General features: G+C 37.0%; 2 protein-coding genes and 1 pseudogene across 7 annotated transcripts; all 3 read left to right on the top strand.

Annotated features, from left to right (window-relative positions):
* The first annotated feature begins 24,478 nt into the window (after window positions 1-24,478).
* Window positions 24,479-29,096, top strand: RANBP6 (RAN binding protein 6). Of its 3 annotated transcripts, none has more exons than XM_005891353.3 (2): window positions 24,479-24,705; window positions 25,762-29,096. In XM_005891353.3, exons 1-2 carry the CDS (start codon window positions 24,511-24,513, stop codon window positions 27,826-27,828), a joined length of 2,262 nt encoding a protein of 753 aa, XP_005891415.1. In that variant the 5' UTR covers window positions 24,479-24,510; the 3' UTR covers window positions 27,829-29,096. The 3 variants fall into 3 exon arrangements, with proteins under 3 accessions (XP_005891415.1, XP_005891416.1, XP_005891414.1); XM_005891354.3 differs by having other exon boundaries at window positions 24,479-24,646; window positions 25,762-25,968; XM_005891352.2 differs by having other exon boundaries at window positions 24,479-29,096.
* Window positions 29,097-30,696: 1,600 nt separating this feature from the next.
* On the top strand, window positions 30,697-141,750 carry BRD10 (bromodomain containing 10). Of its 4 annotated transcripts, none has more exons than XM_005891355.3 (8): window positions 30,697-33,075; window positions 66,354-66,554; window positions 89,578-90,995; window positions 100,879-100,958; window positions 109,194-109,283; window positions 129,110-129,225; window positions 136,172-136,362; window positions 137,478-141,750. In XM_005891355.3, the coding sequence occupies exons 1-8, from the start codon at window positions 32,492-32,494 to the stop codon at window positions 141,107-141,109; spliced, it is 6,312 nt and encodes a 2,103-aa protein (XP_005891417.1). In that variant the 5' UTR covers window positions 30,697-32,491; the 3' UTR covers window positions 141,110-141,750. The 4 variants fall into 4 exon arrangements, with proteins under 4 accessions (XP_005891417.1, XP_070231959.1, XP_070231960.1 ...); XM_070375861.1 differs by lacking the exon at window positions 30,697-33,075 and adding an exon at window positions 53,892-53,956; XM_070375858.1 differs by lacking the exon at window positions 109,194-109,283.
* On the top strand, window positions 75,426-76,513 carry LOC138988986 (heterogeneous nuclear ribonucleoprotein A1-like; annotated as a pseudogene).
* Window positions 141,751-144,179: the final 2,429 nt, after the last annotated feature.

The raw sequence follows: 144,179 nt of genomic DNA, 5'->3' as shown, positions 1-144,179 counted from the left end.
TATCTTCTAATTCACTAATCCTATCTTCTGCCTCTGTTATTCTACTATTTGTTGCCTCCAGAGTGTTTCTAATTGCATTTATTGCATTATTCATTATATATTGACTTTTTTGTTTCTTCTAGGTCCTTGTTAAACCTTTCTTGCATCTTCTCAATCCTTGTCTCCAGGCTATTTATCTGTGATTCCATTTTGATTTCAAGATTTTGGATCAATTTCACTATCATTATTCGGAATTCTTTATCAGGTAGATTCCCTATCTCTTCCTCTTTTGTTTGGTTTGGTGGGCATTTATCCTGTTCCTTTATCTGCTGGGTATTCCTCTGTCTCTTCATCTTGTTTAAATTGCTGATTTGGGGGTGTCCTTTCTGTATTCTGGCAGTTTTTGGAGTTCTCTTTATTGTGGCGTTTCCTCGCTGTGTGTGGGTTTGTACAGGTGGTTTGTCAAGGTTTCCTGGTTAGGGAAGCTTGTGTTGGTGTTCTGGTGGGTGGAGCTGTATTTCTTCTCTCTGGAGTGCAATGAAGTGTCCAGTAATGAGTTACGAGATGTCTATGGTTTTGGGGTGACTTTGGGCAGCCTGTATCTTGAAGCTCAGGGCTGTGTTCCTTTGTTGCTGGAGAATTTGCTTGGTATGTCTTGCCCTGGAACTTGTTGGCCCTTGTGTGGTGCTTGGTTTCAGTGTCAGTATGGAGGCGTTTGATGAGCTCCTGTCAATTAATGTTCCTTGGAGTCAGGAGTTCCCTGGAGTCAGGGTTTGGATTTAAGCCTCCTGCTTCCAGTTATTGGTCTTATTTTTACAGTAGTTTCAAAACTTCTCCTTCTATACAGCACATTGATAAAACATCTACATTGAAGATGAAAAGTTTCTCTACCGTGAGGGTCACCCAGAGAGGTTCACAGCGTTACATGGAGAAGAGAAGAGGGAGGAGGGAGTTAGAGATGACCCGAATGAGATGAGGTGGAATCAATAGTGGAGAGAGTGGGCTAGCCAATAATCACTTCCTTACGTGCACTCCACAGTTGGACCGCTCAGAAATGTTCACGGAGTTATACAGAGAAGAGAAGACAGAGGAAGGAGACAGAGGTGGCCAGAAGGATAAAAGGGGGGAATGAAAAGGAGGTAATAATAAGTAATCAGTAACCAGCCAGTAATCAGTTCCCTAAGTGTTCTCCACCGTCTGGAACACAGAAATTCACAGAGTTGGGTAGAGTAGAGAGGGGCTAGGGAGGAGACACAGGCGACCTGGTGGAGAAAAAGGAGAGTCCAAAGGGAGAGAGAGCAGTTAAGCCAGTAATCTCGCTCCCTAGTGAAAAATGGGTCCTGAAGATTGGGTTCTTAAAGGTACAAAATTGGTAACAAATACATAAAAGCAAAAATTAAAAATCTAGAGTTTGGAATTTTAAAAATACGATGTTAAAGAAAAGAAGAAGGAAAAGAAAGAGAGAAAAAACGAACAAACAAAAACAAACAAGGTCGTGAAAATTATAAAGAAAATATAGGTACAAAATTGATAACTAATACCAAAAAGCAAAAATTAAAAATCTAGAGTAGAGAGTTTGGAATTTCAAAAAATACAATGTTAAAAAAAGAAGAAGAAAAAAAAAAAGAAAAAAAAAACAAACAAAAAAAACAATGTCGCAAAAAATTATAAAGAAAATACAGGTACAAAATTGATATCAAATACCAAAAAGCATAAATTAAAAATCTAGAGCAGAGTTTGGAATTTCAGATATACAATGTTATATAAAAGAACAAGAGAAAGAAACAGAGAAAAAAAAAAAAAGTCACAGAAATTATAAAAAAAACTATAGGTACAAAATTGATAACAAATACCAAAAAGCTAGAATTAAAAATCTAGAGTAGAGTTTGGAATTTCAAAAATATAATGTTAAAGAAAAGAAGAAGAAGAAAAAAAAAAACAAGGTCAGAAAATTATAAAAATATATATATATGAAGTTTGCTGAAGAAAAAAAAATAGGGTCTTTTTTTTTTTTGCAAAGTAATAGGTTATAAAAGTGAAAATTAAAGGAATAATAGAGGACTTAAAAAAATTTTTTTAATTAAAAAAAAGAAAGAAAGAATGATCGTAAAAATAGTAAAAATATATCAAGGACTTTCTCTGGTTTTGTTGTGAGTATTGTGGGTTCAGCTCATTTTTGGCTAGTTCCTTGGTCCGACTTTTATTTCTCAAGATCTATAGGCCCCTTCCTATGTAGTCGGTAGTAACCACAGGGTTTTAATCTATTGCCTGTAGCTTCCAAGGCGGTTCCCTCTGTTATAGCTTCTTCTGTTTGCTGGACTCTTCAGTGTCTGGTTTCCGCCCTGACACAAAGGGGACGGTGGAGGACACTTTTTTTTTTTTTCTTTTTAGGCTCACTTGTTCAGTCGCCCTGTGGGGAGGGAGGGAGGGATGCTGCAAACAAGTAACACTGGCGTGTGCTCGCAGTGCCTCAGCCACACTGGGTCTGCCCCCGCTCACGTGTAGCCTCCCTGCCCACACTGCTCAGGCTCTAGGTTGTTCCGCCGGGAACCATCCGTGGCTGGCCCTGGGCTGCCTGCACCTCCCAGGTCCAAGCCGCTCAGGTTCAGGCACTCGGGTCGTCCTCAGAGGCGCGGACTCGGTTGGGCCTGGGTTTGTGCCCTTTCCAGGTCCCAGCAGCTCAGGTGATGAGGTGTTTAGCGAGCGCAATCGCTGCGACTTATCGCCTCCCCGCCGCTCGGTTATCTAGGTGTACAACCTGCGCACCTTCTCAGGGAGATGTTGACCGTCCAGACCCCCAAGAAGTTTTAGTTAGCAAAGAAGCCTGCTTAAAGTTTTATAGATAATGTCTCTCTGGGGCTGCGATTGCCCTCTTCCGGCTCTGGCTGCGTGTCACCGGAGGGGGAAGGTCTGCAGCCGGCTATCTCTGTTCAGTCCTTTGTTCCGTGCGCGGGCTTGGTGGTGTCTTAGGTTAGGGCTGGCTTTTCGCGTGATAGATATCCCACAGTCTGGTTTGCTAGCCCAGATTATCTCGCTCAGATAGCGCTCGGGGTATTCAGGCCAGGTCCTTACTCTAAGCAATGCAGCCCGCTCCGCGCCTCCCTGCCCAGCCCCCGCTTGCTAATGGCGTGTGCAGGCATCTGCGCTGCTTCTCCGCTGGGGGAGTTACCGTAGGGCTCACAATCTGCGAGTTTTAATTGTTTATTTATTTTTTTCTCCCTGTTATGTTGCCCTCTGTGCTTCCAAAGCTCGGCACAGATTTGGCAGTGAGAAGGTTTCCTGATGTTTGGAAACTTCTCTCTTTTTAAGACTCCCTTCCCAGGACAGAACTCTGTCCCTCCCTCTTTTGTCTCTTTTTTTGTCTTTTATATTTTTTCCTACCTCCTTTCAAAGACTTGGGTTGCTTTTCTAGGTGCCTGATGTCCTCTGCCAGCATTCAGAAGTTGTTTTGTGGAATTTACTCGGCTTTTAAATGCTCTTTTGATGAATTTGTGGGGGAGAAAGTGTTCTCCCCGTCCTACTCCTCCGCCATCTTGGCTCCTCCCCTTCCACATGTAGCTATTTAAATTTAGATTTAGGTCAATTAAAAATTTAAAGTTAAAATGTTTAGTTTCTCAGGCACATCAGCCACATTTCAATGCTTGGTAGCCATGTATGATTAGCTATGTATTGGACAGTACATGTGTAGAATATTTCTACCATTGCAGACAGTTCTATTGGACAGCTCTGTCTTAGCCATAAATACTGAATTACTTACTAATTAAATAATATAATGTCTGGAACTTGCTTTAAAATAATCCATTGTAGATAAAAGTAGCTGCTGCTGCTAAGTCGCTTCAGTCATGTCCGACTCTGTGAGACCCCATAGACAGCAGCCCACCAGGCTCCCCCGTCCCTGGGATTCTCCAGGCAAGGACAATGGGGTGGGTTGCCATTTCCTTCTCCAGTGAGTGGGTAGGAATATAAACAAATTGAACTGATCATTATTGAAGCTGGATCATGGGAAAGGAAGAAACGATCTATTCTCCCTACATATATGTGTGTTTGAAAATTTCCATAGTAGAAAATTAATAAAGTCTTCATACTTCTGCTTTTACCACTCCAGGCCCTTAGTACGTAAGTAGCCATTTTATTTGGAATAGTTATAAAAATAATAAAAATAATCTGTACACACATATGACAACATTTTTTATACTTTATAATTAGTTTGCCTAAAAGGATGATATGATAGATACTGTTCAGTAGTTTGCATTTTTATTAAGCAAAATATTCTAGAAAACTTTCTATTTAGCACATGCAAATCTGCTTTATTCTTTCTGAAGTCTATTCAATAATACACTGTATACATATATCATAATCTATTACAATTTATTTAAGTAGTCATCCATGGACAAATGGGCTTCCCAGGTGGTGCTATTAGGAAAGAACTCATCTGCCAATGCAGGAGACATAAGAGACATGGGTTTGATCCCTTGGTTTGGAAGAGCCCCTGGAGGATGGCATGGCAACTCACTCCAGTATTCTTGATTGGAGAATTCCATGGACAGAGGAGCCTAGCAGGCTACAGTCCATAGGGTTTCAACGAGTCAGACACAACTGAAGTGACTTAGCACACATGCACACACTCCATGGACAAATACAGACTACAGAATGGATTTGCTTGGTGGAGGTGAGGGTTGGAGCGCTAGAGTAGGTGAAGAGGACTTGTAAGTGACTTACCTGAGAGAAATGGATAAGAATAAGGTAATTCGGTGGGATAGGAAGAAGAGTTTAGATTAAAAAATATTTAAGAAGCAGAATTAAGAGAACTTGGTGATTTCTTGAATATGAATGAGGAAGTGGGAGAGGTCAGGGAGGAACCCAAGCTTTTTGACCTGGACAAGTGGTAATAACAGTCTTTAAAGAAAGAAATTAAATCACTCTCATAGGAAGGAAAAGCTAATGAGCTTTGCTTTAGACATGTTCAGATTCAGCTGTCTGTAAGTCTTCACAGTTGCCTATATGCATCCTAAGGTCAGGAGAAGGTGGAGTGAAGCAGAGGTCTTCAGCATATACTTGGTGATGCAAGTCCAAAGAGTGAATTAAATCACCCAGCCTTTCTGAGATACAGTTCCCTTCTTAAAGGGTATGATAATGCTCCTCTCTCAACCTCCAGCACATGTACACAGAGAGAGTAGAACCATTCTGGAGCCAACACTATGATTTACTGTTGTATGATGTGCATTATTTATGAACAGAGTGACAAGATTTGTGTTTTAAAAAGGTTACATGAGGGATGACTGAAACCTTGGAAGGTATAAATTATTATTCTAGTCATCTATGTGAGTAAGAATGAAAGCTTGATCTAAGCATGGCAGTAGACTTAGAAATGCTGCTGCTGCTGCTGCTAAGTTGCGTCAGTCGTGTCTGACTCTGTGCAACCCCATAGACAGCAGCCCACCAGGCTCCGCCGTCCCTGGGATTCTCCAGGCAAGAACACTGGCATGGGTTGCCATTTCCTTCTCCAATGCATGAAAGTAAGAAGTGAAAGTGAAGAAGTGAGGAAACAGATTTGGGAAATAGTTATGCTAATTTCTCTTCCAAGTTGCAAGGCACATCGGCTCACTCAGATGATCTCAGATAATAGATTGGAAAGATGGATAAGGAAATAAGAAATATGAAGCTAAGTATTCTCAGCAGGTTTTATAGAGAAATAAATCATTATCAGGACATGATACAACTCATGCAATTTGATATTATTTCAATTGACTCATAATTTCTATTCACTTATGATTTCCCTACCTCCTGGTTTTGGCTTTTACAGTTTTCTCCATGTTACTGTTTCTGTGTTTCTCAACCACTTGTGTCCTTCTGTATGTGTCTTACTTGAAAAACTAAGATTATCGTGATGTTCTGTGACCATGTCACACCTTTGTTTCTCAAGTTTCTCTGAAGAAGTTGTAAGCCTGTTCAAGGAGCTTGCCTTAGGCTCCCTGTTCTTAAAGCAATAGCACCACCCTGTGGTAAGAGTAAAATGTTCAGTTACTAGGTCCCATCCAACTCTTTGTGACCCCCATGAACTGCAGCACTCCTGGCTCCTCTGTCCTTCACTATCTCCCGGTGTTTGCTCAAATTCATGTCAACTGACTTGGTAATGCTATCTAACCATCTCAACCTCTGCCGCCCCCTTCTTTTGCTTTCAATCTTTCCCAGCATGAGGATCTTTTCCAATGACCTCACATAAGGTGGCCAGTGTATTGGAATTTCAGCTTCAGCATTAGTCCTTCCAGTGAATATTCAGGATTGATTTCCTTTAGGGTTGAGTGGTTTGATCTTGCCATCAAAGGAACTCTCAAGAGTCTTCTCCAGCACAATTCAAAAGCATCAATTCTTTGGTGCTCAACCTTCTTTATGGTCCAACTCTCACATCCATACATGGCTACTGGAAAAACCAGTTTTGATTAGACGGATCTTTGTTGGCAAAGTGATGTATCTGCTTGGTAAAACACTGTCTAGGTTTGTCATAATTTTCCTCCCAAGGAGCAAGTATCTTTTAATTTCATGGTTGCAGTCACTGTCCACAGTGATTTTGGAGTCCAAGAAAACAAAATCTATCACTACTTCCACTTTTTCCCCTTCCATTTGCCATGAAGTGATGGGACCAGATGCCATGATCTTCGTTTTTTGAATGTTGAGTTTCATTGCCAGCTTTTTCACTCTCCTCTTTCACCCTCATCAAGGAGCTCTTTAGTTCCTTGTCACTTTCTGCCATTAGAGTGGTTTTGTTTGCATATCTGAGATTGTTGAAACTTCTCCTGGCAATCTCGATTCCAGCTTGTGATTCATCCAGCTTGGCATTTCGAGTGATGTACTCTGCATGTAAGTTAAATAAGCAGATTATTCTATTATACTAAACAATAAGATTATTCTGTCATTTTTGAGATTGCACCAAGTACTGCATCTTGGACTCTTTTGTTGACCATTTCTTCTAGGGAATACTTATTCACGGTAGTAGATATAATGGTCATCTGAATTAAATTCTCCCATTCTCATCCATTTTAGTTCACTTATTCCTAAGATGTCGATGTTCACTCTTGGCATCTCCTGCTTGACCACATCCAATTTACCCTGATTCATGGACCTAACATACCAGGTTGCTATGCAGTATTGTTCTTTATAGCATTGGACTTTACTTTCACCACCAGACACATTCACTGAGCAGTTGTTCCCACTTTAACCCAACTGCTTCATCCTTACTGAAGCTATTAGTAATTGCTCTCTGCTCTTCTGCAGTAGCATATTGAACACTTTCCAAACTGGAGAGCTCATCTTCTGATGTCATATCTTTTTTGGCTTTCATGCCGTCCATGGGGTTCTCCAGGCAAGAATACTGTAGTAGGTTGCCATTTCCTTCACCAGTAGACTATGTTTTGTCAGAACCCTTTACTATGACCTGACTGTCTTGAGTTACCATGGACGGCATGGCTCATAGCTTTATTGAGTCTTGCAAGCCTTCCTCACAGAAGCACATACAACTTTTTACAGCTGTTCTTTGTGTGTGTGTGTTTGTCAACTTATTTTTTAAATTTATTTATTTGTGTGTGTGTGAAGTGTGAAAGTCTCTCAGTCGTGTCTGACTCTTTGTGACCCCATGGACTGTAGCCTTCTCGGTTCCTCTGTCCATGGAACTCTCCAGGCAAGAATACTGGAGTGGATTACCTTTTCCTTCTCCAGGGGAACTTCCCAACCCAGGGATCGAACCCGGGTCTCCTGCATTACTGGCAGATTCTTTACCATCGGAGCCACCAGGGAGTTGTTTTACAATGTAGGGTCGGATTCTGCAATACATCAACATGAATCAGCATAGGTATACTTATGTCCCCTCCTTATTGAACCGCCTTCCCACCTCCAACCCCATTTCACTCTAGATTGTCACAGAGCACTAGTTTGAACTCCCTGCCTCATACAGCAAATTCCCACTGGCTATCTGTTTTACATATGGTAATGTATATGTTTCAATGCTACTCTCTCAATTCGTCTTACACTCTCCTTCCACCTCTATGTCCACAAGTCTCTTCTCTATGTCTGTGCCTCTATTGGTGCCCTGCAGATAGGTTCATCAGACCATTTTTCTAGATTCCATGTATGTGCATTAATATTTGTTAATGATATTTGTTTTTCTCTTTCTGACCTGCTTCATTCTGTACAACAGGCTCTAAGTTCATCCACTTCACTAAAACTGACTTAAATTCATTCCTTTGTATGGCTGAGTAATATTCAATTGAACGTATGTACCACAACTTCTTTAGCCATTCATCTGTTGGTGGACATCTACATTGCTTCCATGTGCTAGCTATTGTAAATAGTGCTGCAATGACCACTGCGATACATGTGTCTTTTAGAATTGTGGTTTTCTCAGGTGGGATTGCTGGGTCATATGGTAGTTTTATTCCTGGTTTGTTTTTTTTTTTTTAGGAATCTCTGTATTGTTCTCCACAGTGGCGAACATTTACATTCCCACCAACAGTACAAGAGGGCTCCCTTTTCTCCACATTCTCTCCAGCATTTATTGTTTGTAGATTTTTTGATGATGGCCTTTCTGACTAGAGTGAGGTGAGACCTCTTTGTACTTTTGATTTGCACTTCTCTAATAATTAGTGATGTTGAGCATCTTTTCATGTACCTATTTGGTCATCTGTATGTCTTCTTTGAAGAAATGTCTGTTTAGGTCTTCTGCTCAGTTTTTGATTAGGTGGTTTGTTTTTCTGATGTTAACTGTATAAGCTGCTTGTATATTTTGGAGATTAATCCTTTGTCAGTTGTTTCATTTGCAATTATTTTCTCCTATTCTGAGTGTTGTCTTTTCATCCTGTTTGTGGTTTGCTTTGCTGTGCAAAAGCATTTATGTTTAATTACTTCCCATTTGTTTACTTTTGCTTTTATTTCCATTACTGTAGGCGATGGGTCATAGAAGATCTTGCTATAATTTATGTTGAAGGGTGTGCTGCTCATGTTTTCTTCTAAGAGTTTTATAGTTTCTGGTCTTACATTTAGGTCTTTAATCCATTTTGAGTTTATCTTTGTGAATGGTGTTAAGAAGTATTCTAATTTCATTTTTTTACACGTATTTACAGCTGTTCTTAACATGCCAAATAACTCTTTAGCACTCTGATGAAGCTTTGGATGCCTTCTCAGATTAATATTTGTAAATACACAAAATACAGTACCTAGAATTACGAACAGAACTACTCATGTAAAAATACTGTATTTTTATACAAGAAGCCAGAATAGGGGACTAGGAAAATGTAATTATGTTTCCTTCAGAAGTATCTCTTATTATTCTTGTAATTGTGGATTGTAATTTTAGTTGTGTTTTTGCAGGTAGGTCTTTAGGAATCATATAATGGTTTTTCCTTAATCTTTATGAATATTTATATGCTTTATAAGAATGAGCAGGATTGTAGTCTGAACAGTGAAAAAATGTTGGGTTTTATATCCAGGTCCTATAAATAATTGAAATTTAGTTACACTTGCCAAGAAGAAAGGATGGATTTCACAGGGTGCTTCTGAAGGGGTGGCCTTGGAGAATAAGGGCTCACCCTGTGTGCCTTCATGAGACCCATGAAGTGAGGCAGATTGAGCAGTTGATGCTCTGATACAGCTCTGCTGGGTGATTCTGCTCAGAATTAACTTGTTGCTCACAGGGCTATTGAAGTTACTCTAGGTACCATTAGAGAGCATTGTGAGGACTCTGATGCCAGTCAGAGGGGAGGCCATTGGTCAGTTTCTTGGAGGTTCAGAGCCAGATGCTAATGTCACACAGGTGCAACCTCATAATGGAATCACAGCACTTATTAATATCTTTTCCTCTTATTTTAGAAAAAGCTGTGTATATATATGTTGTATGTGTGTGCCTATGTATATTCATGTGTGATTAGACGATGGTAATTAATCTTTTTTTGTTTGTGTCATTGAGTGTATTTTTTTTTTAACTTTACAATATTGTATTGGTTTGGCCATATATCAAAACAAATCCACCACAGGTACACATGTGTTCCCCATCCTGAACCCTCCTCCCTCCTCCCTCCCCATACCATCCCCCTGGGTCGTCCCAGTGCGCCAGCCCCAAGCATCCAGTATCATGCATCGAACCTGGACTGGCGACTCATTTCATATATGATATTATACATGTTTCAATGCAATTCTCCCAAATCATCCCACCCTCTCCTTCTCCCACAGAGACCAAAAGACTCATGCCTGTTTTGTTAGGCATTGTGCTACTATGGCAGGTTTAAATTTTAGACCCCGACTAAGGATATATCAGAAAGATGATAATTGTATTTAATCTAATTAAGTTAGAGTCTACTCCAAAAATACACATTACTTTTTAATCAAGAGGAAAATAAATTTTAAAAATCTCTATGCCCATATTGCTCAGTCACTATTGAGCCTCTCTCTATATCAGACATCTGGAGCCCCACTTCACATTCTGAAACCTTCAGCTCCAATGGCTGTGATAAACAGGTTCCTGCAGGCTTCCTCACTCTTAGCATGAAAGCACCTCCCCTCAAGCTGTGCCTACTTTTCCTCACTTCCTGCCCCAGGGCTTCTCTGATTCCTTGTTGTAAGTGCCCATAGGTGCCTGTTCAGCTCTTTTATATACATGAAAACAAGAGAGTTTTATGTCCCAAATGATTACAGGCAGGAGTAGAAGAATAAATGCTTCTTCCTCTTTCTCCTAGTCCTCACTGGGCGAACAATTCTGATTTGAACCCATGCCAGTAACCAACTCAATAATACAACCTGATATTGATTTCCCCTCACTTTCTGTGCTGAACTCCTGCTCCATGGGATTACGTCTCAGATTACCTATGCCCCAGCTTTTGTCTCAAGCTGTCATCTCAAGAAAATACAGGCAAAGACCCACTCCCATTCAACTGAGTTATACAGAAGGTTCAATGGGTCTTATAAAGAACAAAGTAAATGGAGAAACCACTCTAGGCTTTGGTCCACACTTTGCGCCACCAACTGAGATGTTAATTGCTGCTGCTGCTGTTGCTAAGTCACTTCAGTTGTGTCCGACTCTGTGCGACCCCATAGATGGCAGCCCACCAGGCTCCCCCATCCCTGGGATTCTCCAGGCAAGAACACTGGAGTGGGTTGCCATTCCCTTCTCCAATGCATGAAAGTGAAAAGTGAAGGTGAAGTCGCTCAGTCATGTCTGACTCTTAGCAACCCCATGGACTGCAGCCTACCAGGCTCCTCCGTCCATGGGATTTTCCAGGCAAGAGTACTGGAATGAGGTTCATTACTTGAGCTCAAATAGTCCTTTGGAAGTTTGCAAGTATGGAAGCATACCCCTTTTGGGCACAGTATATTTACAGATCTGGGAATCAGGTACTAGCATGTAGTCTCACCTGTTCACTACACACCTGTGGCAATCCAACCTCCAGAAGAACAGTAGTTCCCCCATCCTAATGGAATATCCTCCATCCTTTCCTTGAGCAGAAATGTCCACTTCCTCTTCTATTTCATTCTGCTCCTATTTCATTCCCTATAAGAATACCCACCCCCCTCCCATACCACTCATACCTAAAACAATCTCCTTGATGAGTTTAAGCTTTCACAAAACACAAGAAAAACAACTTTGTTTTCAAACAATAGCTTTCTTCCTTATAATAAATCCCAAGGAAGGGATGACCAAATGACCTTCTTGGAAAATGAAGAAGGCAAAAAAATGGGGGGAAAAAACCCACATGAATTAATATTGCAAAACAAATTTCTACATTTATATTTTGTCTCATTTGGATGTTAGAATTACCCAGTGAACTACGTCTTATTATTCCCCATTGAAGATGAGCAGATAGCTTGAAGTTCAGTAATTCTCCCCAGAGTCTCAAAGCGGTGAAGCACAAATTTGAATCTAGCTCTATCTACCTTCCAAGTCTTTTCCAGTATTAGCGCTGTGTTATCGGGATGAACAGTTTTGTTTTGATTTTTGGCCTTCAATCCTCAATTTCTGTTTTCTTTATCACAAAAAGAAACTTGCTTAATTGAATGTTCTTCTATTTGTCACTGCTATCTCTCATTTGTCTTATTTTATAGAATTAATCTTCACAGGAAGACTGCATTGACTAGACATATTTCAAAAATTAACTTGTGTTGCTCTAGATGTATCTTGACATACAAATATAAATAGAAAAGTGCTTACAATCTGGACAAGCCATGGAATTTCTGCAGTTGTCACTCATCACAAGTGCCAAAACAGAATGTGGAAACCTCTCCCACAAGCTGGAGGGAGATTCCCTATAGGCATAGATTTCAGCAGCTGGAAAATATAATTTTATGAACCTTTCCAGATCTTCCCTGAGTCTGAATGCTTTTAATGGACAGATGCAAGCTGTTTGGGAAGCTGGAGTCTTCTACCACAGCAGTAGTGGGACTGGATACCACTAATCCTAGAGTACTGGCTCTGGTTTAAGCATTGTGGTTTATGCAGCAGCTGTGAACTGTGCTACGAGGTTTCAGGTAGGACTTTTCCTGGCTCTGAAGCTTCAATCACTATACAATTGGCTCTAGGTGATCTCTGTGGAGAAGCAGACATGCTCAGGAGCCTAAAGCCTTTACCAGGCCATCACCTTCCCCATTTTTTATACAAGTAATACAGAAATATATTGCTATAAAAATTCAAACCACACTGAAATGTATGAGTAAAAAGTAACCACTGTAACAAATTGGTATATATACTAAACATTTTCCTACACATGTTTTATACACACATGCAGGTGTTTTACAAAGTAGAATTGAACCAATGACATTGAACTCTGCCTTTTTTACTTTAGAGTATAATTAATGGATTGTTGCCACTGTGGGTTCCTGGTTTCTGATGTCAACTGAAGAAAAGTTTGCAATTCTTTTTTTTCCCCATTTCAATTCCTAAAATTATTTTTGTTCAACGAGGGATACCTCACTCCTCACTCCCATGGCTTCTCCAAAACCTTTGACTTTTTCCTCAAACCCTCACTGCCGTACTTAAGACCAATGGTCTCACCAAAAAATAGAGACCATGATGATCTTTATTCAACTTTATTCATCATTCATTCATCTTTAGGGAAAAAAAAGTCCTTCAACCACTGCCTACCTACCATCACAACTGCAAGCTTACCTCAGGTGCATTCTCTTTCAGGCTCTCCTTCTTTGCAATAGAAGCATCATTCTTTTCCTTGAAATCTATCCCTCTACTTGTACATTCCCACACCAGGGATGGTGTGAGAGCTAAAAAGTCTAAGTTCCAGTCTTGTTCTGCACTTCCTAGCTGTATGACATCAGACAAGTTACCTAAGTTCTCTGATACTAGGAAAAGGTCTGTGCTCATTGTCAGTGAATGATTTATAATGACACTAATCTAAAAGGTTTTTCTCTATTGTCCTCTAAGAACACTCAGTTGGTGATGGACAGGGAAGCCTGGCATGCTGCAGTCCATGGGGGTTGCAAAGAGTCGGACACGACTGAGCAACTGAACTGAAAAACTGAAAGAACATTCACTGGTCCAGTCATTATTCTGTCTCTTCATATAACATTTTCATCAATTTTGTTAATATATCATTTTCTTCATTTTAAAAAAATGCCTCAGTTCAGTTCAGTCGCTCAGTCGTGTCCGACTCTTTGCAACCCCATAAATCGCAGCACGCCAGGCCTCTCTGTCCATCATCAACTCCCGGAGTTCACCCAGACTCACGTCCATTGAGTCAGTGATGCCATCCAGCCATCTCATCCTCTGTCATCCCCTTCTCCTCCTGCCCCCAATCCCTCCCAGCAGCAGAGTCTTTTCCAATGAGTCAACTCTTCGCATGAGGTGGCCAAAGTGCTGGAGTTTCAGCTTTAGCATCATTTCTTCCAAAGAAATCCCAGGGCTGATCTCCTTCAGAATGGACTGGTTGGATCTCCTTGGAGAGTCTCCAAGGGACTCTCAAGAGTCTTCTCCAACACCACAGTTCAAAAGCATCAATTCTTCGGTGCTCAGCCTTCTTCACAGTCCAACTCTCACATCCGTACATGACCACAGGAAAAACCATGGCCTTGACTAAACGGACCTTTGTTGGCAAAGTAATGTCTCTGCTTTTCAATAGGCTATCTAGGTTGGACATAATTTTCCTTCCAAGGAGTAAGCATCTTTTAATTTCATGGCTGCAGTCACCATCTGCAGTGATTTTGGAACCCCCCAAAATAAAGTCTGACACTGTTTCCACTGTTTCCCCATCTATTTCCCATGAAGTAATGGGACCGGATGCCATGGTCTTCGTTTTCTGAATGTTGAGCTTTAAGCCAACTTTTTCACTCTCCTCTTTCACTTTCCTCAAGAGGCTTTTTAGTTCCTCTTCACTTTCTGCCATAAGGGTGGTGTCATCTGCATATCTGAGGTTATTGATATTTCTCCTGGCAATCAAAAAATGCCTAGGTAAAAGACCAAGTAAATGCCACAAACATAGAATGTTGTACTAAATTGCTATGTAAGTCAACATCTTTAAAATAAATTAAATAAATTAGAAATCTTAGAAACTTTACAGGAAAACAGAAAAGAACCCAAAGAACCTAGACCTATATTTTCTTATCAGCCTGTCACTTTATTGTTATTAAAACAATAACCAGGATGGAGGAATAATAGGAAATCTACAGTCAGGCAGTTGACTACTATTTCTGTAAAAATTTTCCATTAAATGAATCCCAAAACTATAGCCTGGGAATTTGAAAAGGACTCTTAGGAAGGTTCACCTAGTCAAAGCACAGAGTAGCTCTTTCTAATATTGTTGCCATAGTTATGATGGTAGGGAGAAAACTCCACATGCAATTCTATCTAGATGATTCTTTTCTTAAAATAAGATTTAAATTCCCTGAGGAAATCTGTTGCCTTGGGTGCTTCATTTTCAAAGAAAGAAACTTATGCTTGAGAAGTCTCCAGGAGAATAAACTTTAAAAAAAAAAAAAAAAAAAAACTTTATCTTAATATTTCAGTTTGTTGTGTTGGCTAATCTCGTGGTAGGTTTCTGCTGTCCATAACTTGTGATAGCTTAATCAGCACTCTAAGAAGTCTCATCAGCACTCTAAGAAGTCTCATCTAAGGTGCTGCTGCTGCTGCTAAGTCTCTTCAGTCATGTCCGACTCTGTGCGACCCCATAGATGGCAGCCCACCAGGCTCCCCCGTCCCTGGGATTCTCCAGGCAAAAACACTGGAGTGGGTTGCCATTTCCTTCTCCAATGCATGAAAGTGAAAAGTGAAAGTGAAGTCGCTCAGTTGTGCCCAACTCTTTGCGACCCCATGGACTGCAGCCTACCAGGCTCCTCGGTCCATGGGATTTTCCAGGCAAGAGTACTGGAGTGGGGTGCCATTGCCTTCTCTGGCCTTCTCCATCTAAGGTGTTAGAATCGTTCATAGTAGAGTTTACTGTTTAATGATTGGGTTATCCAGAGGTTCACCTGCTATGGGATCTCATGCAAAACTTGCCACATGCGTTTATGCATAACATTCCTCTCACCATGATGTTTCACCACTTTTCTGAGAACTGAGATTATTGCTATGTGCCTTTAAGCTTAAGGTGCTTTCTTTCATGTCACATCTCCCCATAGATTCTGGTAGGAAGTTGTGGTGCGTGAGTCTGGATGTCCTTAATGGAAGTAAAGTCTGGGAGCAGTTCCCTCACTCCGGTCCAGGATATGTGCTGTTGCCGTCTAACCCCACCTGTGTCACCCTGCGCCAAGATACAGACTTCAGATGCCTTGTTTTCATAGCCACAGCCTAAGGGGAAAGCCTGCAATTAAACACACATCTAAAGGCTGACTGTTATCCTCTCCAGAGACCCCAGAGGACAGATACTATCTTCCAGCTGATACTGTATTCCTGCTTTTCTCTGTCATGCTCCAGAGCACAAGATCCCAGATTTTACAGTACTCTAAGGTATATCTACGGGCCTCCCAGGTAGCTCAGTGGTAAAGAATCCACCTGCCAATGCAGGATACGTAGATTAGATCCCTGGGACAGGAATATCCCCTCGAGGAGGAAATGGAAACCCACTCCAGTATTCTTGTCAGGAGAATCCCACGAGGAGCCTGGCGGGCCACAGTTCATGGGGTCACAAAGAGGCAGACACAACTAAGCGACTGAGCACGCACGCGCACCCAGGGGACACTTCTAGATTGTTTGGTTAATGGTCAGAAGAGCTTGCACTCATGAGTCCCCAGGGCATATCACAAAAAGATGGACAGAAGTACACCACTGCCCCAGTGAGAAAGAGACCTATCTGCTTGTCCTGGAGCATGACCTAAGGGGAAGACCCCAGGCCTGGCACACAACTTGGGGCCCAGTAAGATGCCCTCTTTGGAGGAAGTCTCTCCCCCTGCCTCACTCCAGGCCCACAGAGCCATATTTTTATACAAAGTATATGTGGTGTGCACATATTATATATCTTCTTTTCCCACAAAACCATTTCAACACATCTTACAATATCATGGCTTATGCAACAACTATTATTTCCGTTGTTGGGTTATTTTCAATTTTTTAATACTTTAATAGCATACATCTATTGTGGAAAACGAACCTCTGTCCATAGTTCTTCAGGTACTCTATCTATCAGATCTAATACCTTAAATCTATTTGTCACTTCCACTATATAATTGTAAGGGATTTGATTTAGGTCATATCTGAACAGTCTAGTGGATTTCCCTACTTTCTTCAATTTAAGTCTAAATTTTGCAATAAGGAGTTCATGATCTGAGCCACAGTCAGCTAAAACCATCCCCCAAAAAAAGAAATGCAAAAAAGCAAAACAGCTGCCTGAGGAGGCCTTATGAATAGCTGAGAAAAGAAAAGAAGCTAAAGGCAAAGGAGAAAAGGAAACGTATATCCATCTGAATGCAGAGTTTCACAGGATAGCATGGAGAGATAAGAAAGCCTTCCTCAGTGATCAATGCAAAGAAATAGAGGAAAGCAATAGAATAGAATCTAGGAAAGACTAGAGATCTCTTCAAGAAAATTAGATACCAAGGGAACATTTCATGCAAAGATGGGCACATAAAGGACAGAAATGGTATGGACCTAACAGAAGCAGAATACTAAGAAGAGGTGGCAAGAATACAAAGAAGAACTATACAAAAAAAAGATTTTCATGACCCAGATAACCAAGATGGTGTGAGCACTAACCTGGAACCAGACATCCTGGAATGCAAAGTCAAGTGGGCCTTAGGAAGCATCACTACAAACAAAGCTAGTGGAGGTGATGGAATTCCAGCTGAGCTATTTCAAATCCTAAAAGATGACACTGTGAAAGCACTGCACTCAATATGCCAGCAAATTTGGGAAACTCAGCAGTGGCCACAGGACTGGAAAAGGTCAGTTTTCATTCCAATCCCAAAGAAAGGCAATGCCAAAGAACGTTCAAACTATAGCACAATTACACTCATCCTCACACACTAGCAAAGTAATGCTCAATATTCTCCAAGCGAGACTTCGATAGTACTTGAACTGAGAACTTTCAGATGTTCAAGCTGGATTTCAAAAAGGCAGAGGAACCAGAGATCAAATTGCCCACATCCATTGGATCATAGAAAAAGCGAGAGAATTCCAGAAGAACATCTACTTCTGCTTTATTAACTATGCCAAAGCCTTTGACTGTGTGGATCACAACAAACTGTGGAAAATTCTTGAAGAGATGGGAATACCAGACCATCTTACCTGCCTCCTGAGAAACCCGTATGCAGGTCAAGAAGCAACAGTTAGAACCGGACATGGAACAACAGACTGGTTCCAAATCGGGAAAGGAGTATGTCAAGGCTGTATATTGTCACCCTGCTTATTTAACTTATATGCAGAGTACATCATGTGAAATGCCGGACTGGATGAATCACAACCTGGAATCAAGATTGCCAGGAGAAATATCAATAACCTCAGATATACAGATGACACCACCTTTATGGGAGAGAGTGAAAAGGAACTAAAGAGCCTCTTGATGAAAGTGAAAGAGGAGAGTGAAAAAACTGGCTTAAAACTCAACATTCAAGAAACTAAGATCATGGCATGCAGTCCCATCACTTCATGGCAAATAGATGGGGAAACAATGGAAACAGTGACAGATTTTATTTTCCTGGGCTCCAAAATCTTTGCAGATGGTGACTGCAGCCATGAAATTAAAAGACACTTGCTCCTTGGAAGAAAAGCTATGACCAACCTAGACAGCATATTAAAAAGCAGAGGTATTTCTTTACCACCAAAGGTTCATATAGTCAAAACTATGGTTTTTCCAGTAGTCATGTACAGATGTGAGAGTTGGACCATAAAGAAGGCTGAGCGCCAAAGAATTGATGCTTTCAAACTGTTGTCCTGGAGAAGACTCTTGAGAGTCCGTTGGACAGCAAGACTAAACTAGTCAATCCTAAAGGAAATTAATCCAATGAATATTCATTGGAAGGACTGATGCCGAAGTTCCAATATTTTTGCCACCTGATGCAAAGAACCAACTCATTGGAAAAGACTCTGACACTGGGAAAGATTGAAAGCATGAGGAAAAAGGGGTGACAGAGATGGCATCATTGACCCAATGGACATAAGTCTGAGCAAAGTCTAGGAGTTGGTGAAGGACGGGGAAGCCTGGTGCGCTGCAGTCCATGGGGTCGCAGAGAGTTGCACATGACTTAGCAACTAAACAACAACAACAATTGCATGTAAATTATACCTTAATAAACCTGATTTTAAATAAAAATACTTTATAGTTGTGCTCCCTATTGCATCACTTGAATGCCTGATATATGAATGAGCCAAGGTCCAGGTGGAATAATGGAAACCACACTAAATACTTGAAGAGAAGATTTAAGAGATTGGTTACATAGGTGTGAGAGACCTGAAGGAGTGAATAAACAGCACTGATGTAATAAAAAATGGTAACTGAAGGACCTGCTACCATCCCTAAAGCTGAAGGAACAAAATGGAACTGGCATCTTTGAGCTCAGAGCTCCAGGTGAAACCTCAGAGGAATGAGTGCCCCCAGGCTACTGTGGGTATCTCTGCAGAGACAGGAAGCGATTGGATTAAGAGGAAAGTACTGTCACCAGGAGGACGGGCCACTGCTGGGGCAATCCAGACAAGAAAAGAAAAAACAAGAAGGAGCAATCTCTTTTCTCTCTTTTCTAGCCTCCAGTCTCTAGCGGCTCCTATTGGTGGAAACTCTCAGGGACCAAGCTAAGAAAGGTGAAATTTTGCTTCCAGAGCCCAACCTCAGCATCAGAGAACAAATTAGAGAAAATTTGAATGTGAAACCAAAAGATAACACATAAATGACACTTCTGGTTTATCCCACTTTTAATAATACTAAGATTAATCAGGAACTTCAGGTAGTTTCAGCCTAATCCTTCTGTTATCAAATCCCAACCCATGTTTCATTTAATGGTTTTACCATCCACTGGTTATTGCTGCCTACATTCATTATTTCATTTGGGTTACAACACAGTAATTTTCTGATTTTAGCATTTTTGTGCACTTTTTATATGGAATTCTATAAAGAAGAATGTGAATAGCTGTTAGGTTATCCTGAAATGCAGTTTATATGGGAAAGGCAGGAAAAATATTGATTATTTTTAATTTTCAGTTGCTGACCTACCATCCAAGGATGATCAATGAATTGTGACTTTTGTTAGTATTAGACACTTGGAACTTTTGCTGATTATATTTAGAGTCTTTTTAATTCATCAGAAGCATTATTCTTTCTGATATTCTGATTGTTTTAATTTAGGTTGGTGGGAGCCTTCAAGTATTTTTTGTTTTCTATATTTTTATTTATTATGGATTATTCTTGCAAAAATGTCAAGAATGTCCAATTTAATTCTATCTCCTCCCACTTGATTCTAAATCTCTCAGATCTTGGAAGAAATTTGCAATTTACTTTTCACTTTTCTTCACTTAGCAAGGTGCTAATAAATACTTGAATTGTCCACTTCTGAGCCACCTTACACCTTACGGAAATATTTTTAAATGCCCTCTCAACAGTGCAAACAAATTTAAAATCCAATTTTAATTACAAAGTTTAATAAAGTTGTTTAATCAAATCTTCAAGTCCATTCTTGAAATCTTGAATATTATGTGTGCTCCTTAGGGGGTGGGGGTGGGTAGGAAATAACAGCGCAAAAGGTAAATAGAATTGAATTATGCAATCTAGAGAGGAAGTATTTTAAGATTTTAAATCTGTGTATGTTCTTCTAACCTAAGAACATAAATATTTTTCCTAAAATGGATTCCGTTTAGCTCTTACTTTTGTAACAATGACCATCACTATGGAGTGTGGGAGAAACCAGAGAACAAAATATGGATTTGGGGACTCATCTTCTTAAGGAAGACCCATTCCAGTATTCTTGGGCTTCCCTTGTTGCTTAACTGGTAAATAATCTGTCTGCAATGCGGGAGACCTGGGCTCGATCCCTGGGTTGGGAAGATCCCCTGGAGAATGGAAAGGCTACCCTATCCAGTATTCTGGCCTAGAAAATTCCATAGACTATAGTTCATGGGGTTGCAAAGAGTCGGACACGACTTTCACTTTGCTTTCACTGGATACTGGAGAGTTTTGATAAGACTGGGAGTAACTCCATCTTTGTTCATAAAATGTCACTGAGTACCACCTGGTGCATAGCCAAGACTTCCCTGGTGGCTCAGACAGCAAAGAATTTGCGTGAAATCCAAAGACCTGGGTTCGACACCTGGGTTGGGAAGGTCCCCTGGAGAAGGGAATGACAACCTACTCCTGTATTCTTGCTTGGGAAATTCCATGGACAGAGGAGCTGTCAGTCCATGGGGTTACAAAGAGTTGTAACCCCATGTCAGTCCATTGGGCTACAGTCCATGGGGTCACAAAGAGTTGGACATTGCTGAGGAATTAACACTTTCATTTGTTAGGGAATTCTTCTAGAAAGAGTTAGCAGTCTTTTGGTCTGCATTAATACTGTTCTTTCCTCATGTGTGGGTAAAGAAATAGGTAAATTACAGCATCTCCAACCAGATGCCCAGGTCAAAACTTGAGAAGATTTCCTAGGCTTTTTCTTTCCATGTAAGGTGTTATTGATATGACTTCTTTTGATCTATCTAGTCCTTGCCCTCTTTTCTTTCCTTCCACCGCTGCAATGATTTAGACTTTCAGTTTAACTGAACTAAAGTTGTGTGTGTGCTCAGTCCTGTCCAGCTCTTTGTGACCCTAGGGACTGTAGACTGCCAGGAACCTCTGTCCATGAAAATTTCCAGGCATGAATACTGGAGCAGGTTGCCATTTTCTACTCCAGGGGATCTTACCGATCTAGGGATCAAACTCATGTCCCTTATGTCTCCTGCATTGGCAGGTGGATTCTTTGCCACCCTGCCACCTGGAAAGCCCTAAATGCCTCCAATCTTCACACTTCAGTTTTTGCATTGCTATCAAAGTAATATTTCTAAATGTGGATCATTTCACAGCCCTTGATTAAAATCTTTAAACTGCTCCTCTTTACCTTTGGGGGAAAAAAGCCAAATTTCTTAACATGGAATATAAGACCCTTCATGATCTGGCTATAGAACTTTTGTCTTCCTCCTTCCTGCCTCCTATGTCATCCCCAAGCCCCCTCAAGTCACATATCCAATGCTCCAGCAAGAAATACTGGCAGAACTCACCACACTAGGCTCTAAGACCTTTCCACATTTGAACACAGCTGTTCCCTTTACTTAGAAACTTCTTCTCTTTATTCAAATAGTGAATAAAGATTCATCCTTCAAAAGTCAGCCCTGGTATCACCACCTTTGGGAAGCCTTGCCTGATTTCCCTTAGCTGCCTCCACAACCTCACATGGTTGCATCACCACAGTGATCACTATACTATATGGTATTTACTGTCTCTCATGGGCATCCTCATGTATTTAATCTTTATCCCCAGCACATAGCATCATACTTGAGTATACCCTCAATGAACGTGTGCTGAGAAAATAAATGAATAACTGTGTAATCTTAACCCAGCATTTTTCAAACATTTTTTACAGAGTGGTTCTACCAACTCACTTAAACTACCACCAAAAGTGTCATTGAGTTTTTTATTATTCCATATTCTCAGTATCACTTGATATTCTTAGACTTAAATTTAAAACATTGTATTGGGCCTGTGGTGGTATCTCATCCTAGTTTTTGTGTCTTTAATATGCTAACAGATATGGTTTTAAGACAAGCTTTCCCCCCCCCCAACATGTAATAGTTATTAAGATTTTCCGAAAGAGTGAATGCAAAGGCCCTATAATTAGACTTTTTCAAAGAATGGTGGGAAAGCCATTGACTCTGGAGCAAGATGCAGAACTGTAGTCAAGATCTTGGAATCAGAACCAACACTGATCTCAGTAGTGGTTCTCAAATTTTTGTATTCACGTGAAAACCCAGTGTCCTTGTTAAAATTGAACATTCTTGGGTTGTATCACCCAGAAATTCTGATTCAGTAGTTCAGAAATTGGGCCCTAATATCTACATTTTAACATAAGTTTCTCAAGTGATTCTGATGCAGTTGACTTTCAGTCCACAGAATAAAAAGCTCTGTTTGGAGAATAAGGTTTCTTCTTAAACGAGCATTTGTTGTTGTTTAGTCACTAAGTCGTGTCTGACTCTTTGTGACTCTGCTGGCTGTAGCCCACCAGGCTCCTTTGTCCATGGGATTTCCCAGGCAAGAATACTGGAGTGAGTTGCCATTTCCTTTTCAAAGGGATCTTCCTGACCCAGGGGTCAAACCTGCATCTCCTGCATTGGCAGGCAGATTCTTTACTGATGAACTAATAGGAACAAAATTAAAATTCAGCCAACTTAGAGAAGTTTAAAATATACCCTGCAATAAGCGAAAACCTCTGATTGTATTGCAAAATCAAGAGTAATTATGGGGAAGTGAAAGAGCATCGGTGTTGCTTTCAGAAGAGGTGGATTTGAGACTCAGGGTGTGTCATCTTAGGCAAATCCCTTAACCTTCCTGAGTTTCCATTTCTCATCTAAAATTAGTATTATACCTATTCTACCAATCTTGCAAACCTGTGTAATGGTTAAAATGATAGAGTGGTAAGGCCCATACAAAAGTAAGATCTAATCATTGTTAAAGTAATGATGATTGTTTTTTTATATATAATTTTTTTAATGTATTTTACTATTTATTTTTGGCTGTGCTGGGTCTTCCTTGCTGTTCAGGCTTTTCTCTCATTGCAGCAAGCAGGGTCTACTCTTTGTTGCGGTGGGCAGGCTTCTCATTGAACTGGCTTATCTTGTTGCAGAGCACTAGGCTCTAGGACACACAGGCTTCAGTAGTTGTGATTTGTGGGCTCGGTGGTTGCAGTTCCTATTTACCCAGCTCTAGAGCACAGCCCAATAGTTGTGGCACAAGGGCTTAGTTGCTCCACAGCATGTGGCATCTTCTAGGACCAGGGATCAAAACTGTGCCTCCTGCACTGGCAGGTGGATTATTTACCCCTGAGCCTGTGTAATTAATGAGCCTGGTAATTCCAGGGAAGCAACCCTTCCTGAATTAAAGAAACAATATTTAGCCTCAGGGGCACTTATTTCTTAGAATAACCTCAGCTGCTCTCTACGAAAAGCAAAACTGTAAAAACAGTTTTAAGTTTGCAAAGAAAATCTTGAGTGACAAGACCAGGGATTCAAATCAATTTTGAGACAAGACCAGGATTCTAATGTTACTAACCCACGTTACTTTTCATCATACATCACTCAAATACATTTCTCATTCTTTATTATAATCCACAAAGCAAGTGATTCCGACACACACCAGAATCTGAGCACCTCTGCTCTACTGCATTAGATGTAATAGTGGGGTGGTAATCGTTGTCTTTATCTTTTATCGTACTTATTTGATAAAAAGCTTTATTGACGTATTATCCACATGCAATACAATTCACCAATCTAAATTGTACAATTCAGTGGTTTGAGTATAATCACAGAGTTGTGCACCTATCTTCACTTATCAATTTTACATTTTCATCACCCAGAAAGAACTTGCCTGACAGCAGTTATTCTCTATTCTCCCTTCCCCTCAGCCATTGCCAAACACTAATCTACTTTCTGTATGGATTTTCCATTTAAGACCTTTCATATAAAGGGAATTATATAACATATAGCCTTTCGTGATTGTCTTCTTTCACTTAGCAGATTTTCAAGGCGTATGCTCTGTTTTAAAATTATCAGTTTAACAACCATAGATATAGTTTAGAAATAAAAGACGAAAAAACCCATAATCCCATTCTAATAGTCATTATCACACTTTTATTTTTTCCCCTCTGCAGGTGAATTTTCATTTTATTGGAAATCAGACGGAGAGCGATCCTCGCTCCCACCACGACCCCACGAGTCCCGCGCCACCAGACTTCCCGCCTCCCAAAGCCCGGACCAAGAGGAGCCATGGCAGGGGAGGAAGAAGCGGCCCCGCCCCGCCCCTCCGCGCCGGCGCCTCGCTGATGTCACTGCTCCGGGACGCAGACCCCCGCCTTTCTTCCCCGTCGCGGTTGCTTTGACAGAACGCGATGGCGGCGTCCGGGTCTGCTGGAGTACCGGCGACCGTGTCGGGAAAGCAAGAGTTTTACCAGCTTCTGAAGAACCTGATCAATCCAAGCTGTATGGTGCGGCGGCAGGCAGAGGAAATCTATGAAAATATCCCAGGTCTGTGTAAGACTACATTCCTCTTAGATGCCGTCAGAAATAGAAGAGCAGGTTATGAGGTGAGACAAATGGCTGCCGCCCTGCTACGACGGCTTTTGTCCTCTGGGTTTGAGGAAGTCTATCCAAATTTGCCTTCTGATGTTCAGAGGGACGTCAAGATTGAACTGATACTGGCTGTTAAGTTAGAAACACATGCTAGTATGAGGAAAAAACTTTGTGACATTTTTGCAGTCCTGGCCAGGAATTTGATAGATGAGGATGGCACTAACCACTGGCCTGAAGGTCTGAAGTTCCTTGTTGATTCAATCTACTCTAAAAATGTGGTTCTATGGGAAGTTGCACTTCACGTTTTCTGGCACTTTCCGGGGATTTTTGGGAACCAGGAGCGGCACGATTTGGATATCATCAAACGGTTGTTGGACCAGTGTATTCAAGATCAAGAACATCCAGCAATCAGGACATTATCTGCTAGAGCTGCAGCTGCATTTGTACTTGCTAATGAGAATAATATTGGTCTTTTCAAAGACTTTGCAGACTTGCTTCCTGGAATCTTACAGGCTGTGAATGATTCATGCTACCAGGATGATGATTCAGTGCTAGAATCCCTTGTCGAGATTGCAGATACTGTACCTAAATATTTGGGTCCTTATTTAGAAGATACTCTGCAACTGAGTCTAAAGTTATGTGGAGACTCTAGACTTAGTAATCTGCAACGCCAGCTGGCACTTGAAGTAATAGTGACCTTGTCTGAAACTGCCACCCCAATGTTGAAAAAACATACAAATATTATTGCACAGGCAGTTCCTCATATATTAGCAATGATGGTTGATCTACAAGATGACGAGGACTGGGTAAATGCTGATGAAATGGAAGAAGATGATTTTGACAGCAATGCAGTTGCTGCTGAGAGTGCATTAGACAGACTGGCTTGTGGGCTTGGTGGAAAACTTGTTTTACCAATGACTAAGGAGCATATCATGCAGATGCTGCAGAGCCCTGACTGGAAATACCGACATGCTGGATTAATGGCCTTATCTGCTATTGGAGAAGGATGCCATCAGCAAATGGAATCAATTTTAGATGAAACAGTTAACTCTGTTTTGCTTTTTCTTCAGGATCCTCATCCAAGGGTGAGGGCTGCAGCCTGTACTACACTTGGACAGATGGCTACAGATTTTGCACCTAACTTCCAAAAGAAATTCCATGAAACTGTGATTGCAGCTCTGTTGCGTACTATGGAAAATCAAGGTAATCAGCGTGTACAGTCACATGCAGCTTCTGCGCTTATTATTTTTATTGAAGACTGCCCCAAATCATTGCTGGTTCTATATTTGGATAGTATGTTAAGAAATCTACATTCCATCTTGGTGATTAAACTTCAAGAGTTGATTCGCAATGGAACTAAGTTGGCCTTAGAACAGCTTGTGACAACCATTGCCTCAGTTGCAGATACAATAGAAGAAAAATTTGTACCATACTATGATATATTTATGCCCTCACTAAAGCATACTGTTGAGCTTGCTGTTCAAAAGGAACTCAAACTTCTGAAAGGAAAGACTATTGAATGCATTAGCCATGTTGGTCTTGCTGTTGGTAAGGAAAAATTTATGCAAGATGCATCAAATGTGATGCAGTTATTGTTGAAGACACAATCAGACTTAAATAATATGGAAGATGATGACCCTCAGACCTCTTACATGGTTTCAGCATGGGCTAGAATGTGTAAAATTCTTGGAAGTGATTTTCAACAGTACCTTCCACTGGTTATTGAGCCTCTTATTAAGACTGCTTCAGCTAAACCTGACGTTGCTCTCTTAGACACACAAGATGTGGAGAATATGAGTGATGATGATGGATGGCAATTTGTAAATCTTGGAGACCAGCAAAGTTTTGGAATTAAAACTTCAGGACTTGAAGCAAAAGCAACTGCTTGCCAGATGTTGGTTTATTATGCTAAGGAGTTAAGAGAAGGATTTATGGACTATACAGAACAAGTTGTAAAACTGATGGTTCCTTTACTGAAATTTTATTTCCATGACAATGTTCGAGTGGCAGCTGCAGAGTCCTTGCCTTTTCTCCTGGAATGTGCAAGAATTCGGGGGCCAGAGTATCTTGCACAGATGTGGCAATTCATATGTGATCCCTTAATCAAGGCTATTGGGACCGAACCCGATACAGATGTACTCTCAGAAATAATGAATTCTTTTGCAAAATCCATTGAAGTAATGGGAGATGGGTGCCTTAATGATGAACACTTGGAAGAACTGGGAGAAATACTGAAAGCAAAACTTGAAGGGCACTTTAAAAACCAAGAACTAAGACAGGTTAAAAGACAGGAAGAAAACTATGATCAACAGGTTGAAATGTCTCTGCAAGATGAGGATGAATGTGATGTTTATATTCTGACCAAAGTATCAGATATTTTGCACTCATTATTTAGTACTTACAAGGAAAAGATTTTACCGTGGTTTGAACAGCTACTTCCATTAATTGTAAATCTAATTTGTTCTAATAGGCCATGGCCAGACAGACAGTGGGGATTGTGCATATTTGATGATATCATAGAGCACTGCAGTCCAACCTCATTTAAATATGTTGAATATTTTCGGTGGCCAATGCTACTAAATATGCGAGACAACAACCCTGAAGTCAGGCAAGCTGCTGCTTATGGCCTGGGTGTTATGGCACAGTTTGGTGGAGATGATTATCGTTCTTTATGTTCAGAAGCTGTTCCGCTGCTGGTGAAAGTTATTAAGTGTGCAAATTCCAAAACCAAAAAAAATGTCATTGCTACAGAGAACTGTATCTCAGCAGTAGGGAAGATTTTGAGGTTTAAGCCTAACTGTGTAAACGTAGATGAAGTTCTTCCACACTGGTTGTCATGGCTTCCACTGCATGAGGATAAAGAGGAAGCTATTCAGACTTTGAGTTTTCTCTGTGACTTAATTGAAAGTAACCACCCAGTTGTACTTGGTCCAAATAATTCCAATCTCCCAAAAATAATTAGTATAATTGCAGAAGGAAAAATTAATGAGACTATTAACTATGAAGATCCTTGTGCCAAACGCCTAGCTAATGTTGTACGTCAGGTACAGACTTCTGAAGAATTATGGTTGGAATGCATTTCCCATCTTGATGATGAGCAGCAGGAAGCCTTACAGGAATTGCTAAATTTTGCTTGAAGCACTTTAATATTACTTGAATATCATCCCCCATAAAAGTAACTCCAAATAAGTGTTGTGAGTGGATTCCATTATGATTGAGAGAGCTGTACTCTCCCTGCTAAGCAGTTTATATTCCTTCCCAGTGTTTCTCCATGATTAGTCAGTGTTATAGCCTCTGTTTACCTTGCATGTTTTATCAAACACAGACCTTGGTGATAACCTGTGCTTCTGTTGTCTTAAAATGTTTGTCACCTTTCTTCTATTTGATGTGAAGTATGTATATTGTTGCTATTTGTCTAAATCCCTGATGCTGGGCAAGCAGTGTGCTTGGTGTCAGGGTGTCCTGCTGCCTAACACAAGATGTTAAAGAGTGCACAAAGATGGGATAGAAGAACTTCCAGGACAAACTCTTTGGAATTGTGAGTGAAGAATATAGTGGCAGGCTTATTTCTCCTTTATGATACTCCTAGTTTTCATAGTAATGGGAGGATGCTGGTATTGGAAAAGAGTTTTGAGATACTGCAGTGGATGTGGGGAGTTTTCTCCATAATACATAAGAACTTTTTAATAATGTCCTCCTGAGGCTGAGACATATCCATATTCTAGTTCCCAAGGTGTCCAGCTGATAGTTAAGAGAACTTTAAAATCTTAGCCAGATCAGTCTGTCTTTTTTAACTTATCCAGGACTCTTAAGGACCACAGTTATTGTAAAGGGTATCCTGGTACATCTAACATTGGTAGCATATAACATACTGTAATACAGTATTTGACAAAGAGTAAATGATTATTTGTGGGAGTCAATCACTGTTACGTGTTTGAGCAGAATATTGCATTGTGTGTGTATGCCATTTTTCCCTGCAAAGCAGTTCAATAAGAGAAGCCCTGATTCAAAATGGGGCTTAAATAGATGTGTTTTGAAGAAACTCTTAGTTGTTTAGTAGCATTAAAGAGAATTCAATTGTGATCGTGAAAGGGAAGCAAAATTAGTCTTTAAACATGAAAAAGAAAACAGCTTTGAGATGACCAGTCATTTAGCAGTAAGTGTGGATTCTAAGAAAGCAGTTCTATAAGTTTGGGGTTACTTATATTAATTACAATGTTGGTCTTTAATCTCAGGCTTTTTGTAGGGTAGAAAAAGAAGCTTTCTACTCAGCAAATTATTGATCCAAAATTTAAGAACAAATACATCTGTAATGGATTTCCTGGGGCTGTTATGAGTACTGTGTATGTAAAGCATTTAATGAGTATTTAAGACCTAGCAAGTGCTTAATAAATGGTAGCTGTTACTGCTGTTGGTGTTTGTACCTCTTCTGTGTTCTTTTTTATGGTCTGGAATTCCTTTTATATTAAAATCTCCCTGTTTGCCCTCCTACCAGTTGACCAGGCCATCTAGGCCACTGCGGACAGAAATACGAAATTGAGATTTTAAATATGCAATTCCTATACATTCCCTGTAGTTATTTATTGTTAATGAAGCGAAAAAAAGAAAAGGACATTGGTTGGGGTATGGTCATAATTTTAATAAGATTAAATTTAAAAGTATAGATGAATAAATAGAAAAAACCCACCACAAAGTATTAATAGAGGTTTTCTATGGATGGTGGGATTGAAAGGCAGTTTTTCTTCTCATTTATCTATATTTTTTAAAAGTTCAAGGACCTGATTCTACTTTCATAATAGTTACGATCAAAGTTAATTGGCCTCTCAGTGACACGTAGCTAAGTTTCCTGCTACTCATCCAGGTGTCTTTATTAATATTCCTTATATAAGAAGCTTTTGGTAAACATTTCTACCAATTCCATATATTCTTGTGCATGAAAAATTGGAAAACTCGATGGACGTGAGTCTGAGTGAACTCCGGGAGTTGGTGATGGACAGGGAGGCCTGGCGTGCTGTGATTCATGGGGTCGCAAAGAGTCGGGCACGACTGAGACTGAACTGAACTGACCATATGACTTGGAATAGGCACCTGGACAATTTTGAAGACAAACCTAGATTTGAATTTTGGCAAGCTGCTTTTTTAACCTAAACAGTTTTCCATCAGTGAAATAAGCATGCTGCTGCTGCTAAGTCGCTTCAGTTGTGTCCGACTCTGTAAGACCCCATAGACGGCAGCCCACTAGGCTCCCCCATCCCTGGGATTCTCCAGGCAAGAATACTGGAGTGGGTTGCCATTTCCTTCTCCAGTGCATGAAAGTAAAAAGTGAAAGTGAAGTAGCTCAGTCGTGTCCAACTCTTCACATAAGGCCTAGCTAATTGTGAGAATTAAAGAAGGTTATGAATATAAAGTGATCAGTGGCACAGGGTTCAATAAATGTAAGCTAATATTATCTGAGAGTCATGAAATATGGTTGGTGGCTAAAGAAAAGGAGTTGATATCTGATGGGATGGGTCCAGATTCTTGGGCTTTCTCAAAGGAAATGAAAGATGTCCAGTTAGACACTTTGGTTGCCAGTCCCTGAAGTAAGACTGGTCTGCCTTTGTTCCTGATTTAAGGTACATCTGTAGACCTGAGTTCGATTCCTTGGTTGGGAAGAAGGGAAAGGCTACCCACTCCAGTATTCTGGCCTGGAGAATTCCATGGACTGTATAGTCCATGGGGTCCCAAAGAGTCCACACGGCTAAGCAACTTTCACTCATGGGCTCTAAGGAGAGAGAATGCTGTAAATAACTAATAAATGACAAATGTCTGATGAGGTAAGAGGAGATCTAGATAAACTAGATGATGGGTGTGTGTTTGTGTGGGGGGTTGTCAATACCCTAAAACCTTAAAAGTGTCCCCATTTAACTCTTACCTAAGACTATCTAACATACTAGACGGTCCCCCCCCCCCCGCAAAAAACAAAAAGAAAAAGCTTTTTAGTTTCGAATTTTATCAGTGCTTTAAAAGTCCACATTGATTGGAAGTAAAACAGTCTTAAGAGTCAATATATCCCAATCACTTTGTTACACATCTTTACTTTTAAAATGCTTACTTTCTGAAATTTTGATTTTGTATTCAAGTAATTTGATGTTTCAAGCAAGAGCGTCCTGTGTAAGCAGAAAAAGGAATATGTGCATCTTTGAAAAAGAACGTGAGAAAATAGTAATATCTGCATTAAGGAACCGTTAGTTACTTTCTACTCATTTTTAAGCAATATGTCAACTAATGGAATGATAAGCTCACTTCTTACACATTCCCTAAACAGTAATTTTAAAATGTGGTGAGATTGAAAGGTCATGCTAACGACTGTTTAATGCCGAAGTTTAGATTTGAAATATTTGAAGACTTAAGTCCCAAGGACTTTAAAATGAGGTTCCATTCCCTTCCATTACTCTTCTTAGCAGATGTCAAAAATTGAGAAGGTGGGGATGTCTTTTCACTTTAACGGAAAACATGGGATTAACTTCCAAAATAGGAACTGATGTTAAAACGGGGACAGGAGTTTTAGAAATTCGAGTTCTATACATCATCTCTTTTTCTTTTGCATGTGAACATATGTTCCAATTGGTCGAGTCCTTGAACCTTTCTAAACTTTACAAATTCCAATTCTACGTTGAAAAACCAGCAGTCACGGGGATGGAGGGTGTTGAGTGTGCAAAGGGAAATTTTTTACAATAGGATAGGATTTACATTCTATGTCTACTTACACTTATGTCTACTTTCACTTTCCATCAACGAAAGTTGTCTAGCAAGCGCCTGCAGGATTAATTTTAGCTTTTATCGCTAAGAGGGGTCTAGCGGAACAAATATCTTCTTAGCACAGCCCACTTCTAAAACCCTTTCAGCCTCCCACTCAGGAGGTGGCGAGCAAAGCCCAGCTGCCGCTTTGCGTCTCTCTTCACTCCGCCCCTTCCAGTTGGCTACAAGCTGATGACATCATTGCTCCGCGCAACCTACCAGGCCTCAGGGCCTGAAGCTGAGACGAAGTCCCGGCTTTCACGTAGCGGTACGTGAAGTGGGGGTGGTAGTGTTCTACTACGCATGCTCACCGTCGACGGCGACGGTGCCCCTTTCTTTGCTACTTTCCACAGCTCGCCCCAACCTGGAGAGCCGGGGCGGGGAGGGGGGGGACGCTAAGTGCCCTCCCCCTTTTCTCCCGGCCCCTCCTCTTCCCCCCGCCCAGTAGGGCTTCTAACTGACAGTTGTCGCCAGGCCCCGTCCGCGCGCCGCCTCCTCCTGCCTGGGTCCCCCGCAGGTAGAGAGGGGCGGGAGGGAGTGTGAGGGAGAGGAGGAGGAGCCCGACCCGCGGCGGCCCAGCGTTTCGGCGCCCTCCGGGGAGGCTAGAGAAGAATCCCACTTTTCTCCTCGCCCCCTCCCTGCCTTCAAGCCGGCCCGGGAGGGGGTGGGGCGCGGAGGCCAAACCAGGCCTGGCGGGTTAAGAGCGGCCGGGCGGGGCGCGGAGGGGTGAGGCAGGCTAGGGCCGTGCGCGCGCGCCGCCGCCGGGGGGAGGGGAGAGGAGGGCACCTAGGCTCTCCTCTTCTCTCCCCCCTCCCCCGCGCCCCATGTAACCCCGCCCCGCGGGCGGCAAGCTCGAGACCCCCGCGCGCACCGAGCCGAGCCAGCGGCTGAGAAGAGCGAGGCCCGATGCGGCTGAGGCTGCGCGGCGCCCCTGAGCCCTGAGGAAGCGGTCCGCGTTCACGCGTGCCCCGGCGCCTCGAGCGGCCGCTGCACACCGCCCAAGCTGGGCCTGCCGGAGGCATGAGCGTGCCCGGGAAGCCGGGGGAGATGAAGCCGGCCGGAGAAGAGGAGCGGCCGCCACCGGCGGCCGAGGAAGAGGACGACGACGAGTTGGTGGCAGCGGCGCCGGCCTTACGGCCGGCCCGAAGGAGTGCCTCCTTGAGGGAGGACGCGGACGACGACGAAGAGGAGGAGGAGATGGTGGTCGGGGGCGGTGGCTGCAAGGAGCAGGAGCTGACCTACGAGCTGCAGCAGGGCTACCGCATCCTGGGCGAGTTCCTGCAGGAGAAGCACCGAGGCCTCACCGCCCCATTCCTCCAGCCCTTGGGGGGCGTTGCCACCAGGGAAGAGGAGGCGGCCGAGGGGCCGCGCGGCGGAGGCCGGGGCAGTCGCGCCCTCCCGCAGCAGCCCGGTCAGGGCATGTGTCTGCTGAAGATGGAGGAGAAGTTCGCCAGCGGCCAGTACGGGGGCATCACCGAGTTCGTGGCGGACTTCAGGTTGATGCTGGAGACGTGCTACCGCCAGCATGGAGTGGACCACTGGATCTCCAAACAGGGCCAGAAGCTGGAGATGATGCTGGAGCAGAAGTTGGCGCTTCTTTCTCGGTGAGTGAGCCCAGTTCCCGGCGGGACTGACGGACTGACACAAACACACCCTCGCACGTGTCCGAGGATGGGTTGGGCCAGGGGCCGGGGGGCGTCGCTGATAGGTGCTGAGTCAGAACCCCGGGAGGAGGAGCAGTGCTGGGCGGGGGCCCGCAGGGGTGTGGAGGGTGTTGGCCGAAAGAACCCCACGCCCAGACGGAAAAGAACCCGAGGAGAGAGCCGAGAACCGAGCGCTGAAGAGCAGGTAAAGTTTGTGGAAGTAAAGTGAAAAGGTGCCCGTAGGAAGAATTATAGGAGTAGGGAGAGGAAAAGTTTTAGTGGGATGGAAGATGGCCTTGCAACTTTCATTAGACAGTTTTGGCAAGAAACTTTTAAACGTTTTTGGAATGAAATATCATTAGAAATTTATGTTCGCTCGTGTAAAAGGTGGTTTCAAACTTAAGGTTATATCGTTTTACTACTCAGCTCGGTCATCGGAGTGTATAGTGTTATTAAATGGTTAACAGTTACTGTGGCATATTCTTGATATTTTCTCTCAGCTTCATCTGAGAGGACTGAATTTTTGTATCAGCACAAATATTTTAATAAGCTTAGGATGTTGGTGTTTATTCTCCCAGAAGTCATAGGGAGGTCAGGTGGCTCGACGCTCTCGGTGCACTCTAGGTGGGAGGGTGAGTGGGTGTGTGTATGCTCTCGGTACACTCTAGGTGGGTGGGTGTGCTCAGTCGTGTCCGACTCTTTTCGACCCCATTGACTGTACCGCGCCGGGTCCTCTGTCCATGGGCATTCTCCAGGCAAGAATACTAGAGTGGGTTGCCATGCCCTCCTCACAATTATTTTTCCATTGTAAGAAGTGATAATGTAACACAGGAGGCTACCAAAATAAACATATTAATTTATAATTCTGTGATTGATAGGAGCCAATTGAATTTCTCTAGCGGAAATTCGTCAGGAATAAAAAAGTAATTGAAAGTTGTTGGAAATTGTGGTTGAAGTGATCCAGTTGTTTGACCCTTTACTAGTGAAAGTGAACTTGCAAGTCACTCTACCTTTTTGGCCTCAGTTTCCTCATCTATAAAATGAGGATAATGACAGTACCTAATTAATGGGGTTGCTGTTTCTTAAATGCATTAATAAATGTAAAGTCGAATGTGCCAGTCCCATATAGTTAGCTCAAGATAAGTTTTAACCATTATAATGCTAGTAGTGGTAGTTGAATAAAATGAATGTTCTCATATCTGAAACTGGGACGTGTGCGAGTGCTTTTATCCAAAAGCTCCTGAAAAGTTGTGTTAACTTTTCTGTCCTTGATTTATAATTGTAATTTTAAAATAATCTAATCTGTCTCTGGCTTCCAATTATACTGTTTTCGAGGCTACCAGTGACTTCTTTCACTGAAAACAATGGTTAACTTAGTGCTTGACTCATTAGGGCGGCTCTGTTTAAACTAAGGAACCTCTTCTTGAATCTTTTCTTAACACTGAATTATTTGGTAATAGAATAATTCACAAATTTGTATATTACTTTTTATACTTTATTTAGTGGCATTTTATTTGTGTGATGTGTTTGTTACCCTTGTCTTCACAGTGTTTTATAGTTATGACTCACATGAGAAACAGTCCATTCACATTATTTTTAAGTAGTAAAATATATTCCAAGTTGATGTCACAAGATTTTAGATATGGAGGAAGCCATAGAGCTTATCTAGTTCAAGCATCTAGTTTTACAGATTAGAAACAGGGATTTAGAATGAGGCTGGATAATGACTGCATGAAAAGTGCTTAGAAGTTGCAAATAGGTTTGAATACAGGTGTTTTCAGAACCATTGTGCATGTAAGTCCTGCAAAATAGCAGGGAGACCATTTCTCTTTCACATAAAGGTTAATTTCTGAATGTTTTGAATCATTCCTAATGACTAAAGTTCAAAATACTGTATTACCATATAATCTAATAGCATCCATACAGAAAACACTCTTTTGTTTATAAACATAGTAATGTATTTCTGACATTCTTAGTCCAGGAGAGAGAAAATTCTTGCAGTTTAGTAGTAAATAGTAATATGATGATCTCAAAGAGATAATTAAGGCTTTTTGAGTCGCTCACTTTTTTTGTATTTGATATGTACAAACATTTTGTAAATAATAGGTTCGACAAACCACATTTGTAGATCTAGGAAATCATTTCTTTTTCTGTACTAGGCTAAAATCTAAGTCATTACTAAATAAATGCTTTGAGTGGGCACCACTTCAAGAAAAGCGTAGATTATAACTGTTAGGTATGCAGTTAGGATATATAGATGTTCCAGAACAATACTCTATAGACTGTCCACATGAGTCTGATTTTCAGCAAATAGATGATTCAGATACCTTATTTCTAAATAAGTGGTATATCATATTTTAATAATAAAAAACACTTAGATATTAAATTTGTTTTCTTTTGTCTTCTCATATGTATTTGTAAGATACTGAATTAACCCTTATTTTCGAATTTAAGTAGAATTTTACAGCTGCTTCATATATTACTGAGCAAGAAATGAGGTACATCAGATAGAGAGGGTGTCACATTATTGCAGAGCAGTCCAGTGGCATGTACCTTGGGCAGATTGTATAACTTGAATCTCAGTGTTTTCATCTGTTCTTTGGAAGTATTCCTTGCACAAATGTGTATCTGTCAGAACTAGACATTCAGATATCAAAAGAGAGGTTTTCTACTCTTTTAAGTGGTATATAGTTGAGTAGGGGAAAAGACACTTAAAAAGATTGATGATTCTACAATATAATGGAGTTAAAAGGTATAGAGAAGTTTATACTTGAACTGTTTCTTAAAGAAGTTGAAGATTGCTTCTGGATTTTCTTAGAGGGAATGTTTAAGAGAGACATTCCAGAATATTGAACTACAGTGAATGCAAGGCATGGGATAGCAAGGTGTTTCTGGGAACTACAGGTACTTCCTATGGCTACACTATGGTCTCCAGGGTAGTGTCCGCTTTTCAGCAGGTATGCAGGATGATCAACTGGGGAGAAGGAAGAAAATATTACAACTTTAGTATATTTTATTTTTATTTTATCCTGTTAACATTTCTAAGTTTTTTGGTTTGCGTCTTGTGTTTATGATAACACTACATCTGTATGATCTACAAATGACATTTTATCATATGTAATTTTATTAGTAATATATAACAATCTGTTTTATATATATAATATTTGTGATAGAACTGCGACTAAGACTAGCATATCTAGTCTCACAGTTACATATTTTAAAAAGGATCTCATTCATGTATTTGAGGCAACTGAGGGCTTCCCAGGTGGCGCTAGTGGTAAAGAACCCACCTACCAGTGCAGGAGACGCCAGAGATATGGTTCAGTCCCTGGGCTGGGAAGATCCTCTGGAGTAGGAAATGGCAACCCACTCCAGTGTTCTTGCCTGGAAAATCCAATGGATAGAGGAGCCTGGTGGGCTATAGTCCATGTGGTCACAGAGAGTCAGACTTAACTGAACACGCCCACATACCCAGGAGGGAAATAGCAATTAGCATTAAGGAATAGGGAGAAAATCATCTAATAAGTGGAAAGGAATAGAAAATACTTAATAGAAGTTATGCCTAATAAGAATTTTTGCCTCTTCTGAATTTTAAATTATATTTTTGAATGCTTTTAAATTTAAAAATATTTTTGAAAGCTTTAAGAATATTGCTATGTAGTTTTAATAAGTTGTAATTACAGAATAGGCATCACCCGTGACCCCAACAGAGCTGAACTTGAAGTTTTAGTTTTTGCCGTTTAAAATAATATTTTGGTGAAAATAAGCTTGAACATGATTTATCTTTGTTGATTTCTGAGTTAAGTTGCTGTTAAAGAGAGGTACATATAATGGGTTATTTAAAAAAAAAAAGGCTTTCTTAACTATAGGTAAAGATTACTTAGTTTTGTAATTGCTTTTTAGTTGGACATGAAAATACAAAAGCATCATTATGAAGCCTCAGAAATTTAAAAACAGAGGTTTCCAAGTACAAGTAGTAATTGAACTACATATGGATTTTGTACCTTGATTTTAATCTCCTTCTTAGTTAAATTTGACATTTGTTGGCTTGCTTATTCTCAACTAAGATCAAAACCTAGAAATTAACTGGGGATTTTAACAAGGTGTTTCTTATTCCCTAGTAGTTCAACTCCCAGTGGAATGTGTAATTCTGTCTTTTTTTTGTAAGTCTTTAAAAATTGAGTACCTTTGCTAATAGAAGCTGGATTTACTTCTTGTTCAGAATTATAGAATGTTAGTGCTTGATACACCATGTAATTCTATTTATTATAGTTGCCATTATTTAAAAAAAAGTGCTATTTAAGAAGATTCAGAAAATGTTTTAAGTGCAGTGATGAAAGGACGGAGGAAGGATTTCAACTAACAAAACATTTTTTGAGCTTCTGCTTTGTTCTGTGACTTAAGGGACGGTTCTTGGCCCGAGAGGTTTACATACACAGTTATGGTAAAGGGTTAAAATATGTTAAAACTGATTTTCAGACTTGATCCATTGTCAAAACACCTGGAAGTCATGGCACTGTTTACAGTGCATCCTGAGATATCAATATATTTAGTTGTATGATTTTTTGCTAGGGGATAAAAAAGGTTTAAAAGAAATTATGGAAAGAAACCCTTAATGATGAGATTCTGCCTAGCTCCTCAGATTTTTCTCCCTACAAACTGGGAAAACAATCATTTTTGGATTTTTGGTGGTATATGTTGGTTTTGATGCAGTTGAAAATCTGCATCTAACTTGACCCTGAAACATAAAGAAAAAAAAAAAACTAACTTGACCCTGCATAGACCCTCCATATATTTTATTGCTGTTCTGTTGCTTAGTCATATCTGACTCTTTGGGACCCTATGAATTGCAGCACGCCAGGCTTCCCTGTCCTTCACCATCTTCCAAAGTTTGCTCAAACTGATGTTCATTGAGCCGATGATGCCACGCAACCATCTCTTCCTCTGTCATCCCCTTTTCCTCCTGCCCTCAATCTTTCTCAGCATCAGGGTCTTTTCCAATGAGTTGGCTCTTCTCATCAGGTGGCTATAGTATTGGAGCTTCAGCTTCAGCATCAGTCCTTCCAATGAGTATTCAGGGTTGATTTCCTTTAGGATTGATTGGTTTGATCTCCTTGCAGTCCAAGGGAGTCTCAGGAGTCTTCTCCAACATCACAATTCAAATGCATGTACTTGGTTCCTCCCTATCCGGGGTTCTGAATCTGCAGATTCAACCAGCTGAATCCAACTGAGGACCGTGTAGTGCTGTAGTATTTACTGTTGAAAAAGATCTGTGTTTAAGTGGACTCAAGCAGTTAAAACATCTCTTGTTCAAGGATTAACTATATATTCTAAGGGTGCATTCTTTGAGGACTACTGTGATTAGCTTTATTACAGAGTTTTATGAAAGTACAGAGGAGGGATCAACTACTCGAAGGAGGTGGGAAAGCTGGGATTGAAAAAAATACTTCATTAGATTTTGTTTTAGAGGTCATAATTTTGAAAGGTGAGTAGACTATTGATAGGTGAAGTTTAAGAGTTCATGAAACAATTATTTGACCTATCCTATGATGGGTAGTTTGTGAAGCTCTGTGATTACAATGATAAACATGACTTTATCCCTAACTTCAAGGTGGTAAGTAAACAAACAATTACATGTATGGAGGCAGGAGAGGGCATATTGCAGAGGAGTGGTTTATATCCAGTGGTTGGTTAGAATGATGAGATCCTGTAGTGGCAGATAAATCTAGAAAGATAAGCTGGGACTAATTATGGAGGATTCGTTCAAAAAGACCCTGATGCTGGGAAAGATTGATGGCAAAAGGAGAAGGGGATGACAGAGGGTGAGATGGTTAGATAGTATCACCGACTCAATGGGCAAGAATTTGAGCAAACTCAAGGAAATAGTGAAGGACAGGGAAGCCTGATGTGCTGCAGTCCATGGGGTCACAAAGAGTCAGACACCACTTAGCGACTGAACAACAGCAACAGTAATTACGGAGGACCTTGATTGCTTGCTAAGGAATTTATAATGTAGGCAGTGTGGATTCATCACAATTTTTAGCTAAGGGAGTGACATGATTGTACTACTATTTTGAGGTTTGAGGGCTAAAATGGAAGAAGAGAGAATGAAGGAAACCTATTAAAAGGCTCTTGAGTTAATACCATCAAAAAATAATAAGCAGTAGAAATAAATAGGCGGATAAAGCTATAAGAGAAGTAAATTCTGTAAGTAAAAGTAGCACAGTAGCAAGCTACTGGATGTGGGTATGATGGAGAGGATGATGTCCAAAATATGAATACATTTGAGCCCAAGTGATGGTGATGCTGAGGGAATGTGAAAGGAGGCATGCATTTGAAGATACGCAGCTGAGAATTATTAGAAGGCTGAATATGGAGCTCAGCAGAGTGACTGGTGCTAGATTAGAGGTGTTTAATTAGGAATTAACCTGCAAAAGGAGAATGGTTGAAGAAATGGGAGGGAAGGCCCAGGATAGAGTCTAGTAAAAATACAAGGGGATCCAAGACAGAACCTTGTGTAAGGATTTGTCTTCAATTTGGAAAGATGAGAAAAACATGATTAAAGTGTGTATAATGTATATTAAAAGTTGAAATGCTTAATTGAGAAAAGGCAGTTAATGAAGCTGAAAAGAGTTTATTCTGGAGTAAATAAGGGCTTCTCTGGTGTCTCAGTGGTAAAGAATCTGCCTGCCAATGCAAGGTAACACAAGTTTAGTCCGTGGTCCAGGAAGATCTCACATGCCATGAAGCAGCTAATAAGCCTGTGCACCAAAAATAAAAAAAAAAAAAATTGTGGAATAAATAAGAAGTATAGTTGGAATATAGTAAAGTTACAGCTTTAGTATTTTAGGAGATTTTGTTCCATTTGAAAATGATTTAGATCCAATACAGTAAAAAAAAATGCCCTAATAGACTGTAAGGTGTTTTGCCTCAAAGTTTGTTTCTCATTGTATTTGTGCCCTTGTAATTATTTTTATTTCTAAGAAAAAAAATTAGAGCAAGGAAAAGAAATCATGTTTTTGGAGAGAAGATTATGTTCTTTTTGTTTTTGTGTTTTAGCTCTCAAATGATCTCTAGATTGTTTCCACAAGAGTAGAGAACAAATAATAGCTGTTTTCGTTTCCAGGGAGCTTCCACAATAATATGAATCTTTAAAATGTATTTTAAATTACTTGAAGAGGTTGTTCTTCTTTTTTAATGGGAAGCACTAATAAACCCCAGTGGTGGTATTATCTGATAACCAAGCCCTTTGTTACATCATCTTCCACTTGGGACCAGTGAATGTTCCACAATTAATTGTGCTTAAAATCAAGATATTAAATATATACACTTTGGAAAAAAAAGAATTATGAAAACCAATTAAGTGTTATTCATTTTACTTTTAAAATTTTCTATATGTCAGATTTTGTTTTATAGTTAATAAAAGATTATATTTAAAGTAAATTAGAATCTACAACTTTGAAAAAGAATTGGGTTAAAAATATGTATTATCAAAGTTGTAAGACAGTACAGTCATGTTAGATGCTGTAACTGGGTGGTGTAACTGTGGGTGATTAATTTTCCCGTCCACTTTGTACTTTTTTTTTTTTTTTACAATATATGCATGCATGCTAAGTTGCTTCAGTTCAGTTCAGTTCAGTTGCTCAGTTGTGTCGGACTCTGACCCCATGAATCGCAGCACGCCAGGCCTCCCTGTCCATCACCAACTCCTGGAGTTCACTCAGACTCATGTCCATCGAGTCAGTGATGCCATCCAGCCATCTCATTCTCTGTCGTCCCCTTCTCCTCCTGCCCCCAATCCCTCCCAGCAGCAGAGTCTTTTCCAATGAGTCAACACTTCGCATGAGGTGGCCAAAGTACTGGAGTTTCAGCTTTAGCATCATTCCTTCCAAAGAAATCCCAGGGCTGATCTCCTTCAGAATGGACTGGTTGGATGTCCTTGCAGTCCAAGGGACTCTCAAGAGTCTTCTCCAACAACACAGTTCAAAAGCATCAATTCTTTGGTGCTCAGTTTTCTTCACAGTCCAACTCTCACATCCATACATGACCACTGGGAAAACCATAGCCTTGACTAGATGGACCTTTGTTGGCAAAGTAATATCTCTGCTTTTGAATATGCTATCTAGGTTGGTCATAACTTTCCTTCCAAGGAGTAAACGTCTTTTAATTTCATGGCTGCAGTCACCATCTGCAGTGATTTTGGAGCACCCCAAAATAAAGTCTGACACTGTTTCCACTGTTTCCCCATCTATTTCCCATGAAGTGATGGGACCAGATGCCATGATCTTCGTTTTCTGAATGTTGAGCTTTAAGCCAACTTTTTCACTCTCCTCTTTTACTTTCATCAAGAGGCTTTTTAGTTCCTCTTCACTTTCTGCCATAAGGGTGGTGTCATCTGCATATCTGAGGTTATTGATAGTTCTCCTGGCAATCTTGATTCCAGCTTGTGCTTCTTCCAGCCCAGCATTTCTCAAAATGTACTCTGCATATAAATTAAATAAGCAGGGTGACAATATACAGCCTTGATGTACTCCTTTTCCTATTTGGAACCAGTCTGTTGTTCCATGTCCAGTTCTAACTGTTGCTTCCTGACCTGCATACAGGTTTCTCAAGAGGCAGGTCAGGTGGTCAGATATTCCCATCTCTTTCAGAATTTTCCAGTTTATTGTGATCCACACAGTCAAAGGCTTTGGCATAGTCAATAAAGTAGGTGTTGCAAGAGGGCATCAGAGGGCAGACACACTGAAACCATACTCACAGAAAACTAGTCAATCTAATCACACTAGGATCACAGCCTTGTCTAAGTTGCTTCACTCATGTCTAATTCTGCAATCCCATGGACTGTTGCCCGCTGGGCTCCTCTGTCCATGGAATTCTCCAGGCAAGAATACTGGAGTGGGTTGCCATGCCCTCCTCCAGGTGATCTTCCTGACCCAGGGGTCAAACCTGTGTCTCTTATGTCTCCTGCACTGGCAGGCAGGTTATTTTACCACTAGCACCACCTGGGAATCCCTGATCCATGTGTTGTTGTTGTTACTTTTTATAATATCATTCAAAATATAAAATCTTCAGATTTTGTAGGTGCAGTTTGAAATGCTTGAAATAGCTAGTACTAAGAACTCATTTCAAGCTTTCATATTTAAAGCTTTTGAGTAGAGCCATCTGAATGTTCAGTTCAGTTCAGTTGCTCAGTCGTGTCCAGCTCTTTGCGACCCCATGAACCACAGCACGCCAGGCCTCCCTGTCCATCACCAACTCCCAGAGTTCACCCAAACCCATGTCCATCGAGCCGGTGTTGCCATCCAGCCATCTCATCCTCTGTTGTCCCCTTCTCCTCCTGCCCTCAGTCTTCCCCAGCATCAGGGTCTTTTCAAATGAGTCAGCTCTTCGCATCAGGTGGCCAAAGTATTGGAGTTTCAGCTTCAGCGTCAGTCCTTCCAATGAACACCCAGGACTGATCTTCTTTAGGATGGACTGGTTGGATCTCCTTGCAGTCCAAGGGGCTCTCAAGAGTCTTCTCCAACACCACAGTTCAAAAGCATCAATTCTTCGGCGCTCAGCTTTCTTTATAGTTCAACTCTCACATCCATACATAACCACTGGAAAAACCATAGCCTTGACTAGATGTCCCTTTGTTGGCAAAATAATGTCTCTGCTTTTTAGTATGCTGTCTAGGTTGGTCATAACTTTCCTTCCAAGGAGTAAGCGTCTTTTAATTTCATGGCTGCAAATGATGAATGTACCTTCAGACAAAAATAACTCTTCTGATAGCTTGTTTTATATCTCTGCAATGGTAGTATATCTGGAAATTCAGGCTTGTTCATTTCTCTCTAGGAATCCCTCTAAAAGAGAAAAAAAGATGAGAATACAGATTGAGATAAACTAGTTTAAGGTAAAACTATTTACCTCTTGTTCTACTTTGTACTACTTTACAAATATTGCTCGTTTGTGGAAATTTAAGCCTTCTAAGTTAGAATCAGTGAAAAAATCTTTGCCAAGATAAAATTGCAGAAAGTATTTGAACTGACTATTTAGCACATGAAGTGTTTTGGAGAGCTTCTCTTTCCAAAACACATCCCCCTTTTTCCTTCAGATATGTCTCATCTGCTAGACATAAGGTTTCTTTCAAATGGTAACATGCCGGTTTATAATTACTACAGTTTAAGTTTGCAAAAGCTTTAAAGGTAAATAGTTTTGTTTCAGTTCTACAAAAGGCTAGTTTATACTAGCCTAGTACATTGACTTTTATGGTGATGATGTATGTATATTTTCAGTTTTTTAAGGTTGAGATTAGAAAGGAAATCTCTCTTACAAAATGTGCATGCAGGTAGAATATTGGAATTACTTTCCCTGCAGCATTTCATGCTTTATGTTCTTAAACTTTTCAATTTCAGTGGTAGCTTACTTAACAAATGCAGTAAGGTACACCAAGATTCTGCTAAATATATAATTCCTAGTGAATTCAGGGTCTGTTTTTGTGTCTTCATAAAATAAGAACAAATCCACTTCATTTGGCACTGAGGAAAGAGACAGATCATCTCAAAAACTTTAATATAAGTTTATAGGAGCGTTTCCCCATAGACATAAATGTGGACTGTTTCCATGTTTGCCCATGAGCCCAATTTTTAACATATGAGTTACTAAAATTGGAAGATAAAAATAAAATATAATCAGTAAACAAAATAGAACGTATAAAACATATTTTATATCTATCTTCAAATACTTGTGCTTGAGGAAAAGCAGTTTTAAATTTGACTCTTCCCACAGATAAGCTCATTTTCTGTCTCCCTCACTTTCTACTCTGTTGCTACCTTATATGCAAATTTTCCCTCTGTCTGGTCAGTCTCTATCCTTTCTTAACCTTCTGTCTTCTTTCATAGCATTTATTGCAACCTAATATATAATATGATTTAATTATATATCTTTTTTCTCCTGTCTCACTAGAGTATAAACTCTATGCAGGCAGGGACTTTTTCTGCTTGGCTTGTTGCTATTGACTTCTATAAATGTTGGTTAAAAATTAAGTAGTAGGTAGCTATAAGTTGTACCGGTCATTTTAAAAGGTTTTGGGGCTGTGCCTCTCAGAGTGTTTCCTAAATAACCAGCATTTGAATTGTGTTAAAGGCAGAGACCTTGGCCCCAGAATAGCATACTTAAATATGTTAACCCAATATCTCAGGGTGGGGATAAGGAAGCTCCATTTTTTATAAACTCCTAAATGATTTTTATGCAAAATAAAGTTCCAGGACTGATACTTCAGGATATAGTAACAGTGTTTCATGATTGATTTCACCTCAGAATTTAAAATTTCTTTCATTGAGGTATTTTTTTTTAATTACTGTTTTTACACTTGTCAACCTTTAGGCAGAATGAAGGGAAGGTAGGAGAGAATTAAGAAGCAGATTTCATGTAGTCATGTGTTCCTGTGAAATACATACAGCTTGAAGAAATGGTAACAAATGAGGGATAGTGTTGGGGAAGGGGTGGGGACACATGATCCTAGGTGTTTGCATTTCTGTTCCTTTGAAAAAGAATGGAGAGACATTGAAAGTCACATGTTTATCATAGAATATTACACAGAGCAGTCTCTAATTTAGAATTAAAATACTCTGAGTAATTCCTGTTACATGGGGCTAATGTATTAAATAGTACCAGAATTTTTAAAAGCCTGAAATTAAAGATCCAAGATTCTATTCCTGTCACTTTTATGCATTTAAACCTATTTGTATGATCGTACATCATAAATCAGCTGTGGATAATGTAGTCTTTATGTTTCTTACTTGATTTTGGGGAGCAGTGAAAAGAGATCTAGATTAGCTCTCATAGCTTTGCTCTGCACTGTATCAGGCAAAGTAATGTAATAGTTGACCTCATAGTCTTTTGTTTTTTAATTTTGTATTTTTCTTCTATAGTTCAGTTTGAGTTCCAAGCCTTTATAATATTTAAAAATTAGAGTTCTAAACCATCCCTACCCCATATTGTATGCAAAAGTGTGTGTGGTAGTGTGGACTGGTGCCTACATTTTATCTAGGAAGAGGGTACAAAACTTTTTATTAGGTCAGCAGAGGAGCACAGACCCAAAATAAGTTAAAAACTGTAATTTTAAGACACAGAATTAACAAACATTCAATAAGTTATGATGATGTTTGGTTAAAGTAGAGAAAATTCCAATTAAATGAAGGAAGAATTAGGCTTTTAACAGAAATAACAGAATTTGAATAGTACCTGAAGTTAGTGTTACATTATGCCTGTGTTTATACTCTTTGGTGTTTAGAGAGACTTGTTTATTAAGTAGTAGTTTTGCTCTGCATTAAATTAAGAGGAAAAATGTTTTAGAAATAGCCCCCTTGGTATTCCAGAACTCTGAAAGAGTTAATATATGACTTACTGCACTGAAGATATCTTAACTTTGGGAGTAAACTGAGTTTGATTCTGGTTTTGCCACCGACACTTGTGTTGAACTAGACATTGACTTTTTCTGGAATTCAATTTCCAGTTGTTGCCATTAACTTCATCAAATTCAGAGCAATTTCAAAACATCAGGAGTGTCTTCTTTTCTACTTCTCTTTCTTCTATGTCTACTGAAAGCCTAATTATTATCTGAGGCTCAGCTCCGATTTTACCTCTTCTATGAAGTCTGATACATAATTGTTTTTTTCACTGCATTCCATGATTCTTCGCTTTGCATTTGGTTATAGCACTTAAAAATTCAATGGTAGTTATGGGTCTGTCTGTATTGTGATATTAATTGTTTGGTAATTCTTCAGTTAATGAAATAAATGAGCTTATCAAAATCAAATAAATAGTTATATCGAGTCAGAATTGCTGCTTTTTAAAAAATATTCAGCAAAATTGTTATCTCCTAAGGAGAATTGCACAATTTCTTCTGCCTTTGTTTCAGCTAGGTATATTCCTCTGTTCTTAACCCACTTTTTGTATTCATATGATTTGTATTGAAGTTTTTGAATATCATGATATTGAAGCTATCTGTTTGCCCCCCGCCTCCAAGTTTAAGATTTTCTGATGCTTTTGTATTTCTAGAAACCAGTTCTTCAAGGGCAGAGAAACTCAGCATATATTAATTAAGTTGAATTCAGATACCATATCCTCTCTTAAAGGATGGATACAATAAATAAAAGCATAATAGAAGGTAGTGTATGGTTAATGTAGAAAGATGGGTAATGTTCCTTATAATCAAAATATATTTACAATGCTTATTATTTGATCGGCAGTGTAGAGGGGTTCAAGATGAAAATGGAAAGACAGAAGCTAATAAACTAAGTTGATGTGGAGGTCATTCCAGGCAACAAGAATAGCATTCTCAAAAGTTCAGAGGCAGCAAAGTCACTGTATGTAGTTAGGGAATGGTCAGTAGTTTAGTTTGGCTAGAGTGCTAGTTATATATAGAGAAGTAATGACAGCTGTGACTGGAAGGGCCAGATTATGGAGCCAGATCTTAAAGGGTCTAATATGCTGTGCTAATAGAGAGTTTGATATTCCTTGTTAGTGAGTTATTAAGTTAAAAGCTTTTAAGCTAGAGAATTACAAGAGACATATAGATGGGATGAATTAGAAGAGAAAACTAACATCAGTTTGATGTTTTCCCATCCCTTAATTTTAAGCTTAGTTAATAGATTTTAATTTTGCATTTGACTTTGCTTCTTTTAGCAGATTTGGTGAAGGATTAAATAGAAATGTATCCGTTTACATTACATAAAAGGATTTTTTATTAAGCAAAAATCTTAGAATAATGCTAGAAAGAAGAGACAATATTTTCTTTTGCTAAATAACTTGGATAATGTGCCATGTTTAAATATCTAAATACTTTAAGTTGGACTTAGTTTTGTTTCTATAAGTGGATAATTTCAATCTTCCAGTTCTCAGGGGAAAAAAACTATATTAAATACAGAATTTTGCCTATTTAAATTACTATATCTTCCAGGTTGTTTTCTACAACTTTGTTTACCAGTAACCAAAAAAAATAAATAAATAGGACAAATATAATTATTACATTGCAAGTACAATATCAGCTGCTACTGCTACTGCTGCTAAGTCGCTTCAGTAGTGTCCAACTCTGTGCGACCCCATAGATGGCAGCCCACCAGGCTCCCCGTCCCTAGGATTCTCCAGGCAAGAGTACTGGAGTGGGGTGCCATCGCCTTCTCCGACAATATCAGCTAGTTATGCTTAATTTGTTAGCTTAATTTTTATAGACCCAAACCTATATTTGTAACTCATAGGTACTTATTAGAACATAATCTTAAACATTAAACAAGCTAAATAAAAGGTTTTTAGAAAAAAATTAATTATGTTAAATAAGACATTATTTCATGGTGAGCCAAAGAGCACTGAACAAGTATGAGAACCATTAATACCCTCCGGTTTATCTGAATCCCTGATAATGATACAACTGCCTGTACATTAGTAAGTTCCTCTACTTACTAATTCCATGGTAGGGAATTTGGTTGGTAGTGAAATTGAAATTAACTGTTATTTCTAAAGTTTTTTTTTTTTTTGTCACCAGGGTTTTATTTTATTAAGTTGCTGTTTACAACAGGTCCCCTGGTCACCCAGTGTCACCAGTGTGTTGCTATTTTATTTTATCTTTTTTTTTTTTATTTTTTTTTTTTTTTTTTTTTTTTTTTCCCATCCTGAACCCTCCTCCCTCCTCCCTCCCCATACCATCCCTCTGGGTCGTCCTTGGCAAGTGTGTAAATGATAGGATAACTGAGATCTATTTTTAATTTTTTCAGTTCATTTCAATCACTCAGTCATATCCGACTCTTTGCAGTCCCATGGACTGCAGCATGCCAGGCCTTCCTGTCTATGACCAAGTCCCGGAGTTTACTCAGACTCATGTCCATTGAGTCAGTGATGCTGTCCAACCATCTCATCCTCTGTTGTCCCCTTCTCCCACTTTCAATCTTTCCCAGCATCAGGGTCTTTTCCAATGAATCAGTTCTTGGCATTAGGTAGCCAAAGTATTGGAGTTTCAGCTTACCATCAGTCCTTCAATAATATTCAGGACTGATTTCCTTTAGGATGGACTGGTTGGATGTCCTTGCACTCCAACGGACTCTCAAGTGAATCCAACACCACAATTCAAAAGCATGAGTTCTTCGGCGTGCTTCTTTCTTTATAGTCCAACTCTCACATCCATACGTGACTATTGGAAAAACCTTAGCTTTGAATAGATGGATCTTTGTTGGCAAAGTAATGTCTCTGCTTTTTAATATGCTGTCTAAGTTGGTCATAACTTTTTTTTCAAGGAGCAAGTGTCTTTTGATTTCATGGCTGCAGTCACCATCTATAGTGATTTTGGAACCCCCCAAAATAAAGTTTGTCACTGTTTCCATTGTTTCCCCATCTGTTTGCCATGAAGTGATGGGACCAGATGCATGATCTTAGTTTTCTGAATGTTGAGTTTTAAGCCAACTTTTTCACTCTCTTCTTTCACTTTTATTAACAGGCTCTTAGTTCTTCTTCGCTTTCTGCCATAAGGGTGGTGTCATCTGCATATCTGAGGTTATTGATATTTCTCTCGGAAATCTTGATTCCAGCTTGTGCTTCATCCAGCCTGGCATTTCACATGATGTATTCCGCATGTAAGTTAAGTAAGCAGAGTGACAATATACAGCCTTGACATACTCCTTCCCTGATTTGGAACCAGTCTGTTGTTCCATGTCCAGTTCTAATTGTTGCTTCCTGACCTACATACAGATTTCTCAGCAGGCAGGTCAGATGGTCTGGTATTCCCATCTCTTTCACAATTTTCCACAGTTAGTTGTGATCCACACAATCAAAGGCTTTGGTGTAGTCAATAAAGCAGAAGTAGATGTTCTTCTGAAACTCTCTTGCTTTTCCATGATCCAGCAAATGTTGGCAGTTTGATCTCTGGTTCGTCTGCCTTTTCAAAATCCAGCTTGAACATCTGGAAGTTCACCGTTCACGTACCTTTGAAGCCTGGCTTGGAGAATTTTGAGCATTACTTTGTTAGCTTGTGAGATGAGTGTAATTGTGCGACAGTTCGAACGTTGTTTGGTATTGCCTTTGTTTGGGATTGGAATGAAAACTGACCTTTTCCAGTCCTATGGCCACTGCTGAGTTTTCCAAATTTGCCGGCATATTGAATGCAGCACTTTCACAGAATCATCTTTTAGGATTTGAAATAGCTCAACTGGAATTCCATCACCTCCACTGGCTTTGTTCGTAGTGATGCTTCCTAAGACCCACTTGACTTCGCATTCCAGGATATCTGGCTGTAGGTGAGTGATCACACTATCTTGATTATCTGGGTCATGAAGATCTTTTTTGTATAGTTCTGTGTTTTCTTGCCACCTCCTCTTAATATCTTCTGCTTCTGGTAGGTCCATATCATTTCTGTCCTTTATTGAGCCCATCTTTACATGAAATGTTCCCTTAGTATCTCTAATTTTCTTGAAGAGATCTCTAGTCTTTCCCATTCTATTGTTTTCCTCTATTTCTTTGAATTGATCACCGAGGAAGGCTTTCTTATCTCTTCTTGCTATTCTTTGAACTCTGCATTCAGATGGATATATGTTTTCTTTTCTCCTTTGCCTTTAGCTTCTCTTCTTTTCACAGCTATTTGTAAGGCCTCCTCAGACAACCATTTTGCCTTTTTGCACTTCTTTTTCTTGGGGATGGTCTTGATCCTTACCTCCTGTACAATGTCACAAACCTCCGTCCATAGTTCTTCAGGCACTCTATCAGATCTAAGCCCTTGAATCTATTTGTCACTTCCACTGTATAATTGTAAGGGATTTGATTTAGGTCATACCTGAATGGTCTAGTGGTTTTCCTTACTTTCTTCAATTTAAGTCTGAATGTGGCAATAAGGAGTTGATGATCTGATCTACAATCAGCTCATGGTCTTGTTTTTGTTGACCGTATAGAGCTCCTCCATCTTTGGCTGCAAAGAATATAATTAATCTGATTTTGATACTGACTATCTGGTGATGTCCATGTATAGCGTCTTCTCTTGCATTGTTGGAAGAGGGTGTTTGCTATGACTAGTGCATTCTCTTGGCAAAACTCTGTTAGCCTTTGACCTGCTTCGTTTTGTACTCCAAGGCCAAATTTGCCTGTTACTCCAGGTATTTCTTGGCTTCCTACTTTTGCATTCCAGTCCCCTATAATGAAAAGGACATCTTTTTGGGGTGTTAGTTCTAAAAGGTCTTGTAGGTCTTCATAGAACCGTTCAACTTCAGCTTCTTCAACATTACTGGTCGGGGCATAGACTCGGATTACTGTGATATTTGCCTTGGAAACAAACAGAGATCGTTCTGTCATTTTTGAGATTGCATCCAAGTCCTGCATTTTGGACTCTTTTGTTGACTGTGATGGCTACTCCATTTCTTCTCAGGGATTCTTGCCCACAGTAGTAGATATAATGGTCATCTGAGTTAAATTCACCCATTTCAGTTCATTTTAGTTCGCTGATTCCTAAAATGTTGATGTTCACTCTTGCCAGCTTCTGTTTGACCACTTCCAGTTTGCCTTAATCTATGGACCTAACATTTCAGGTTCCTATGCAATATTGCTCTTTATAGCATCAGACTTTACTTCCATCACCAGTCATATCCTCAACTGGATGGTGTTTTTGCTTTGGCTCTGTCTCTTCATTCTTTCTGGAGTTATTTCTCCACTCATCTCCAGTAGCATATTGGGCACCTACTGACCTGGGGAGTTCATCTTTCAGTGAACTCTCTTTTTGCCTTTTCATACTGTTCATGGGGTTCTCAAGGCAAGACTACTGAAATGGTTTGCCCTTCTCCAATGGACCACGTTTTGTCGGAACTCACCACCATGACCTGTCCGTCTTGGGTGGCCCTACACAATATGGCTCATAGTTTCATTGAGTTAGACAAAACTGTGGTCCATGTGATCAAATTGGTTAGTTTTCTGTGATTGTGATTTTTCAGTCTGCCTGCCCTCTGATGGAGAAGGATAAGAGGTTATGGAAGCTTCCTGATGGGAAAAACTGACTAAGGGGGAATCTGGTCTTGTTCTGATGGGCGGGGCCAGGCTCAGTAAATCTTTAATTCAATTTTCTGTGGATGGGTGGGGCTATTATTTACCTGGGGCCAAACTATGGTGTGGGGTTCTCTGGTGGCTCAGCCCCTTCCAAAGTGGCTCAGAAGGTAAAGCATCTGCCTGCAATGCAGGAGACCCGGGTTTGATACCTGGGTCAGGAAGATCCCCTGGAGAAAGAAATGGCAACCCACTCCAGTACTCTTGCGTGGAAAATTCCATGGATGGAGAAGCCTGGTCGGCTACAGTCCATGGGTTGGCAAAAAGTTGGACTCGACTGAGCGACTTCACTTTACTTCAAACTATGGTAAAGGAAATAAAGATAATGGTGACCTCCTTCAAAAGGTCCCATGCACCCACTGCTACACTCAGTGCCTCCAACTCTGCAGCAGACCACCACCAAATTAGCATGTAAATCCTTTTTTACAAATAGTTAACATTTATCCATTCTTTCTATATGCTGATTATAATACTTTGCTAAGCACTCTGTATGCTCTTTGAAGAAGACTGGAAACACATGGAAAATTGTTTAAAAAATAAATACAAAATCACCTATCCCATCAGATATCACTTGTTAGTCTTCTTTATCTCATCTGTATATGTATCATTTACTCACACACAAAATGTTAGTACAAAATTTTAATTTACCATATGTAGTTTATGTATTTTGCCATATATTCTGCTTATCACTTACTAGATTTTATTTTGTTATTTGATTGTTATGTGTATATATTGTTGCATGTCAGATTATAGGATAGCAACAGTAGGACCTTTTCATTTAGCAATGGTTTTGTTTTGCTTTGTTTTGTTTGACTCTGTAGTTTTTTCTTCTAAGGTTATTTTTTCATCATGTGGATTAGCCATATTGTGCTTTGTCTGCTGAAGCTAAGTCGCTTCAGTCATGTCCGACTCTGTGCGACCCCATAGACGGCAGCCCACCAGGCTCCCCCGTCCCTGGGATTCTCCAGGCAAGAACACTGGAGTGGGTTGCCATTTCCTTCTCCAGTGCATGAAAGGGAAAAGGGAAAAGTGAAAGTGAAGTTGCTCAGTCGTGTCCGACTCATAGCGACCCCATGGACTGCAGCCTACCAGGCTCCTCCGTCCATGGGATTTTCCAGGCAAGAGTACTGGAGTGGGGTGCCATCGCCTTCTCCGTATGCTTTGTTTGGCTACCAACAAAAAAATGCAGACTGCTTTTCACTAAAAATTAGCATAACTTATTAAGAAATAGGCTGAAGCCATCAGTGATGGCATGATGAATTTGTGAAATTTGTAATAAGAATATATATTAAAACTATTTTTAAATGTTTTCAGTCACACAAGTTAGTTCCTAATGTTTTCATTACTGTATAGCTATACTTTTAAACAATACGTGTGATTAATTTGCCAGTTTACAACAAGGAGTAGAGCAAACTGCCTTGGCTGCATTATGCCAGTAATGCCACTCTGTTTGAAAGGCTTTATCTATATTAAATTATTAATCCCCACAACTCTTGAAGTAATTAATGATTTACATAATGTATTTTACAAATGAAGAAATGAGACACAGGAAAATTAGTTTACCCAAACTAATTAGTGGCAGAACCTGGATTTGAATCTATTTAGCTCCAGAGCCCAGGTGCTTAATCACAATGCTTGCTGCTTAGGATCTAGAGCTGTAGAGATTGAGAGAAAGAAGCCTTTCTACCTGGAAGAGAAACTGAGAGAATAGGATCATAAGAGATTTCAGGGTGGAGGGAGCATTTAGACACTTGTGGTGAGATTGACAGTATGTGTTTGCAGTATAAATTATTAAAAACTGTGCATATAAAGTGTAACTACTGTGATAATCTAAAGGAAATAGTATAACTGATGTACACTGACTTTGCTTAACAATTCAGTAGTGTTTGTTTTGTCAGTAGTTTATTAATTTAAAAAATAATATATACATCTTGGTGGCAAAAAATTAAATGGTAGGAGAAGTATTACAGTAAAAATATCTCCTCTTCATTTGCCTGGTCCCCTACTAAAATAGGTTAATACCATCACTAGTTTCTTGTATTTGGATGTCTCAGGGCTTTTTTTTTCTGTTTGTATGAAGTTTTACCATTTTTTTCTTATTGAGGTATAAATTGATTTATAATATTAGTTTCAGGTGTACAACATACTGATTGAAAATTTTTATATGTTATATTCATTTAAAGCTACTATAAAATATAAGCTATATTTCCTATGTTGTACAGTATATCCTTGCAGCTTATTTATTTTATACCTAGTAGTTGGCATCTATTTAATCCCCTACCCCTATGATTGCCTCTCCCTACTTCCCTGTCTCCACTGGTAAATATTAGTTTGTTTTCTATATCTGTGAGTCTGCTTTTGTTTGTTTTATTCATTTGTTTTATTTTTTAGATTCCACATATAAGTGATATCACACAGTATTTGTCTTTCTCTGTGTGACTTATTTCACTAAGCATAATACCCTTCAGGTCCATCTGTGTTGTTGCACATGGTGAAATTTATTCTTTTTTATGGCTCAGTAGTATTCTGTTGTATATATTTTATACACATACACACAAACCACATGTTTTTTAATCCACTCATCTGTTGATGTTCTCTTAGGTTGCTGTCATATTTTGGCAATTGTAAATAATGCTACTATGAACGTTGAGATGTATCTTTTTAAATTAGTGTTTTCATTTTCTTTGAATATATACCCAGGAGTGGAATTGCTGGATCATGTGGTTGTTCTATTTTTAGTCTTTTGAGGACTCTCCATACTTGTGCCAATTGACATTCCCACCAACAGTAGGTAAGGGTTCCCTTTTCTCAGTATCCTTGCCAGTATTTGTTATTTATGGTCTTTTTGATAATAGCCATTGTGACAGGTATAAGATGATATCTCATTGTGATTTTGATTTCCATTTCTGATTAGCAATGTTGAACATCTTTTCATGTGCCTGTTGGTCATCTGTATGTGTTATTTGAAAAAATGTCTTATCAGGGCTTCCACCCATTTTTAAATTAGTATTGGTATTTTAATACTGAGCTGTATGAGCTGTTTGTACATTTTGTCTTTTTTGTTTTGTTTTGTTTGTATATTTTGGAGAGTAATATCTTGTTATTTGCATTGTTTGCAAATATTTTTTCCCAGTGTAGGTTGTCTTTTCACTTTATTGGTGGTTGTCTTTGTTGTGCAAAAGCTTTTAGTTTAGTAAGACATCGTTTTTAAGTTTTTGTTTTTGTTTCCTTTGCTTTAGAAAAGGAAATATTGCTATAGGAAAGGAAATATTTAAAAAAACATTACTATGAATTATGTCAGAGAGTGCTCTTATGTTTTCTTGTGGTAGTTTTATGGTTTTCCATCTTACGTTTAGTTTTTTAGTCCACTTTGAGTTTACTTTTGTATATAGTATAAGAAAATAATCTAATTTCATTATTTTACTCCATTTGTTGAAGAGACTCCCTTTCTCCATTACATATTCTTGCCTCCTTTGTAACAGATTAATTACCATGGGGGGGCGGGTTGTATTCTATTCTATTGCATTTGTCTGTGTGTCTACTTTTATGCTAGTATTGTACTGTTTTCATTATTGTAGCTTTGTAGTAAAGTCAGGAAACCTGATACCTCCATCTGTCTTCTCTTCTCAAGATTGCTTTGTCTCTTCAGTGTCTTTTGTGTTTCCATACAAGTTTTCAAATTCTTTATTCTAGTTCTGTGAAAAATACTATTGGTATTTTGATAGGGATTGCATTGACTCTGTAGATTTTCTCAGGTAGAATAGTTATTTTAACAATATTAATTCTTCCATTCACTGAACATGGAGTATCTTTCCATCTGTTTATCATTTTTAGTTTCTTTCATTAGTCTTATAATGTACACTGTACCAAGTACAGATCTTTTATTTCCTTAGATTTATTCCTAGATATTTTTCCTAGATATTTTATTCTTTTTGCTTTGATGGTAAATGGGATTTTTAAAAAATTTCTCTTTCTGATAGTTAATTGTTCATGTATGGAAACTTAACAGATTCCTGTATATTAATTTTGTATTCTGCAGCTTTACTGAATTCATTGATAAGCTTTAGTAGTTTTTTGGTGGTATTTGTACAATTTTATACGTATAGTATCATGTCATATGCTAACAGTGACAGTTTTACTTCTTCCTTTCCAATTTTGATTTCTTTTCATTTTCTGGTTGCTGTGATAAGGATTTCCAATACTATGTTGAATAAAAGTTAGCCATTCCAAATTTTAGCATGTTCAAAACTGAACTTTAGGAACTTCTCTGGTGATCCAATAGCTAAGAATCTGTGCTCCCAGTGCAGGGGGTCTGGGTTCAATCCCTGGTCAGGGAACTAGATCCTGCATGCAGAAAGTAAAAAGGATCCTGAATGCCATAGTGAAGATCAAAGATCCTGAGTGCCACAGCTGAGACCGGGCACAGCCAAATAAATAAAGTATTGAAATAAAAATAAAAAAAAACCACTTAGCTTTAGGTTTGTTTTTTTCTTCTAAGCCTATTCTTGCCTTCTGAGCAAATGATTCCACTGTCTGTCTGTGAAGTTGCTCTGACCAAAAAACTAGCTCCTTTTATTGATTCTTCCTTTTCACTTATTTCTCATTTTAAGTATGTCAACAATTCCTGAGTTTTCTTCCTCTGAAGTATATTTTAAATCTTGCCCATTTCTCTTCACTGCCTCCCCTTAAGTACAAACTATTATTTCTTGACTGGAATACTGCTATAGTTTGCTGATTTGTTTTTCCTGCTTCTGCTTTTTTCTCTTAGAGTTCATTTTCTACTCAGCAGCCAGGGTAGACCTAAAAAAAAAAAAATGTGCATTGAGAAGTCAGTACCTTGCATCAGGTTCTTCATTGGCACTGAGGCTATAGTGAGGAGTTTGGCTTACTGTTCTTTATATATCTGCCAAGCCATTTCTCACCTCACCTCACCTTTATAAAACTTGCTCTTTCTTTTACCTAGAACATTCTTATCCCCAAAGTTTTCTTCGGTTTTTTGGTTTGCTTTTTTTGTTTGTTTTGATCATGGCTGGTGGCTCCTGTCATTTCCTTGGAGAAATCATTCTTGACTGTCTTTCACAGAACTTGTACTATCTTATAGTTAGGACTTATATGTATGTATTTGTTTACTCACTTTTTGTGTATCTTTTTACTAACATGTAAGCTCAGCAAGGAGGAATTTTGCCTGTAAGTGTTGATGCCAGCACCTAACTCAGTATCTGTGAGAACTTAGTATTGAAAAAAGAAATAAATAAATGAGTCTGATCAAGCATTGAGGTTGAAGTTGAGCTTTATTTTTTATCTCACATCCACTTATTTGTCACAGCATTATTTTTTTCCATTGCTTTGATATACCATTTTGTAATATTAATATATTTAAATATTTGGATCTACTTTTGAACTCTTTTCACTGTACTGTTGGTATGTTTTAACTCTTCATCTTCTGGCATTAAAATTCTTTATTACTGTGACTTTTAAAATCCATTTTAATATCTAATCAGATGAGTCCTCTGTCAAATGATTTTTTCTTAGTTCTCCAGAAATGAAATTTTTATATTCTTAATTTTACATAAGGTACTTTTTATATTTTTTTATAGTATTGTGGAATCAGCATTTGAACCACTCATTTTTTAGTCACTTGGCAGAAGAAATAAGTGAGAGATGGAGAGATTAGCTAAGATGACAGAATAGAAAGACCCCAAGCTCACCTCATCTCACAAGCACACCAAAATCATAACTATTTGCAGAATAGCCATCAATGAAAAAGACCGGAACCACAGTGAGATGGAGTTGAATGATTATTGTCAAAGATAGAGAAGTCTACAAGGAGGGAGAGATTTGGCTTGGGTTTTGAAGAAACAAGCTTACCAGATGTTGAGGGGAAGAAAGAACAGAGAAACTGGTGCAGAGGTGCAATACCAAGCAGCGTATATGAATGGAAAAATCCAAGAGAGCAGTTAAGTACCTGTAAGACAAAGACCATTGTCTTCTGAATCCCCAGCTCCCAAAGCACAGCCTGGGACCCAGTAGTGTTCAATAAATGTTTATGGAGTAAATGAGAGACAGTACAGCTACAGAGTCCTGTAGCACATGCTAAACCTTGCAAAACCCAGAGGGCAGGGTAAAACAACTGAAGATTTTTTAAATCAGAAGAAAAATAAAATTCAGAAATGAAAGATTTAAATATTTGTCTTTAGTTATGTGACCCAGTGGAGGTGTTAGCTAACCCTCTGGTAATCGTTCTGCAAAATATATGTGTATCAAATCAATATATCATAAACCTTAAACTTACAGAGTGGTTTATGTCAGTTATATCTCCATAAAGGAGGGGAAATAAAATGCTCATTTTTGCATTAAAAGTATATGAGAGAACAATAGGAATTACTAGTTTGTGGGGAGTAAGAATGATATTCTTCTCATTCTTGAAATGAACAATAGAGAAGTTGGTAGCATTACTTATTTTCTATAAACACCATGATATCCACTTTCTACATCTTCCTAATTTAAGTCTTCAGCTCTTGTCAGGGCCCTACATCTCTTTTTTATGATCTGTTATTTCAGGTAGGTAGAGGCAAGACTCATCCTAGCTTTCCCAGCTTTCTTCTTTGTGTCTTTGTCTCATCTGAAAGTATTCTGAATGTACAGTATCCCACTTTAAATCCTCATCAATACTTGGCAGATATTTAGAGGAGTTAGCCAAGAATAGGAAGCCAAAGTATCTGTCTGCCCACTTTGCAGACTTGTCACAGATTTAGTGTTTTCTAGGGAAAATGACATAACCAGTCTCTGAAAGATAGTGACCTAGGGAGCCCTCTGTTCTACCTGTACTGAGAACTCCTGACCGCTTCTGTGTGATAAGGAGTAGCTGTAAAGTTAGTAAAATGTTCAACAGGGCAGCCTTAACTTAGGGAAAATGCATATCAGAGCTATCAAGGTTGGTAAGGCACTTCCCAGTATTTTTCATATGTAAATAAAAACTTGACATTTACCTTTGTGCCTTCCTAAAATTAGAAAGGCAAAATCAAGAAACGGAAATTTATTCTAAGCAAAATGATTGGTTTTCAGTAGTGGTCTTTGGGGGAGGGGTGTTATTGTCAATTTTTTTGATGCCCGCTTCAGGTATGAGCAAAAATTCTCAGATATTTTTTAACTTACAAAGTTATTTCTAATTATTCCCTTATTGAAGTTGCCCTCTTGAATTTTACTGATGAATGTCTTCTTGCCTAATCCTTGGCTTTTACTTAGTACTTTCTCCATCTACCTGGAGGATTAAGTAGTTTAGATCACTTGATATTAAAATTTTTCTCTTTGTTGGTTATTGTGCTATTTCTTGTCTTAAGAATAGCTTATCTTTTGAATCTGCCTCTTCTTTTGCTATGTTTTTCTTTATAATTATGGATGATCCCTAATGTTACGCTTCTAGATCATGTCTCCCTATATTTGTTCCTTTGTGGAGAGATTGTTTTTTATGACTTTATTGCTAAGACTTCCACATCTGTATCTTCGGCCTTTCCTTTTGTTTTAGTTTCCCTATTTCTGTCCATAGAACTTTCACAGCTGGTTGTGTAACTGTTATGTGAAAATGTTAAAAACTAAATGTGTTTCTAACCAGGTCTTCCCAGATTTCCTGTTTTTCTTTTCAACTCTCACTTTTTTTCCCCCGTGGTGTCACCATTGTTTCAACCTGATTATATGCAAACTGTCAGCATGTCCTTGCTGAATCCCTGTTGCTCAGTAAATATTTTGAATGAATGAATTTGAATACTATGAATGAATATTTTTCTTGTTAATTAGTATTGCTTCTCCACTCTTGCCTATCTATCTAAAACTATTCTTTCTGCAAAGTGCAGGTTAAAGTCGACAGAAGAGTGTTGGATGGTATAGAGAAGTTGAGTAAATAACAAATGAAAAATTATCATTTGAATTACATAAGTAGGAGGTCATTTGGGAAGAGGAATTTCAGTGGAGTAGGTGTAGGCAAATGATAGTTTGAAATGTGAAAAGTGAAATGGACCAAGAGTTTAGATGTGGTACTTCTTGAGGGGAATGGTTTGTATTTAATAAAAACTTGGACATGTTTATATGCTAAAGGCAACTAGCATGGACAGGCTGAAAATGCAGGAAATAATTAACGAAATACAAATTCTGAAAACCTGCTGCTGGATTAGTTTTTCGTAAGCACTTTTTTCACTGCAACTTAAAATTCAGATAAATTTTGTTTGGATTCAGATAATTTTTATTTTTTGAGAAACAGAAAGTTAATGGAACTCTTTCTTTAAAACTACCATTTTCTCTGTGGAATAAGTAGTAAGCAAAGTCAGCTACTATGTGATAATGGATAGTGAGGTGAAGCTTTTGAATAATGGTGACATTTGAAGTTGCTGTTATGGAGAACCAAAGAGGGAGTTGACTTCCTTCAAAGAAGTCATCTTAGGTGAGTCCAGTTTAGGTTACAGTTAGACAGTAGACTACAAAGTGGTGATTTTTTTTTTTTTCCTACCATCCTTAGAAGGAGAAGGAAATGGCAACCCACTCCAGTTTGCTTGCCTGGAGAATCCCAGGGACAGAGGAGCCTAGTGGGCTGCCGTCTATGGGGTTGCACAGAGTTGGACACCACTGAAGCGACTTAGCAGCAGCAGCAGCAGCAGTCCTTAGTAGTGAAGGTATAGGAGTGAAGGACCTTTCAGCTGAGATGCAAGAGAGAGATAGGGTGCCTGAGACAGAAAGATACATTGGTCAAGGGAGATGAGATAAAAGAAGAGGTGAGTCATGGGACTTCTCTGGCAGTCCAGTAGTTAAGACTCTGCACTTCCACTGCAAGGGGTACACGTTCTATCACTGGGGAGCTACGATCTCGCATGCTGCAGTGTGTGGCCAAAACAAAAACATGAAAAAGAGAGGTTTAGTCATATATGATGGATCAGTGGATCCCAACTAGTTATCTACATGAGGCTGAACTGTATTAGAGTAAATAGAGCAAATAACTCAAACAAGGAACTGGAAGGTTGGATAAAGAGGAGTTAAAAACGCACAGGGAATAAGAGTAACAACTGAGAATAGAAGAACAACAGAGAATAGAAAGTAAAGAAGATCAATTAGGAAACAGATTTAACAGTCTGTGAGAAATGTGTGTGTGTGTGTGGATGAAGATTTCTTTGTTCTGAAAACTGGGGTATCAGATATATACCTGCAATGAGAGAAGTGGTCTCCAAATTTTTATGGTCTGGGTCCTCAAGCAGAAAAAGTTTCCAAGTTTCCAATATGTATCCCAATTGTATGCATATTTATTTATAAATTATATATGGATTCGACTGTACAGTTGTGCTGTATATATTGTAAAACATTATATATAACACATTAAACTAGATAATTGAAATAAGAGATTAAGCATATTTTATTTTTAAAAAAAATAACAATATGAAGTTATTTTGGGTAGGATGTTTTGATATTTCATTAGTTTTAAAAAATCTTGTAATCCTTGACTCTAGAACTATTTGAAAGGTTTGTTTTAAGAGTATTGGATGGTATAGAGAAGTTGAGTGAATAAGAAATGAAAAATTATCATTTGAATTACATAAGTAGGAGGTCATTTGGGAAGAGGAATTTCAGTGGAGTAGGTGTAGGCAAATGATAGTTTGAAATGTGAAAAGTGAAATGGGGTTCTTTTGGTACCTGATTTCAAAGACTGGTGTAGTTTGGAGTGTGTAGCCTATCCCTTCTCCAGGGGATCTTCTAGACCCAGGAATCGAACCAGGGTCTCCCACATTACAGGCAGATTCTTTACCAACTGAGCTATCAAGGAAGCTCATTTCAGAGTTCATAAAGATACACAAATACAGATGGAAAAAGTGCATGACAGGCTGGGCTAACTGCATAATGATGCTTATCTATCAGACAGGCAAAAGGTTTTGTTCAAATCCACCAAAAAAAGTTCTGCCTTCCCTAATATCGGTCAGTTGCTCTTGAAAACCAGTACTAAACTGATGTGCTGGATAGTCTTCATTCAGTTCAGTTCAGTTGCTCAGTCGTGTCCGACTCTTTGCAACCCCATGAACTGGAGCACACCAGGCCTCCCTGTCCATCACCAACTCGTGGAGTTTACCCAAACCCATGTCCATTGAGTCGGTGATGCCATCCAACCATCTCATCCTCTGTCGTCCCCTTCTCCTCCTGCCCTCAATCTTTCCCAGCATCAGGGTCTTTTCAAATGAGTCAGCTCTTTGCACCAGGTGGCCAAAGTATTGGAGTTTCAGCTTCAACGTCAGCCCTACCAATGAACACCCAGGACTGATCTCCTTGCAGTCCAAGGGACTCTCAAGAGTCTTCTCCAACACCACAATTCAAAAGCATCAATTCTTCGGCACTCAGCTTTCTTTATAGTCCAACTCTCACATCCATACATGACCACTGGAAAAACCATAGCCTTGACTAGACGGACCTTCGTTGGGAAAGTAATGTCTCTGCTTTTTAATATACCGTCTAGATTGGTCATAACTTTCCTTCCAAGGAGTAAGCGTCTTTTAATTTCATGGCTGCAATCACCATCTGCAGTGATTTTGGAGCCCAGAAAAATAAAGTCTGACACTGTTTCCACTGTTTCCCCATCTATTTGCCATGAAGTGATGGGACCAGATGCCATGATCTTCGTTTTCTGAATGTTGAGCTTTAAGCCAACTTTTTCACTCTCCTCTTTTCACTTTCTTCTTTAGTTCTTCTTCACTGTCTGCCATAAGGGTGGTGGTATCTGCATATCTGAGGTTATTGATATTTCTCCCAGCAATCTTGATTCCAGTTTGTGCTTCATCCAGCCCAGTGTTTCTCATAATGTACTCTGCATATAAGTTAAATAAGTAGAGTGACAATATACAGCCTTGACGTACTCCTTTTCCTCTTTGGAACCAGTCTGTTGTTCCATGTCCAGTTCTAACTGTTGCTTCCTGACCTGCATACATTAGCCCCCTTCAAATCTAGTCTCTACCCTTGTTCACTATGCTTTGTGTCCTGGGAGGCTGATCTCTAAGGACTCCTTCAATTTGTCTGCCTTGTTCTCTGGTTTCTGATTGGATTCAGTGAATTGGAGGCACTGACAGAGAGACAGAAATATTTATCTAACAGCTTCTTTTTTGCTCTGTTGCAGGTTGTCAGTAGCTGTACATCATCATGTGTAGCTCTCTCCTACAATGGCAGCTTCTTGGTTCCAGTAACTACTCTCTCCCCTCCCTATTGAGTCTAGAGTGATAAAATGCTCTATGGCTGGTCCACGAGTGCTTCTCCATCCCTTCCTAGTTTCCCTGAAGCTTAGTTGCACATTTGTAAATAGATTCTTCATTAAACATCACCTCCTTTTGAGTATTCTCTCTTCCTTGTCAGGACCCTGAGGGCTGTATTGCATTTAAAATTTTTTAAGTAAATGGGTTTAAAAGAAGTTGAAACTCTTCATTGAGAATATTTTTAAGCAGATTAGATGATTCTGTTTCCAACTTTTAAGTATACAGATAAAAATTTTATAGGTGTCACTTTTACATTGTTTTAGTAACATAAAGTCATGTAATAGTGGAAGCCTTTCCAAATATCTGTATTTAGTAGAGGGTCAGTGTTAGTCCATATGTTAACATTAAGTAAAACTTAATGTCAGCCCGTTTCCATCTTAATATTTATTTTAGTAATTTTAAACAAAATTGCACCTCTGAATTCTGATATTTGGGATGTATCAACACCACAGAAAAGACCTTTCACGCTTTGTGAGTGGGCAAAAAAGGATAACTATAAAAGTCAATGAATCAACTATAATTGTTGCTTAGCTTTTATTTACAGTTAGCAGTCTGTTATTTTCAAACTACTGCCAGACTGATTTCATAGAATAATTTTCCTAGTAGGAAGGAAAAAGCTTCAATTTTAGAAAAGGGGAGTTATTTTTTGTGTAACTTGAAGGTTGATTAATTATCTGACAGTTCTTATTTGTAAGACTTATTTGTGAGACTTATTTTCATCTTATTTTATTGCCTTTTATTCTCTGATGAATGAAAATGAAAACTACTAGTTAGTAAGAGATGTTTGATCAAGATTCTTTTACTGTGAACAACAGAATAGATGACTGGAATTTTTCAACTCTATGTGTGTAAATTTAAAATAAAATATAGTTCGGCTTGTATCCTTTCAAATGCCATGTATATATAGTATTTGAGGCTCTGAAGGTAATGGCCATTAACAAAACAAAGTCCTTATCCTCCTGGAGCTTTCATTCTGGTAAGAAGATGAATAATTACCAAGTAAATAGATAATTATATCATGTAGTATATGATGAGTAGCATGAAGAAAAAAAAACTGGAGTAAGGGAATAGAGAATGACAGGGAATCTGTTGCTGGTTGTGGTGGTCAAGAAAGCCCTCTAAGATATGGTAACATTTTAATAGAGATTTGAATGAAGTGATAATGCCTAGCCATACAAATATCTAAGGGGAAAGTGCCTTACAGGAGAGAGATCCAGTGCAAAGCAAATGTTGGTGTGACTGAGAATCATAAGGAGACATTTGTGACCAGAACACAAAAAGCTAAAGGCAGAGTCATAGAAGATAGTGTCTGCAGAGGTAAATGAGAACCATATCATACTAGCTCTCGTAGGTCATCGAAACTTAGTGTTGTATTTTAAGTATAACTGGAAGGCTTTAGAGGAGACAGAGCAGGGCATTGACTTAATCTAATTACCTTTTTAAAAGGATTACTTGGTTTGTTGCCTAAAGGATAGACTGTAGAGAAATCTGAGTAGAAGCCAGGAGATTGTCACAAAGAGACTGCAATAATCTATGTAAGAGTTTGAACACGTACACAAACACATACTACTAGATGCCATATGTATGTTTACATATGCATATACTTGTATATAATTCCTTTGGGTTAAAAAAATATGTTTTGTCCAGAAACTGCTTTTTTATATTCAGCAATGTAGTAAGGACATCTTTTATAGTGAGTACATACAGATTTACCTATTGCTGTTAATAGATGATGATATTGTGTGGTGTGATGTGCGTGCTCAGTCATTTCCGACTTTTTGTGACCCCATGGACTGTAGTCTACCAGGCTCCTCTGTCCATGAAATTTTCCAGGCAAGAATACTGGAGTGGGTTGCCATTTCCTTCTCCAGTGTGATGTACGTGACTTTATTTGATCTCTTACTGGAAGATGTTTGTTTCCACATTGTTCTTTTTGAATAACAAACAATATTTTGTGTGTGTATTATTGCTCACAGTAGTGGATATATGTCTGTAGGCCAAATTCCTAGAAGCATGATTGGTCAAAGGATATGTGCACATTAAATCTTAATAATTATTACCGAAGTGACGTCCGAGAAGGCTGTGACAGTTTTACATACCCACTCACGGTGGATAAGAATTTTTTCCTTAGACCCTTTTATCTTTACGTATTGATACAAGACAAACAGTTTTCTTTGTATTTGAATTATGAATGATAAATATAAAAGCTTATAAATTCTTATTTCTGATGAGTATAAAGGATATTAATTTCTCTTTGTTCTGAGAAAATAATGTTTAAAAAGTAATTTGAAACTTCATCGTCTCTACTTAAATGACTGAAGTTAAAGGGTAAAATTTAGTTTCTGACTTGTTTACATGACAGTTTAAGCATATGACTTAATGTTTCTCTTAACTCTTCTCCCCCATGCTCCATGCCCTGTGACTTCTGACGTGTCTTCATGTTTTAGTGTAATATTGTCCATGAATGTCCTTTTCCATTAGTATTGATAAGGAGATAAATAAAATTATAGAACTAGTCAGTCTATCAGTGTGAACACTCTACTAAAATGAACCCAGATATACCCATTCAGTATCTGTTATTACCAGTTTATTTTCCTTGGGCCCGCATTCCTTACTCCCAGCCCAATTAACTATTATACAGATGTATGCTGTTGAGCTTAAAAGATCACAGCCTGAAATAGTATGGATAGATTAGCTCAAGTTCTTTAGCAACACTGGAAAACCAATTTAAAAGTTTATGCCCTGCCAAAAGCTGAATTAATTAAAATGTTATCTCCTGATAGTAAACAAAACATGTAACGGTGCCACAGTAGACCTTTGCAGACATGCTGTTCAAGGGCCCTAAATGGCCTGAGAGTAAGACAAAAGTTATTCTAACTTAGAGTAATAAACCACTGTGAATATAGTTCAAGATGTACAGGAGTTTATTTCATGACATAAAATCTTGTTTTGGTGATCCTTTAGCTTATTTTGTATTAAAGAAAGCTGTGCCTGTAGGATAGTAGGGAAATACAACTACAGAGTCAACTTCTATTCTAATTGATATACATTCCTTTCCAGCATAATGAATGCTTGGTTTTAAGATTGATTTGATTTTACCATTGTAGAAACAACCTGTACAGAGCTTTCAGAGGCTCTGGCATGTTTTGCAAAGGTACAACAGCAGTTATTTTCCCTAATGCTTTTCACAATTAACTCATAAATTCAGAAGTCAGTTTTTGGTCTAGGCTTAAAAATTCATAAGATTAATGTTTCTTTAGTGTAAATAGTTTTTATTCAATTATGGGTAATTAATCAAACTGCTGAGAAACTTTTTCATCATTATCTTTAAGCGTTAGGTTAGTATTGTATTACTAAATATAGGGTAAGGGAGATATTTATGGTGATGTTGAAGAAGAACTCTAGATTAAGTTCTTTATATAGTTTAGTCAGAAAGTTTCTAAATTTACAATTATATATCATAATGCTTACCACTTAATATTTATATATTATAATGCTTCATTTGTTTATAATTACTTCAACATGTTTATGTATCATAAATTTTCTCTCCCAAAACGTTTTTTATTATATACTTTCCCATACCAATGATAAGTAGTATGAAATCTATAAAGAGATGTAAACGTGTGCTACATTTAATTTTACAAATTTTTTTCATTAAAGAGATCTTTAATTCTTAATTTAGTGCTTCAGTTTTATATTTTTTAATGTAGGGAAGACACTATCACTTAGACTGATTTTATGACATGAGTAAGGAAAATTAGAAATTATGTAGCAAGGATAAAAATCTGAAACATAGCTAAGCACGGTTTAACTAAGTTTTATGTAGTTAGCAAAAAGGATTCTTCTTAAGATGCTGGTTGAGGGGGTTTATTGCTTACCCAGAAGATTTGACCTGTGAATGACTTATTCTTCTCCAAGGCACTTGAGAGAAAAGACAACGATAGCAGTTACATCTAGAGGCTATTATGGATTGGAGGATGAGAAGGGAACTGCATGTACTTCAACAAGGCGTCGGTCAACACCACGAAGTTTGGCAGGCTTGACAAGTGGAGTTTTTGAATCTGTAATGGTTCAAGTTTTGAGACAGGAAGAACAGCTGAGAGCAAAAGAAGAAAAAAGGTAAATGTTAAAAAAAAAACACACAAAAACAGTTAAGTTTCATGTTGTTTAAAATTTTAAGAACTACATTTCAGAGAGTAGCTGTGTAACTTTTGTGTGCCCATATCAAATTTCTGGGCCCATTTTAGTAGTGTTTCCAAAATGCATTCTCACCTAAATATGAGTTAATACTGAAATATCAAAATGGAATTTGTTTCAAAGTACAATTTTAAACCCAATTATTTAAAAACTATACAAAAATAATTTTTATGAAAGATTTCAGGTTGCTTTCTATACTTCTGGAAGTAGTCTCAATTGAATTATAAATTTTAAATGAGAAGAATTTTGAATAGATTTGTAGAACTTTAGAAGCACAGACCTTTAACATTTAAAATTAGGAGAACCTCTGGAGATAATGTAGTTCAAAATGACATATAAGTTCACTTATGCCAGTTCCTTCACTGGTATTAATTTCCTGGATAACTATGCTTACTCTGGACTCATCAGGAAAGAATGTTGTGCTCAATTAGTATTAACTTTTAGGGTCAGGGAGTACAGAGATTGATGACCTATCTATAAGGTTTTTTTAAATAGCAAGAGAGTAGGGCCCAGAGAGGTAAGTGATTACTCAGAAAAGACTGATAATTTTTATATTAAATCATATCTCAAACTATATTAGCAATTGCTGATATAATAGAGAACTACTAATGCTAGTCAAAGTCAATTTATAATATATTGTTACTCCTCTTGTAATAATAAATTTAGCTTGCTTTGTAGGATTAAAATACAACCTGAGGCTTTCTGTACCACCATACTTTTTAATAATAGTGGTTAGTTGAGAACCCACAGTGTCCTCAAAAAAAAATAAATAAATAAAATAAATAAAACCCACTTCTTTTCCTTGTATAGAGCCTCATAAAACTACTCCTGCTATAGAAAAGGGGGTTGTATGGAAGGGGCTAAAGATTAATCTGACAGTAGTATGTAATAGATTAATGTAGAGAGAAATTGAAGAAAAGGAAGGCTTATAGGAAGAAGGCTGTAGGAGTCTAGTGCTCCACTACTGATGACCAGAAATAGGAAGAAGGTTAAATTGTTCTTGAAACAATCAGCAGGACTTAGTACCGTCCTTGATATAGGAGGAACATAGGAAGAGACAAAGAGGAGTCTGGAGATAGTTGTAATAGTAGCAATAAGAACATAAAAAAGAATAGTTAACGTTTATTGTGCAGGGCTATTTGCCAGGTTCAGACTGAATTGACTTAGCAGCAGCAGCAGCTCTAAGTACCTCATATGTATTCAGTATTTGTCCTGAGGCAGATAGACGAGTAACTTGCCCAAAGTCAGGCAGTTTTTGAATGGTGAATTTAAGATTTGAACCAGAGCATTGTGGTTATAGTTTGTACTCCTGAGAAGTATGCTGTCCCTGTGACCTAAAAATGATGGAACCATCAAAGAAAATAAAAGAACTTGAGTCAGTGGTGTGGAGACAGATCTGTGAACTGTAGTCTTTAATAAGTTGTTTGAAGTGATGAGGGAAACATTTAAGCAAGTAAGTAGGAATGGCTAGTAAGAATCTGGAAATATGAGAATCCTTTTCTTTTCTCCAGTTTTATATATGTATGTGTGTGTCCTGTGCGTAACATCAAATAAACATGGGTGAATTAAGACATGGGGGGAAAACCCTCCTTTAAATGTGTAGTAACTATGATAATTTAATATGAATTAAGCTTGCTCTTTGGGTAAAGCATTAACCTTTTCTTTTTTAACTAGGGATATTTTAAGCATGGAACAAAGAATAAAATCAAAGGCCTTGGTACCCCCTACTCAGCAGTTTTTAAAACTGTTCTAAGTTTTGTTATTTATTATTCATAAGTTCGGAGAAGGCAATGGCACCCCACTCCAGTACTCTTGCTTAGAAAATCCCATGGACGGAGGAGCCTGTTAGGCTGCAATCCATGGGGTTGCTAAGAGTCAGACATGACTGAGCGACTTCACTTTCACTTTTCACTTTCATGCATTGGAGAAGGAAATGGCAGCCCACTCCAGTGTTCTTGCCTGGGGAATCCCAGGGACGGGGGAGCCTGGTGGGCTGCCGTCTCTGGGGTCGCACAGAGTCGGACACGACTGAAGTGACTTAGCATTCATAAGTTACTTTTGCATCTTTGCTAAAAATCAGATGAACATATATTTGTGAGTTTTTCTGGACTTTCTGTTCTTTACCATCTATAAGTCCATCTTTAAGTTATGTTGACTTGATGACTGTGGCTTTATAATAAGCTTTGAAATTTGGTAGTGTGAATATTCCAACTTTGTGTTTTGTTTTTTGTTTCCCCCTAAAATTTTTAGGCTATACTGGGATCTTCGCATTTCTGTGTAATTTTAGAATCATACTGGAAATCCTACCAAACAAAAAACACCTGAGGGAATTTTGATTGAGATTGCATGGAAGTTTTGCTAATCTTTTTTAATGTAGTGTCTAATCCAGGGAACTTTTTTATTTCAGAGTTTGTATTTTTTCAGCTCCAGAAGTTACATTTGTTTTTTTAATATCTTCATTTCTTATTATGTTCCTTTTAATGTCCTTTTCTGCTAGCTCCATCATCTTTGTCTTTGCTAAGCCAAATGACCAATTTTCTCCTTGTTGTAAGTAACATTTTTCTGCTTCTTGACATGTCCAGTAATTTTTTATTAGAAATTGTATGTTGTGAATGTTACCTTGCTGAGTATTTAGATTTGTATTTACCTTCTTAAAAGAGGACTGAGCTTTGTTCTTCCAGGGAGTTAAGTTCCTTGTGGATCAGTTTGATAATCCTTTCAACTCCAGGTTTTAAGCTCTTATAAGATGGGTCTAGAATAACCTTCATTCCAGTTCAGCCCTGCTGCTGCTGCTGCTACTGCTGCTGAGTCGCTTCAGTCGTGTCCGACTCTGTGCTACCCCATAGATGGCAGCCCACCAGGCTCCCCCGTCCCTGGGATTCTCCAGGCAAAAACACTGGAGTGGGTTGCCATTTCCTTCTGCAATGCATGAAAGTGAAAAGTGAAAGTGAAGTCACTCAGTCACGTCTGACTCTTAACGACCACATGGACTGCAGCCTACCAGGCTCCTCCGTCCATGGGATTTTCCAGGCAAGAGTACTGGAGTGGGGTGCCATTGCCTTCTCCGAAGTTACATTGAAAGAAAGTGAAAGTGAAGTCGCTCAGTCGTGTCTGACTCTCTGCGACCCCATGGACTGTAGCCTATCACACTTCTCTGTGCATGGGATTTTCCAGGCAAGAGTGCTGGAGTGGATTGCCATTTCCTACTAAGATGTAATGAGCTTTCCTAGTGGCTCAGCAGTAAAGAATCCTCGTTCTGTTAAGGAGACCCTGGAGACAAAGGTTTGGTTCCTGAGTCTGAAGGATCCCATGGAGGACGAAATGGCAATCCATTCCAGTATTATTTCTGTAAAAATCCCATGAACAGAGGAGCCTGGAAGGCTACAGTCCATAGGGTCTCAAAGAGTTCGACACGACTGAGCGACTAAGCACATGCTAAGACCTGACCTCTCTGGAGTCTCCACCAAATGCCCCCAAGTGATGACTGAGAACTCCACACTTCCTCTGGTCTCCCTATTGTGTCTATGAACTTGATCTTACAATTTTCTAGTCATTCTTGTCCTACTTTGTACCCTTGTATAGATTTCTGAAGCTCTTTTCTGCATAGCTTCCTTGTTTTTAGAATTATCTCACAATTTCTAGGTGCCTTACTCCCCTAATGCTGATTTTCATCTCAACTCAACTCCACTGGACCATTTGGGTTTCTGCTGTCTCTGCTCATGGTCTGGAAATTAATTGCTTTTAGTTAAGAGGTCAGTCAATTGTAGGGATCACCTCATTTATTTCATTTCTTGGGGATGACAGTCTTGTACTATTTGATATTCAATGTCTAAAAACATTTGTTTTGTGCATTTTATTCAATTTGTAATTGTTTACAGAGTGAGGGTAAGACTGATTCAGTTACTGCATCATGACCAGGAAAAGGAGGTCATTTCTGAGCATTTTTTATGTATATATTAATACATAATATATAGCATTGTTTTGTATGTCTTTAACCTTTATAGAGAATCTCTATACAGTCAACAAAAACAAGACCAGGAGCCGACTGTGGCTCAGATCATGAACTCCTATTGCCAAATTCAGACTTAAATTGAAGAAAGTAGGGAAAACCATTAGGCCATTCAGGTATGACCTAAATCAAATCCCTTATACAGTGGAAGTGAGAGATAGATTTAAGGGCCTAGATCTGATAGATAGAGTGCCTGATGAACTATGGAATGAGGTTTGTGACATTGTACAGGAGACAGGGATCAAGACCATCCCCATGGAAAAGAAATGCAAAAAAGCAAAATGGCTGTCTGAGGAGGCCTTACAAATAGTTGTGAAAAGAAGAGAAGCAAAAAGCAAAGGAGAAAAGGAAAGTTATAAACATCTGAATACAGAGTTCCAAAGAATAGCAAGAAGAGATAAGAAAACCTTCCTCAGAGATCAGTGCAAAGAAATAGAGGAAACAACAGATGGGAAAGACTAGAGATCTCTTCAAGAAAATTAGAGATACCAAGGGAACATTTCATGCAAAGATGGGCTCGATAAAGGACAGAAATGGTATGGACCTAACAGAAGCAGAAGATATTAAGAAGAGGTGGTAAGAATACACAGAACTGTACAAAAAAGATCTTCACGGCCCAGATAATCATGATGGTGTGATCACTGACCTAGAGCCAGACATCCTGGAATGTGAAGTCAAGTGGGCCTTAGAAAGCATCACTATGAACAAAGCTAGTGGAGGTGTTGGAATTCTAGTTGAGCTATTCCAAATCCTGAAAGATGATGCTGTGAAAGTGCTGCACTCAATATGCCAGCAAATCTGGAAAACTCAGCAGTGGTCACAGGACTGGAAAAGGTCAGTTTTCATTCCAATCCCAAAGAAAGGCAATGCCAAAGAATGCTCAAACTACCGCACAATTGCACTCATCTCACACGCTAGTAAAGTAATGCTCAAAATTCTCCAAGCCAGGCTTCAGCAATATATGAACCGTGAACTTCCAGATGTTCAAGCTGGTTTTATAAAAGGCAGAGGAACCAGAGATCAAATTGCCAACATCCGCTGGATCATGGAAAAAGCAAGAGAGTTCCAGAAAAACATCTATTTCTGTTTTATTGACTATGCCAAAGCCTTTGACTGTGTGGATCACAATAAACTGGAAAATTCTGAAAGAGATGGGAATACCAGACCACCTGACCTGCCTGCTGAGAAATCTGTACGCAACCTGCAACAGTTAGAACTGGACGTGGAACAACAGACTGGTTCCAAATAGGAAAAGGAGTACGTCAAGGCTGTATATTGTCACCCTGTTTATTTAACTTATATGCAGAGTACATCATGAGAAACACTGGGCTGGAAGAAGCGCAAGCTGGAATCAAGATTGCCAGGAGAACTATCAATAACCTCATATGCAGATGACACCACCCTTATGGCAGAAAGTGAAGAGGAACTAAAAAGCCTCTTGAAAGTGAAAGAGGACAGGGAAAAGTTGGCTTAAAGCTCAACATTCAGAAAACGAAGATCATGGCATCTGGTCCCATCACTTCATGGGAAATAGATGGGGAAACAATGGAAACGGTGTCAGACTTTATTTTGGGGGGCTCCAAAATCACTGCAGATGGTGACTGCAGCCATGAAATTAAAGGACGCTTACTCCTTGGAAGGAAAGTTATGACCAACCTAGATAGCATATTCAAAAGCAGAGACATTACTTTGCCAACAAAGGTCCGTCTAGTCAAGGCTATGGTTTTTCCTGTGGTCGTGTATGGATGTGAGAGTTGGACTGTGAAGAAAGCTGAGCGCCGAAGAATTGATGCTTTTGAAGTGTGGTGTTGGAGAAGGCTCTTAAGAGTCCCTTGGACTGCAAGGAGATCCAACCAGTCCATTCTGAAGGAGATCAGCCCTGGGATTTCTTTGGAAGGAATGATGCTAAAGCTGAAACTCCAGTACTTTGGCCACCTCATGCAAAGAGCTGACTCATTGGAAAAGACTCTGATGCTGGGAGGGATTAGGGGCAGGAGGAGAAGGGGACGACAGAGGATGAGATGGCTGGATGGCATCACTGACTCAATGGACGTGAGTCTGGGTGAACTCTGGGAGTTGGTGATCGACAAGGAGGCCTGGCGTGCGGTGATTCATGGGGTCGCAAAGAGTTGGACACGACTGAGCGACTGAACTGACTGAACCTTTATATAAATGGCAGTCTTCTGTTTTCAGTCAACATTATGTGTCTTGAGATTTAGCTGTCTTGAATTATTTCATTGTATTTTATTTCCAGTGCTTGTGTATAATATTCCATTATTTGACTGTATTACAGTTTATTCATTTACCTGATAAGATACACATTTTGAATTAGTTCTAGAGTTGCATTATTATAGAATGCTACAGTACACATTCATGTACTTGTCTTATTTAAGGATGAGGATATGGATAGATAGATCTGTGGGTGTGTATCCATTCTACTTTGTTTTTAATTTTATTTTTCTTCTTTATGTTTGACTCACTCAACCTGTTTTCCTAACTCTCCCCATCTCCTCTGGCAACCACCAATCTGTTCTCTCTCTTTTTTCTTTTTTTTTTTCAGACTCTACATACAAGAGAGATCATACAGTTTTATCATTCACTGTCTGACTTTTTTTTCACTTAGCGTAATGTCCTCAGAATCCATCCATGCTGTCAGAAGTGGTAATATTTCCTTCTGTTTTGCTAGCTATATAGTATTCCATTGTGTATGAATACCACAATTTCTTTATCCATTCATCCATTGATGGATATTTAGGTTGTTTTTATATCTCGTCTGTTGTGTATAATGCTGCAGTAAATATGGGGATGCATATATCTTTTCAAGTTAATGTTTTCATTTTCTTCAGATAAATGCTCAGAGGTGGAATTGCTGGATTATATTGTAGTTTTATTTTTAATTTTAGGGGGAACTTCCATACTGTTTTTCATAGTGGTTGCACCAGTTTATATTACCATCAACAGTGCTCAAAGGTTCCCTTGTATCCACATCCTAACCAATGATTTGTTATTTTCTGTGTTTTTGATAATGGTCATTCTAACAGGTATGAGATGATATCTCATTGTGGTTTTCATTTGCATTTCCCTGATGATTAATGATGTTGAGCATTTTCTCATGTATCTGTAGACCCTCTGTGTCTTTGGAAAAATGTACATTCAGATCTGTCCATTTTTTAATCAAATTGTTTTCTACTATTGGATTGTATAAATTTTTTAATATATTTTGGATTTTAACCTCTTACCAGATACATGATTTGCAGATATTTTCTCCCATTAATAGCTTGCCTTTTCATTTTGTTGATGGCTTCCTTTGCTGTAGAGAGCTTTTTATAGTATGATGTAGTCAAACTGAGTTACTTTTTTCTTTTCTTGCTTTTGCTTTTGTTGTCAGATCCAAAAGTCTTTACCAAGACCTACGTCAAGGAGCTTACTGACTCTTTTTCTTCCAGGAGTTCTGTAGTATAAGATCTTACATTCAAGTCTTTAATCCATTTGAATTCATTTTTGTGTATGTTGTAATATAGTGGTCAAATTTCCTTTTACATGTAGCTGTCCAGTTTCCCCAACACCATTTATTGAAAGGATTGTGATTTCCATACTGTATATTCTGTCTCCTTTGTCGTAAAGTAGTTGATATATATATACATGGGTTTATTTCTGGGCTGTCTGTTCTTATCCATTGATCTGTGAGTCTGTCTTTATGCCAGTAACCAACTTTCTTGATTACTATAGCTTTGTAACATCACTTGAAGTCAGGGAGCATGATGCGTCCAGCTTTGTTTGGTCTTTCACCTTCTAGGTACTTCATTCTTTTTCATTCAATTCTATATTCATTCTGCCTTTAATCTTATGGTCATGGCAAGTTGTTTAGTGCTTTAAAGAGTGTTGCTACACTAATAACTACAGTAATATGTTCTTAAAGTTGTTGTAAGGAAGTTATATTGATAAAGTAGTTACCATCATATTAGTTTTATATAAAGTAATTAATTATGACAAAGTATCTTATGTATATTTAAAGAGTAAATTTAATATACCTATTTTCCTTCCCAAGAACACATGAATATTTAAACTTTTTAACTCTAGACACTCCCCCTCAGTCTTAAGTGCCATCATTGTTCAATATTGTAGTTCTTTCTGATTCTTAACTGCCCAACTGTTGCCACAGCTCTAGTTTTTAATCTAAGATTTTCTCCTTTCTCATGTTATACTTTCTTCATAAGTGATTTCATTCATTCCCATACCACCTATATATAGAAGACTTATAGATAGATGTCTCTCGCCCAAACTTCTCTTTTGAAGCCTAATTGCATACTTAATATATTCTCTGGATGTAATATCTATCAGTGACGATATCAGTGTATCTCATCTTCAGGAAATAGGTGGCACATTCAAAATGGGATAATTCAAAGAGGGTTTATTTCCAAAGAAGTTGGAATATAGCTGAACATTAAGACGTGAAGCTGAGATACATTCGTTAGGTTACTCCTTTCTGCCCATCAGATCAGATCAGATCAGTCGCTCAGTCGTGTCCGACTCTTTGCGACCCCATGAATCGCAGCACCCCAGGCCTCCCTGTCCATCACCAACTCCCAGAGTTCACTCAGACTCATGTCCATGGAGTCAGTGATGCCATCCAGCCATCTCATCCTCTGTTGTCCCCTTCTCCTTTTGCCCCCAATCCCTCCCAGCATCAGAGTCTTTTCCAATGAGTCAACTCTTCGCATGAGGTTTCTGCCCATGGATGCTGTCAATAAGCGTCTTAGAAGGCTCCCCACTCCACTGCTGTCATGTTTAAGTCAGAGTCTCCCAAAGAGCCCAAACAGCTGTGGCAGCTCTTCATCAGAGCACTGAGCTTTGAAACAACCAATGAGAGTCTGAGAAGCCATTCTGAGTAATGGAAAACGCTCACAGACTGTGGTAATGACGGATCCAGACACCAAGCACTCCAGAGGCTTCAGGTTTGTCACCTATGCCTATGAAGGAGGTGGATGCAGCCATGAGTGTGAGGTCACACAGGGTGGTTGGAAGAATTGTGGAAGCAAAGAGGGCCATTTCAAGAGAAGATTCTCAAATACCCGGTGCCCTCTTAACTGTAAAAAAAGTTTTTATTGATGACCTTAGTGACACTGAAGAACATCACCTGAGAGATTATTTTGAACAGTATGGGAAATTTGAAGTGATTGAAATCATGACTGACTGAAGCAGTGGCAAGAAGAGAGGCTTTGCTTTTGTAACCTTTGATGACCATAACTCCATAGACAAGATTGTCATTCAGAAATACCACACTGTGAATGGCCACAACTGTGAAGTAAGAAAAGCTCTAAGTAAGAGGTAGCTAGTGCTTCATCCACCAAAGAGGTTGAAGTAGTTCTGGAAACTTCAGTGGTGGTTGTGAAGGTGGTTTTGGTGGGAACAACTTTGGTCGTGGAAGAAGCTTTAGTGGTTAAAGTGGCTTTGGTGGCAGCCGTGGTGGTGGATATCGTGGCTGTGAGAATGGCTATAATGGATTTGGTAATGATGGAAGCAGTTTTGGAGATGGTGGAAGCTACAATGATTTTGGCAGTTGCGGCAATCAGTCTTCAAATTTTGGGCCCACAAAAGGTGGAAACTTTGGAGGCAGAAGTTCTGTCCCCTATGGCAGTAGAGGCCAGTACTTCACCAAACGATGAAACCAAGGTCACTTTGGTGGTTCCAGTAGTAGCAGTAGCTATGGCAGTGGTGGAATGTTTTAATTTCTGGCAGGAAACAAAACTTAGCAGGAGAGGAGAGCCAAAAAAGTGACAGGGAAACTACAGCTTACAACAGATCTGTGAACTCAGCCAAGCACAGTGGTGTTGGGAGCCGCGTTAGGCATTACTGACAAAATGGAGGCACGGTCCCAGCCCCCTCTCCTCATTCCGCAGGCACGGACCTGGGATGAAGGAGTTAGCTCTTGTGATTCTGACTTGTTTCTTCCTTTCTTCCGTTGAGGTGGCTGGAAAGAATGTTTTAAGGTGTTTATTGTTCTTGAGAGAAGCCTGAGAAAGCACAAAGCCTTCTACAGTTGTGCCCAGAAAATAATCTATAAAGTAACCATTGACATTTGTTCAAGGATTTTTGCAAAGAATGTCTCAGGACTTGCACATAGGCCACAGTTTGAGGCCATGGGAAAGATTGTTATCTGAGACCTGTTTGTGAGGGAAATGTTTATGGCAAAAGAAGTTTGCTGAGTTTAGGGTTTAGGAATAATTAAGAATAGTTAGAAACCTTTTTAAGGGATAGTGAGCTTAGGATACTAGGGGCAAGGATTTAGAAAGATAAGAAATAAACCGAGGAATGTGGTATTCAGCCCAGGGATAAGCATGAGTTACAATGTAATCACAAGTGAACATGATTGTGAGAGAATCGCTGAAGCAGGAACCCTGTTTGAAGGGCAACTGAGACAATAATCTGGGTGAGGGGGAACTGAAAATGTCAAACCTCTGACCTAATGCTTTTGAAAAAGTATAAAAGAGAACCTGATGCTTGAACGTGTAGTCCCGTACCTGAAGTCAGAGGCTACATCATTTCCCACCGACACTGCTCATCCCTTCAGGGCCTAGCTACTACAAAGAAGACATGTTTTAGACAATGCAGCTTGAGGACTGTACTTGTGATTAATTGTAAAACAGGTAATTTTAATTTCTGTTCTGTGGAAAGTGTAAAGCATTCCAACAAAGTGTTTTAATGTAGTTTGTTGTTGTTGTTGTTTTGCACCCATGCTGTTGATTGCTAAATGTAATAGTCTGATCATGACTCTGAATAAATGTCTTAAAAAAAAAAAAAAAAAAAAAAAACACATAAGGCTGTTAGTAAACAAGGGGGATTAGTTACTGGTACCCCAGAGAGAAGTATAAAGAAGAGACTACTGAGATGATACCTTCTGTTGAAGGACACAGCTCCCCCAACAAAACTTTTAAGTCCATTTATAAAAGTTTTATTCCACTTACATGAACTTAATATACACGTTCTTAACAGTTATGCTTATGTTGTTCATGAAAATTTAACAGGACATTAAACAGAGCTAGTCATCATCTCAAGTTATTTCCCTGTTATTGTTTGTATAGCACATGCGGATTAGGCAAATACCAAAAACTTCACAAAGAGGAGGCCAAGGGAATAAATACTCTACCCTACTTTCCTATCTTGCCAGGACTGTCTTGACTAAACCTAAGGAAAGCTAGCGGATGAGGTTGCCTACTGATACAGATAAAACTATACAGTAGAGAGTAGATCTGGAGGCAAACAAAAGATATTTGCCATAGATCTCTTCAAAATGATTACACCAAAAATTAATTATGAAAGCCTAGTGCTTACTCCTAGAACTTGATCTCACTGTAGTGCTCCCTATCTTTGTGAATGGCACCACCATCTGTTAGATTATTTAAATTAGAAATCTGAGGTTCATATTTAAGTTAGAAATCTGAGATTCATACAGGACATCTTCCTTTCCCTTATACACAAATCAAAATTCAATCCCAAATATTGATGTTTTATTTCCTAAATCTCTCTTTAATCTGCTTCCCTCTATCTTCTCTGTCTCCATCCGGTTCCTTAATCTCTCACTTAGACAACTATAATCTTCTCTTAATTAGTGAAACTGTGTCCTTGCTTACCCTCATTCTATTCTGTTTTTCACATTAAAGGTAGGATTTTGTTGTTCAGTAGGTAAGTTGTATCCAACTCTTTGCGACCCGATAGACTGCAGCATGCCTGGCTTCCCTGTCCTTTACTGTCTCCAGAATTTGCTCAGATTCATGTCTAAAAAGTAGAATGAACTTTTCCCAATGCAGATTTGATCACGCCTTCTTTCCTGTTCCCATTACTTTTTACCTCCTCAAAACAAAGCAGGTACACACAAGAACTTTAATGGCTTAATATAGTTTATAAGACCCTGCTTTCAGCTTTTGGCCTCATCTTGTCTCTCTAACCCCATTGTACACCCTTTATCCCACATTCTTGCTATCCTTGCCACTCCAGCTTCCCTTTTCTCTCTTCTGTGCCAAGAGATTGTTAACTTTATGTGCATCCAAATTTAGAGTTTACATAAAAACTTGTGAAATCTATCAAGAATAGTTAGACCTTTTATTTTAACCTTTGTTTTCTAACATAAGCATGATTTTCTTTTATAGTTGAAAATGCAGTAAGTATTAAAATTCATAAAGTGCCACCTAACTAGTGGGATAAGCAGAGTCTTTTGTTTTTGTTATTTTTTTAACGTCTTTTGGACCTTTCCCAAGATTTTTTGGTGGGAAAAAAAGGAAGGAAAATATGATATATCTTCAGAAGGAAAATATGACATTTCATCAGCAACATATAATGTGATACATAGGAGTGCTAAGCAAAGCCTGCCTCCCTGTGTATAATTTTTCTGCCGGCTATCATGATTTTATCAATCTGTCAATTCTGTCAATCTAATTATCCTGTCGAGAGTTAGTCAGAGACTAGCTGAGAATATGGCTACTGAAAAATTTGGTCTGAAAGGGACTTTGGAAACATCATAAAGAAGGGTCAGATTGGAAGACAGGGAAGGTTGCAGAGATCATATGGCTACTGTAGTTGTGCTTAAAACCTGGGTGTAGCTTTCTCTTTTTTATTGTTTTTTGATTAAAACTTCTGGTATAAGAAGTGGGAAAATAATGTTCTCCTCCTGTTCATTAGCTTTAGACAACTTTTTATTCGATATATTGGAAATTCAAGTTGGCAGCAAGCTGAATAATTCTATTTCATATTATGGTAATATGGCGATAGTTGAGTTAACTGACAGGTATCTAATAATTTTTAGGTGATCATCTGGGCAGACACAGACCTAAAAGTAAACTATTTTAAAAAATCTTTTAAGTCCAACAGTTAGGTCTCTGATTTGTGATCTATTTCAGTTAAAAGAAGGGAGTCCTTACTCTGTATTTTATTTTTATACAGTAGGTAGTTTCCCTTGCTTGTACAGTATAGGCTATAAATACCATGGTTTCTTATTCAGATTACAAAAATCCCGACATTCCTATACTATTATCTTTATTTACCTAGATGCATTGGAAACCAATACAAAGGGGATGGCAGATGATATGTATTTAACAGAGAGAAATAAACATTGAGTAAGGGTTGGTGATGGACAGGAAAGGCTGGTGTGCTGCAGTCCATGGGGTAGCAAAGAGTCGGACATGACTGAGCAACTGAACTGAACTGAGGGGTTGGTAGTCTGGCCTTCTCCAGGTAAATGCTAATAGGGTAGCAGCCAGTCTTGGAGCTGATTAATGTAGGGAGGCACTGTTAAGATTTAGAAGACAGGAGCACTATAAGTCAAAGAGGAAAATGGAATGAAAGGGCTGATTAATGTGTAGTTGCTGGAATAGTCTTTTAAGATACTCATGACCACTGCATTTTGTTAATAATGATGACATTGAATCATTAAGGAAAGGTTAAACTATATTTTGTGTTCCTTGTTTATTAAGCCGGAATGTATGTAATACATTTTAGATAACTGTTTTTAAAAAATAAAATTGTTAAAATTGAAAGCTAGCTTTCCTCAAGTAAATTTCAGTTAATCCAAAATATGACAGTATTAGGTATCAGTTTTAATCAAATAATAGCCAAGTTAAAAATATTGTACCACTGCACCATTCTTTTCTTTGCAAAATGATTTGGATTTCCAAAAGTAGTGTGCATGTAAGTTGTATAAACTTATTGGTATTTTATTGATCTGGAAATTGCTAAAGTTAAAAGTAAAAATGTTTTTTACATTTCTGTGATTTAGAAATTATGACTTACATTTGATTTATTTTCAAATTCTTAATAACCTAAAGTAACAATGACTTAATGAAGTAGACATTTGTCATTTGTGACCACCCACATTTTTGAATAGTTGCCCTACATTTTGGTAATTTCCCATGTTACAAGCCCTAACTTCACAAAGCAGTTCAGCTCAGTTCAGTTGCTCGGTTGTGTCCACCTCTGCGACCCTATGGACTATAGCACACCAGGCTTCCCTGTCTGTCACTAACTCCCAGAGCTTGCTTAAACTCATGTCCATCGAGTTGGTGATGTCATCCGGCCATCTCATCCTCTGTCATCCCCTTCTCCTCCTGCCTTCCTGACTTTGCAAAGCAGTTGCCAGGAAATCTGTATTCTCATACCCACTCACAACTATGGTAAGGAGGTCCATGACCAGTCATACTCTTCTCACTTGAAATTGCTTGGGACCAACATGAGGTGGCAGTCTTAGGCAAGAAGTTTATCTTTTGACAAAGGTGGTGGTGGGAGCTTCTAGTTGTTCTAGGTTCCTAGTATGAGAAGTACCAAATAATAGTGGCAGTCTAATTTTTCCTGGAGAAGTTGTCAAAGTGCAGTTGCAGTTCATATCTGTTAAGTTTGGTTCGTAACAACAAACCCTTAACAGAGCTTAATTCCTTTTCTACTTAGCTGGAAGAGATTTTGTTTATAGTTAAGTAAAAAGCTTGACTAAACAATATCAATGATTGCTTTTCCTAAAATATAATATTTTATATTGAAAATGTAAATGAATGTCTTGCTTTCCTTTTTCATTCAACTAGCTTAAACATTGTGTTATAATGGTTTTTCAGTTAATGGATTATTTTGCATTACAGCTTCTGTATATGTTTCTTACTAGATTGTAAAGTGTGCGGCCCATACTTTCACCTCTCTGTATTCTTATACATGATAGGCATTAGATAAAATTTATAAAACTATTAAAGTTAGGATACTTTAAAACATATAATAACTTCTTTGTAAAGCTATTTACTCATGAATGATGTTCCTGCCAAGTTATTTATGACCAAAATAACCTAAGGCACAGCTTCTATTAGTATTTTACATAGTAACGGATTAATGTTCTCTAAGCCAGTAAAGAACAATCAAGAACTTGTCCAGGAAAAAAAAAATTTTGTTCATTTTGTAGTGTTTACTTTTACTTACAGTTTTACTGAGAAATGATTGATATATATCACTGTATAAGTTTAAAATATACAGCATGATGGTTTGATTTACGTAAATGATTACCAAAGTAGATTTAATTATATTGATCATCTCATATGGATGTAATGAAAAGATGAAAATTCTCCTTGTGATGAGAACTATTAGGATCTACTCTCTTTAACTTTCCTTTTTCCCATTAGTGAATGTGGTTTTTATAAGTATCCTCAGGCAGTCTTATAGCATCACCCAAATACTGAAGGCTTAATTTTTTGAGCTAACATTTTAGAAACATGTAGCGCTGTTATCTGATTTTAGTGTAACACCTCAGAACAATTTTTTAAATTGAGAATAACTTTGAAAGCTGTTTTTTTTTTTAATCTGTCCTTGTGAGCACACTGGTTTGCTTCAGCATTTTTTAATAGAGTGTTTTTTAAATGTGTTTAATTTTTTTTTCATTGGCATATTATAGATATTGACTCTAGAGGTCTTTGGCAAGCTCCCATTCCATATGTACCACCCTGCTGAGGACAGGATGGAGACTCACAGTTCTAGTTCTAAAGGATTATTCCACATTACGCTGGCCTGTACCAGACCAGACTTTCTCTTCCTCCTACCTCTTTAGTACTCATGGTTTGAATTTAGAATCCATCATTGTCTCCTGAAAGGTTTAGTTTGTAGGGAACGTAAGCATGAGTAGCAGCCCTTAAATAACTTCAGGCAATGTCCATATTTGGCTGCATCATAACACAACTATGTCACGGCCTTTCCAGTTACCTGATCCTGCAGAATGCATGAATTATTGCCTAAATTTTCTTCTTCCCAGAGTAAGCCAGTTGGTGCTAACTTTAACCTACCAATGGCAGACTATTTATATTGCTGGTTCTTGCACTAATACACTATGTAAGCCTAAGGAAATTATCTCATTGTCCTTCTATGTCCTTAATGTCCCCATCTGTAAGTTGAATAGTGTCTGAAATTGCCATATCTCTAGCCTTTATTGGCCAAAGGTTGCTAACACTGTTTTAGACAAAAACAAGTCCATAAAAGTGTTTTGGTCTGTTCCAACTCCTCGTTTCATTTTCTTCCCTGAGTACTAGTTATTACTTTTTCACCTATACAAAAACAGAGCATAATTAATTGTGACATGGTTGACCAAAATCAGTTTCAGTGCCAAGTATGCTAAATGCACTTTTTGATGGTTGATATTCGAACAGATTCAATTTCCTATACCAAACCTTTAAACTCTTGAGTTACATTTCATGAGAAATAAATTGAAAACCTTTTTTTTAGTTAACAGAACATTGAATAAATGATTACTCTTCTCAGTATATATTAACTGTAGAGAAATTCAGTTTCATGTTAAGATACAAAATATACATAAATCTACCATGGTAAGATATACAGTATCTATAAATCTTTTTCATTTTGGCTCTTTTATAGCTCCTGGCTAATATTCTTTAGCTTTTAAAAAGTTGATTTATGAAATTTTTTTTTTATTTCATTGGCTGTATAGTTTAAAAGTCACATAGTACTACTGAGGCTTTTAATGAAAGATAGCAACCCTTACTTCAGCTCATCTTCAAATTCATGACTCAGAAACATCTACCTTTAACTTTTTGGGTAATTTTTCTAGTAATTATTTCCATATTTCTTAATATATGCTTATGTTGCTATTAATAGTTCTTGATTTTTTAGCTTGGCATTATCTGTTGACATCCATCTGTGGAAGTGAAGATTTATTTCACTTATAAGTATTTCTGTTTATTTGCAAGTTACATGCTCTTTTTCTGTTAATATGGATCTTTTCTGCCTCATCTGTCTTATGTATTATTGATTAATAATTCAGCTCTATCTCATTTTTTACCCCAAACTAGACATTGTTGTTACTGTTTTTTGTAATAATGTTTATTTACCCATATGGTTCACAGTTGATTTGTTCTTCAATCCTTCTTTCATCTTAGAACTTCTATGATCATCTTTTTCCTGAAGTATATACTATAGAAGTATTTTCTCTGTATCTTTAAATTTAGATAGTTTCTGTTACTGTCTTCAAGTTCACTAATCTTTTCTTCTGCTATGTCTAATTTGCCATTAGTCCCATTCAGTATATTTTCATCTCAGACATTGTAGTTTTCATCTCTAAAAGTTTAACTTGAATCTGTTTTATATCTTCCATGTCACTACTTAATTTTTCATGTCTCTACTTTTTGACTATATGGATTACAGTTTCAGTTACTACTTTAATGACCTTATTTGCTAATCCTACCATTTGTCTCATTTATGGGTCTATTTTGATTGATCATTTATCTCATTATGGATCATGTGTTTCTACTTTGTTTTATGCCTAGTACTTTTGGTTTGGATGCCAAACATTGTGAGTTTTATCTTGGAGGGTGCCAGATATGTTTATATTTCTATAGGTCTTCTAGAGCTTTTTTTCTGAAATGCCGGTAATTATTTTGAAACAATTTGGTCATTTTGGATCTTTTATGATTTGTTACTTGAGTCCAGAGCAATGCTCCGTCTAGGGCTAATTGTTCTCCTTTGAATTTTGAATTTTTCCAGTGTGGCTTGTGGGAATAAACACTTTATTTTCTAATCTTTTGGGTATTTTTCCCTCACCTAGTTTTGGGTTATTACCTTACATGCATACACTAGTTATTGCTCTGAAGTTGAGGAGGACTCTTTAAAAATTTGCTGTTGTCATTTTATGCAGCTCTTTCTTCTTGAGTTTTATCTCTTGTAGACTCTGCTGCCTTGGTGTCTCTGGACTCTTGGCTTCTCATCTTGTGGAGTCTGCTAGACTCTTATCTGGATTTCCCTTCCTGCATCATGGCCTGAAAATTCTCTGAAACTGACAAACTGCAGTAGTTTTTGGTCTCACCTTCTGTTTCCCATCTCTCTGAGATCACTGTCCTTTGCTTGATACTTAAATTCTTACAAACCATTGTTTTGTGTATTTTGTCAGGATTTTTATGATTGGTTCAAGTAGGAAAGTAAATTTGACTCCTTGTTATCTCGTCAGGTGGAAACAAGACATTTTAGAAGTTTTTACTTTAGAATGAGTTCTGATTTTTATCTAAATGAAAATAACTTTAATTTATCCTTATCCATGAATGATAGTTAGTTTTGCATTTATTTTGTTGCTATTGAGAAATCTCTCAAATCTTTTTATCATTTTTGTATATGTAATCTGTTTTTTCTTCTCTTCTGACTGCTTGCAAGATTTTTTTTTCCTTTGATGTTTTATTGTTTTATTATGGTATGCCCAAGGGTGGTTCTCTTAATTTATTTTCTAGGGCCTTTTGAATTGGGGATTTATGTCCTTCATTATTTCTAGGAAATTCTTAGCCATTATCTCTTTGAATTTTGCTGTCATTACCACACTACTACCCCATTTCTGTATTCTTATTTTCTAGCACTCCAGTTGATGGTTAGACTTTTATTTTTGAGTTTTATTTTTGTGTTTGTATTTTCTTATTTTTAGAAGTTCCTTTTTAAAACAAATCTTTCTGAATCATTCTGATAAATTCTTATTACTCATTATTTTTAATTCCCACTTTTACTTCTTTAACATGCCCTTTTTATATTTTGTTTCATTAACTGAAATTTTTGAGTTGAATTCTTGTGAAGGCTTTAGGACCCCAGTTTTTCTATGTAGAGAAGATTTTGAAGTGTGTAGTTTCTTCAATAAATACAGGTTTATTCAGATTTTTATTCTTGTGTCGGTTTTGTTAATTTGTGTTCTTCAAAAAACTTGCCTATTCATTAAAATTGTCTCTTGGCATAAAATTTCTTATAATAAACATTGTATTGTCTATATCTGTAGAATCTATAGGATTAAATTATAGAATCTATAAACTCATTTTCATCATTTTCATTTCTGGTATTGGTTTTTGTGTGTATGTTTTGTTTTCCTCATCAGTTTTATCAGGCATTTGTTAATTTTAATAACATTTTTGAAGAACAAACATTTGAATTTAATTATTTTTCTATTTGTTTTATATCTCATTAATTTCTGCTATTTCCTTTCAACTTTGGGACTTTGATTTGCTGTTCTTTTTCTAGTTTTTTTCTTTTCTTTTAATGAATATGAATATTTTATTTTCAACTTTCCTTCTTTTCTAAATATACATTCTTATTTATATATGCCCCTCCAAGTACTGCTTTAGTTAACATGCATACCACCAGTTTTCATTGCTATATGGTTTTCCTTCCATATTTCTGGTTCTACTAATTTGTATGTTTAAAGTTTGTTACTTTAGTCCCTACCTTCAACTTTCACATGCCTCCTTAACTTATTAAAGCCTTATCAGTATTTTTACCATCTTCCTGTTTAATACAAGGACCTTGAAACACTATTAAATTTAATCATCTCTCACACAGCTTATTTGCTATTGTTATAATAAATTTTAATTTTATCTTGTCTTCTTTTTAAACTCCACAAAGCGCTTTTATCATTATTTTATGCCCTATCTATATAGATTAACCTATATAGTTCCAATTTCTCACTCTTTTCTCATCTCTAATCATCAGTCTAGTATCACTGACCTTTCTTCCACTTGAGGTAAATCCTTTAGCATTTCCTTTGGCTGAGGTTCTGTTCATCACAAATACGACATTTTTGTTTGAAAATATCTTTGTTTTTGTCTTCATTTTTGAAAGATACTTTTGCTGTGAATGGAAATTTACATTGATAGTTATTTTTTAAGTACATTAAAGATATTCCATTGTCTTCTGGCTTCCATGATTTCTGTTGAGTTAGCTGTAAACCTTTTAAGTTCTTAGTTTCCATATTTACTCATTTTCTTCAGTTCTTTTTAATACTACCTTGCCATTTTAAAATAATCTCCTCTTTACCCATGTTTTCAGTTTCTTTTCACCAGACCTATTTTCCACCTCCTAAAATTCCAGTATCTGTAGTTTTTTTAGAAGTCATACTTTTTTTCCTGAGCCTCACAATAACTTCTTTCCTTTTATATTTTGGGGTTTTGTTTTGTTTTGTTTTGTTTTAACTCGTTCCTTGTCATTGTATCCGTGTGGGAGTTCCTTAAGATCCAGTTACAAAGTGCATTGCCTTAGAGATTTAATTTTTTTCTGTTCAAGTCATGAGACTACATTTTGACATGAAACTACGTTAAACTTTTCTGAGCACCCAGGAAATGTGAATGTGGGCAATAAATCCACATTAGTCAGCTTACAGTTATAAATTCTTAGAAGAGATTTTATTTTTTTTCCATCCACCACTCCTGTTGTGAAGACAGTTTTCCTTTCAGGCCTTTAGTTGGGGCCAGAAGAAGGGACTGTTATTGCTAGTACACCTTTCTGCTAATACTGTGGGCTTTTGGAATCTCACCTTTGTACTAGGGAGGCCAAATTCTACCATCCCACCACCACCCCCATTCAATGAAAAACTGAAACTCCTCAAAACCATAAGCACTTTTGAAAAACAAATTTTTTTGCTAAAATGTCTAACATTGTTTGGATATTTAGATGTAATTAAATACTTAAATGCCAAATCACACATTTTATATGTTTCTCTATTAACTTCTTTAATGAACCAGACTACTTGATAAGATAATTTATTCTATCAGTAATAGCAAGGTAGTTATAGTGTGACCTCTCAGCCAGAAATATAAAAGTAGGCTTTTTCGATAAAATTAGAAGTCCCAATACTGCTAAAATGGTGTTCTTACTGTGTTTTAACAGATTATAATATGATAGTACAGAGAAATAGCCAATGTCAGACATTATACCTCAGTGTTCATTTAGAGTTTATGAATTAGTCACATCTTTATATATCTATTCTAGAGGAAGAGTTCACTCTTGAAAATTCAGAAATAAGAGAAGTTATTACATTTTCCCCCCTTTGTTGTCATATTCTAATGTCTCTCCTAAAACCTTATATGCTTCAATTTTTTAATACAGATTTAGTATATCATACACAATAGAATTTACAAATTTAAATATAAAATTCTTTTTTTTTTGTATATTCACAGAGTTGTACACCCATCACTGCAGTCAATTTTAGAACATTTCGTCACCTAAGACAGAAAGACTATTAAGATACTTTCCATTTCCCACACCTTTTCAATCCTAGGAAACCTCTGATCTTCTTTCTGTCTCCGTACATTTCTGGACATTTTATATAAGTGGAATTATACAATATGTGATATTTTGTGGGTGACTTTTTTCACATAGCATTATGTTTCAGAGTTCATCCATATTGTAACATGTATCAGCACTGTATATTTTTTATTGCCAAATAATATTGCATTGTATAGATATGCCACTTCTTAATAATCCGTTGGACAGTTGATGGACATTTCATGTTTCTACTCTTTGGCCATTTTGAGTATTTCTACTATGATCATTCATGTACAGGTTTTTGATATTTTCATTTCTCTTGGACATGTACCAAGGAGTAGGATTCCTGGGTCACATGTTTAACTTTCTGAGGAACTGTTAGACTGCCTTCCAAAGCATCTGTACCCTTTACAGTGTATGAAGTTTCCAGTTTCTCCACATTTCTCACCAATAATTGTTATTATCTCTTTTAAAATAATCATCTTAGTAGGCATGAATTGGTATCCTATTTTGGTTTTTGATTTACATTTCTTGAATGCATAATGATGTTGAGCATCTTTTTATTTGCTTATGTCTTTGTTGGAGAAATTATCCTTTGTCTATTTTTAGTTGGGCTATTTTATCCTTTTTTATTATTATATGTGTTCTTTCATTTTCTAGATACAGATCTCTTACTAGATACATGATTTTGAAAAAATTTTCTCCCATCTGTCGTTGTCTTTTCACTTGATGATGTCCTTTAAAAGCACAAAAAGCTTTAGTTTTGATGATGTCCACTTCATCATTTTTCCTTTTGTCACTGTGCTTTTGATACCATATCTAAAAACACATTGCCTAATGCAAAATCACAAGACTTCTTTCTTTTTATCTAGTTTAATTTTTTATTTAAGAAAATTTAAAGCAGTGCCCATAAAGAAACAATATTTTTGTTTTTACAGTTTCAACATGAGGAAATTTTTAAGGGGAAAAGAACACTCATCATCTCACTGACCTAGGAACCATCTATGTTTGGAATATTGTCATTTCCTTATTTAGTATGTGCATATATTATTGATATTGTTTGTTAAGTGCTGTGTTCTGATATTTTTTGTGTTTATAGATGTTATTCATAATTTTAATTTAAAGGCTGTATAACATAGCCAGCTTATTTTCCAGCTATGTAATACAACTTCTTTATAGTTCTTTTTTCTTATATAGAACTCCAGTTAACACTTACAGACATGTAACTTTTTCTTCTATTGAATTATCTTCCTCATATAACTTTTTAGGCATGGAATTATGGGATTAAAGGATGTAAACATCTTTATAGCTCTTATATGACATCATATTGCTTCTAGAAAACATTAAACTGTGCTTTTGTTTGCTGCTAAGTCACTTCAGTTGTGTCCGACTCTATGCGACCCCATAGATGGCAGCCCACCAGGGTCTGCCATCCCTGGGATTCTCCAGGCAAGAATGCTAGAGCGGGTTGCCATTTCCTTCTCCAATGCAGGAAAGTGAAAAGTAAAAGTGAAGTCTCTCAGTCGTGTCTGACTCTTAGTGACCCCATGGACTGCAGCCTACCAGGCTCCTCCGTCCATGGGATTTTCCAGATAAGAGTACTGGAGTACTGGAGTGTTTTGTTTAGTAAACATTTAAAACTTTTTTCCATTTATTTTTAAGTTGATGGACTTGTGATTTGAATTTTACTTTTGAGCGGCAATGTCAGTGATAATCCTCCATCCATAAAACTCAGTATCAAGTTGTATATTTATTTCATCTGATAAAAAAAAGAAAAAATAGCAGTACATCTAAACTGGAGAGCCTTGTTGTCTGAAGATAAATATGACATACTTAAAATTCAGTATTTTATGGTATTCTCTATTTAAAATAGTAATAATATAATTTGTTAAATTTTTTTAGGCTTCGGGAGCAGGAAAGAAAAGAAGCAGAAGAAGCTAGTCAAAAGGAAATAGAAGAATGGGAAAGAAAACTTCTAGCTCAAGCAGCTCCAACTTGTATGGAGACCATGTGGGAAATTCCAGCTATTGGGCATTTCCTTTGTTTGGCCCAGCAAATTTTAAATTTGCCAGAAATAGTCTTTTACGAATTGGAACGTTGTCTTCTGATGCCTCAATGTAATGCTTTTCTATCTAAAATAATGACTTCTCTATTAAGTCCTCCCCATCGCAGACCTACCTTACATCGAAGACCTACTTTGCCTTATAGGACCTGGGAAGCAGCACTGAGACAGAAAGTGCAGCAGTGGTACACGGCTGTAGGGCAGACAGAAAATCCTGACAACTGTGCTGAAAAACTTGGGTTGTGTCCTCAGTTTTTTAAAGTTCTTGGAGAAGTTAATCCATTGGAAGAAAAACCTTTTCATGAGCTACCTTTCTACCAAAAAGTGTGGATACTTAAGGGTCTTTGTGACTTTGTGTATGAAACACAAAAGGAAGTTCAAGATGCTGTACTTGGTCAACCTATTCATGAATGCAGGGAAGTTATTCTTGGTTATGATTATTTGGAGAATGCTTATGTACATTTTCCACAGTTCTGTGGTGCAGATGTACGGATTTACAAACAAAGACCTTTTCAGGCCCCAGAATTTCCAATTCCACCCATTAAAATACAAAGAGTACCTCGGATTAAACTGGAGAAATTGAAGTGTGACTATGTTAGTGCAAGTAATGGAGAGCATAGGTGTAGTAGAGAAGGCCTGCCCTCTGCCTTCAGGAAAGAGCAGGAAATTAATTTTGATCCAACCTGCTGCCCTGCTAAAATGAACTTAGATAATCATGACATCTCTGTTGAAACGGAAGTGAACTCTAACTGTGAAATTAGAATTCGCAGGCCCTGTGAAATGAATATAACTGATTGTTGTAAAGAAAATTTAGAGAAACCAGGAAGTCCAGGGGAGGTTACTAGCTTTGGAGAGCCTCTCAGTCCAGGTGAAATAAGGTTTATAGAAAATCAGGAAAAATATGGTGAAGCTTCCAGAGTAAAGCCTGAACCCAGTCCGTTAAAAGAAAATGCTCTGAAATCTTGCCAGATACATGTAAATGGAAGCCACAGTGATCATCCAGACATTAACTGCCACAAAGTTGTAAGGGATATTCTATTAGAACAGTCACTGCAGAGCCACAAGAAACTCAAACTAACTAAAATGAGGGCAAAAAAGAAGAAAAAGAAAAAAAAGAAATTGAAAGATATTTTGAATGAAAACTTACAGAGAAAGCGCGAAAGTCTTCATTCCCTTGCATTCAAGTCTTACAAACCTGAGATCCAGAATAAGTTACTGATCATCAAAAAGAAAGCAAAACACAAGAAGCACAAATCTGGTAAGCTGACACAAATGGGCAACGATTACATTTTAGCATACTTCAAGTAGTTCTTTCAATTAGGCATCATGGAAGGCTCTGATTGACATAATGAAATATATTGTGTGTGTGTGTGTGTGTGTGAATGTCAAGTTTTATATTAGTCCCCATAATTAAAACCCAGAGCAGAAGAGGTTTTACGTATTAGCAACAACAAAATACCAATGTAAAACATTTGAATTTAATTCTCAGTTGAAAATCTTTGAACATTCTCTGGACCAGTTTCTCTATAAGTGATCCTTGCCATCCTTTTTAAGAAGTGTTTTTTCCCCAGCTTAAGGGCAGTTCTGTGCAATGGACAAAGCACTGATATCAGGAGCTATCATTCCTAGAACAAAAAGTTCATAGCAACTAGCTTCTTAAACCAAGGCAAGTTAGATTATCTTTCTGGGTCCTAGTTTTTTCCCATATTATATATATTTAGTACTCTGAAAAGTTCTCTTAGTATACATTTTCATATCCAGAAAAAAATGTCTATAAGGAAAAAATTACATCAACTTAGTAACTTACGATGAGCTTCCCTGGTGGCTCAGATGCTAAAGCATCTGCCTGCAATGCTGGAGATCCAGGTTCAATTTCTGGGTCAGGAAGAGTCCCTGGAGAAGGAAATGGCAGCCCACTCCAGTACTCTTGCCTGTGAAATTCCATGGACAGAGGAGCCTGGTAGGCTACAGTCCATGGGGTTGCAAAGAGTCAGACACGACTGAGCGACTACTTTACTTTAATAACTTATGAAGCTTATTTGTTTTAAGAATTTGTAAGTTTGTCTTACACCAAATTTAAGTACTCACTCTATTTGTCACAAGCCTGTTTGAATGTTAACAACAAGAAAATCTTACGAATAAAGTTTTCAGTGAGTGATTGCACTGCATTTTAAATTACTCAGGTGCTTTTGCTTTTCCTGTTGTTTGCCATTTAATCAATTTCTGTCTCAGTTACCAATAGGATAGATGAGATAAAAGCTTCATTTAATTAACCCTAAGAAAATGTTGCTGGGTTGGGAGAAGCTTGAATGTTTTACTGAAACAGGTTGTGGTTTATCATCATTTGTGGGTTTCAGTTTTTTACTCTTTCCCTCAGTAACAAAGATAATTAAGATTTGACAATAACTTAATGAGTTGGCAAATGAGGGAAGTGAACTTTATTTAGTTGATATAGTTGTTGTTATACCTTAGTTGTTTAAAATCTTTCAATATAATTAAATATTTTAAAATGTGTATGTAATATATAATTGATAAAGAAATAGTATAAAATTTACTATCAAGAACAGGCTTAATTTGTTGAACTAAAAATTGCAGAGTGATCCACAATGATCTATATGATAAAAAGGTACAGTTTTTTTTTTAAGGTAACTTTCAGTCATAAATCCATTAAATTTTATAAGCAATCCATTAGGCTATATAAATTTATTTTGACTGATTTGCCAAGTTCTCTTTGAAATGTTAGCCTCTAAAATAGTAAGTAATATTTTTAAATTTAAAAACTTTTTTCAGTTCTAAAGTATATAGTTTTATTAATACCATTGTTACCTAAAACCTTTTAAGTGTTCATTTATGACCTACGATTCAGGTGTTCAAATGTAATTATGACTTATTTATGATGGTTTATAGAATAGATATTGATGTAGCTCCTATACAGACTACCAGTTGCAGAAGAAAAACATTAGCTCCTAAGGATTGATTTAAAAGGAGTTTATATTGTAAACACACAAAGTGTTGCTACATTTTTTAAATGAAAGTTCAGAGTGTGTGTAGGTCAGATATAAAATTTGTGGGAGTTGCATGTCCCGTTCTAGACAAGTATATGAAAAAAAACTCGAAACCAAATTCAGTGAGTACTTGTGCATGCTCTCAGAGCCTGTTGTTGGGAAGAAAAGGCTTGCAGCATGAAGTAGAAGAAAATAATGCACTTGCCTATACACTTTCTCTTTTTTTCTTCAGAGCAAATTTTAGAAAGTCAGTTTTCAATGACAAAAATACTAGGATCTGGCTAATACAGTTTTCCTCTTCCTTGTTAGTACTGAGTAAGCATAGACCAATTATTTTTCTTCATTGGACACTAAACTTCTTACTGTCATAACAGCATTACATAAAATGATATAACAACAAAACATTTGTTTTATATCATTCTGTATACTTGTCTTTCTGAGACTTTGCCCTGAGCTTTTTTTTTTTTATTAAATATGTGACATTGGGGCCTTTTATAGTTGGTTTTGGGCATATCCTAATCCAGTGTTTTCTTTCTTACTCTTTTTAAAAGTGAGCCTCATGGTCATAGGTTTGGGAACTATTCCTCTTATAGATTCACATTTTGCATTAATACAGGTCCACAATGCAGCTTATAAAACTTTGTACCAGATATTTCAGAAATTTTCAGATTTTAGAAGGGTATACGGATGCATGTAATGTTTATTAAATAACATCCCCAGTGGACCTTAGGGCAACCCCTGTAATCAAATGTATAATTTCTACAGGAAAATGTATGGATAGTCTAAATGAGATGAAGACTATAAAGAACCTCATAACACTTGATCATGTTTTGATATAAGCTGTTTTTAAAATTTTAGTTTTCAGAAACTTTTGGACTTCAGAATTACACATATATGATTCTAAGCTGGTGTATTAAGGACTCCAGAAAATCTTGAAGAAAACTGTTTAGTTTTGTTTAACCTAGTATTTTTCAAGTTTACTTGAATACAGAACTTTTTTTCAAGTAATAATATTCTGTAGAACAGCAGTTTTTGGCACCAGGGAAGACACTTTTTCCATGGACAAGGGTGGGAGTAGCTGGGGAGGGTGATGGGTCACGTGGTAATGGGGAGGGGGGCGGGCAGTGGCAGAGGAAGCTTTGCTCACTTGCCACTCTCTGTACAGCCCAGTTCCTACCAAGCCGAGACCCAGTACCCATCCCTGCATCGGTTCCAATCTGAGGCCCAGGGGTTGGGGACCCTTGCTGTAGAATATGTTTTGGGATAAGCTGTGTCATCCATGGCTGATTTATGAATCTCTACTTAGGGTGGGCTAAATGTGGTTGGTCTGGATTTATGTAGTCAACCTGGTCCATTTTCTGTTGATTACACATACCTGAAATTTTGGAATCTTCAGTTCAGTAAAACCTTCTTATTGTAATGGCAGATGATTTTTAGTAGAAGGCACAAAGACAAATTGGGTGAAAATGATTTGCTAATTTTAGTGCACTGAGGCAGTTTTGTGACCCATAAACATTTTAGTCTATTTTCAGAATTAAACTTTTCTTTCTGCTTTTTTAAAATATCATTTTGTTTTTAATTTGTTTATGTATGGCTGCGCTGGGTCTTTATTGTTGTGCAGGCTTTTCTCTAGTTGCAGCAAGCGGAGGCTACTCTGTAGTGGCAGTGCACTGATTTCTCATTGCACTGGCTTCTCTAGTTACAGAGTACAGGCTCTAGGGCACATGGGCTCAATAGTTGGGGTGCACAGGCTTAGTTGCTCCGCAATATGTGGAATCTTCCCAGACCAGGGATTGAACCTGTGTCTCCTCCACTGGCAGGTGGATTGTTTACCAACTGAGCCATCAGGGAAGCCCTCTTTCTGCCTTGTAAATTTTGAATTTATTTTCAGTTATTTAAACCTGTTCCTTATTCTTAGAAACATTATAGAATATAAAAACATTGTCATTTTCCCAATTATGCATACTTACAGCACCAGATACTTCTCCTTCATAATACTTATTTATAAAATTTATTCTTAATAGTTGCGTTTATTTCTAGGTTATTTTGATGCTTGTCTCCCCTCATTTCTATAACATCCTTGAGAATAGAAGGATTATTTTTGGTTTTGCTCCCTAATACTTAGCACAATAACTGACACATTGTGTAGGAATCTATTGAATGAATAAATTAACACACATAATATGATTCTCCAAGATATATTAGTAACTAAGATTTACCATTTAACATGTATTTTTTTATTCTTTCAAAGCATTTTTGAGTAGGATTATACTATACATACCATTTTGCAGTCTGCTTTTTTGCCCACATGACAGTTTACCGAACATTTTTGTGCAATAAATAGATCTCTGTACCATCATTTTAAATGAGTGCCTAGGATTCTGTTATGTGTATTGTGTAGTTCATTTAATTAGCTTCCTTAATGGACATTTCAGTTGTTTTCAGTAACATACTATTGTAGATTGTATAGAGCAAATATAGTTGACTGAAATGAGTTATAAATTTTAAAAATGAGAGGATTTTTTATAAAACCTGAAAAAATAAACAGAAATGATTCACAGTACACTGACTGTTACGAAAAAGCTTGTGGTATTTTTAAGTTATTTATTTCAACCCGTTTGGTTTGGAAGGTTTTTTCCCTACTTACAGGGTCATTATTTTCAACCAAATCATTTTGTGTAGTTCATCTAAACCAATTAAAATAAACAGGACAAGTGTTGTAAGTGAAGAAATTAAGATTCAAATTAGTAAATAGCCTCATTTAATAATTGTTAAGTATACAGTAAAGACCATACAATCAAAGGTCAGAGAGGATAAATCAATGTTTTCTATAGTATGATTTTATAGAGGATGAAGGACTTTGAAGAATAAGGGGGATTAGGTAGATGAAAGTGGTTAATAAGTGAGCAAAACCATGGAGGTGTAAATAAGCAAAGTTTCACTGAGAAAAAGTAGAGTAATTAGAGAAGAACTTAAGGAAAAAGTTGAAAGTTGACAATTTAGAAGCCGTTTGAATGATGGAAATATGCTATTTGGGGATGATCTCTTTCTGGGTTTGTGGTGCTGTTTTAGATAATTGAATCAGGAATGCAGTCTGGGAAATGAGGTTGAAATAAAATATATCAAATGTATAAAAAGTAATGAGCTGGTTATAGGGAATGACTGAGAAAGTAATGTAATCTACAATATTTGATTATATTGTATAATCAAATAAACCCAGGCCCGTATTTTTGAAACAGTTGTATAATTCTATGTTAATATTACTATAGATATGTGTCTTTATGGAGAAAATTCTTACAGAACCAATTCAAGATGCCAAGATACAGAAGTGAAAGAATTGATTATATTCCATGGCCTTTTATTTTAATGCCTTCTACTTCCCCCACCCCCCCAAAACCCAATACTCTTACAATGATTACTGTGTACCAGGCACTATTCTAAGCCTTTTAAGTCTCATCTAAGTCTTACAATAAATAAATAAAAGTAAAATGCCAACTTAAAAAGAATATATTAGCCAACATATGGACATTTAGTAAATAAAAATCATATTTAGACTTTCTATGACTTTACAGTCTAACAGGCTCTTACCAGAATTGCTGATAATACAAATGCCCTTGGGTTTCCAGTTTTAACAGTGATCAGTGTCTTAGTAGTGATCAGTGTCTTAGTATTCATTCACATCAGGATCCCTAAAATGAAAGTACTGAGATAGAAGTATGTGTGTTGAATAGTTTTTAAACATGAGAATGCTGAATCTAGGAGCATTGAAGTGGAAGTCTTAGTAGTTCAAGGAGCCAAGGAGTGAATACAGGCAGGGATACCAGGTGAAGGTAAAAATGAAGAATGAGATGGAGGAAAGAGTTGGATTGGGAATGATAGTCACCTTAATTTTTCTGATGAAGTGTATCTCCTTATTCTTGATGACTACAATTCTATGCCTACGTTATAGTGTAAATCTGTATTTTTAATTCTATCTTTCCCTGTTAAGTTAGGCTTCCTTCTAGAGCTGATCTAAGCATAATTTTTAAAAACTTCATTAGGTTGTGCTTATATCATTAGTTAGGAAGCCATATTTAGGTTTCCTTTTCCATTTTGAGGTGCATGTTGATACTTTTTGCCATGTCTATGTTTTAGGCTCAGGAACTGTGTTGAAATTCTTTGTATGTTTTAAATTGACTTTTGACAGTTATATTTTATGAGACCAGGTGACTTAGGGCAATGGGTGTAAAACGCTGGGTATGATCAAGTAAGCCCCCTGGGGTGGGGGGAGTATGTAACTTGCCCTCTATATAGCTTGTTGTTTTTTAGTCGTTTCCAGCTCTGTGACCCTATGGACTGTGTAGCCTGCCAGCTTCTCTGTCCATTGGTTTCCCAGGCAGGAATACTGGAGTAGGTTGCCCTGGAGCAAAAACAGATTACCAAATAAAGGCTGTGTGGTTTTATAGTATTCCATTCTCCATTTTAAAAGCAATAGTTAATAAACAGTAACAGTTAATTTTTATTGATGAATACAGGAAACTTTGTTTTATTTTATTTTTTTATTATTATTTTTTTTTACTTTACAATATTGTATTGGTTTTGCCATACATCAATATGCATCCACCACAGGTGTACACGTGTTCCCCATCCTGAACCCCCTTCCCACCTCCCTCCCCATACCATCCCTCTGGGTCATCCCAATGCACCAGCCCCAAGCTTCCTGTATCCTGCATCAAGCCTGGACTGGCGATTCATTTCTTATATGATATTATACCTGTTTTAATGCCATTGTTCCACTGAGGACAAAGATATTAAGTAATAGTGAATATGCAAATCTTATAACCCTAATTAAAGGAATGTTCTGAAACCAGTCAAATACAAATTACTTCCCTGCAGAAAGTCTGAAAAAATGCAGTATTTTACCATAAAAAGAGCACAGCTTTGAAGTGAGACATATCTAGTACAAATAGGTGCTTCAGTGCATATTAGTTATAAGTTCTCTGTTAATTTATTTACCTGATTATAGCCTGTTTATTTCTCTGTGAAAAATGAGCTAATACTTATCTGGCTGTAGTTTCACAAAAATTAATGGAATAGCAAATGCGTGGTACCTAGCATGGTGCCTGGCACATGGTAGGAATCAATAAATGGTAACTATGATTTTTAAGAGGTTAGAATTACATAATGGAAAGAGCATGAACTTTGGAGTTAAGAGTCCCTGGCTGTGGGGATTACTTATTATAGTGTAACACTTAAGTAAGTTAAGAACCTTTTGATCTTCATTTATCCCACATTAAAATGGAGGTTTTGCCTACCTTGGAAGGTTTCTTTGAGAATTAACTGAGATAATTTATGTATCACCTTACTAAGTGTCTGACACATAGTAAGCACTCAATAAATGTTAGTTTCCTTACTACCATTCCTAGGTCATGTTGTGACACTCTTTGGTAAATTGTGTAAATTATTTAAATTCTTTGTCTGTGTTTTCCTCATTATAAAATGGACTCAGAATTGTAAACAGTTACCTGCCTTCCTTTTCCTACCCCCAGACTGAACATTTCTGATGAAGAGTAGGATTCTTATATTTAAGGATCTTAACTTGTATACAAAATGAATAATGGGATTTTTGTTGTCAGTAATTCCCAATCTAGTAAGGAAGAGAAACATGTAAACAGATAATTGTAACACTGTATAGTGTTACATTAATTGATAAATGTACAAAGTTGAAGAATTAAAATGAAGGAGTAAGTTAATAAAATAAATTGAAGGTTAAAAAAAATTAACATTTTGTTTAAACTCTTACCACAACGTATCTAAGGCAGATGAGAACCACTAATGACGTGTTGATGGTTTACCCTGTGCCTAATAGTAGTCTAAGCTCTTAGCATACTTTAACTTGTATAATTCTCACAGAGTTGGTAAGATTATTATCCCTGTTTTGTGAAGCTGCACAAGGAAATAAAATAATTTGCTCAAGGTCTTGCAGCTTGTAAGTGGTTAGAGCTGAAATTCCAATCCAGGTAGGTAGTTCCAAAACTCCCAATACTACTTCCAGTTTCTTAATAACATTTAAGTTATCTAAATGACATGATGAAAGGAGGTACCCAGTAACCACCTCAGCTGCTTAATTTATTCAAATAGAGTGGTTGTTAGAGTTAATTGAGAATTTATTACCTAAGTTTAGTGTCTCTGTGGCAATAATATCAGATTGATTGGAAATATCAAAAACGTCCTCTGTTGTGCTTACAAATTAGTAAATACAAAATCAAATTATTTTTAAAAAGCTAGTTAGAGGCGTTCTGAGGGGTGGGGAATAGGAATGAGGAAGGATTTCATTTCCTTCAAACTGTCCTAAGTCAGCAAGCAATTAAATCTTTTCCTGTAAACTTTCGGTAACAGTAAAGGTAGCATGTCTCAGAGGAGAGATATTTTGGTGTTCAGATTCATCAGTCCACTTGAGAGTTACCTATTGCACCCAGTTTAGAAGTCAGTTATTAGCTGTGTTATATAGTATGATAGTGCTCAGTCATATCCAGCTCTTTGTGGTCCCCATGGACCTGCCAGGCTCCTCTGTCCATAGGATTTTCAAGGCAAGAATACTGGAGTGGATTACCACTTCCCCCTCCAGGGGATCTTCTGGACCCAGGGATTGGACCCAGGGATTGAACCCATGTCCCTTCCATCTCCTGCACTGGCAGGTGGATTCTTTAGTAGTAGCACCACCTGGGAATCACTTCTCGGATATTGCTAAAGCAGCCCACCCATATACCTATTTTTGTATAAATTTAGTTCTAATATTTGTACTGTGTGAGCACATAAGCAAATAAGAATAATGAGAAAATAAAATATATGTTAGGTTCTTAAATTTAATTAAAAGCAAAAGTCAGTAGCAGGTTGTTACCTATTAGAACAAAACACTAAAACCCTTGTGAATCTCAGCAGTTGAAAATTTGCAGTAGTTCAAGTGTGGTATACTTGGGTTCTATTTAGTCAGTTAGAAATGATTCAAATTATAGTTCTGTGATCTGATTTTACAAATACAAAAGAAAATACAACTATATTGTAAACTAGAATGTACTTATGACTTGAATAAAATGCTGCGATCAGATTGATTGTTTTCATGCAAAATCATCATACCTATTAAAATATTTAGAAAAGAACAATAGAGATTATTGTATAGCAGTTTTCTCTTTTGAAAAAATAGTAGTTTTTAAACTGATTTTAGCATACAAATGATTGTGAGCTAAAATTAACTTTAATTTTTTATTCCCTTACATTGTAAACTTTTGGAGGGCAGGGTTTCCATTTTATAATTCTTTGTTGTCCCCATAAATTGTACTGTATCTGGTGTTTGTTAAGTAAATAATTTATTAATTGATTTTGCCAATTATAAATGGGGAAAAACATTTACTTTAATATGTTCCTTACTAAAATAAGATAAAGGCTGTATGTATGCATGTATTTCTTTAGTCTGTGTAAATACGTATTATAGATTATATATACTTTATGCTATAAACTGAAATTCTTTAAGAATATGGATTTATTTTTCCCTGTGGTTTCTGATTGCGCAAATGATGAGGTGCACTTTAAAGGGAAATGTTTACCTTGTTTTAAAACTGGTTATTGAATACTGCCAACAGCAGCCCATTAGGGGAGTGCAGAGCTAAAGAGATAGAAGGAAAATCTTGTTTCCTAAGCTACTGAGAGGATTTTCACATTAGGTTGAATAAAGACCATAGTCTTCAGAGTATAGTTCTGTACAAGTTCCTGACTACAGAAGTCGTTGTTAAAGGTAAGGTTTTTTTTTCCCCTTATGTAACCTCATTTTAAGTTGTGAGTTATATTTTAACTAAGCAGTAGTAATATGACTTTTTATTTTCCAAATCTTATTGTAATAAATTCTGGTACCATGCAACACATTAGAGATTATAATAGTTTGGCTGTTAAGAAAACACCATTTGTTAATATGTCTGTTATGGGTAGTTATAGTTTGATGTTTGCTTTTGCTGGGGCTTGTTTTGATTCATTATTTTTATTTGACTCACTAGAAGCCATCTGTTAGTTATAATTTAACTTTCAAGGTTCTATGTAATTTGCTTTTTGTTAATGAAATGCTATAAACAGCATTATGAAGCTTTTCTCTTTTAATCTTGAAAGGAAAAAAATCCATATCTAAAAAAGCAATCACAAAGAAGAGGAAAACTGTCACAAAGTCACCTACTGTACCAGAATTTCAGGTAAATGTTTGAATTTTGTCTCAAAGTTTTTCAGTTTAATTTTTTATATCTGTGTTTATGTTGTTCCTCAAGAGACTGGCCAAATTCTGCCATAACACACAATACTTCAATGAAATATTTCCAACTATGACTTTTTCCCTGCAAGTGCAGACATAGCAATGATTTAATCTGCTAGTATTTCAGAAATTTTTACCTCTCTTTTTGTCTTGATATTAAAAAAATCTGTGGTTTTTTTATGCTATGCTATCTTATAGAAGTGGTTTAATAGAAATATGTTAAACTGTTAAGTACAGTATAGCGTACAGTGTATGTGTGTGTATATACATATATACACACACACACATATAAATATAAATGTGTAAATGAAAGTCTTCCAAGAACAAACTCTAGTTTGTACATGCTAATATTGCCTAGGTAATCTATTTTAATTTATTTGGGCACTGTAGAAATGATAGATTTATTAACTTAAAAAACAGGGTTTTTTTTTTTTAACACAGCTATATATGAACTTCAGAGAGAATATTAACTGAATGGATTTTAAACATTTCTGCAAAAAGAAAAAAAGTACTTTTGTATTTTGCTGTGTGATTATGTCAAGAGTTTTCTGTTTGAAGCTGATACTGGAATAAGCAGAGAAGTTTACCTTAATTAAATAATATTTTTATTTTCTACTTTATAAAAGATGAGTTTTCTACAACAAATGACTCTCTAAAAATTTTCTTGTAGTAGTGTGTCCTATCTATTTCTGGTTGGTTTAGATTATAAAACTAACAATTCCAAAAAATATAAGTGATGTTAAAATGAATTTCTGTGAGTGTAACAAAGAAGAAAATAAAAGAGTAATAACCGTGAAAATACTGATAATATGTAATATGAGTTTAACAATTACGTATATCCAAAAATGTAGACACATCCTTTTTTTTTTTAAGTAAAATTTCTATTTTAGAAGTGTTTTTTTTAGTGGAAGTTAATAACTGGTCAAATTTAATACTTTTAAATGAACAATAAAGAAAATAGATATGTTTTTCTCTTAGTATTTTAGAATATTTTTAATGACATCCTTAGGATGAATAATTTCTACAGAATCCTTTTATATAAAGTAACCCTGGTTCCAGCATATTCAGTAAAAAGAAAAAAAAAGTATTTACTGTTTATTTAGAGACCTTTCTACCGTTGCTTGTGCGCCTTATTTAATGCTACAATAGTATATGGTTATTCATTCTTCCACTGATTTCATGCTTCTCCCACTTATTTTTTTTCCTTAATACCTCAAAGTATTTATCCTGGGAATATGAATCTCAAGACAAATCTGGTCCATTGTTGATATTTGCCTTCATCCCTATATTAAATGGATGATTTTTATATGTAGTAAGTAACACTGCATAAAATATTTTTTTTAATGGAAGGTGATACTCATTAGTGAGGCATGAAAATTAATTTAGTATATTACATGGCCAGAATTTCTTTTTTAAGCTAACACAGTTAAAATAGAAATTTTAAGAGTGTGTCAAATATAGTAAAGGTAATGTTATTTCATAAAACTTTGGTTTCCATTGTGTGTGTTTACTGACATGCAGTGTAAAATGTATTTTTGACCATGAGTTCTGGGCAAAAAAGTATGAAAAACACTGTCTTAAGTGATGCTTTTAGTTAGTTACTGACCATTTGCTTACCACTCAGAAACTGAAGGTCAAAAGTACATGTTTTGCTGAATTGAACTGTTTAAAATAAACAACATCCTCTTCCTGGCTCTTAAGGTTTTCTGGAAAGAGGGCAGGGCTGTGTGTTGGTGGTGGGTGGGGCTGGGGATGGGGAATAGACTTATGAGAACAGGTGTTCTTATTCCTAATTTATAATTTAAATACCATGGTAGTATTGAGAAAGAAAATTGACAGCCATCTTCCAAGAAATAGGTCATTTGCTTCAAATAAGCAAAGAATAGGAGATAATATTAGTCACTAGTAAACTTTGTTGTTACATGCAGAACTTATAGTTTTGCCTTTCAGAATAATTCTGTGATAGTTTCTTTAACTATTTGATTTAATTATTTAATTATTCTTCCCACATGTAAGAAAACTGATTATTATAAAACAAAGAAGTGAATTTATTTCTTTCTCAAAAAGCTCTAACAATATGACATTTAGTACTTCAGAAACATGTCCAGGGATTAAATTGCATAAAGTTTTTTTTTTTTTTTTTTAAGGTTCTGGTGAATTGAAAAAGTAAATCCTGTCTTTGACCTCAACTACTTTTTAATTTGATAGTTGTTGATTTTTTTTTAGCTAGATGAAATGTGTAAGCCTGTTTGCTTCAGGAAGAATCCATGTTTATTCATATAAACAAGTGATACCTATACCTCAGGACAAAACATAATCATCCCACTCCTATTTAAAGTATACACTGTAAACAGTCAAAGGCCTGTTGTATTTATATTTGTGTGTATATTATAATGAGACTGACCATATCTGTACCAGTTTTTCCTAGGAGTTATATCAGTGGTTCTCAAATGTTCAATGGCATAAAAAGAAACTTATACTTTTATTAAAAATGAAAAATCCTGGATTTCATCCTGTAATGGTCCATCCTTGGTTCAGAGGATCTAGATAGATATTAGTAATCTGGATAGTACTTAAGCATGTGGATTCTGGAACCAGGCTACTTGGGTTAGAATGCCATCTTAGCACTAACTCTGTAACTTACTTAACTGCTCAAAGCTTCTAATTCCTTATATGTACAATGGAGTAATAATAATAATAGTTCCCACCTCATAAGGTTGTTGTCAGGATTAAGTGATAGAACTTAATGTTTTATTATCTTATTTTTTAAATAAGCATGTCAGATGCTTCAGACAGTACTGTATGAGTAGGAAAATCAATTAATTATTGGTTAAAGAGCATCTATTACTGACCTTTACCACTTTACCCAGCAACTTAAGAGCTTGGATTAAGTCTCAGATTTGGTCACATTTCATCATTAAGCCTACAAGTATTTGAAAAGTAAAAAACCAAGTAATAGTATTTGCATCATTATATTAGAGGGAAAACCTGTGCTTAGCCCTCCTTACTATCAGGAGTTATACATTTGGCATATAGGGGAAGTTGCCATGTTTTTGCTTAGCAATAGTTTCAAAAAGTCAGGAAATATTTTTAGTCATCAGCACGTTGGTGATTTAAGCTTTTGTGTCAGATTTAACAATTTTACTGATTACTTTGTTAAATTGACTGGACTATTTTTTTGTTTTTCTATATCAGTTTTGTAGTACAAGGAAGACTGTTAGATTGAAAAGTGAATATTTATTTTCTTAATAAAGTTAACTTTTACCAAGAATATTAATATGTTTAATATTTGAAAGAGAAGCCTAATATTATGTGAATTTTCTTTTTGTGCACAGTTATAACAGAGTCATAGAAAGTATTCCTAAAACATAGTTTGTCAAGTCTCAATAAAATACAGTTTTAAAATTAAGAGACTTAGGTACCATGACTCTGCTTTTTATTGGTAACCTACATATTCCATGTCATGTGTGCTTGCTCCTATTCCATGTGTGTGATTTATTCTAAAGGCTTCTTTGCAGAGAAAATCCAGAATCCAGGTGTTGACTAAGATTTATATAGAAGTATTTTCTTTTAGCATAACCATAAACTCAATGATCCTTAACATACCTCTGAAAAAAACACTGTTGCTCCATTTAAGCAATGGAGAAACTAAGGGATATGAAATAAAGTACTATCCTCAATGTGACAATTTGGGATCAAAATTAAAATTAGAATTTAACTGCCTCACAGAGTTAAGGACCTTTTGATTATATTGTTATTTTGAATTGCTGCCTCTTAAAATGAGTATTTTCAGCTTCAGCTTTTTATTTCACTTTTAACATCATGGACTTTTACTTCCCCCTGAAATTTTTTTCTGTTTTTATATATTGTACCTTGAGGGAAACACCAGTTTTTACTCATATAGTGGTATAAAAATGTTTTGATTTATTAATCAGACTTGTCATGTTGCTCATGATATCTTTATTTGCAGGTTTTGAAGTAGTCATTATTTCTGAATGATCATAAGAAGTGAAAGGAATGTTCTGTCCTAATAATTTTAACAGATGTCAATATAATTTTAGTTTAAATATAATATAGATTTTGAATTTACACCATGCATTTAGTCTTTTGCTTATAACTTTATAATAAATTATTGGAATGTTTTATTAGAATGGTAGTGAACATGACCCATTTTATTTGGACCTATTCATTTTGACTTCTCTGCATTTCCCTTTGCTTTTTAATGTAATTTACCATATTGTTTTACTTTTGTATGCTATCTTACTTACGTTCTTTTTGGAACAAATAAAGTAAATATCTCTCAAACCTATTGAATTTATACCTGAAGGACATAATATGTAGCTTAAAATAGTGATTTACTTTGTAATTTTTCTGAGATGTGATTATGGAATTCTTTTGATCTCTACAGGACCTCCCCTTCTCCACCATATACACTTATTTCTATAGACTATATACACACATATCTGCTTCTTGAGTTGGAGAGAGGGCCTTTTAATACTTAAATTTAATAGATATGAAACCTTAGATATAAATTAATTCCTAAAACTATAACATGGTGCTCAGTCGTTCAGTCCTGTCTGACTCTTTGCGACCCCATGGACCGTAGCCCACCAGGCTCCTCTGTCCATGGGATTTTACCGATAGTGCTGAAGTGGGTTGCCATTCCCTTCTCCAGGGGATTTTCCCCACCCAGGAATAGTACCTGCATCTCTTACGGCTCCTGCACTGGCAGGCGAATTCTTTACCGCTGGCGCCACCTGTGAAGCTCAAAACTATAATACACGTTCAAATTATTGTTAGATTTTTTTTTTTTTAATTTGTTTTATTTTGCTTAGAGAGAACCCTTAAAGAATATGATGTAAGAGGAAGAGGAGTCCTAGGTTCCATGGTATTTCTCTATGAATGTGTCATCTTTGGTCACTTAATCTCTGTTAAACTAGCTTGTGTGTGAATTGGAGATACCCCTCTTTAGCCTTGGCCAAGGTTTGGACCAAATTACTTTTTTTTTTTCTTTTGGTCCCTTTCAGCTGTAAAATTTATGATTTTGTGACTGTCACGAGTTGCACCAAGTGAAAGATTAATTTGAAGGAGAGTTTAACAACCTTGAAGAGGTTCTTCCTGGGAGAGAAAACTCTTCTTGTTAACCTTCTGCAGTATGACTGAAAACCTTCTCTTTGACTGTTGGCAGTGTGTCCTGACTATAATCCAAGCTGCTGTGGAGCTTTCTTTCACCTTTGCAGGCACTAAGCCCTAGATTTTTTTTTTCCCCCCAAATTTAAGGTAATGAGAAGGAGGTCTTAATAAGGTGTTTTTGCTTTGTTCAAAAAAATTTATGTTCTCCTTATTAAAGTGAACTTTTCTTATTGGATTTATTTTATTTTTAAAAGCATCATTTGAAATTAAGCTGAGTTTAAAGTCCACACACGCACAAAAAAGGCCACACACACACAGACCTTACTTTGTAAAGAATGTATAAATGACAGAATTGACATAAATATTTTTCCCTTAAAATATAACCTCAAAATGATAATTATGACATAAATAATTATTTTTCCCTCAAAATATAACCTCAAAATGATAAGTAACAAATTTAGAATAGTGTTCCCATACAAGAATTTTCTAATAACTTGACTCTATATTTGGAGTATATGTATTACATATTACATATATATGTAGAGGGAGGTATATATTAGTATTTAAAGAGTATAAATTGTGAGGTAGGTATTAAGTCACTTCAAGATAAGTTCAAAGTAAATATTGCTAAAAATATTTAACCCTCAAATTCAGTAAAATTTATATTTGAATCATGGCATTTAAGGAATGTTTGTGCATTAACATTGAACACTGTGCTTTTAATTCAGTATCCCATCCCCTATTTGAAGATAAATCTTTTTAAATTTTGTACTCATTTAGCTCCATACTACCAAATGTTTCTGTGACCATGCAGATTTGTAATTCATAATCATTTAGTACATAATTGCCCAAAAATGTGAGATTTGCAGCCCATACCTTGGAACTTGTTACAAATGTAGAATCCTAGGTCCCACTTCAGACCTACTAAATCAAAAGCCTCATTTTAACAAGATTCCCAAGTGACTCTTATGTGCATTGAAGTTTGAGAAGCACTGATTTAATACAGCTTGCTAACTAGGAAAGTATTTTTTTAATATATAGCTCTTAAGGTATAGAAATAATTCCTAGTTTGACTTCAAAACTATGTTGTTTCCTTAAATGAAATATAAATATTTTCTGATCTCATGACTAACTGCTAATTAAAAGATCTTAAATTTTTTAGGATGTGTTCAGGTATAGGGGTATATATTTTCATTGTTACTGTAAGTTTCTACAAAGTACAAAGAAAATGTACCTTTACTCCATGTATAATGAGACAGCTAAATGCAAGTGAAAATTGCTCTGAGCTTTGCCGTATGTACAAATGAGCATGTCATTAACCTAGTACACCAAGTTCAGTGAAAGGGGTGTAACCATTTGAAAGTTCCATGGCAAATTTGACATGGTAGTCATAATAGCAGTTTATACAAGTTTAGTTCCTATTGAGCACTTACTAGAAACCTGGTGTAGGGCTAACATGGTTCTGAGGCTTTATTGATATGATAGAAGTTGAAGACATTATCTAGTTCTAAAGGCACTTATGTAATTAGCCACTTTACATCAGCATTTCTTCCATAATTGTAGATTTAGCAAAGGCAAATGTGTATAATGTGTCAGCAGCAATATCCTACTATTTAGTTGTTTTACTGGTGTTTTCTACTCTGAAATTGTTAATTTGGGTTGCCTAAATACATGTTTTCCCTGCTTTGTCAGTTCTGTGAGTTTGAAATTATGTAGATGTTTCTAATCATTGTTAATACTAAGTATAATTTATATTACCTGTGATAATTCTTTCTTAGTCTATTCAGTTGAACCGTATTGTCTTTTTTGTAGATCAAAGGCATATCAGTGTTTCATATGGTTCAACTTAAAGTGTGGAGGCTCCTAGTCTCCCATTTTTGTCACATAGTTGTCACTAGGAATGATCTTGTTGTAGTCCTCTTTTGCTTTGTGTTTTTGTTCATTTTCTTTTAAAAGAAAATATGCCTTTTAGGAAAACAGTGCCCTTACCAGAAATTAATGAATTTTAAAAACATGAAACTAATAAAAAATTAATGATGAATTAATAGCTTTATAAGTATAGTATTTTTTCATTTATACAGTATTACACATTATAAGACTTTCATTAAATCTAAAACTTTTCCCCTGTATGTGATTGCAGTTCTGTTTTAGAAATCTTCTATTTCTTTTTCACGACAGATTTTTTAAAATATAAGCTTAAATTATTTTAGAAAACAAGTTGAATATTATCAAACTGATTGAAACATTCAGTATAATTTTACAAGATCTAAAATGTAGTTACTAATATTTTTGTTATGTTGCCAATGCTTCACTGTTTAAATATTTAGCAGTTAAGCCAAACTTGTTTGATTATTAATTAATAACTAAAGACCAATTGTTTTGACCATTTGCCAATATTACCAAAGTGAAATAAGGTGAACCACGCAGTTATGAAAGGCAATAGATGCTATCTTTGGATCTGGTTTTATTAAAGACTACTAAGATCATATAAAGAATGTATACTTAATTTCATTAACTTCTTTCAATATATTCATATAGTTGGAGCCCCTCTTTATTAGCAGTCCCAACAGCAATGATACAATTTGTTATATAGTTAGCAACCAAAGCAAAAGTAAAACAATAGTTCTCCAGGGGTGCATTTATTCACCTGCTCAGAGACTGCTTGATGAAACATTTCATAAAGGTGATCCAGTAACTTGTGAAATCTAGGGTGAGTTTCCAGATCTTTGTCATTCTGGGATGAAAGTTAAGAATGTTTAAAAAAAAAAAAAAAAAAAAACCTGGATTATAAAACAAACTGAAAGATGGGGATGTGGGATGAAACCACCAATGTTGAAATTTCAGCTAATTTTATACTAAGCCTGAAGTTCATACATCATAACAAGTAAATATCTTTTAAAATATCAACTGTGGAGCTTTCTTTGCATTTTACTGTTACAAAGACAAATAATTGTGAATTCAATGTGTGTTAAAACAACTTCTGTTACCACATTTTGGGTGTTTTATATTATGTGTTATCAAGCTGTGTTTTTGTGTTTTATTTTAGCTTATTTGCACTAATCTTGATGAACTCAGGGAATTAATCACAAAAATCGAGAATGAACTCAAAGATCTGGAAAACAATAGAAAAAAATCGGTAGGTGTTGATCCAAAAGTTCTATCTGTTATTGTCAGCATTAAAATTTATTCCTGCTTTTTCTAAAGCCTTTTTAAATCTTGTTGTCCTGAATTACATATAAATTTGCTTGAAAAATAGAAAGATGTTTCTTTTATTTTTCCTATGTGGTCTAGTTTTCACTTTTAGTAGACAAACATGGTGCTGGGGCAAGTAAATTAATTTTGTTTGCCTGGTTTCTATCAGGTTTAGTTTTATGTATTTCCCAATATACTGGTTGGTTGTTTTCTGACTGGTAGTTTTGGGGTAGTGCTTGCCTTACAGATATTCTTAATTAATAATTATATGCATTTAATGGATTAGCTCTGACGTAAATAACATGTAAATTATTTAATCTTGCCCCAGATGTTTTTGATCCATGCTTAACAGTATATCTTAAGAACCTTTAGCATCTAAAGGTCTTCTTTTAACTTTCACTATATTAAATTCACAATTAACCTTTACCTTCGCTTTTAACTGTTTTTGAGAGAATAGAGTATAAAGGGCTTTATTTTTATTCACCCAGCACTTGGTAAAACACTCAATTATGTTATTTGTTAAATCAGTAATACCCATTTAACTGACACTTATAGTTCTATTATATCATAGATTTGAAACACAAACACCAATAAATAAATGGAGAAGGCTTTAAGCATTGAAAAAAAAATCAGTCACTATTTTTAAAAATCTCTTTATTTTATGCCTCAGGAATGTCATGAAACCACATTTAGGAATTTGTTCAGAACCTGTTAATCTAGAATTGTGTATGATAATAAGGTTAGAGGTACAGCAAGCTTCATTCATATCAGCAGATTTGTAATACTCATTTTATATGTTGTTCAGAAAGGACATATTGGTAGCACTCTGAAGGAAGGAAATTAAAGTACTCTGAGATCATTTAATACAGAGGTAAAACAGCCTTAAGCATTTCAGAAGTATCCCACATGATACCCCTGAGACTATTGGCTATAATCTAAGAGATAAGATAAGGACAGCTATCAAATGCATTAAGAAAGCAGCATGTTCAATACATTTTTGTGTACAATATATAATCTGAGAATGCAGAAAACTTATTTTAGGATTATTTCCATTAAAAATGGTTTAGATCATTATAAGACTGTGAGAGGTTATCTGTTTTGTTTTGCTTTGTTTTGTTTTGAATACGTCAGCAGTCTCTTGGTGTGGAATGAACCCTACATGTTTTAAAACAACCTCTGTGATATATTTCTCAAACTATATTAAAATATTTTTTCCTCAACCAGTATTTTTTAATGTATTTTGTGTGTATGTTTTTAAAGGAGTGATTCTATTTAATAGGGAAAAAAAATTTTGATCAGGATATTTAAAGTTTTTTTTTTGCAGAAGCCATTTATTTTTAGTGACTTGTCCATACTTCATGACTCTAAACAGAATTCTGTTAAGTAAATTTGTTATTTTTTATTAGCTTCAGTTAAACAATAACATTCATCTTAATTTGTTCTCATATTATAAATTAGGATTTTGTTTTTAATGGATAGTTTAAAGCATAATAGGCTTATGTGCTTACTTATGTAGTGTAAGACAAAAAGACTTTTGCAAGCATCCTAGAGTTTTTTTATAAGCCATCCACCTCATTTCCATTGGTAGTATAAGGGATTAGCATATTGCCTTCCTTCACAGAAGTAATTATAAGAGTAAAAGAAAATATAAATTACAAATATTTGACTCTATAATACTTGGGGGTATGTTTATCAGAAAATTTTAGGTTATATATAGGTTTTAATTGTTTAGGTTTTGTGTCTCTAAATTTTTGACACGTCCATAACCCTTGGTATTTGCATATTAGTTTTAAAATATGTTTTCTGCTCTTTAAGAAATAGAAATTGTTTGAACTTTACTTTTTGGGAATAATTGAGATTACCTGTATACAGGCTACTTGCCCTAAAATAAACTGACTAAAAAATTGTTTTCATGAATACTTATCTTAATCAATAAAATGGGCAGAAATAAAGGAATAGTAAAAGTTTGCATCTCAGTGTCATTCCTTATTTTTTACAAAAGCTGATACTGAGTATGATAAGCTTTATTGAACTTTATGTTGGTATTGAATACTCATTTGTCATCATTTGGGAGTAGGGGTTCCACTTAACTGAATTTTCTAGAAAACCTAAACATTCAGTACTAAAATCCTTACTTTAATCATTTAATGAAAAAGATTTCCCTGCCTCCTGGTACTATACTGAGCATAATTGAACCCTTTTCTTGATAACTCAGGGATTATTATGAATATCCATAATTGTACTGATCCCCTAAAAATCTATTGATGTCAGTAACTCTTATTAAACATTCACAGATAGGCCTTTAGGTTATATGTTTTGAAGGTTTTTGTTTGTTTGCTTGCTTTTGTTCTGTCTCTTCATTATCAGTCTGTCATTTCTTGTGTGTGTCCATTTACTTGCCCTAACTGATGGTTGCAGAGCAAGTAGCCATATTGTCAAAATTGGGCTCATGGTAAGAACCGGAGAGATTTTATTAATAATGAAATGTATGAACTTGGTGGTAGTGATAACCATTTTGTTTATTCCTTGCATAGTGAGCTTCCTTCACCATTGCCAGACAAATGAAGTTATTAGTATTGTTCTTCATAAGAGGATATCACTGTGAAAAATAATGTCAGAACAACTCTATTGTTCATCAACTTTCATATCCATAATAATGGCTTCAAAAACAAAGAAGATATATATTCCATATAAACTTTTGATTGTCATAAATGTTGTTACTAAAGATAGAAATTACATATGTGATAGAGGGTTTTAACATGGATTCATTTAAACACCTGGTTGTTTTGGGAAGCTTCTCTATAGGGCATTTCAAGATGTTTTTCTTACCAAAGCAACAAGGAAGAATTACCCCATTTCCTCATCCAGGTCAATGTTCCATTAAAAAAGCTTTATTAATCTCTTGGAGGTTTTGCCATTAAACTGCTCATTGTACTGGAAGAGTTAGTCTTTTAAAATCTGGATTGTTTACTCATTATTGCAGGACAGTTAATTCTACTTATGATTTATAGTGTGAAGAGAGAAATAAATGATTTCATTTTCTTGAGTTTACTTTAGTTCACTTGATCCCATTACTTCATTTAAAGGCTTATTCAAAGAGGAATCAATGTCCTTTACATCTTCCAGTGCCATACAAATTACCTACCTGAGTTTTGTTTAAAGTGAGACATCTGACAGAGATAAATAGAATTATATAGTTTGACAAAATCCTTTAATTTTTGTCTGTCTCATTATTATTTAGATCATAGGGGGTTTTTTTAGTGCTCTAAAGACATCATGATATTTTATTGTTTTTATCTTTGTGGGTTTAATCGAGATAAAAGTTGTACTTTGGAAATTTATTAGTTTTCCAGAAAGATAGTTTTACACCTAAGATATTGATAAATTTTCCTGATCCTATTATATTTGAAATTTGTTAAACATTTTTGTTGTATAAATAATCAAACTTGATAGATTTTCATAAGACTAATACAGAAATGGTTATTATATTTCTTAATTTTTCAAGTGACCCTAATCTCTCATATTTGCATAACTTCCTTAAGTTTTATAGTATTGTTTAGATCTTAAAAGAGTTTTCAGTCTTTTTGATAATGAAAAGTCAGTGTAGAGATGGGATATATGGAAAAGTGAACATTTGGCAGAAAACAAAAAGATAAAAGAAACCTTGTCTGGACTATGACATGATAAATGATAGTTGTCAATATAGATAAACTAAAATTTAAAATATAATACCATATCTTTCTAATACACCTTTTAGCAGTTAATCACTTCAGCACTGAGCAGGTTTTAAGACTTCAGGTATTTCCAGATTTCATATTCAGTATGTAATAAAAGCTATAAAACTGTCTGTACTCTTTGGTCCTGTAGTCGTAGTTAGTATTTAACTTTTATCCTCCCATATTTGCACACTACTCCCCTATCCCCCCAAAAGTAATTTACATGATATTATGTTCAGTATCTCTCTCATAGTAAAGAGAGCAATAATATTAACAGTGGTATGTCATAAGGCTGGTAAAATAAAATATTTGTAGATCATTGCTACTATATGGAAGTATTTGTGAAATTGTTAACTTTTAAAAACATCCAAAAATATATACACAATAATTACAGTATGTCAAAAAGCGTAGTTTTTTTGTAAGACATGTTTTAAGAGAATTAGGAAGAAATTGCAAGTCATGAATAAAATTAATCTTTACTATGTTCTTGAAATAATTTAAATTCATAATAATAGGACTTCTCTTGCTTAACCAAAGGCTGTGCATTAACTAGATCAAACATTAGAGAAATCAGAAGCTTAGATCAAAGATGATTACACCCTAGTTTTTGTCAGAGTTTTGTAAAAGCCAGTGGTTATCAATGAGGAATGATTTTGCACCCCTACTATGAGACTTCGGCAATGTCTTAAGATATATTTGATTGACATAGTTGAAGAGGTGGTACTGACACTTAATGGATAGAGGCCAGTAGTGCTACTAAAAATATTCTACATTGTATAATCTTATAATGCACATGATAGCCCCCCACAACAAAGAATTATCTGGCCTCAAGTATCAGTCATGCAGAGATTGCAGTAATATCTAAATTATCCTTAAATAAGTTTTTGATGATTATATCATTATGTATCTTATTTTCTTATTCTAGATCTTTTGATAAAGGTTAACAAAACTGAAAAAACTCTCAGCTGTGGGGGGGAAGATGCTTTGCCGTTAAATAGTCACATTTAAAGCTTTCAAAAAATTAAAATAACCTTTTGGAAACCCTGTATAATAAATAAGTTCCTTTACCTGTCATATTCTAGTCTTATTCATTAGGCACATACTTCCTCAATAAGTACTTCCTCAATGAGTATGTGGTCTGTGTACTGTACGTAACACCAAGGAACTTGGTAATGATATTCAGAGGCTGAAAGTCTTTATCCTCAAGTAATTCACTTTAGAGCTTAAGCTTTTTCTCCCCAATCCTGAGGATAAATCTTTAATCAGGATTGGTTGGGCTGACTCCTGTCCTTTTATAAAAGACTTGATCTTTGATTTTCAAGCTATTTAAATTCAGGAGTCACTACTTCTAGACACTTGCTTCACTCACTTAATGACATGTTTATATATTATTTGGGAGTAAGGGTGGAAAGGTAGATAACATATGGACTTTATGAAGAATCAAATATTAACTGACATACTCAAAATAATAGTAAGGAAAGAGAACTAGATGACGGGAAACATGAACCAGAACAATAGCTGGCTAGTAAGACAAAGCTTCAATTGACTGTAGTCACCAAATTATCTGAGAATGCATTATCTTCATTTGTCTATGGTAGGTCTCACTTTGGGGCTTTTTTTTTTTTTTTTTTTTTTTTTTTTTGACATTTAATAACTACTCTGCTCAACTGAGAACTGGATATTAACTCCTATAATAGTGCTTACTGTTTCCACTTACTGGAATTTGATGTAGTCTGTATCCCATCAGGGAAACTTTCTTAAAAGTAATATTTGAACCTGTTTTCTCCCAATGAAAGTTCCAATTAAAAAGGGAAAGTGTTTTATATTTTTTACATCAGCCAGAGAAATAATACTGCATGTTCTCAGCATGGAGTGAACTTCAAGGAAGAATTGAACTAGGTGACAGATCCTTCTATAGGTAGAGCTTCATAGTGCAGCTTTTATAATTTGCTTTAAACTCTTTTGAATTACATATCATACACACGTACTCAAATATAAGTAAGTTTAAATGCCAAATATTTTTCAAAGCCCCAAGTAAATTTTTATTATTTTCTATTTAATTTATCTATTTCTATTTAACTCTACTGCCTTTCACTGACAAGAGTTCTGACAAATTGAATTTAAATCCATAAGGTGCTTGAGACCAAAAATGAACTTTGTATCATTCTGTTTATTTATATTACAGAAGAAATCAAAATCTTTGGAAAGCTCCCAAAATTTAAAGATATAATAGTTTAATACCTTTTGTGGATTAGGAAGAATATCATCCAAACAATAGAGAAGATTCAGTTCAGTTCAGTCGCTCAGTCGTGTCCAACTCAATAAAACTTCCCTACCATTTTATTATACTCTATAGATACGAAGGTAAAAGTGATGCATTATATATTAAAGGAAAATCTAGATCTACCAAAGAATAAAAAGAGTCTAAATAGAAGACAGAGTCCACATATGGATCTCTAGCACTTTAAAATAGGAAAAAAAAAAAAATATATATATATATATATCCTTGTATGGAACCAGTTTCTTTTAATGAAGATATGCTAACTAGTTGTAGCAAGTGCTTTTAATTAGGACAAAAGTATTTTAAGACAGATTTAGTTGCATGAAATACTGATAGACAATTTAAGAAACAAAAAAGACTTCAGGGTCCAAAACTAACAGTAATCAATAACCACTTAATATAGGAATATAGGTTATAGCCCTGTAAACCCTAGCATCACTGCTTTAAAATATGAAACAATGGCTTGTTCATAATGATGAACAAGTCAGTAAGAGTTAAATTATATTCATTGTGTGTTCAGAAAATCTGGAAGACATGTATTTTAGGAATGTTTATCAATTTTTAAAAATCTTTTCAGCTAAGTAGAAAATCTCAGCTTAGAAATTTACTTCTGTGGTTTGAATACTTATTGTGGACCTGCTGTGTGCTGGGTATTGTAATGGAGCCTGAGAAAGTAAAAATAAGTAGAATACTGACCCTACTTTTAGTATATCCCCAGTCATAGTTTCATTTACATGGAACTTTTTATGCTCTGGTGTTACCAGTGTAGCATTACTTAGTGATTCAGATTGTGCTGTGAATTGCTTGAGAACCCACCTTTCTGATAACAGGTGTAGATTTGATAAAATGTTATTAACCTCTTTGCTACCACCAGTTTACTAAAAAGGGTCAGATTCAGGTACTACTCAGTAGTTAATTTCTAGTCCAGGATTTTTTCTTCTTTATGAATGGAAGTGGTTACATACCATCAGTTATATCCATATTGTTAGATTTTCTTCCCCAGTGATAATGACTACTGGGAATGTGATCTGTTCACAGTCTCTACAAAGTCAAATGACACTGAAATTTCCAGTATTATCACTGATGTAGTTGTTGATCATCATGCTTTCTAGTTAAATGCTCATTTAGAAATACAATGGAAACATTGTACGTGCTGTGCAGTGTTGGATATCTTTAAATGCTTTTGTTTCCTATTGAATTAGTATTAAGAGAAAGTGGGTAAGAGTACCTAAAGAGAAAACATTAGTATATGATAGAATAGTTCATATTAAGACCTCTGGTAGTGTTAAAATACTTTTTTTAACTTCTTCCATACTAATATTCAAACACTTCACTATATTGTCTAACTAGTACTTTTTCAAGAGACTGTATACCACCAAGATGAATGTGGTATTTTACCCCCAAAACTGTGAATATGCAGGAATATATTAATATAGTGGTAGTTTCTTTAGGTGAGGAATAAGAAAAAAAAGTAAATACGTGTTACTTTTTCATTTACTATTACTTAGATTAAGGAGAATGTGAAATAATTAAATTATTAAAATGCTTAATTCCAGTTAACTTGTGCTATGTTTTTATCCATTTCCATTAAATTATTCTAACTTTGGATACTCCTAATGTTTTTAAATAAGACATCTTTATATATAAATCCATTTGACTTTTCTAAAAGCTATTTGAATTTTCTTGGAAAAGCATGATGTATTATTATATAATCCCTTTCCACCATATGATTTATGTCTGTGACAAGAACCAAGCCTATAACAAAAAATGCTTTTGTTTTATGATCCCTGTTTCTGTGCTCCAGCAACACGTATAAATAGAAGCATGTAGAAAGAGAGCATTGATGCCTTTTTCATATACATTATGTTTTTGTACTCTTCTTTTTAATAAAAATTATATTTTTATCATCACAATAATACCATTTCAATTTAAAAATATTCTTTATGTATTTATATATGATAATCTTTTTCTGCATACAACAGTTGATATCGATTTTGTTTAGAAATTGGTGTAAGAAAATCTAAAAGTAACAGAATGAATTGTATAAATCAGTTACTTTCACCTAATATTCAGAGTATCTAAACTTATTAAATGTGCAAAAGATCCATAATGATGAGACATTTAATAAATCTAGAATTTATTTGTTTTCCTCTTTTCTTCCTTCTAGATGTTCAGTGTCCCCAGCATCAGTAGATTGCCAATTCCCTCTCCTCGCAACACCCCAGCCAGTATTATTGCTGGTCTGTCATACCCATCCCAGATTACTGCAGCAGAATGGAGTTTTTCTTTAGTTGTAAGGTAAGTTTCCCTCCCCACTCATTTCACACAAACAGACTTAGCTTTCCATTTTACAATATTGTGTAGTTTTGTAAGTTTTTTCAGAGTATCTTTCTCTTGTGGTTCCTGAGGTTATTAACATATCACATTATAAAGCTTATAAAACTGCATAATATAATAAAGCACTTATCTTGTGACCATAGACAAACTCCTTGTTGTAGTAATCCCTATCAGGTTATAAAAGCTTTAGTATTTGACAGTTGAGCCATCTCATGGAAAGGGAGCTGGCAATCTACAGCTGCTGTGGACATTGGATGAGAAAATATTGAAAGGTAAGCCTCAAATTTAGATCATACTGTATACTTTTGGTTCCATGGTGTGAGCTTGAATTCATACTTCATGTTAAACTTTATAGTAAATTTATTTTAAAAAGATATATCACTCTTCTTTTTAAAGTGACCATCAGTAAATATTTGGATTATTAAGTTCATGTAACACATTGGGATTATTTAAAAACATTTTTTATTCCTGAAAATAGAATTCTGATTATTAGAAATAGTTCATTTATCTCCATATTGACGTACCTGTTTATAAAGAAAAGTCAGGACTAAACTTATATATGTAAAGCTTATAAAATGTATTTTTTATTATAGAAACAGTTATAACACTGTTCCACAAATAACCATTTACTCCTTAATCTTTCTACCTACCATCTTTTTTTTTTTTCTGTTCTTTTTTTTAGTTGGAGGCTAATTACTTTACGAATTGTGGTGGGTTTTGCGATACATTCATATGAATCAGCCATGGGTGTACATGTGTTCCCCATCCTGAACCTCCCTCCCACCTCCCTCCCCATCCCATCCCTCTGGGTCATCCCAGTGCACCAGCCCTGAGCACCCTGTCTCATGTATCTAACCTGGACTGGCGATCTGTTTCACATACGATAATATACATGTTTCAGTGCTATTCTCTCAAATCATCCCACCCCCGCCTTCTCCCACAGAGTCCAAAAATCTGTTCTTTACATCTGTGTCTCTTCGCTGTCTTGCATATAGGGTCATCGTTACCATCTTTCTAAATTCCATATATATGCGTTAATATACTGTATTGGTGTTTTTCTTTCTGACTTACTTCTCTCTGTATAATAGGCTCGAGTTTCATCCACCTCATTAGAACTGATTCAAATGCATTCTTTCTAATGGCTGAGTAACATTCCATTGTGTATATGTACCACAGCTTTGTTATCCATTCATCTGCTGATGGACATCTAGGTTGCTTCCATGTCCTGGCTATTATAAACAGTGTTGCGATGAACATTGGGGTACATGTGTCTCTTTCAATTCTGGTTTCCTCAGTGTGTATGCCCAGCAGTAGGATTGCTGGGTTGTATGGCAGTTCTGTTTCCAGTTTTTTTTAAGGAATCTCCACACTGTTCTCCATAGTGGCTGTACTCGTTTGCATTCTCACCAAAGGTTTAAGAGGGTTTCTTTTTCTCTGTACCCTCTCCAGCATTTATTGTTTGTAGACTTTTTGATAGCAGCCATTCTGACCTGAGTGAGATAGTACCTCATAGTGGTTTTGATTTGCATTTCTCTGATAATAAGTGATGTTGAGCATCTTTTCATGTGTTTGTTAGCCATCTGTATGTCTTCTTTGGAGAAATGTCTGTTTAGTTCTTTGGCCCATTTTTTGATTGGGTTGCTTAATTTTCTGGAATTGAGCTGCAAGAGTTGCTTGTGTATTTTTGAGATTAACTCTTTGTCAGTACTTCATTAGCTATTATTTTCTCCCATTCTGAGGCTGTCTTTTCACCTTGCTTATAGTTTCCTTCGTTGTGGAAAAGCTTGTAAGTTTAATTAGGTCCCATTTGTTTATTTTTGCTTTTATTTCCATTACTCTGAGAGGCGGGTCATAGAGGATCCTGCTATGATTTACATCAGAGAGTGTTTTGCCTGTTTTCCACTAGGAGTTTTAAATAGTTTCTGGTCTTACATTTAGATCTTTAATCCATTTTGAGTTTATTTTTGTGTATGCTGTTAGAAAGTGTTCTCAGTTCAGTTCAGGTCAGTTGCTCAGAAGTATTGGAGTTTCAGCTTCAACATCAGTCCTACCAATGTGTTAACACCCAGGACGGATTTCCTCCAGGATGGATTGGTTGGATCTCTTTGCAGTCCAAGGGACTCTCAAGAGTCTTCTCCAACACCACAAAAAGTATCAAATCTTTGGCACTCAGCTTTCTTTATAGTCCAACTCTCACATCCATACATGACCACTGGAAAAACCATAGCCTAGACTAGACTGACCTTTGTTGACAGAGTAATGTCTCTGCTTTTTAATATGCTGTATAAGTTGGTCATAACTTTCCTTCCAGGAGTAAGCATCTTTTAATTTCCTGGCTGCAATCACCATCTGCAGTGATTTTGGCGCCCATAAAAATAAAGTCTGACACTGTTTCCACTGTTTCCCCATCTATTTGCCATGAAGTGATGGAACCGGATGCCATGATCTTCATTTTCCGAATGTTGAGCTTTAAGCCAACTTTTTCACTCTCCTCTTTTCACTTTCTTCTTTAGTTCTTCTTTACTCTCTGCCATAAGGGTGGTGTTATCTGCATATCTGAGGTTATTGATATTTCTCCTGGCAATCTTGATTCCAGCTTGTGCTTCATCCAGCCCAGCGTTTCTCATGATGTACTCTGCGTATAAGTTAAATAAGCAGGGTGACAATATACAGCCTTGACATATTCCTTTTCCTATTTGAAACCAGTCTGTTGTTCCATGTCCAGTTCTAACTGTTGCTTCTTGACCTGCATACAAGTTTCTCAAGAGGCAGGTCAGGTGGTCTGGTATTCCCATCTCTTTCAGAATTTTCCACAGTTTATTGTGATCCACATAGTCAAAGGCTTTGGCATAGTCAAAAAAGCAGAAATAGATGTTTTTCTGGAACTGTCTTGCTTTTTCGATGATTCAACGGATGTTGGCAATTTAATCTCTGGTCCCTCTGCCTTTTCTAAAACCAGCTTGAACATCTGGAAGTTCACGGTTCACGTATTGCTGAAGCCTAGGTTGGAGAATTTTAAGCATTACTGTACTAGCATATGAGATGAGTGCAGTTGTGCAGTAATTTGAGCATTCTTTGGCATTGCCTTTCTTTGGGGTTGGATTGAAAACTGACCTTTTCCAGTCCTGTGGCCACTGCTGAGTTTTCCAAATTTGCTGTCATATTGGGTGCGGAACTTTCACAGCATCATCTTTCAGGATTTGGAATAGCTCAACTGGAATTCCATCACCTCCACTAGCTTTGTTAATAGTGATGCTTTCTAAGGCCCACTTGACTGCACATTTCAGGATGTCTGGCTCTAGGTGAGTGATCACACCATTGTGATTATCTGGGCCACGAAGATCTTTTTTGTACAGTTCTTCTGTGTATTCTTGCCACCTCTTCTTAATATCTTCTGCGTCTGTTAGGTCCATACCATTTCTGTCCTTTATCAAGCCCATCTTTGCCTGAAATGTTCTCTTAATATCTCTAATTTTCTTGAAGAGATCTCTAGTCTTTCCCTTTCTATTGTTTTCCTCTATTTCTTTGCATTGATCCCTGAGGAAGGCTTTCTTATCTCTCCTTGCTGTTCTTTGGAACTCTGGATTCAGATGCTTATATCTTTCCTTTTCTCCTTTGCTTTTCGCTTCTCTTCTTTTCACAGCTATTTGTAAGGCCTCCCCAGACAGCCATTTTGCTTTTTTGCATTTCTTTTTCTTGGGGATGGTCTTGATTCCTGTCTCCTGTACAATGTCACGAACCTCATTCCATAGTTCATCAGGCACTCTGTCTATCAGATCTAGTGTCTTAAATCTATTTCTCACTTCCACTGTATAATCATAAGGGATTTGATTTAGGTCATACCTGAATGGTCTAGTGGTTTTCTCCACTTTCTTCAATTTCAGTCTGAATCTGGCAATAAGGAGTTAATGATCTGAGCCACAGTCAGCTCTCAGTCTTGTTTTTGCTGACTGTATAGAGCTTCTCCATCTTTGGCTGCAAAGAATATAATCAGTTGATTTCAGTACTGACCATCTGGTGATATCCATGTGTAGAGTCTTCTCTTGTGTTGTTGGAAGAGGGCGTTTGCTATGACCAGTGCATTCTCTTGGCAGAACTCTTATTAGCCTTTGCCCTGCTTTATTCCGTACTCCAAGGCCAAATTTGCCTGTTACTCCAAGTGTCTCTTGACTTCCTGCTTTTGCATTCCAGCCCCCTATAATGAAAAGGACATCTTTTTTGGATGTTAGTTCTAAAAAGTGTTCTAGTTTCATTCTTTTACAAGTGGTTGACCAGTTTTCCCAGCACCACTTGTTAAAAAGAGTGTCTTTTCTCCATTGTATATACTTGCCTCATTTGTCAAAGATAAGGTGTCTATAGGTGCGTGGATTTATCTCTGGGCTTTCTATTTTGTTCCATTGATCTATGTTTCTGTCTTTGTGCCAGTACCATACTGTCCTGATGACTGTAGCTTTGTAGTATAGCCTGAAGTCAGGCAGGCTGATTGCTCCAGTTCCATTCTTCTTTCTCAAGATTGTTTTGACTATTTGACGTTTTTTGTATGTCCATACAAATTGTGAAATTATTTGTTCTAGTTCTCTGAAAAATACCGTTGGTAGCTTGATAGGGATTACATTGGATCTATAGATTTCTTTGGGTAGTATACTCATTTTCACTATGTTGATTCTTCTGATCCATGAACATGGTATATTTATCTATTTGTGTCATCTTTGATTTCTTTCATCAGTGTTTTATAGTTTTCTATATGTAAGTCTTTTGTTTCTTTAGATAGTAGATTTATTCCTAAGTATTTTATTCTTTTAGATGTTGCTATGGTGAATGGAATTGTTTCTTTAATTTCTCTTTCTGTTTTCTCATTGTTAGTGTATAGGAATGCAAGGGATTTCTGTGTTAATTTTATATCCTGCAACTTTACTATATTCATTGATTAGCTCTAGTAATTTTCTGGTGGAGTCTTTAGGGTTTTCTATGTAGAGAATCATGTCATCTGCAAACAGTAGGAGTTTTACTTCTTCTTTTCCAATTTCGATTCATTTCTTTTTCTTCTCTGATTGCTATGGCTAAAACTTCCAAAACTATGTTGAATAGTAGTGGTGAAACTGGGCATCCTTGTCTTGTTCCTGACTTTAGGGGAAATGCTTTCAATTTTTCACCTTTGAGGATAATGTTTGCGATGAATTTATGATATGTAGCTTTTATTATGTCAGAGAAGGCAATGGCACCCCACTCCAGTACTCTTGCCTGGAAAATCCCATGGATGGAGGAGCCTGGAAGGCTGCAGTCCATGGGGTCGCTGAGGGTCGGACATGACTGAGCAACTTCCCTTTCACTTTTCACTTTCATGCATTGGAGAAGGAAATGGCAACCCACTCCAGTGTTCTTGCCTGGAGAATCCCAGGGACGGGGGAGCCTGGTGGGCTGCCGTCTACGGGGTCGCACAGAGTCGGACACGACTGAAGTGACTTAGCAGTAGCAGTGTGTTGAGGTATGTTCCTTCTATGCCTGCCTTCTGGAGGGTTTTTATCATAAATGGATGTTGAATTTTGTCAAAGGCTTTCTGTGTATCTATTGAGATAATCATATGGTTTTTATCTTTCAATTTGTTAATGTGATGTGTCACATTGATTGATTTGCGAATATTGACGAACGCTGCATCCCTGGGATAAAGCCCGCTTGGTCATGATGTTGATCTTTTTAATATGTTGTTGGATTCTGTTTGCTAGAATTTTGTTAAGGATGTTTGCATCCATGTTCATCAGTGATACTGACCTGAAGTTTTCTTTTTTCGTGGCATCTTTTTCAGGCTTTGGTATTAGGGTGATGGTGGCCTCATAGAATGAGTTTGGTAGTTTACCTTCCTCTGCAATTTTCTGGAAGAGTTTGAGTAGGATAGATGTTAGCTCATCTCTAAATTTTTGTCTACCTACCATCTTTATCTTTTATTCTCTATTGATCAGTGCAGATGAAGATTGTAAGAGCCTTTCTGATTTTCATTGTAGCCATATTGTCATGTATTTGGAGATGGGGAGCTTGCTGTTTTCCTTGTTTTTTAATTCACTTTTAAACTTTAGATCACCATAGTTTTAAGTATTATTTTAATTAATGTAAGTTTTAGAGATTTTAATATTTGCATCACAGAAATATGTAAATATAGGAATTACACAATACAGTCTGTTCTTTAGGGACTGTCTGTATGTAAGCCATGAGAAGTGGCTTTGTGCAGTGGAAAGAAAATGGATTTTAGCATTCAGGAGATCTAAAGTTCTAAAGTCTCTCCCACCTACAAGTACTTCTCTGTTTACCTTAAACATTTTCCATCTGTAAAATTATGTCTGCCAAGTTCCCCTTTAGCTTTAAAAATTTCATCCTAGAATCATGATAGTTTTTCCTTTATCTGTGTATATAAAGTTGGTCAGTCATAAAAGCTATTGCTAACTTTCAGTTAATCTGGTTGAAAGTTCAGGAAATACTTATTTAATTTTAAATGGATTTTTATTTTATATTAGATCTAAGTTAAGTCAGATTATTACCATTTGGCTAACTTTATTTAAAAATTCATAAGTTCTCTACATTAGTTTCATTGTATACTGTGATACTCTGGAGATCAGCACTGGGTAGAAAAGAACACACTATTTTAAATCCATTTGGGTTATATTGACCAAAGAAGATAATAAATGAAACAAGCAGTGTGAGTTTCTCTTTTACTGTCAAATGATTAAAGTATACTACTGCATCAAACACCAGTCCCAGAGTAGTGAGTCTGAATTTTTTTTTTTAAACATGTCCCACCTTTTGATCGATAACACACATACCCCATGGCAGGTATAGGGATGCCCTTTTGTTGAGGTCATTATATCCTTTATGTGTATCTTCTCTAGTCAAACATTTTATCAGCCTTTACTTTCTGTAATTTGTGTTATGGAAATAATAAACTTTTTTTGAAATACAGAGTGATTAAATAGGCATTTTCAAATATAAATTAGGAGCCACACCATCACTACCCCAAGTTGCAAATATTTAGACTAAAGAAAGGGAAGAAGGCCAAAAAAACATATATAAAATTAAAAGACCTTAGACATTTACAAACAGGTCAGTGGGTGAAACAGAGTTATACGAAAGTTAGAAGTCTGTTCTCTGATGAATTTATATGACCCCTTCCCTGTGTGCTGTTAGTTCAGTCATATATTTTCTGGGCATTAGATTAATTAAAATTTAGTAACCAAAATAAAATCAAAAGGCAAAGTCTTCCTAATATGTTTCAAATTCTTTCCTATAAAAATTAATATTGTAATTTAGTCAAAACGCAAACAGAGCTGATAAATGTCTTGAAATAGTATCCAGTTACACAGTCTCCACTTCATGTGCCTCAACTACCTAGTCCTAAACGTCCTGCAATTCTGTTAGTTCTGTATTCCCTGCTCCACCACCACTATGCTAACTTATACAGCAACCATACTGCCTAGGTTAACTCAAATCTGTCATTCTTCTTCATATTAACTTCCAGTTAATAACTGGGGGAAGGCATGGCTGTCCACTCCAGTATTCTTGCCTAGAGAATCTCACGGACAAGAGGATCCTGGTGGGCTCTACAGTTCATAGGGTCGCAAAGAATCTGACACAACTGATGTGACTTAGCTTGCACGCACAATAAGGAATTCAGCATGCTGGCACCCCCTAGTCTTTTAACACTTTTCCATTTAATTATACCAGGAAGAGCATATTCTCCCCAGCTTCATTCCTTATATCTTTCCTCTTTCTGCTCTCCTTAGCTTCAGTTCAGTTTAGTTCAGTTGCTCAGTCGTGTCTGACTCTTTGTGACCCCATGGGCTTAAGGACGACAGGCCTCTGTGTCCATCACCACTTCGGGTAGCTTTCTCAAACTAATGTCCATCAAGTTGGTGATGCCATCCAACCATCTCCTCCTCTGCCATCCCCTTCTCCTCCTGCTTTCAATCTTTCCCAGCATCAGGGTCTTTTCCACTGAGTCAATTCTTCGAATCAGGTGGCCAAAGTATTGGAGTTTCAGCTTCAGTATCAGTCCTTCCAATGAATATTCAGGACTGATTTCCTTTAGAACTAACTGACTTGATCTCCTTGCAGTCCAAGCGACTCTCAAGAGTCCTCTCCAGCATGACAGTTCAAAAGCATAAATTCTTCGGCACTTAGCTTTCTTTATGGTCCAACTCTCACACCAACTCTCACATCCATACATGACTACTGGAAAAACCATAGCTTTGACTAGACAGACCTTTGTTAGCAAAGGAATGTCTCTGCTTTTTAAAATGCTGTCTAGGTTGGTCATAGCTTTTCTTCCAAGGAGCAAGCATCTTTTAATTTCACAGCTGCAGTCACCATCTGCAGTGATTTTGGAGCCCAAAAGAATAGTCTCTCACTGTTTCCACTGTTTCCCCATCTGTTTGCCATGAAGTAATGGGACCAAATGCTATGATCTTAGTTTTCTGAATGTTGAGTTTTAAGCCAACTTTTTCATTCTCCTCTTTCATTTTCATCAAGAGGCTCTTTAGTTCCTCTTCGCTTTCTGCCATAAGGGTGAGTGTTTTCTGTGTATCTAAGGTTATTGATATTTCTCACAGCAATCTTGATTCCAGCATGTGCTTCATCCAGCCTGGCATTTTGTATGATGTACTCTGCATTTAAGTTAAATAAGCAGGGTGAGATATACACCCTTAAGGTACTCCTTTCCCAATTTGGAACCAGTCTGTTGTTCCATGTCCTATTCTAACTCTTGCTTCTTGACCTGTATACAGATTTATCAGGAGTCAGGTTAGGTTGTCTGGTATTCCCATCTCTTGAAGAATTTTCCACCATTTGTTGTGATCCACACAGTCAAAGGCTTTGGCATAGTTTGTGCCAAAAAACTGGAGCTCTCTTGCTTTTTCTGGAGCTCTCTTGCTTTTTCAGTGATTCAACGGATGTTGGCAATTTGATCTCTGGTTCCTCTGCCTTTTCTAAATCTAGCTTGAACATCTGGAAGTTCACAGTTCATGTAGTGTTGAAGCCTGGCTTGGAGAATTTTGAGCATTACTTTGCTAGCATGTGAGATGAGTGCAATTGTGCAGTAGTTTGAACATTCTTTGGCATTGCCTTTCTTTGGGATTGGAATGAAAACTGACCTTTTCCAGTCCTGTGGCCACTGCTGAGTTTTCCAAATGTGCTGGCATATTGAGTGCAGCACTTTAACAGCATCATCTTCCTGGTGGCTCAGCTGGTTAAGAGTCTGCCTGCAGTGCAGGAGACCTGGGTTCAATCCCTGGGTTGGAAGATCCCTGGAGAAGGGAACAGCTACCCTCTCCAGTATTCTGGCCTGTATAATTCCATGGACTGTATAGTCCATAGGGTAGCAAAGAGTTGGACATGACTGAGCGACTTTCCCTCTTTAGCTTAGGAAAAGTTTATTTCCACAGTCACCATTTCATTTTTGAACCAAATAAAAGTTGAGATGTAGAAAAAGGAATGTTGTTAATATGCCTTGTTAAAGGGAAAAGTCTTCTCCATCTACCTATTTTCTATTTTTTATTGAAACAAAATCTTACCTCATTCCAAAAAGGATTTAGGGTGACTATCATCTGCCTTTTCATCTTCTTCAGATAGCTTTCCATAGGTTAAAAGTATTTTTTTACTAAGTTTTATTGTTCATAGTCTAGTAGTTTTACTTTCATGGGTTACAATGAGTGCTTTCCTTTGAGAAAAATAACTTGAGGTATAACTTGTTGTTAGTTGGGTCCTTTTAGAAAGCTTTTGACAAGATGTCTGTTCAGGTTAGTATATGAAGTAAAAATTAACTTTTCTTGAAATTTTTTCACATATAATAATTTGTTATGCTGCTAAGAAGACACAAAGAAAGTTGGGAATTTTATACACAGATTAGTATATCCTTTACTCTGCAGCTGCTAAGTCACTTCGGTTGTGTCCGACTCTGTGCGACCCCACAGACAGCAGCCCACCAGGCTTCCCCGTCCCTGGGATTCTCCAAGCAAGAACACTGGAGTAGGTTGCCATTTCCTTCTCCAATACATGAAAGTAAAAAGTGAAAGTGAAGTCGTTCAGTCATGTCCAAATCCTAGCGACCCCATGGACTGCAGCCTACCAGGCTCCTCTGTCCATGGGATTTTCCAGGCAAGAGTACTGGAGTGGGGTGCCATTGCCTTCTCCTATGCTCTACTCTAGGGAGTGGTTATTTTTCTGCCTTAATATTCTGCCTGTATACAAATGTGACTCAGAGTTCGTGTGGGATGAAATCTAGTTTCATGCAGGTTGAATGTGATCTGTAACATTTACTTGTATGTTTTTGTTATAAACGAAGTAAAATGAGTGGACTGTGTGGTATGTAAATTATATTTCAAAGCTGTTTACCAAATAAAAATTACAACATGGTTATATAACAGTAAATGATAATAGTGATAGTGGTGGTGATGTTGATAGATGTGGAGCAGTAGCTTACCTAAAGATATAACTTCTATAATCTTATTGTTCCTATGGTATGCAAATAATTTTATGGGTACGGTGAAATATATCTTTACTAGAGATTTTTATAACCTGTGTCAGACTGAATTTATGTGATACAGTTTTTAAGAGGTAGTAATATAGTTAGTTCTAGAACTTGGACTACACCAACAGGCAGATCTGGGTTTAAGTCAGAGAACCTTTAAACAAGTCATTTAATCTCGCTGACCCTTAGTTTCGTCTTTTGTTAAGTAAGACTAAAAATGCACACACCTTAGAAGGTTTTTGTAACTGCTGTTTCGTGTACACACTCATGCTCACTCAATCTCTCTCTCCCTGTCTCTTTCTCTCCATGTATGAATGAAATACTTAGGATAATACTTAGCAAATGGTGGGGTTGGGGGGGCGGGTGTCAAGTTATTATCCCTTAGTATAGCATAAAAATAATCGAAATGGTGACCACTTGTTTGCTTTTCTGTGCTGAAAACATTTGTAAATAAAATAATTGTAAAATTTCCTAAGGAAGTTTGTTAAGAGGACTGCTTTTGGACATGATAACAATTTGGGTTTTTCTCTTTTTTTTCCCCCCCAGCCTTTTGGAAAAATTACAAAAATATTACAGAAATGAGCCATATAATTTACATAATTATATGAATGTTTGTATCTTTACATGCATTTTTGTGATTTATTGAATATTTATAATTGACCCAATTAAAAGCTTTAGAAAACTTTTTATGTCCTGGTTTGATTCAATGGGTTTTAGATTTCTCCTGTATAGTTGAAAATCTTTAAAGTATATCAAAGAAGATTTATTATAGGATATTTTTCTCCTTTCTGCAACCTTCTGAAGAAGAGATACGTACTTATTTGATGGGTATCGGCATTTTGTTTTGTTTTTTACTCAGAAAATAAGTCTTGATGTTGACTTTTAGATTAAATCTAAAGGATTTACTTTTCAAATTGTGTTTTTAGGGCAAATGGTATCATCGGAGGCAAGCTGTAAAAGAATTGCATAGTACATTGATACGTCTTTTAAACGAATTGCTGCCATGGGAACCAAAGTTAATGAAAGCTTTTCAAAGAAACAGGTAAATCAAGCTTTATTATCTGTTTCACTTAGTTTAACACTCATACTTTATGATTATGGAAGATGTCCTGGAATTAGTAGTATCCCATTGATTTGTAGTTCAGATATCTTTGAGCCTGTGTGCAAGGCACTTCCTAAGTCCTGACAAGGTAATGTTAATTAAACAAAACCCCTACTGTGTGGTTTATATTTTTTTCCCCCCAGTTTTTTTCATTGTGGTAAAATGCACAAATAAAATTCACCGTCTTAACTAGTTTTAAGTGTATGGTTCAGTGGTATATTTAATACCAGTTTTTTTAACATTCATAATGTTGTGTTTCTCTTAGCCCATCCATCTCCAGAACTCTTCATCTTGTGAAACTGAAACTCTGTACCTTCCTTCCCCCATCCCCTAGCAACCACCATTGTACTTTCTGTGTCTTTAATTTTGACTACTCTAAGTTCAGTTCAGTCACTCAGTCGTGTCCGACTCTTTGCGACCGCATGAATTGCAGCACGCCAGGCTTCCCTGTCCATCACCAACTCCCAGAGTACACTCAAACTCACGTCCATCGAGTCGGTGATGCCATCCAATCACCTCATCTTTTGTCGTCCCCTTCTCTTCGTACCCCCAACCCCTCCCAGCATCAGAGTCTTTTCCAATGAGTCAACTCTTCACATGAGGTGGCCAAAGTACTGGAGTTTCAGCTTTAGCATCATTCCTTCCAAAGAAATCCCAGGGCTGATCTCCTTCAGAATGGACTGGTTGGATCTCCTTGCAGTCCAAGGGACTCTCAAGAGTCTTCTCCAACACCACACTTCAAAAGCATCAATTCTTTGGCGCTCAGCCTTCTTCACAGTCCAATTCTCACATCCATACATGACCACTGGAAAAACCATAGCCTTGACTAGATGGACCTTTGTTGGCAAAGTAATGTCTCTGCTTTTGAATATGCTATCTAGGTTGGTCATAACTTTCCTTCCAAGGAGTAAGCATCTTTTACTTTCATGGCTGTAATCACCATTTGCAGTGATTTTGGAGCCCAGAAAAATAAAGTCTGACACTGTTTCCACTGTTTCCCCATCTATTTTCCATGAAGTGATGGGACCAGATGCCATGATCTTCGTTTTCTGAATGTTGAGCTTTAAGTCAATTTAAACTTCACTCTCCTCTTTCACTCTCATCAAGAGGCTTTTTAATTCCTCTTCACTTTCTGCCATAAGGGTGGTGTCATCTGCAGGTATGACCTAAATCAAATCCCTTATGATTATACAGTGGAAGTGAGAAATAGATTTAAGGGACTAGATCTGATGAACTATGGACGGAGGTTCATGACATTGTACAGGAGACAGGGATCAAGACCATCCCTGTGGAAAAGAAATACAAAAAAGCAAAATGGCTGTCTGGGGAGGCCTTACAAATAGCTATGAAAGAAGAGAAGTGAAAAGCAAAGGAGAAAAGGAAAGATATAAACATCTGAATGCAGAGTTCCAAAGAATAGCAAGAAGAGGCAAGAAAGCCTTCCTCAGCAATCAATGCAAAGAAATAGAGGAAAACAACAGAATGGGAAAGACTAGAGATCTCGTCAAGAAAATTAGAGATACCAAGGGAACATTTCATGCAAAGATGGGCTCGATAAAGGACAGAAATGGTATGGACCTAACAGAAGCAGAAGATATTAAGAAGAGATGGCAAGAATACACAGAAGAACTGTAGAAAAAAGATCTTCACAACCAAGATAATCACGGTGGTGTGATCACTGACCTAGAGCCAGACATCCTGGAATGTGAAGTCAAGTGGGCCTTAGAAAGCATCACTCTAAGTACATCATATAATATAAAATATTTGTCTTTTCGCGACTGTCTTTATTTCACTTAGCATAGTGTTTTCAAGGTTCATCTATGTTGTAGAGTTTACTTCCTTTTAAAGACTGAATTAAAAAAAAAAAAAAAAAGACTCATTTGAAAAGACCCTGATGCTGGGAAAGATTGAAGGCGGGAGGAGAAGGGGACAAAAGAGGATGAGATGGTTGGATGGCATCACCGACTCAATGGACATGAGTTTGAGTAAACTCCAGGAGTTGGTAATGGACAGGGATGCCTGGCAAGCTGCAGTCCATGGGGTCGCAAATAGTTGGACATGACTGAACAACTGAACTAAATATTGCATTTTATGCATATACCACATTTTACTTATTCATTCATCTGTAATGGGCATTTGGGAGGCTTTTCATGTTTTAGTTATTATGAATAATGCTGCTGTGAACATGGGTGTACAAATATCTAAGACCATGCTTTCAAGTGTTGGGGATGTATACCTAGAAGTGGACTATGGTAATTCTACTTTTAATTTCTTTCTAAATGAAACAAAGATGAATATTTTAAATGATAGAAGGTGCATTTCACAAAGAAGATAGACCTCATAAACCTGATTTTTTGTGGAACTATCATATTGTTTTCTATACTGTCTGTACAATTCTACATTCCCATCATAAATGTACAAGAATTCCAGTTTCTCCACATCCTCACCAGCATTTGTTATTTTCTGTTTTTTTAATAGCCATCCTAATGAGTATAATGTGGTATATCACTGTAGTTTGGATTTCCACTTCCCTAATAATTAGTGAAATTAAGTACATTTGTTAAGTGCTTATTGGCAATTTATGTGTCTTTGGAGAAATGTCTAGAGATTTTGTTGTTGTTATTGATTGAATCTCCTTACTAGTTATGTCTATTCAGACAAACTCAAATGCCAGATACGATAAGTGCTGTGAAGAAAAATGAAGCTGGTTAAAGGGAATAAGATATACTTATTTTGCATATAAATTACAATATGTAAAATAGATAGGCAGTGGAAAGTTGCTGCATGACGTGGGGAACTCAAATCAGGTGCTCTGTGACAACTAGAGGGGTGGGATGAGGTGACAACTAGAGGGAGGGACGTTCACGAGGGAAGGAACTTACGTATACCTATGGCTGATTCATGTTAATGTAAGGCAGAGGCCAACACAATATTGTAAAGCAATTATCCTATAATTAAAATGTTTTACATGTATTTTATTCATGTATAGTTGATTTACAATGTTGTGTTGATTTCTGCTACACAGCAAAGTGACTCATCTATATACTGTATTCTTTTTCATCTTTTTCATAATGGTTTATCACAGGATATTGAATATAGTTCACTGTGCTATACAGGGAAAAAAAAAAAAAGGAAATGCTTGCTTTGGACTTCCCTGGTGGTCCAGTGGTTAAAAATCCGTCTGTCAATGTAGGGGACACAGGTTTGATCCCTGGTCCAGGAAGATTTCAGTTGCTTTGGAGCAATGAAGCCCATGGGCCACAACTGTTGAAGCCACCACATTCTAGGGCCCATGTGTTGCAAGTACTGAAGCCTGCACACCCTAGAGCCCATGCTTCTCAACAAGAGAAGCCACTGCAATGAGAAGCCCGTGCATCACAAGTAGAGAGAAGCCCCCACTCACCGCAACTAGAGAAAGCCCAAGTGTGGCAACAAAATCCCAACACAGCCAAAAATAAATAAATACTTTTTAAAAAAGAAAGAAATGCTTGGTTTAGATGGGATAATGATTGCTTTTTTACAAGATGTTGGGTAAAGTTTCCTTGATGAGTTGGTATTTGAAGAGACCTTAAGGAAATAGGGAAGAGAACCATGTGGATATCTAAGATGCAGAAACTCTAAGGTTGAAAGCATGTTTGACATTTGTAGGAAATGCAAAGGGGTGAGCATAAGGAGAGCTGAGTGAATGAGAAGGAAAGTGGTAAGAGTTGAGAGTCAGAGAAATACAGATAAAGGTAGCCAGATCATATCTTTTCCAGTGAGTCAGCTCTTCACATCAGGTGGCCAAAGTATTGCACCTTGAGCAAAAGCAGGGCATCAGAGGATGAGATGGTTAAATAGCATCACCAACTCAGTGGACATGAATTTGAGCAAACTCTGGGAGATAGTGGAGGACAGAGGAGCCTGGCATGCTACAGTCCATGGGTAGCAAAGAGTCGGAAATAATGACTGAACACCAACACAGCCAGACCATATAGGAATTTAAGGAGTTTGGCTTTTACTCTGAGACAAGAAGCCTTTGAAGGGTTTTAAACAGGAATTACATGATCTGACTTTTTTTAAAGTACTCCCTTCTGCCTACTTGGTTGAGATTAGAGTGGCACAAAGATACAGGCAGGAAATCAGTTACGCTTAGCAGTAGTCCAGGTGAAAAATGATAGTGGCTTGGACGACAGTAGTAGCAATGCAAACAGCAAAGAGTGGTTGAATTCTGGATATATCTTGAAAGTAAGATTGGTAGAATTTCCTTAAGACTTGCATATGGAGTGTCAGAAAAAAAAATGAGAAAAAGGTGGTGCCAATATTTTTATCTAAACAGCTAGAATAATGAAATTGCCAATAGTTGAGATAGAGGAAACAGAATTTTGGGGAGGGGATGGATTGAGGAGTTAGGATTTCAACATGTTAAGTTTGATATCCCTTTCAGCCATCTAATTGGAGATACTGAATAAGCAGTTTAGTATATGAGTTGCAATTCAAGGGAGTAAGCCAGAGTAAAGATATAAATTTGGGGGTTGTCAGAATATAGATTATACTTACGCTATGAGATAATAGAAATCACCTAGTATATGAGCACAGTTAAGAGACTGAACCCTGGGGCATTCCAGCATTTAGATGTGGTGGAGATGGTAGGACTCAGCAGAAGATACTGAGGAGGAATATTTAGCAAGATGGAGCATAACCAAGAGAAATAGTGATGTTTTAGAAACAGGTTTAAAAAAAAGTCTCAAAAAGGAAACTGCTCATGATGAACTGAGGAAAATGAGGGTAAAAGTCTTAGTCTTTTGAAGAGAATGAGGGGTGAGGAATTGGAGTTTTTCTATAAAAGTAGAGCAGAGAAGTAGGGCAGTACCTGGAAGGACAAGTTGGAGTCAAGAGAGTGCTTTAGTTTTGTTTTTGTCCTTGTTTGTTTTTCTTCCTGGGAGAAATAACATGTTTGTATACTGGCGGAAATGATCAAATAGAGAGGCAGAAATGGATCAGACAATGGAAGGTACTTTGGAGATTCTTGACTAGTTGAGGGAGGATGCATAAGTTGGAGGGGTCAGCTTAGAGAATATGAGGGGGTTAGATGGAGAATATGAGTACAGATGAAGGTCTTAAGTTGCAGACAAGGTGTGAGCATATGAAAGTTCTTGTCTGATTGCTTCTTCCATTTTCTGTGAAATAAAGAGCAAAGTCTTTAGCCAAGGTGAGAAGAAGACTAAGAAGGGAGAAACTTTATACTACCCCCCTTTCAGTTCAGTTCAGTCGCATGAATCGCAGCACACCAGGCCTCCCTGTGCATCAGCAACTCCCGGAGTTCACTCGGACTCACGTCCATTGAGTCAGTGATGCCATCCAGCCATCTCATCCTCTGTCGTCCCCTTCTCCTCCTGCCCCCAATCCCTCCCAGCAGCAGTCTTTTCCAGTGAGTCAGCTCTTCACATGAGGTGGCCAAAGTACTGGAGTTTCAGCTTCAGCATCATTCCCTCCAAAGAAATCCTAGGGCTGAGCTCCTTCAGAATGGACTGGTTGGATCTCCTTGCAGTCCAAGGGACTCTCAAGAGTCTTCTCCAACACCACAGTTCAAAAGCATCAATTCTTCGGCAATCAGCTTTCTTCACAGTCCAACTCTCACATCCATACATGACCACAGGAAAAACGATAGCCTTCACTAGACGGACCTTTGTTGGCAAAGTAATGTCTCTGCTTTTGAATATGCTGTCTAGGTTGGTTATAACTTTCCTTCCAAGGAGTAAGCGTCTTTTAATTTCATGGCTGCAGTCACCATCTGCAGTGATTTTGGAGCCCAAAAAATAAAGTCTGACACTGTTTCCACTGTTTACCTATTTCCCATGAAGTGATGGGACCAGATGCCAAAAGGAAATTAAATTTAGTTATCCTTTGATAATCCAGTCTATTATCTTATAGCTCTCATCTGCTCTGTAAAACCCTTAAGCAATCATTGAAACGTAAATACATTGAGAGTAATTACTAACTAACATTTGTTAAATATATATGTGCCACACATAACTATGAGATAAGTATCTTTGTACACATAAGTAAACTGATGCTTAGAAAGTTTAAGGAACTTGTCTGAAGTCTTACAACTGCTTAGTGACAGAGGTGAGATTTAAACTCCGGTATGCACAGATAGGGATTTGTAGCAAAAGTAAATTGGAGAATGTATGTTCAGATTTTTTTAAACAAACAAAATAAACAAAGATTAAAATAGAATAGAGAAACTCAACTGAAAGCAAATGAATAATAAAGGATTTTTAAAATACCATGCAATCACTTGGAAATGTTTCTATTTCTTGTAGTTTCATAGAAACATAAGTACTGTTTTTATGTGAAAAGGATCACTTTCCAGCTTTGTTTTCCTATACTTAATTTAAAAAAAAAATTCTAGTGAGACCCAAGGTTTAGATAGGATTGCTTTCGGTATTAAATGAAGGATTATTTTTGTTTGTTACTCTTTGTAGGAGTCAAAAATAATAAATATTGTTTCTTAGAATTTTTTGATTAACGCTTTTAAGTGACCTTTTAAACAGTATTATAATCAATTTTAAGACTATCTCAAGTCTATTTCTGTCAGTGTAGCTAGAGAAAAAAGTTAATCTTTTTCACATTTTCACATTTAATAGGTCTCCCAATAGCCTTTAAAATGACAGTGGGTGGTATGTGCAAATACTTTACAGATACAATCTTTAAGTTTCCTATGCCTACACCTTGTGTTGTGTCTTCTTGAACAATCATCATTGGCATCTTACACACACTTGATTAAAATATAGGTTTAGTGACTTAATTGAAAATACTGAAATAAATAGTTTGAAATATTGAGTTACTGTAGCTTCCAAGAGATTAACACATACGTATTTTTATGCTGAATATTTTATTTCAGGAGTCGCCTAAAGAAAGACTACGATGATTTTAGAAGACAGCCTGATCATGATAAATTTGCTAGAGAACTGTGGACTAGTGAAGAAGGTGAAGGAGATCCTGGAAGAGAAACCCCTAAAGTAGAAATCAGTAGCAAGTCTGTAGACACCACAGAACCTCTAGATATCCTGGAGAAGGATCATTTTGATTTAGGTGGGCATTCAAACTTTCTTTAAATCAACACTACAAGCACAAAGAGAAATTTTAGTATCTTTTGTGGAGATAGAAGATAGTCTGGTTAATGAGGTTTATTGATTGGGGAAATCTATTATGTTTGAAGCTGTGCTAATGTCTTATTAAAGGTTCTTTGGAGTCATTATTACTGTTCTAGGAGTTTCTAGAACCAGTACCTGACTCCAAACTATAGGCAAGTTATTGCTCAGTACAGACCACACATCATTAATATACAATCCCTTTGAAATAGGTGTATCCTCTTCTTTTTATTGTTGTTATTTTTGAAACACTATATGTGATGTTGCTTAAATGAAACTTGGCAAGTCCCTAATAATTGTGAAGTGTTTTTTGTTTTTATTTTTTATGTTGATGACCTAATGTGACTAGAGTGGACACCTCATTCTTATAAGGAGGCTGGATAAGATTATCTTTAATTCCTTTCAATTTGTCAGATTATATTATTCTGTAAATCCAGTTAAATAACTTTCCTTAGTTATCTGATAGGTATGAAAATTTGTGCTTAGAAATGTATTAACCTATTACATTTCATGTCTTTGGTGAATTGAAAAGGTGTAACTTCTCATCAGCCCAATTTGACCAGATATGAACATAAATTTTTTACTGTAGGAATAATTGAACAGCAGAAAAAAACTGAATGTTTTTTATTCTTTACAGTCTCTCTCTAAAAAAAAGAAAATAGGGAGAAACGTCTCTCTTTGATATGAAGATTTCTCTGTCTAGAAGGAGAAAAGTAGACTAGTAGAGTACTAGTCTACTGTAAATTCTGAGCCCTAATTGCTGGCTTGAGTATCTCAAGTTGTAAAGTCCTTTTACACTTGTATTGGCAGCAGAATCTGACCAAACATAATTTTCTCATTAATAATATGTTGTTCTTGGGAATGGTTACAGTATGAGGATAACCATGTCAATGGTCTCCTTACCTTAATTTCCATCAGTGGTACTGAGACTTGAATCGCACTACAGTTTTTTTAATAAATCGCTGGATCAAAGATTGACTTTCTTTGTTTATAATTGATCTTATCATTGCTATTCAGTTTTTTATATAAACAAAATGTTGTTTTTATCATTTTCAGATGATATGAAATTGTCAGAAATAGATTTTCCTATGGCCAGAAGTAAGTTGTTGAAAAAGGAATTGCCTTCTAAAGATGTACTGAAGACACTGCCTAAAACACTTAAACGACAGTCCAAGCAAATTAGTTACCTGGATGATAGCACAAAAGAGCTTTCCCCAAGGAAGAAAGCAAAGTTAAGCACAAATGAGACAGTGGTTGAGAATGCAGAAGGTGATGTACAGATGGACTGTTTGAATGAATCAAAGCATACAGAGCCACTGTGTCCAGAGTCGTTTGCCTCATTGGATTCAACACCAGTGTCTACTCTCCAGAAAGGGACCAAACCTATTCAGGCCTTGCTTGCAAAGAATATTGGGAACAAAGTGACCTTAACAAATCAACTGCCCCCTTCCACAGGTAGAAGTGCCCCTGCTGTGGAAAAGCCAGTTATATCTCCTCCAGAAGCAAGCCCCATAAAGCCAGCATTGACCTGCCACACCAGTACAAAAGGTCCTTTACAGATGGTATACAAAATGCCCTGTGGTCAGTGGTTGCCCTTAGATCTTCATAACAGCTCTGTAAAGATTCAGATGCAACCTATGCTAGATCCTAAATCAGGAGAAAAAATTATGCAACAGGTTCTCATTCTGCCTAAGAATTTTGTGATTCAGCACAAGGAAGGGAAAGCAGTTGCAAAAGAAATACCACCACTTCAACAAAAAGGTACAGAACAACATGGTTCATCTTTCCCACAGACAGCAAATGTAAACTCTTCTTTACCATCAGTTCTTGTCAACCCAACAGGAACTGTTTCTACCCAACTACCTAATACAGCTTTCAACAAGACAGTTACCCCTTTGTCAAATGTGAGTAGTGCTCGACCACAGTCTTTGACATCTGTAACCTCCATAAGTAATTTGTTAGCACCACCAGTTAAGACTAGCCAGAGTGAGGCAGGAAAAGTCAAGAACACAGTTTCAGCCGCCGCGTTCCCACAGCCCATTGCTTCACCCACCATTTCCTCAACAGTTCAGCCTCAGTTATCAGCAACAACACTAAATGGATCTACAAATTCCAGTAGTTCCCTCAACTGTTTTGCACAACAGACTGCTGATTCTTCTGAAGCAAAGCAAGAACTGAAAACTGTGTGTATAAGAGATTCACAGTCAATTCTTGTTAGGACACGAGGTGGAAACACTGGAGTTGTAAAAGTACAGACCAGTCCAGATCAGAATTCACCCAACAGTTTATCCTCGAGTTCAGTTTTCACTATTGCTCCTCAGCTTCAGGCATTTCTGGTACCAAAATCAACAGCTTCATCATCATCTGCTTTTTCGTCAGTAGCTGGAACAACTGCTACATCTAGTCTCCCATCTTTTGGCCAAGCACTTACTTCTGTTTCCATTCCAGCTGGCTTTAATCCATCCACAGGCAAAAATCTTAAATTTACATTAAGCCAACCTTCCTGCAGTGGTAATTTGGGCCATATGATAGATAAAACTTCACCCATGCCCTCCTCTCCCTTAAAGTCCTCTGTTTCTTCTAGCCCTCTATTATCAACAGCAAATAGTTCGGTAAGTGTAATTAACGTATCAACAGGAAATTGTGGACAAACCAGTTCAAATGTTATTCGTACACCAGCTAAACATCAACAAGTAGATTATGTCACAAAAAGTTACCCTGTTACAAGATCAGAAGCAACAGCAAATGGAGATACTATCAGTGGGACTCCAGTGCAGAAACTTATGCTGGTGTCAGCTCCATCTGTTCTTTCTTCTGGCAGTGGAACTTCGATTAATGTGGCACCTGCACCAACATCTCCAGGTGTTTCTGCCCAGAAATTAGTTTTTATAAATGCTGCAATTCCCAGTGGCACTTCAACCCCAACTATTGTAGCAGAACCATTAAAACAAGCTCTTCCTTCTCCATTGAGTAAAACATATGTTAAGCCTCCAGAACAGCCCCAGATAGTACTAATTCCATCTACAGTGGGAACACCAATAAAAATAAATTCATCGCCAACTGTGTCTCAGATAAAAGATGTGAAAATTGGGCTAAACATAGGCCAAGCAATTGTTAATACTTCAGGCAGTGTGCCAGCTCTACCGTCAATTAACATATTGCAAAATGTAACCTCAAAAGGAGAAGAGAAAAGTAGCAAGGGCTATGTTTTACCATTGTCAACAAATGGCAGTTCAATTCCAGTAAGCTCAAATATTATGAGTCAAAATATTACTCCTGTTAATGAATCAGTGGTTTCTGCTTCAAGAACAGTAAACATGTTTTCAGGAACAGGAGCAAATGTATCTTTGGGTTCTGTTTCAGTGACCTCAACCTCTGCCTCAGTTGGGACACGACCTCCTGTTTTAGTCAGTGGAAATGATACCTCTTCAAGAATTATGCCTAGTTTGTCAAACAGACTTTGCACATCAAATCTCGGAAACACTGTGGCTATATCAACTGTGAAAACAGGACATCTTGCATCATCTGTTCTGATTTCAGCTACACAACCAACAGTGTCTCCGAAATGTCTAACATCAGCTTTGCAAATCCCTGTTACTGTTGCCTTGCCTACACCTGTGACTATATCCCCTAAAATAATCAATACAGTTGCACAAGCAGCAACAGTTCCAGGAACTACACGTTCTGTATCTCTTTCTAAAAGACAATCTCGGACTTCGGTCCAGTTTCAGTCACCGGGGGTTTCAACTACAGTGCCAACAAATATAAACACAAATAAACCTCAAACTGAATTGCCATCCCTTTCACCAAATCCAGGTAAAATAATTAACATTTCCAATTTTGCTTCTCTGCCAAACCAGCAAATGTCCCCTGCTTTCTTAAAAGCGACCCCTAGTTACAGTTCTACTCCAGGTGTCACTGCCATTCACACTGCTACAGCACCATCAAATGTAACTAGTCTAATAGGGAGTCAGTTCAGTGAACCTTGTATTCAGCAAAAAATAGTCATCAACACCAGTACACCTTTGGCACCTGGTACTCAGATCATGATTAATGGAGCCCGGTTTATAGTTCCACCACAAGGTCTTGGAGCAGGCAGCCATGTTCTTCTTATATCTACTAATCCAAAATATGGACCTCCCTTAGTTGTTAATAGTGGCCAAGGTGCTCAGCCTACGCCAGTAGATAACCTGGCCCAGAAGATCACACTAGCATCAAATAATTCTTTAAGTGGGCAACCTGTAAAACATTGTCTAAAAAGCTCTACAAAAATTGTAAACTCTCTTGGGAATGCAAGTTCTCTATCCACAATACCTGCAGCACCACAAATCATAAACCCAACTGCTAAAGTTTCTGTTCCACCTCCTGTACCAACAGTGTCACTGACTTCAGTAATTAAGTCTCCTCCAGCAACTCTTTTGGCTAAGACATCTTTGGTTTCTGCCATTTGTTCTAGTAATCCTCCACTGCCAAGTAACACTTCAGTATTTCATTTGGACACGTCAGTCAAAAAATTACTGGTCAGCCCAGAAGGAGCCATTTTGAATACCATAAATACTCCAGCATCTAAGGTTTCTTCAGTCTCTCCATCACTCTCTCAAATTGTATCTGCCAGTCGAAATCCTGCCTCTGTCTTCCCTGCTTTTCAGTCATCTGGCTTAGAGAAGCCTGACACAGCTGCATCTTGAATTTAGACTAAACGAGCCAGTTTTTAAATAATGGGGCATTGTTTTGACTCCCATAAAAATTTTAACTGTTTATTATACTGTTGAAAACATACTATACATAGTTTGTGTGTGTGTTAATGTATCTTTTCATTAGCTTGCAACAAGGCTTTGATTTTCTTGGGGAGGAAAAAATCTGTTCCGTTTCACTCATTGATGTGAGTATGTTTTCAAAGGTTATTTGTTTAAAATAGACAGGATTTACCTGTCTATATGACATAAATTGAACAGTCAAGTTTGACTAGTTTGGAATAAGCTAGGGTTTTGCACACCTGCATCGACATGTTTCTTCTTGAATTTGGACTGTTGCAGCGTGTATCTCTGATACAATATTCTGTGTCTTTAGTGGAATAATATTTTTGTTTCTGTAAAAAATATATATATATATATTTATGCATTGTGAAAATGCAGTCCATTGTGTAAAATTGTACATATCCCTAAATCCTTAACAACCTGTACTAAACTATATGTACAAAGAACTATGCTGTCTTATTTATGTTTTGTTTACATAATGTATAGTTTTTTAAGTATTTTAGTAATTTTGGACCAGTGAACTGTTAGCATCAATGCAGAAGAATCTGCATGTAATAAACTGAGTTGCTGTATTTCCTTGTTTGAATACCATTTTTGAAGTGCGTTCTTGTTCTGTTGAAAGATAACGTGATATAAAATGAGGACAGATATTTACAAAAAGGAATTTTAAGCTAGGAAATTTTAACCACAAACAGCATGTTTACAAGGCTTTACAATTTACAAACTTTGTTTCCACATATCTCATTTGACTTTCACAGTTAATCTTGAAATTTTAAATGGTGTGTCCTAGGTCACTCAGCTAGTGGATGGTATGTGCTGTGCTAAGTTGCTTCAATCATGTCCGACTCTTTGCGACCCCACGGACTTAAGACCTCCAGGCTCCTCTGTCCATGGAATTCTCCAGGCAGAAACACTGAGTGGGTTGTCATTTCCTTCTTCAAGTGGATGGTATATTCAGTATTTGAACCTAATGCTTTAAATCCTTTTTGCATAACTTTACATGACTTCTGCTTTAAAATTTCACTCTGGATTTCATTGTTTTAACTTTTTTTTCTTAATTCATCACCAAATTCTACATTGATCAAAGTAAGTAATAATCTTAAGCCAAATGTTTTTTTTCAACTTTTTAAATAATTTTGGATTCAGAAGAAGTTGCAATGATAGTATGAGAAGTTTCACGTACCCTTCACCTAATTTCCCCCGATACATTTATTTTTACATTGAGGGGTTGGTTCATAGTGATTTTCCAAAATGATATTTAAAAACATGAATTTTTTTTAGTTTAGAATGATGAATGCAAGCACCTTTTCAAATTATTTATGAATACTCCCTCCTTTTTTGCAGATTTTTCATTACAGAGCAGTTACTTAAATTTCATGGTAAAGCAGTGTTTATGGGTCAGCTTACTCTTGGGTTTTAACGTTATGGTATTTCAGATTTGCCTTTACTTAAATAAAAGGTAGATTTTATACTTACTCAATGTTTGTATCCATTATCTTATTTGGGATAATGATTGCATACTTGTCCACATTCCATTTGTAGTGATATTATTAAACCTCATCACATGGAGTTAATAGTCCAAGGTTGAAGATGGTATGGAAGAGTAGGCCTGAAGACTTCTTTTGAAACTACACTGAAATTTATTAGTTATCAAAATGAAGAGGGCAGTGAGAATATTCCTGGAAAGTTGTTAAAGTCTTTCAAAAGCCTGTATTCATACTCTAAGGCAGTAACTTTGCTAATCATGTCTATGTTGTACTCTAGTCACCTTCCCCATTTCCTTGTCAGTTTAGAAACAGTGGTTGGATTTCAGGGAGAAGTGGGTGATATTTGAATACACTGCATTGATTTACCTACTCAACTTTTTAAATCTTTAAAACAGTTCATCTTTTGTCTGAGAAGAATTCTCTAGATCACTTCCAGAAACTACTTAGTTACTTATGACTCACTTTATTCCCAGTGAAGGCTCTCACTTATTAACCACTAATTCTTTTCTAACTCCTAAATCAAAATCCTAATATGACTATCAAAGCTCTGTGTGGTATGGTGAACCTTAAAGTCCCTCCTCCCTACTATCTTCAGTCTGTGCCTGCTTCACTCTCCAGCTTAATTTTAATTAACCCTCCTTGCTTTCTGTACTGTAGTTTTCTTTCAGTTCCTAGAAAGTTTAAGACTTCACGGTCTCCCCAGATGTTCTCTTTGACTTAATGTTTCATTATATATGCTCTTATTATGTATTACATAACTCTATCTCCTTATGCCAGCCAGCATCATGTTATTGCAGTCACTCAGATTGAGGTCATAGAGTGAGAAGTACATGGAACTCCTTCAAAGCTGTAATAAAATTATTTGTACGCAATTATTTACAGCCTGTCTTCCTTAAAAAGAGAGAGAGACCTCATTAGTCTTCATCATTGTCACCCCAGCAATTGGCACACAGTAGGTATTCAATATGCATTTGTTGAATGAATGAGGAATCTAGTTAGCTTATATTATTTAAGGTCTAGTTTACTTTTTAAAAAGTAATACCCCATTTTTACTAGAAATGTGACTAAATTAATGGATTTATATAATCAAAAAGTCAAATTCTTTTTCCTCTGCCTCCAGTTTCGTAAGTCACATGGATTTCTGGGATCTTGGCCAAAGAGTGCAAAGTCAAATTCCCCAGTTCTTTGTGTTCAGGGTTATCATTTAGTATTCTTTAAAGGTCATCCATTGAAGTGTCCATGTAAAGGAAGAAAAATCGCCACAATGCTACCTGCAGGACTTCATGATCCTAGAAGGGTATGTTTCCACATTTAGTATAGAATTAATAAGCCATTTGGATGTCAGTATTCAGTATCACTTTAAATGCTAAGTTAAAACATGCTGAAATAACATTCCTTTCTCTCATGTATTTAGCTCTTTTCTCTCATTCCTTATGACTTTTCCTACCAAAAAATTTTCCTTTGTGATTTAGTATATATATAAAATACTAAGTGGCTGTTTAGATCTCTGTTTT

The sequence above is a fragment of the Bos mutus genome, chromosome 8 (assembly GCF_027580195.1).
Source record: "Bos mutus isolate GX-2022 chromosome 8, NWIPB_WYAK_1.1, whole genome shotgun sequence".
Lineage (NCBI taxonomy): Eukaryota > Metazoa > Chordata > Mammalia > Artiodactyla > Bovidae > Bos > Bos mutus.
This window is presented reverse-complemented; position numbering and strand designations above follow the sequence as displayed.

Bases quoted from the DNA above. Each gene is read 5' to 3' on its own strand.
- RANBP6 (XM_005891352.2), top strand. From the start codon at position 24,511: ATGGCGGCGTCCGGGTCTGCTGGAGTACCGGCGACCGTGTCGGGAAAG.
- BRD10 (XM_005891355.3), top strand. From the start codon at position 32,492: ATGAGCGTGCCCGGGAAGCCGGGGGAGATGAAGCCGGCCGGAGAAGAG. The intron at 66,555-89,577 runs GTAAATGTTAAA...AAATTTTTTTAG, and splicing joins AGAGCAAAAGAAGAAAAAAG to GCTTCGGGAGCAGGAAAGAA. The intron at 109,284-129,109 runs GTAGGTGTTGAT...TTGTGTTTTTAG, and splicing joins AAAACAATAGAAAAAAATCG to GGCAAATGGTATCATCGGAG.